This window comes from Camelus dromedarius, unplaced genomic scaffold (genome assembly GCF_036321535.1).
Source record: "Camelus dromedarius isolate mCamDro1 unplaced genomic scaffold, mCamDro1.pat HAP1_SCAFFOLD_14, whole genome shotgun sequence".
Lineage (NCBI taxonomy): Eukaryota > Metazoa > Chordata > Mammalia > Artiodactyla > Camelidae > Camelus > Camelus dromedarius.
Genome location: NW_026989760.1, coordinates 519529 through 663707, shown reverse-complemented (window position 1 = coordinate 663707; position 144179 = coordinate 519529). Strand labels below are relative to the sequence as shown.

At 41.4% G+C, this 144179-nt stretch overlaps 1 protein-coding gene across 1 annotated transcript; it reads right to left on the bottom strand.

Annotated features, from left to right (window-relative positions):
- Positions 1-73512: 73512 nt before the first annotated feature.
- On the bottom strand, positions 73513-126805 carry LOC135320556 (anoctamin-6-like). The gene is made up of 9 exons (XM_064483669.1): positions 125723-126805; positions 123653-123847; positions 122592-122878; positions 121267-121354; positions 119921-120035; positions 114874-114973; positions 87158-87255; positions 80444-80567; positions 73513-73839 (listed from the first exon to the last, which is right to left on the bottom strand). The coding sequence occupies exons 4-8, from the start codon at positions 121280-121282 to the stop codon at positions 80444-80446; spliced, it is 453 nt and encodes a 150-aa protein (XP_064339739.1). The 5' UTR covers positions 121283-121354; positions 122592-122878; positions 123653-123847; positions 125723-126805; the 3' UTR covers positions 73513-73839.
- Between the last annotated feature and the right edge of the window lie 17374 nt (positions 126806-144179).

Sequence of the window (144179 nt, the reverse complement as noted above, 5' to 3'; positions counted from 1 at the left end):
TGAGTTTGGGGCAATTTGAGGGCAGATGTCGTGTAGCAGCAGTGAGATATTTCCATGCGTTTAATTTTCCGGACATCACCAGGGCACATGTGGGGTTTGTGCATGCAGGGTGGGATGCTGCAGGACTCCCTAATCCATCACCGTTATGTCCTGGAGCTGCTCCGGTTAGTGAATAATTTTCTGTGCCTTGGATGTAAAGTGGTCTGATGCAAATGATCAGATATGTAGTTAAAGTGCTATTACTTGAAATAAGAGAAACCTAGAAATATGGCTCTAACAATACAGGATGAGGGAGGAGAATTGGCTGAGCTGCGTGCAGTGGGGAGTCTTCTCAGGTGACTCCCACGCCGTGATTCCTGCCAATATCCGCCCCAGCCCTGCACGGTTGTCCTGCCGAAGCAAGCATGCACTTTACTCAGAAACGCACTGAATTTCCTTGCGCCTCTGTTTGTTGGCTTTTTTTTGAAAGCACATCTTGCCCTTTGCTTAAATGCCATCCCTGCAAGTCGCCTCATACACTCATCCTTCTGGAACTCGTCCATACATAGCTGCTGAATGGATGAACAGAATGTAGAATCTCCATTTAGTGAAACATTATTCAGACGTAAGAGTGAATAAAAAAGAAAAAGAGGAAAATGAAAAAGGCCACCTCTTCTGGGAAGTCCACTCTGACTGCTCAACCCGCCCTTTTATCTTTGAAACACAATCACTTATGCTCCACTCTACTCTTTTTGATAGTACTTACAACCCTCTAATAAACTTTAACGTTTTCAAAAAAAAAAAGAGATGCTGATACCACTTCAACATGGACGAGCCTTGACAAGAGCATGTTAAGTGAAAGGAAGCAGACACACACGGCAACATATTGTTGACTTCAGTGATCTGAAATGCCCAGAATAGGCACATGCAGAGGCAGAGAGCAGGTGATGGTTGCAAGGGGCTGGGTGGAGGGGGTTTAGGGAATGACTGATAGTGACAGGGGATTTCTTCTGGGATGATGGAGTGTTCTGGAAATAGATGGTGGTGAGGGCTGCACAACCGTGAGTGTGCAGAAGACTGCTGAGCGCTGTCTCTGGGAGTGCCTGTGGTTGGGAAGGCTTTATTTTGTTCTCACCCTGCAATGTGAACAGTAATCTTGTGCTGAGGCAGTTCTACTTCTGTGAGTGGTGAGGCTCAGAGACTTTGCAGAGTCATGTTTCTTTTCTCCCCCTTGCTGAGTGTAGGCAAAAATAGTTTAAGCCTGAGAAAGTGCTCCATCTGCAGAAATGACTTTCAGTTTTGCATGGTGTAAAAATCTTGAGAGCTTTTTAATCGTTGACGACAGTCTGTGAGGGGAAACAGCCCCTGAAGCCTGGGTGCGACCTGGAAGAGCCGCTCTTCCCTCCCTGACAGGGGTGGGGATTTCACCGCAATTCAGGCAGTGAAGGGCCCAGACCCGTGAGTAGAGTTGACAATCGTGAATATTTACGTGTATTCGCTGCTTCATCTTGGATATTAATATCAAGCTGAGTCAGTTTGTGGCGGCAGCCTCATCCTACATCAGGAATCTATATTATATGCTCTTTGAGGTGGAGACCAGACAGACTTTATTATTTAACAGTCTCCCTTGAATTGATATCTCAGATTCCTTTGTAAAACGTAAAACAGCAGAAATACACACGTCCTTTAATGCCAGTGTGACCTGGATCGGGTTTAGTCTCTGTGCCTTAGTGGCCTTAACTGCGGGTGGGGAAGATGATAACAGTGTTTCCCTCAGAGGGCCTGGTGAGGGGGGAGTGAGAAGCACAAATTGAGGACTTACACGAGATGCTCATGAATGTCCGAAGTTAGTGCTCTCAGCCTGGTGAGGCCTCAGGGGCAGAGATGTCAGAACAGAGCATTCCTAGCCGGAGCTCGATCCGTGTTGGCAGCTGTTATGATCAGTATCACCACTGTGGGTTATCAGGTAGTTTTAAGTCTTGGTAATATGAATTCTTGAATAATGTTAAAAGACTAGACATCTCAGATCCAGTTTACATAGTTTTCAAGATTTCCTCTGAGAAATGGATATTTTATTCCCCATCAGAAGTCTGAGTTGAGTCTCTAAAAAAATTCTGTATTCCTCTATCTGTTTGCTTTAATTCTCCATTTCTTAAAAAAAAAGTTTTTAAATGGAGTTACTGGGGACTGAACTGAGGGCCGCATACATGCTAAGCACATACTCTCCCAATTGAGGTATAATCTCCCCCAGAATTCTTTTTAAACTTTACTTTCTTAGTATTCAGAGGTTAGAGGCCTCTAATTCTTTTTCTGGAGACTTGTCCATGAACCTGTAAATCTATTATTAATGAACAAATCTTGGTTTATTAAAAAAATCAATAGAATATTCTGCAATCCATCCAAAAGAAAATGCTCATTGATTTAAATGTTTCTCCTTTATGGTGATTTCTACTTTCTGGTCTAGCTTAATTTATTAACACCCATCCTCATCATCATAATGACCAAACTCGCTCTGAATGGTCACCTGCTTAAGGCTAAAATGCTTTCCTCATGTTTTACTTCATAGCAGGTGTATGAGGGTAGGTATCATTGTCTCCTTTTTGCAGCTGAGGGATTGAGAGATGGAGCAGCTTGTCCCAAATTACACACAGCTGGCAGTGGCTAGCTCAGTGCTGGAACCCTGGCTGCACAGGATGCATTTTTAATTGCTCCTCTAATCAGCCTCCCGTTGAGTGGTTTCCCGAACTCCTGTGACTCCATAAATGGCCAATTTTAGTGATCTCAGCCTGATGAGGACTCAAAGGAGAGATACCAGTGAGAATGTGAGACAGAGTGGCATAAATTAAAATTGTACATTTTCACAAATGTTGCTTTCTCAGGCAATGAGTTAAAAAGTTAATATTTTTTTAATTTTAGTGCTCTGTGAGCACTAAAAACAAAACAATAAAAATAATTATAGTGTAAAAGAGAAGTGGGCTTTGAAAGTCCAACCATTGCTAGTGATGTTACTTGATTTTCTCTAGTGGCCCTTAATTACAGAAATACTTAGAAAGACTGAATTGGTTTTATGTAGTCTTAGTATGGAAGAAAAGATTGTCAGTGAATATTGTAAGTAAAATCATTACTCTTTTCTTTCCTAATGATGAATAGGTAAGTTGTTTTTATGGCTTAAGTACATTTCCTCATTTGTGAAATTTGAGTAATATCGTTTTCCTTGTCTGTGAGATTTAGACGCCTTGTATACAAAGCACCCAAAAGGTGCTTAATAAAAATGTGCTGTCACAATGACAGGTATTTTAGAAGGATCAACTCTGAATACTAAAGGGGGTGGCTTATTTCTGATGCATATTCAATATGTATATATATGATATATATGAATATGGCTTAAAGTAACAAGGATTCATTTATTTTTTTAGTGCAGTATGAAGTTTTAATGAAATCTGTATCATTCTATTGAGACAGGGATTAGTTAAATTGCCTTAAGCAGACGACCTTGAAGATTATTTACACATAATGTGTATTGTTACAACTGAGAATTCATGTTACCATGTAACATCCACTCAGACATTTAAATTCGTGGATTCTGACCAGATCCATTAAGTTTAAAAAAATCCACATTTATCATTTTCAGGGAATAATCTTCTCTCTTTTGTGATTAAAGAAAATTTTGATTTTTTTTCTTGCACTTTTAACAGGTTTAAAATATCAAAACATTGATTTGACATGTAACTTTTTTAATAGAATAAATCTCATGCTGTTTTAATATGTAAATAAAGGTTTTTGTATTTCAACAAACTTTTACGATTTCCTGGCTCTTTGAGAAGTATTTTGCAAGATACTTAGATTACCTACTGTTGGAAAAATACAGACGTTACTTTTATGAATATAGGCCTAGTAAAGATCTGTTGGTTTTTGCTACAGTGCAAGACATGAGGCCTAGGAGAGCTTTGCTGCCGATTGCCAGGAGGACATATCCCAGGTCTCAGTCTCCCCTCCTGTAAACTGAAGAGGCTGGACTGGTTTCTTTCCTCCTCTAAGATGAGTTTCCATAAGCCTATGTCTTTTGTTTATATTCAGGAGTATTAGCAATATCAGATTAAATATTGAATACCCCTCCCTTACCCTGAAACAAAGTGCAGTATGTGCTACAGAAGCTTTTAGTTATCTGATTCTCGTTTCTGATCCTACAGGCAATTTTGTGTTGCATGTTTCCCGGTAACCTGGAAGGTCTTTTTAGCAATAGGTGGCTCTGTTGCACCTTCTTACCTTCTTAATTTTCCTGTTTGTTAAAGAAAGCTTAAACAACGTTATTTTATTTTGATTTCTTTGCTTAATGCTTCAGAATAGCACAGTCTCCATTATGTCTGTCTACCTGGAAAAATTATTCTCCTTATATCTTAGTTTTATTCTGTCATCTCGCTGTGAACATCTCAGACATGCTGTGCAAACAATGGCAAATTCGGACTTTTCTTCCAGTGCTAGAAACCAGTGAGCCGGGAATTTATAAAACAGCTAGAAGTGGCCTCTGGAGCACCTTAAAGCTGAAAAGTGTACTGGGTTCCCTGAGTATTGACCCCGCCGCTGTGTGTTAATTAGTGGTAGGAGATTTGGTACATATAGGAAGGGGTGTAGTTTTTTGACTTGGGTTTGCGTGCACACGCTGCCACTGAGCCACGTGAGCCTAAGTCAGTTCGTTCTGAGATTTCCCTCGTCTGTGAGATGGGGATGCTCATATCTGCTTTGTAGAATTGTGAGAATTAGAAATTATGTAAAGTGTTTACCACAGTGGGTATGTCAAGAGGGCTCATAAACTTTAGCTACTGTTTTGTGAGAAGCCATCATTTGATAGTCTTTGGCAATTACTAAGAAACAGGAAAATAAGGAAAGCTGGTTTTATGATGAAAGATATTTGAGGAGGTTCGATAGTTCCTATACCCATAATTTAGCATCAGCAAAGTCAGAACTGTTACACAGTCGCCCTGAACCAACATTAAGCCACAGAATTTTTTGTTACTTCAAATATGTTGGGGCTTAATGGGATCCAATACTTATACACATGTTGTCTCCAGCAGCCAACTGAGAGATGACAGAAAAGAGTATGCAGGCGATATATGTCTTCATTTTTACTGATGAAGCCACGTTCTCCATGAACTTCAGGGCTGTGGGAAAATGCGTGTCATTATACTGTGTCCCAGAATTAGAGACTCACCCTGTCCCAGGTAACTCTGGGCCACAGCGAGCCTTCCCTTGAGAGGACCTGCCCCATCATGCACAGGGCTGTCCTGCCATGGAGCTGATCATCCCGTGTGCTTCCCAAGTGTGGCCAGCACTGGAAGGAAAGGAACTGTTTCACATACCCTGCTTGTCTCTCCGGACTCACACCTCACTCTGTTAGTGTGATAAAGGCTAGCTGTGGGCCATGGGTCTGTGGTGTGGAGAAGCACTCTCCGTGGCCAAGAGGAGTGGGGAGGAGGCATCCCCTCCCTCAGTTTAAACAGGTGGTGGTATGGAACAGAAGGGTGCTCCCCAAGAGTTTATAAAAGGAGAAATAAGGATTTTCTTTGGGACTTATTCTAGCCAGGAAACACAGAAGATGATTAGAAAGGAGACTTGTAAATCACTTTAATATTAAGTTGACATTTGTTGAGCACCAATAATGTGCTACATTCTTTTCTGAGAGTTTTACAGAAATGAATCCTTCAATCTTCTCAACAATCGAGTAAGGAATGTTTGATTTTTATCCCAGTTTTACAGTGTGGAAACTGAGGCACACAGAGTGTAAGTTGGCCAAGGTCACAGAGCTAGTAAGTGGCAGAGCTGGTATTTAAACCCTGGCTGTCTGGTTTTGAAGCTCCCAGGGATGGGCTTTGGGTGTTTAGAGGTATCTGCATCCCTGGATCTCTGTACCTCTGTGCATCAGTTTGCCCAATAAGGACAGTGAAAGGAGAGTTACACAGGTGCTCACAGTCGTGTCTCAACCACTGTCCACGAAGAGTGCACCGTGATTAGCTTTAATTGTTTTTCAGGCAGTAGATCTGTTGGTATAACAGAAATTTAGTCCATTGAGTTAATCTAGAAACCCTTCTTGCTCTGCTTCTGTCCATGTTTGCCATGTTACTGCCTGCCCGGGATTAGGCCGTGGAGGAGAAACTGTACTCATGGTTGAACTCTGATATTTCAGTCTGGTTCATAGTTTCACATATTCTGTTACATTAATAAGTTAAGTTTCTGGTTTTCTTGCATCAGTGTCTCGTGAGTTTGGTTAATGTGAAACCAGTCCATGGGAGCCCAGGTGTGCTGACGGTATAATTTCTGAGCACGTTGTGGCACTTCTACACGTGCAGTCCTGACTGGAGGATGTCCGCCTTCCTCACTGATTTCTCCAAACAGCAGGGCCCTCAAACATCCCCGTATGTGAGGCTGGGAGCTCTCTGAGTAGGCCAGCCAGCGGCCAAGTCCACCAATCAGAAAATGATGAAGTACCCGGAAGTGGGTTTAATAAAAGAAAAGGGCTTCCAGGTAGTCCGATGGGCTGTTCGAGTCCATTTGGTGAAAAGCTGTTCACTGTCTGTGGTTGAGCTGATTCTTTGCTGTTGAAAATTCTGGATTAGATGAAGGGATTTTAAAAAGCAGAAAGGAGTGATTTCAGGTGATACGTCCACACCGGTGAGAAGTGATGGATGACCGCCTGTGTGAGGCATAGACAGAGTCTTACAAACTTCATAAAACAGCTTTAAAAGCTCTGCCATCTGAGTGCACTTCATATGGGGTCCAGTTCATCACTGGTCACGCTGAGAGGGCAAATAATTTATGATGGCGGAAAGGACACGGAGGCATCAAAAGTATCAGTCATGTTCCCTGTTTAAAGGATGTGGCACAATGTAATATATTTGAGCTGGTTTTTCACTGAACAATTTTTCGTGTTTTCTGGGACGCCCAGCTCCCGAAGTTTCCACGCAGCTGCATGTCCCCTCACTGCAGCTCTGTCAGCACTTGTCCTGGGCTGACGTGTTGTCACGGGGAGCAGGACGGTCAGCGTCCCCGGCTCTTCCGAGCTCCGTCTCCTCATCCGCAGTGCTGGGCTTCTCATCCGTGTCTACTTAGAAGGGTTGCTGAGAACCACATGTGATAGTTGTCAGGGGTGATTTGTGGTTGTCCCTGTGTTTGACATATAGTCAGTATTTGATAGAAACACATGTTTTTTATTATAGTTCTGGCTTCTACATTGCAGTGGTTTTTAGTCTCCATTTTTTATAACTTTTTTCTTATTTTTAAATAAGCACTTTTTGGGGGGGGGATTACTGGGGATTGAAGCCAGCAAATTGTGCATGGTAAGCAAGTGCTCTACAACTGAGTAATACCCACCCTCATTGTCTTCACTTAAAAATAAATATTGCAATACACAAAAAAGCTCTTAAACAACATCATGGGACCTATTTTCTGTATAGACAATTGAATACATATGCTATTTCAATAAGAATAAATGTTGGGACATACCTTTCTGAATCTGTTTACTTGTTTACAAACGATGATAGCTAGTGATAAACACGAGTCTTGGATCCAGTACTTCTTAGGGACTGCTTTGACATCATGGGAAATTACATTCTACAGAGAAGGCAACTTGGGTCTCGTTGATATTTGGATGATTTAGCAGATGATCAAGTCTTTCAAAACTTGACAGTTTTGTATTTTAAACTAACTGCAAAGTTATCTTCTGGAAGTTGGAATTCCTAAGCTTGTGAAGTGCTCAGTAATTCAGTGTGTATGTGTTTGTGTCTGTGTGAACGTGTTTGTGTGTGATTTCAGGAAGGTAGAAATAAGTTCCTTGTAGCCCTCTGATACCTTCCTCCTCCAGTTCAAGATGTAGGCATATATTTACACAAGTAAATTGATATTCTTTTGTCATTTGACATATTGGTGGGAATACGAGGTTCTCACAGTTGTTTCAGAAGGGTTGGGGAGCATCAGGTTTGAAAACAGGAGGAGAAAGAGGCCGGGAGGCACTTCACACTCTGTGCAGGATTTGAGGAACAGTAGCTTTTCTTTTTTCTTCTAAAGCAAACTGGCGCTGAATTGTAACATACTATTACTCAGAATTGCTTTTCTGATCAGATACAAGTGCCTCAGAGTTTTCAAGGCAACATGAATGATGAAATCCGTTTTAGGAGTTATCTTTAAAGTAGTGTTAATTTTCAAGTAAAAGGCTATAGCCTGTTCTTTCTTCGAAGGGTAAAAGACGTTCTCATTGATCCAAGTGCATGATCAATGTGCTTAGTTTCTTTGGGGTTTTTTTCTTTTTTTTTAAGTGCTTGTTTCATTGTGGTTTGAATGAATGTTTAAAATTTCTGAATTTTGTTCTTTAGAACATGCTGATTTATCAGAACTGTTAAAAACCTGATTGATCTTTCGTCTTTGTTTGGAGGGGCACCCTTTTGATTTCTGTTGTCTGTTAAAGAGGGAAATTCTTCCTCTAGCCTGCAGATCATTAAGTGAATGGTTTGCAGTGTGCCTTTAAAATTCTTTGAATGCTTTGAGCATGCTTGTCTAGTGAATTTTGAGTTGACTCATAGTAATGACTTTGCTTTGATTCTGTGGCTTTTGCTCCTCTCCGCAAGAATTTGAATTCTCTGTTGCATTTTGTATACGTGTTTTTAACAGGGGAAGAAATTTTACATTTTTTACAAAGGTGGGTTTTCCTATCCCCTCTGAATGCCTTCTATAAGTGATACAACAAAAATCTGTTATTGCAGTGCTTAATTATTTCATAAACTAATTTTTGGCTTAATCAGAAGCAATGAGAAAGTGTGATAATAAAAAATATGAAAACCTTCCTTCCTTTGAAGAATAGAAATGAGGTGGTCAGGCTCACGCATGCTTTGTGCTTGACACACTTACTTTCATGTCATTGTGTATCATGATCCGGAGATGGAGTTGCTTCAGGTTTTATAGATTTTTGTTTGAACATTTTTGTTGAATTCTTTCTCCAGGCTGATGTTTCCTGTTGGGTTTGTGGAAAGCGTAGAAGGGAAACAAATTCTTTGTTTTATTTTCAGGAGGCCTGAGTTGCTGATGAGAAAAGAGTTGAGGGTGGGCTGAGGAACAGAGTGACACTCCCTCTCCTCCCGGCTGAAACTGATGAACAATGAAATCAATTAAGTGTATCAGTATTTGACCAATAGAATTCAACGAGCCCAAACTGGCAAGTTATGCCCAATGGAAAGTACTGAATTCACCTGCAGAATTAGGTGCTTTGCCAATTAGAAGCAGCTTAGAGCAATCAGAAAAATTAGTTCATAGGATGAGATATAAAAGAATGTAATATCTTCTATTTCTGAAACTTTTCTTTGTTAAGTTGTGTAGAGCTAAAATTAAGTTTCAAGCGCCAGGAGTTAAGAGTCTGGGTGGTTCTGTGGGATCGTTAGTCAGGGATGTGTCTAGATCCTGCTAGAGTGACTGAAGGTGGCAGGAAAAGACCCAGAGCTAGGATTTGTTATCCTAGGGTGTCCTCCATAATGGTTCCATAATGGTTACATGTGGGAGCCTAAGATTAGGTTAACAAATTGTAACAGACCCCAGCCGCCTGTTAATGTTCAGAAGAAAAATGTGTGCTTAGTAACTGCTTTGCAAGCAGGAGCCTGTGCATCCTCACTCCTGTCTCCTTGCCTTAAAAAGCAGAGACAATGCTTTGCTTGCATAGTTGATGCTTTAGATAGAACTCTGCTCATTTCAAAGCAAGGACCCAGGCCCTCAGCTATAAAAGCTGGGCTTGTGTGCTTTTAGATAGTCTATTATCCCCAAAACAAGGACCTGGCTGGTCTCGTGGTCTGCTTTGTAATTCACTTATCTAAAGAATGTATCTTATTCCCCTCACCCCATGACTTCCCTAAAGATACACTAAGCCTTTGTACTCATTGTGGATTCTACAATCTCTGTCTCCTCCCGTCTTTCCTCAAGTTCCTACTTACTATCACACAACTGTTAATGACTTTTTCCTTTCGTTATACACAGTAAATATAGGAGCATTTGAGAGGCTCGTGGAGTTGGCTCCCTACTCCTTCTCTTTTTCTGGACTTTTCCCACAGAGTCTTGAGTAATCATTCCATGTCGGTACGACTTCTGCCAGCCGTAACCCACAGTTCCAGGTGAGAATGATGCAGGCTTTATCTCTCCTACCCAAGGGAGATAGAGAAGTGAATTGAGATCTGCTCCCTTGTGGTCCCCTTCCTTCCCCAGGGCCACTCCAGTTCACCTGCAGCCTTCTGGACTCTGCTGCCAGGGCCTCTGTCCCAGGACTGATTTCAGCCATTTTTTCCCTTGCCATCATTTCCTGTGCCTTTCAGAAGTTGGTCTCTTCTCTGCAATTCAACCCTGGCAGATGTGATGGTGGTTCAGCGTGCTGGTGAGCAGTAACCTGGGGACTCCCAGGGGCCATGCTGATTCTCCTGAGTCTCTCATTCGGGGTTACAGAACTGTCGAGCACCAGAGGAAGCCCATTCACGTGAGGGCAGCACAGCATTGCATCACTTTCATTTTATTTTTGAAATTTCAGTGGAGAAATTATTTGTAGCAAACTGTTCCAGTTTTTTGGCTGACTGCTTTCCTCACCACCATTTCCTTGTTGGATGTGGTGCTTGTTTTAAGAACCAGGTTTCTTCTCTGGTTATTTCTAGCAGGTGGCTTGCCGAATCCTTGATCTGCATTTGAAGCAGAATGCTTCATCTTGATGTCAAACTGATTTTCTTCATTCTGAATATTTCGTATACACTCAGCAACTGTTTCAAGTAAACTGCTCTTGTCCAATTTCGGTTAACTCACATTTGCTGATCTCCTGCTTTCAGGCTGAGGGCAGTTTCTTCTTCCTGTAATAAAAGTTAGCAATTTGCATCTACTATGGGAAGGTACTGGCCCGAGGTGCTTTTGTTCTTAACAGTTTTAATACAATTCACCCATTTATATTTACACCGGTTTTTTCTCTATGCCAAGAATTGTGCATGCCAGTCAATCTTAGAATATTTTCATCCTCCTAACAGGAAACCCCATATGCATAAGCACTCATTCCCATCTTCCCCATCCTCCCCCAGCCCCAGGGAGCCACTCTTCTCTCTCTGGATTTGCCTGTGCTGGACATTTCATGTAAATCGAGTCAATTCATGTAAATGGAACCGTCTATTGTGACTGACTTCTTTCACACTGAGTAACGTTTTCAATGTTTGTCCATGTTGTTGCCTGGGTCAGTACTCCATGCTTTGCTATTGCTGAATAATATTCCACTGTATGGCTGGGCCCCTCTGTTTACCCATTCATCAGGTGATAGGCATTTTGGTTGTTTCTTCTTTTTGGCTGTGATGAATAATGGCACCATGAATATTCCTGTAGGAGTTTTTATGTGGACATTTGTTTTCAGTTCTCTTACGTGTGTGCCCACAGAGCAGAAATGCTGGGTCATTCAGAAACCAACTGTTCAACTCTCTGAGGTCCTGCCAGGCTGTTTTCCAAAGTAGCCACGCAGCGTTACATCTCACCAGCAAGGGCTGTTATCTCTGATTCCTGTGTGTCCTCATTAGTTCTTGTTATTCTTTTTTTAATTATATCGTAATGTAGTGAGTGTGAAGTGGTTTCTACTAGTAGTTTTACATGATTTCCCTTACAGCTAATGATTTTGAACATCGTTTCATTGTGCTTATTGGCCATTTGTATATTTTCCTTGAAAAATACCGTTCCAGATCCTTTATTCATTTTTTAATTTAGTTGTCTTTTTTGTTGAATTGTAGGAGTTCTTTTTTATTTGGAGATACAAATTCCTAATCAGATAAATTATTTGAAAATATTTTCTCCTGAGTGATTTTTTTTCACTTTTTGGATGGTGTCCTTTGAAGCAAAGTTTTAAATTTGATGAACTCAATTTTATCTCTGTTTTCTTTTTTCCTTGTGCTTTTGGGGCAATATTTAAAATCTGAGGTATTTTATTTAAAATTTACATATAAAATATCTTAATTTTTAGGACCGTCCTAGGAGACGGGTGCTGTTGTTATCCCCAGTCCATGGATAGGAGGCTGAGATGCAGAAAATTTCACTGACTTATGAGTGTCAAAGCTACCCAGTGCTGTGGGAGTTCAGAGCCTCATGATTGTCCCAAGCATCTGTGCTCTTCACCACCATGCTCCACTACTGCCTGGAATCGTTAATGAAAAAGTCTTTCCTTTTTTGGTTTCTTGTTTGTTTGTTTTCTCATTGGGAACCTCATCTCCTCATTTTCCTTTCGGATATCAATGTAGGTTTATTTTAGGTCTCATGTAGGCAGAAGAATTGCTATCAGTTAACTTCTTTATTACTCACTCTCCGGTGATGATTGTTGCTATTTGACCTAATCAAGTCATGCTTAAGTCTTTCCTGCTCATGACACTGAAAAGAGTCATGACTTACAGAATGCTCAGAGAAGAAAATAATTGATTGATTTTATTTTGCTACCCAATCAAACCAATCAAATAAAAACCCCGGTGTTGACGCAGACGGTAAGCCCTCCATAATAGGGTCACTGTCTTCCTTGTGTTTCGTTTGTTTGGTCACAGTGTCTGGATAGTGACTTGCTGTCCAGCAGTTTTGTGAGGATACGGTGTTCGTGAATCATTGTAAGGACAGAATTTTGACAACAGACTGTATTGGTCATTTCACGAGGGAAAAGATAATATAGAAATACTGCTCAGATCTATTTTAAAATTAAGTTTGGAATGTTGAGAAGAGTTCAAGAAACCATACAAAGATCTTTTTCACTTATTTTAGATCTATCTTAGGCATATTATGATTACATAGCAGAATAACTTATCAACTAGATTTGACAAGAGGCGTGTATTATTGATTATTTGTTTTAGTTGAAATATTCTTCCTGGGAAAAAGTAATCAGTGCACATAAATGAACAAATATGTTTGTATTTCTATGTAACATGGGAGCAGACTTCATATGTTTCTATATAATATATATGACTGTGTGTTTTAATCTGTCTGTCAGTGTATTTATAGTTTTTCAGCAATGTTCTAACTTTAGAATTCTTCTAAGAAAGTCACCCCCAATTCTAGCGCAGTTTGTACTGTGTATCCTGTCTTATGCATGGGATTCCACTGTCTCCTCAGTGAGGAATTTCCTCCCCTACTGAGGTAGTAGCAGAGTTAAAGGAACTGTGATTTCTAGGCCTTTGCTCTCCATGTGTTTGCAGTTGGCTGTCAATCGCGATTTTCCCTTTCTTGAGTTTTCATTGTTCAATTAGAATTTTTGAAAATAAGTGTTAATATGTTGTATTTGTCTCCCTAGAAACTTGATGTGTTTGTGCTTTTCAGTTTTCAATTTCTTAAAAATTTAAATGCTCTCTTGTTTTTAAGTAGTCCTTTTACACTAGATATTTGTTTACCTCTTTATAGTTAAAATACATTTTTTCCAATGAATGAATCGGTGTGCATGTTTTAAAAGTTACCTTACTTTTTATTTTCCTTATTATAACAATTATATTCATTCTAGAGAATTTAGAAAATAAGGATAAACACAGTAATAACTTAAAAATGGCCTCTAATCTCACCTAGAGATACAGTTGTAAAATTTCAAATTGAGAATTACAAGTCCTCTCATGTTGTTCTTCTTTTTCAAGATCGTTTTGGTTACTGAGACCCTCGAATTCCCATATGAATTATAACAGCAGCTAATCAGTTTTTGCAGAGGAGCCCGCTGGGATTGTGATCGAGACCACGTAGAATATACGGATCACTCTGGGGAGCACTGCCATTCCAAGAGCACTGTCTTCTGATCCAGGAATGTACGTGGCGTGTCTGTCCAGGTATTTAGGTCTTCTTTAATTTTTTTTCAGCAATGCTTTGAGTTTACAGAATATTATTTTACTTTTTTTCTTTGCCTTTATAGTGAGGACAAGTGTGCAAGGTACCGGGATCAGAAGTGTATTTTAGCCCCTCCCGTTGCTGCCAACATGGTCGCTGCGCTCTTGCTTTGCCTTGTGTACAATCTTGCACAAAATAGGACCTCAGTATCTCTCTCTTGAATGAATGATTATATGATTGTAGGATGATGCTTGAGAGTCCTTGTGATTTTTTCCTCCAGCCTTTCCCCAATTCTTAACTATGCCCTTTCTCTTCCTAAACTCCAGCCTGGGTTTCAGCCTGCCTGTGGCATTGATTTTCCCTATCTGTAGACTCTTCCTTTCACTGGTTCACGATAATGTTACATGTGGGCTGTGGAAAATTGTCAAGAAAGAACAAATCCATTTCATGCTAGTATTTTTACAGTGTGGTATTTTTTATCGATTGAAATTATATCAGGCTGACCCCCTGAGCCCTCCCGTGAGCTCTTTTCACTTTCCTACATCTGATACTGCTCTGGTTGCTACATGTGCCCTTCCCCCAGCCTTGGTTTTTGGGTTGAGTAAGTCATCATCAGTGGAGCCCTCTCTTTAAAAGATGAAGAGAACATTGGCTCCTTCTCCCTGGTTGGGGACTTGGATGAGATGAAATACCAGATAAAGAATGGAGCTCCACCTCATTCTGACCCCCGCTCTTTCCGTTCTGTTCTCCAGAGGAAAAGAGTACAATTCAACAGTATAAAGATTGATTGTGAGCTAACGAGATAGACAAGACAATCAATTATTTATTAAATATCCTTTCATGCCAGAAACAAATGTATTATACACACAAAAATCACACAAAGCATGATAATATCGTGCTTACAGACTTGTGTCCGAGTTCGAGTCCTGCTCTGGAGTGACCAGTCCTGTGAGATGGAGAACTGGTAGGATGGCTTAGGCTCTCCAGGACTGGTTTTCTGTCCTGCAGAGATGGGGCTCGCTAAGCTTCCCTCCCCCGTAGAGGTGCTGTGGGGTGTAACTGTCACGCGTGCACAACTGCTCGTTCCTCGTAAGTGCAGGATAGCATAAATTTTGCGGTGATGGCTTTATGACTGCCCCGTGTAGACTCTCAGTGCTCCAAAGGGATGCCTTGTGGTTTGGAGATGGGATTCTCATTTCTGTAAATACCCAAAGATTGTGGTATTGGGCGCTGCTGATTTGAATCTATTCTTTAGAAAGTACATATTGTAGATATATTTTTCAAGCATGTGTGCTTTTTTCCTTTTATTATTTATAGTTATACCCTCTCATCTCTTGGTGTGACTTTTCATGGAATCCAGGAAACAGTCCTAAGCTACCTGCCTCTTCACTCTTCTCCGTGGTGGTTTTCTTCCCTGACTAGAAGAGGGTTTTGCACAGGAAATTTTATTTGTTCCCCTTTTCTTGGAGTCTCTCTTTCGGTCTGCCCATCTCTCACCTGCCCATCTGTCCATTTATCTACCCACTCATTCTTCTGACTTGTTCCAAAAAGCATTTCAGGCAGCTTACAGAAGAACAGATACCAAATAAACAGGTTAGAAAATGGGGCCAAGTTCAAACTGTGAGGCTAGGAGGCGAGCCCGTGTGAGGGTTGCAGCCGTGAGACACACACCTCTGCCCTGTGACTTATAAGATCGACAGCAAGAGTGTGCCTGAGGCTCCCAGCAGACACAGGTTAACAGGGTTTGTGTGAGATGCTCACTGGCTGTGAAATAAATAAGTGGCTCAGGAGAAGCCCAACCTTTCCAGCTACAAAGGCTTAGGAGAATATTTTGAGTGTCTTCCAAAATCAGGGTATTGCATTGTTTCTTTTGTCAGAGTTCTACGTATAGTTGGTTACATTCTATACCTGGAAATTTCTCCAGAACTCCTTACCAAGTGAGTGCCATTGCTCGGGAATGAGGTGGTTCTGCTCATTGACTGGGGTTTGGCCAGAAACCGAAAATGACAGCTTCAAAGGAGCCTGGGATTTGTCAGTTATGTTTTGTCAGTGCTGTAGATTTCAGGAAATGCTTTCACACTTTCTCTCCATCTGAGGCGGCAGCGTGCTCTCTTAGCAGCATCAGGAGCTCAGAGCCACGGAATGTTGGGGGCTGACTGCACTGCCGTCAAGACAGCCAAGCTAGTCACTGCAGGAGTGGTTCTTTCACATAGTGCATTTCATGTTCTATAGTAGAATGTTTCAATAGGGAGTTAATTAACTGAGTTAATTAACATTTAATAAATATGAAGCTTTGATGAAAAGACGGTTATAGGCAGAATATAAGTTGTGAACACTTTGAAAACGGTATCATTACTGAAATTTCAGTAGGGAAGATACACAGTTTATCTTATTTATGCCTCTCTTTTAAAGTAACAAAGAAACAAGACAGAAAAGGCAGAGGATGATTTCTGTTATTCCTCTCGGCTTGCAGGTGCCCTCACATCCAGTGGCATCCATCCAGACACCAACACTGACACTGGCCATGCTCAGAACTGCCTCAGCCCTGAAGACACAGGTGACAAATAGAAGGGGGCCGCGCCCTGTTACAGCAGGTGCTCTCACTTTGTGGGTCCTTATGTAACTGCGCGGTGTTATTCAGGATCGCCTGTTCTACATTGTGTGGCGCTGCTGCAGTGTCTCCTAGTTATTTGTTTCTGTAAGTACTCGTGTATTATTCTTCAATGTGTGGTACTACACATCTAAAAATGCTTTTTTCAGATGAAAAATAATGTATATTTAATGCAATAAGTCTGAAAAAAGGGACAAAAACGGCTATCCAGGTCCCACTAGTCAGAAATAATAATTAACACTTTAACATCTACTTTCTGTTCTTTTCATCAGTGTGTATCAGCTCTGTCATAAAAACAAGTGAGCACTCTGTGCCTGTTTACTGTGTGGAGACCTCCATTTTCCATTCGGCTTATTACATGTTTTTCTACAATATTGTATCTCCCCTGGCATGATTTTTAATGGCCAGTATAGCATTATGTCTTGTGTAGGCATCGTCCATTTTACTTCGGACTTAAATAAACTTTTAAATTCAAGTATACTTAACTGAAATACTGAAAAGAGAACTGTGGTGGTACCAAAAGAGCCCTACCTCCCTTCCCCTTATTTCCTGAGTGTAAAAGCTGTTGCCAATGTGGTGTATATATTTCATGACCTTTATGCCTATGACATATATATATACCCATACATACATACATATGAGAAATCTATGTATATGTGTGTATATATTCTTTTTTGAAAAATAAGGCCATACTATATGTTTTCTGCAGCTCGCTTTATTCACTCAGGGGTATATCATAGACGTCCTCCCACTCCAGACTCACCCGGTCCCTTCAGATAGAGTGGAGGGGTCTCCTGATGTGCAGGTGTGGTCTCTTGTGCAAGGACACCTTTGGTGGGAGAGTGCTGTGGACAAGGCCCTGGGCCACGGGGAAACGCTGGCCCCCTCAGTGCCCACAGCTCACCGTGATTTACCGCATCATTTTCTTGATGGTGGACACTTAACTTTTCTCCATTTTCCACTGTCAGAAAGGATGTTTGACTGGCATCTTTCTTTAACAGACATTCCTGTGATCTTGTATGAGCATGCCTTTAGTTAAGTCTTCTGGAAACTTAGTCCCTGGATGTGACATTTACTTTCATCACAGGCTACTTTCAAGTGACTAGAAATTCCTTCTCCAGTGTGGAATGAGAAATGTAGAATTACTTACGTAACCAATTCTCTATCGCTGGATATGATTTCACTTCAGCTTTTCTTCCCACCAGTGTAAACAGTATATCTATTTGAACTGATTATTTTTCTAAACAAAACGATTCCTAGAAGTGGGGTTGAATCAGCGTGTACACACGTTTTACAGAGTTTACATATCCATTGACATGTCATCCTCCAAAAAGGTCGCTCACAGTTTTTTCTCCCACAGATGGACACTAGCTACAATTTCTTTTAAAAATATTTACCAATAAGATGAGCAAAAGTGCTTTTTCATTGTTTTAGTTTGCATTTGATGACCAGTGAAGTATTGAGCATTTTTCACTGATTAGCCATCTGACTTTTGAAAAGTGAATGATCCATTTTGTCCTTTGCAAAAATTTAAGTGAGGAAGCTTCTTTTTGCTTTGTGACAGCTCTTTGTATGTTATGAACATTAATCCCTTGTCTTCATCAACATCTATCACAGAGTTTTTCCTTGTCATTTCTTTCGTTTCATTTTGTTCAGTAGGTTTATTTTTGTTGTGGCTCAAAATATTCTTAAGATAGTAAATGTCTTCCTTTTGTGTTTTATCTTTGTTATTATTCTTAGAAATACTTTCTTATAATGGTATAAATCTCTTATGTAGGTTTATTTAATGTCTAAGATGGAGATGATAATAGTACTTGTTATAGTGAGGAGAAGTTGAATTAATGTGAGCAAAGAGTTGTATTTGCTGTTATTAGTATTTTAATATTTGCATCACTATCTGTAATTATTTTTGTGGTCATTATGACAGGAATAGAATTTGTTCTTTCCAGGTGATTCTCTGATTGTCCCAGGACAATTATTGAATTCATACTTTGCTCTTTGATTTGAAATCCCACATGTATAAAATACTTATGTACACTAGAGTCTCTTTTTGAGCTCATGCTTTATTTCTGTCAATCTTACTTCCTTACTCCAGCGCTATATCTTACATATTGTAAAAATTAATTATTATCTGACAGTGCGATATTTTTTTTTTGTTCTTTTCTTCCATCCCAAACTTTCTTGGCTATTATTATGACTTTATTATTCCTGAAGAATTCTAAAATATATTGTTCAAGTTAAAAAAAAATCAGATAAGAGTATTCATGGGATTTTTATTAAGTTTTGAATTATTTTTTGGAGAACTTCCATATTTACAAAACTGTTTTCCTCCATGCAATATGTTGATGTCTCTACATTCACACCTCTTATTTACCCCTCACTACAGTCCTGTAGTTTTCTCCATGTACAACATGGGCATTAATTGTGAGTTTATTCCAGATTATTGTTGATGTTTTTGTTAATTTTGTAAGGGAGAATTTTTTGCTATTATATTTTTTAACTGTTTAAACTGACACCTAGGAAGGCAGATTTGGTTTGTAAATACTCACTTTGTAACAAATCATTTAAAATTGTAAGTATTAAGTAATTGTTCGAGGATCCTTTCTTTTGTGTTTTTAAAAATTTGTTTCCAATATTATCAAAATGGTCATAGCTAAGAAGTATAGGTGTGGAGACAGATGGAGAGAGGTAGTGTGTCTCATGTACAAACTCTGAGCACTTTTATGGCTGCATTTAGGCTGGAGAAGCCCCAGAAGAGCCCACGTTAGACCAGGGGTGGCTTTGTATGCACTTGAAAGCCAGCTTTCCTACCTTTATGGTGAAGCCTGTTGGGCATGGCAGGTAGATGATCAAGGTCTGATCAAGGTCATTGGCTGCACAGAGCACTGTGTCTGTGAGAACTGGAGTCCATCACCATGGGAAATGCTTGGTGCCAGGAACACTGCAGGGGAGCTGGGGAGTCTGTGTGTTAAGGATTTTCCAGTCCTGGGAGTGGGAAGATCAGACTCTGCATTCAGATCTGAGTTTGAATTCATCCTCTCTTGTTTACTGGTCCTCTGACTTTTGTCAAGTTATCTACCCTCTTTGAACTCCTATTTTCTTGTCTCTCAAAATAGGAGAATTACGGCCTGCTGCTTGAGTGTTTGATCAGGATAAATGATTTGTTTCTATAAGATGCCACGTACAGTCACAATCTCAGTGAGAAATGTGCTGTCACCTCTTCATCTGCAACTCAGTGCTCGACAGGACATCGGGGCAAAGCCAGTCCGTAATTTGTTTGTGATGCAAGTAGGAACAAAATTAATGTCTTGCCTTTCCCTTGCAGTATTATTACTCCTTTGCTTCATTTACTTCTTTCCTCCTTTCCTTTCCCCTCCTCCACCAAAAGATCCTGAGACTCTCTCAGAACACTAGATTCAAATTACTTTAAAGGGTGTCTCATCCTCATGAAATGATAGTAACTTAAAAAAAATCTGTACAGATACCAGACGTCATTGTATTTGATTTACACACACACACGCACACCCACCCACACACACAATCAGCCTACCTCCCACTTGCTGAGGGAGAAGGACCAATTTTTCTGAGTTTTCATTCACTGAGCGTGAGAGAAAAGTCTCTTACGCAGATTTTCACCTTGATTAGTGCATGGTGTTTTTAATTGGATTTCTGCTTTGTGGCCATAGAACTATTCTCCTTATAGAAGAGAGGATGTGGAGACATAGACATTCTGCTGAGATATTGGTGTCAACATATTTGAGTTGGAAAGTACTTAGGACAGCATAGAGTCGTAACTTTTTATGGGTGAGAATTCATGATAGTGTAACTTGGACAAGAACCTAGGTCTTCTCTCTTCGTGTCCACGTGGATGAAGAGGCAACAGGGCGGGAGATGGCAGGGATCCTTCTTGCTTGAGTTCCAGGGTCTTGCTAGTTTTCATTGCTCAGCTGCCTTTAGTTTAGGTCCGTGTGGCCTCTCATGGGAAGGTCACTCTGTCCTGATAGACTGAGTTTCTAATCAGCAAAAAGCCCTGGACCCACTCATATTTCCCAGAGTTTTTCTGCTGTCCTGCTGACAGTTTATATAAATGATACCTAAGAAACTACTGGATATAAAATCCTTATTGTTATCATTTGCCCTCAAGTTCCATAGGAATGGGGTGCTGTCTCAGGCTGTCTAAGGCTAGATCTGAACAAAGATAGGGTGATAGGCTGTGCTGCTGGACCCTCCCCAGTCATAAGGGATTTCCACCTTAGTTTTTAGAATCAGACAGATGAGTTCAAATCTTGCCTTTACCAGTTATTAGCTTTGTGAACTTGGGGAAGAAACTCTACTTGTTTGTGCCCAATTTTCTTTATCTGTAAATAAGTTCAGTATTTACTTTAGGGTTTTTGTTTTAGAATTGAATGAGCTAATTCACTCATTTATACCGAAAATACTGATCGTGTGGTTCTATGCTGGTGTCTTGGTAGAAGATTACTAAGGGACTCAGCAGTGAGAATGCAGGTGGGTGACCCCTGGATCATAGAGCTTATATTCCAGGATATGCTTGTAAAAGACTGGATGTGCAGTGGATTTTTAGTAAATGTCCATTCCTTTCTTTATCCACATTGATTCTGTATATATCTTTGTACAATATATGAACAATTTTTTATTGCAATTTAAATCTCTTTGTAGTATTTAAATTATGTAGCTATAACAAAATACGTGAAATAAAATGATTTGTCTTTTTTTTCTTTTCAATATGCAAAACAAAATAAAATAGAAAAGAAAAAAAGGTTTTGAAGGAGTAGAAATAATTTTATTTCTGTGGAATCAATTCCCTATGTTAGGTTTTTTAGTTGTGTTGTTAAACAGCATATAAAATTGATAGGTTGTGACTTCAGTGTTGATAGCTAGGTGAGTGTAGTTTCTTTTTGTGGTAGTCTTTGATGAATTATTTGCACTAGATCATAAATGATGTGCATGTTACATATTGGAAACGAGGAAAGAGTGGAGACATACTACCTCCAATGCAGTCATCTTGTTACCAATTCGAAACTCGTACTGCTTGCTGCATGACAGGCCAATAAATCGGGAGATTGAGGTGTTGGAGCAAGGAATAGTGACTTTATTTGAAAAGCTGGCAGACCCAGAAGATGGCAGAATGACATGCTGGAGAACCGTCTCCCCCAAGTCAGAAATCAGTCCGCTTCTATACTAAAAAGGGGCGGGGATGTGGTTGGTTGTTGCAAACTTCTTGCGGTACGAATTGTTTCTCCTTGGAAATCTTTGTTCTTGCAGCTGTCCACGTGGGTCAAATCATGGTGCCCCTCTAATACCTCCAAAAAAAAATCAAAGTTGATTCTCTATTTTGCAACTTGCCATCTCTATATAAGTGCAGAAGAGTTAACATCGTGAAAGATCAGAGCCCGGAGAATAGGCTCTCCTGGATATTTCAGCCTAAAGGCAAATTTCTTTTACAAAAGGTACAGAGCTACCAAGTCTGAGCCTAGAAAACAGCAAAGGTTTAAAGCCAAAGGAACAGATCTAACATGCAGTCAAATTTATTATTTCTATTACAATTTCTTTTTCCACCTCATAAATAATTTTAGTAAGAAACATGAGCAATTTTTTTACTTTTGCTTCTTAGTAACGGATAAGTGGGCCAAATAAATTTATGAGAGCAGGGATGCTGTGCGGGCATTGGGGTCACAGCAAACTCTTGTTGGGGGTGGTCGACTCTGCAACATGTCTGATGCCCCGTGGGTGTTGGTGAGGGACCCCATAACCAGGGGCTCTCTTCAGGAACCAGCATATGGGCATTGACCTCTGGAGACCTCTTTTTCAGCTGCCGGAAATTTTTTCAGATGTGACTGAAAAACCACTTCAGCTGGTGATAATTAGGGAATAAAGGAAGAGGAAAAGGGCTTGGATTAGATTACAAGAGAAGGACAGAATATCAGGGAACCTGGGGGCTTGGCAGTGGGTCCTTGGGAGAGAGGGGAGCAGAGGTGGGGAGGGGCACGGCTCTGGAACCAGCTCCTGCACCTGTCCCAGGGCCCAAGTCACACAGCTTTTAATTGGCCCAGGACGCTCTCATGTCTGGATGTCACCCTGGGCAGAACCTTGAGAATCGAAGGTAAGGGGTGGGCAGCACTCACCTAGGGGATCACTGAGGACTTAGTTCAAGTCCACGGTGCCTTTTCTGGTCATGTGTCTTCACTTGCCCTTTATCTTAGGATCTGAGAAGCAGGAGCAAGGAACGCAGGGAGAGATCCAGGAAGACATCTGACTGTGTTAAGAGATGACAGTCAGAGCCACACGGGGAGCGAGGACACTTGCAGCAAAGTAAAACGACTTCACAACTATTGCATCAGAGCTGCCGGTGTGAGAGAGCCTAAGCCTGTCTCAGAGTGCAGGGGACAAGCAGAAAGGAATGGTAAATTTCCACTGACAGTTGAAATTTTGTTAAATAGCCTGCTACTGTTGCTTGTATCACTTGAATGAATGCAGGCATATTTCTACGGGCATTTATAGGTTCACTCAAACCCACCAGCCACTCTTGCCCCCATCGGGGATGGGCTTTCTCAAGCCCAGTGCACCTCCTGCTTGGGTGGGCCATGCTGCGGGTCCTCGCCTGGGGCCGGGCTGCTGCAGGGCACTGAGTCCCCGAGGTACGGCCTGCGAGACACGACAGGAACATCTCTGCTCTTGACTGAGGGCCTCCGTTTCCCCCTGCAGTGTAAGAATGCTGGTGACTGAGTTAGAAACATGCTTCAAAGCTGTCCGTGTCCTTGCCATCCAGAAGCAGAGCCTGGGAGCTTCCGAATTTCTCCAGAATGCGGTTTACATTCATCTTCGACAGGTGAGTTTATGTCCTTTTACAAGTGGAGGACTTACTGCAGTTTTCCTGGAACTTACTCACCACTAGTCCATCTGATTTTTCTGTGCTAGGATTCAATATGGCATGCTAAAATTTCTGGAGTCAGATCTTGAAACACTGATGAAGAGGATTATTTTATTTCTTTATATGATAGTATTTTACTTTCAAAATTCAGAGTTTTCAGTTCTTTCAAAAATTTTTTGGGGGGTTGGAGAAACAACTTTGCTCTTACCATCTTTGTGACCTGTTGCTATATGCCTGTCACCTGTCTTCTGTCACTTGTGAGGGGGTTCCATTTGTGACCCTGTCCGGGTTGTTCATGGTATAAAACATAAAGTCTGCAAAAGTACAGTCCCTTTTACTCCGAAGACATTCCACAAATACTACTTAAATCTGGGTGTGGTTTTAAGAAGACAGAATCATTAGAACATGTACTTGCAGGTTGCTAGTGCAAAATCCCCAAATCAATAGTCTAGCTCAACAACTAAAATCTTTCTAATCTACCTTGGATTTGTATGGATAGTTGAAGCAGTTTGCTAAGAACTCAAGACCAGGGTTAGAATACAGGCTGGTGTAGCTCAGCAGGTCCTCCCAAGCTGATGCTCTGGCAGAGGGCAGGTCCTAGGGGAGAGGGCGTGTCCTCCCCTCCCTGAGCTGACAATTTGATGGCAAAGACATTCATCAGGTGAAGAACTTGGAGTTTCTTCTAAGAACAGTGGGTTTGAAAACAGTCCTAAAAGCGTGGGAGTGACACAATCCCATTTGTCTCAAGTAGGGGAGAGTGGCTTTGGGGCCACTTGGGAGACTCGTGAGTCCAGGTGGGCAGTGTTGGTGGCTTCCACTTGAGCGGTTGGATGGTCAGCGGGTAAAAGCGAACAGATTGAAGGCATGTTTAGATGGTAAAAAGGAAAGGCTGAATGATGTCTGTGAAGGTAGGATGGAGTAAGCAACAGGTTTCTGGGTGGATTAATGAGGTAAATGATGGTCCTGCTGTGCTCTGAGGAGGGAAATCTGTTGAGGGAGTTCTGGGGGATAACTGATAAGTTCAGCTGTGTGTAAAGTGAAAGGCTGTTAGATGTGTGGTTTTGGAGCTCAGGTGAGAGCCAGTAGTGAGTAGGGGGAGGGGAGAGAGACTTTCAAATCAGTTTGTGTTGTGAACATACAGATAAGGATGAGTAATGACACACTTAAAACCTCTATATTCTGTATTTAAAGCCCAGTAACATTTTGCTATATTGACTGCAGAGGTTCTTAATTTTTTTTAATAGAAATAAAATAAATAGAAACAAAATAGTGGAGTTAATGAACATCTTAGAGTTGATGTGTGTCCATGTATGTATTTTCATACCTCATCTGTTTATAACCATAATCTACAAAAAGTTCGCTTGCTTACCATAAGTGTTAAACAGAGGGACGTGACACACAGTGTTGGGGCTTGAAGCTGATCTTCTCGGGCAAATTATGTCACCTCTCTGTGCCTTAGTTGCGTCTTCTGTGACTGACCCCGGGCCCCTCATCACAGCTGATTTCCTAGACTAGATGTTGGGAGGGAGGCTGCTGAAGGGAATAAGAAGTGGCAACTTCTAGGGATATTGAAGAGAGAGACAAAAACAGATTAAAGCCGATATACTGAGTAAAAATACCCTCAAAAGAGAAAGAATCCCGCAGTGTTTTGAGCCCCTTAGCGTAAGGGAAACAAAATCAGGTTTACCCAAAGCTCTTGAGCATGTGAGTATTGTGGGTGGGTGGGTGTCATCAGAAAAGGGTTGAGAAAAGGCCTTTTCATTTCCCTAGACGTTTCCAGTAAGGATGGGGAGGAGAAGAGAAAACCCCCTGCTTCACAGTGGAAGCTGCTGTTTTGTGCAAAACTGACCAAAGTTTGGAGACCAGTCATCAGCGGTGCTGGCAAATGAAGAGACTTCGGGATTTGGTGGGGCACTTGCTGCGACTTTCAGGTGACCTGCTGGCTGGAGGATGTGAGGAGGGCAGTAGGTTTGCAGGGTGACCCGGGCATAAACCCTGGCTCTGAGGCTGCTGGTCTGACTAGCAAACCTGGGCACCCGCAGTCCTAATGGGGCAGCTCGGGATGTGGCCTGGGACACCTGCTGAGCTGAGGGCGAGAAGAGGGCTTTCCTGAGGGGGTGTCATGCGGAGAGTGGAAAAGTCCTCCTGCCGGGGAGGAAGAGCCTCTGAGCAGGGTGCTGGATGCACAGGCAAGACCAGCCTGAGCACGGAGGCTTCTGGGAGCCAGAAGTCATACAATGGCCCGAACCGCCTTGTTCCTGCGAGACTGCAGGGAAAAGATGCTGAAAATTAGGCTAGGGTCAGACCCTGTGGTGTTTTATGAGTGACAGTAAAGGACTGGTCCGGCAGGCAGGAGAGAACCCTGTGGGCGTCCCAGCTGGGGCGTCACACCGGAGGGAGGAGCAGAGTTATAGACTTTGCCACTTATTAGCTGTGTGACTTTGAGCAAGATCACCCCACCTCTCTCTATATATATCTTCATCTGTAAAGTGACAGAGTGACAAGCTCGTGTCATCAGAAGGCTTAGTTTAGCTCTGATCCTCTTTGTCCAGTCCTGTCAGTGCTGCCCTGTGAGGTTCTGCAGCGGCTGCTGTTACCCTGAGATGGGAGGGCGTAGAGGGACATTGTAGTGCCCGAGGGCAGGAAGGGGTTGCTTTAAAAGCAGACATGTTGCCGCCTGCAGCTGCAGGCCTGCAGGCAGTTTGGTTGAAGGTCCTGCAGGGGACTTTGGAGGCCTTAGGTTGTTGAGAGTACTTTGGACGCCTTAGCTTCGTCTTAAGTCTTGTTTTCCCTTGCGGACCGGATTTGCCTTTGCAGATTGATGCTGAAGATTTGGGCTTCTAGCAAAGCTGTTTTCAGAGATGGGTATATACGTAAAATATCGTATAAAATAAAATGATTTATTTAACGTGTGGGACTTCGCAGCTGTTGGGAACAGCTCCGTTGTCCTGGTCGTCACGGAGGACACCAAGGGTCAGCAGAGCGTGCGGGAGGACAGGTAGCCTGCAGTGCTGCTGCGGGGTGTTCTCCCGAGTAGAGCACTCTGCTGAGTTGACTCTTCTCTGAGTTTGGTTGCCAGATGAGCAGACAGCAAATTAATGAGTTCTGGTGGGATTGTATAATGACTGGAAGAAAGAGGAAACCGTAGTTTTTCCAGACTAAAACACGCTTTTGTTTCCTGATCCAGTGTGTTCCATTACAGAATTGATGAGTTCTGTCTATTCCGGGACTTCATTGAAATAAACGTTCAGCCTAAATGTTAAGAGTTATGTTTTATTTGGCTGGAGGACTCGATCCGGGATGGCAACCTCTCAGATCACTCTGAGGGACTGCTCCCAAGAGGTAGGGGAGGAGCTAGGATATATAGAAGTTTTACAAGAAAGACCAGGTAGTTGGAACAATAAAATATTGCTTGTTATCTAAAGAAAACCAGATATCTCAAGATCAAGTATTTAGTGCTTTTCTATGTATGGGAGGAAGCAAATATTTGTGTCATTGAATTCATCCCTTTGGCAGGTACCTAGGTATCTAGGGCCAGTATCCTGTCCTTTCTTACTCTGAGTCCACTCAGAGGGCACCACTGTGAGTGGCTGAGAGGCTGGGCTGCAGGCATGCCCTCCCTGGGGGGTGGCAGCAGCCGCTGATGACTTGGTTTCAGCATTCTTTGTTTACTGAATATGGTTGCAGTATTTTCATTCACATTGTAGTATTTTCATTCACGGACTGATTATGGATAATCTGCAACCTTGGAAAGCAACCGAGATGAAATTACTGCAGGTACATTCTACTTTAATAAGCCGTGTGCAAACATAAACATGGAGGAAGCATACATTTGGATTTGGTCGTGTAGTGAAGGGTTTCTGCACATTACAGGAGAACGCAAAGCAGAATTCCTTAAGTCCACGTTTCTTTTCTGTAGTGGTTTCTGGGAACAGTTTATGGTATTTAACCAACATTGACAAATGGTGGCACACATTGCATTTAAGAGCTGGCCGGCTGCAAACTTGTGTATTGGACAGGTGGAATTCATAGGCAAGTGGTCAGGTGGATGGGAGAGAGATGGAGCCTAAGCCTGGGCCCAGATTCCAGTATAAATCGCCATTTCCTCACCATACGGCCTTGGAGTAGAATGTAACCTCTCTTAACCTGTTGGTGAATCTGTGAAATGGGCATGATAATATTCGTTTCTTCCTGGGATTGTTGTAAGTTCTAAAGAGTATTGTAGCACACATGAAGCACTTAGCAGTGTTCACTGTGTGTGGCCGCCCCGCTTGGCATGTGTCAGAGCCGTAAAGGCAGCATTTGTCTGTTGAGGATGCACTGGTAGCCCCTTGAATATGTTGTGAATTTGGTGATTTCCTTTAATCTTGGTAACTCTGTGTGCCATGGCCAGTTATTTTCATGGACAGATGAGGAATCTCAGGGTAAAGAAGACTGTGTAATTTGCCCAAAGTCAGACCATAATTTTGGGTGCATGGGCCTCGGTTCAGCATGGGCCCCAGGGCCTTCTGCCCTCTCCGTTCAGCACCAGAGCCAGATGTGTGGTCGGCTGTTTCCCAGCCCAGAATATCGGGCAGGCCGCAAGACACACCTGGCCCTGCGCTGCTTGAGCAAAAACTCTGGAGGAGAGGAAGTTACAAAAGGGATAAACATAAAAACAGATGACAGCAAACTGTGATCAGCACTGAGAAGGAAAGGAACACGCCTCACAATGCAGAGCTGCGAGCTTTCCCGTCGGGGCTGCTCTGGGGGCGTTCATCTCAGCTAAACAAACTCTGCTGCTGCACCAAGGCAGGAAGGCAGGGAGCGTGTGGCCAGGTAGACAGGGCCTTGTTAATCATACTCATTCCCCATTAAGCTGCAGCTGTCACGGGCACTTACCTAGTAAACAGATGTCTTCCATAATCATCACGCACTTTTCTTGGTAGTTTTATTGCCCCACCTTTGAGATGAGGTCATTGAAGCTGGGGAGTTTGCTGCATGCCCGTGATCACCATGGAAATACCCCCACTGGTCTTTCAACCTAGACTGGTGTGGCTGTCATGTCCCAGCCCTGTGAATGGCATCATGTTGCCTCTCCCAAGCGGCCCAAATGACTGACATTGATATTCTTAAATCATAGGAAATGGTATGTGACAATAGGAGAAAAAGGTATTAAGAAATTGTTTGGAAAACTAGAACAAAATCCAATTCTTCCCCAGCTGGGGGAGCGTACCCTGTGTCACTCACCCCACTCACTGCGTGTCACCTCCTCCCTGCCGACTCCATGTTCAGAAGCCACTCTGAGTCTTTGAAGAACATTTTGCCTCATGACACTGTTGACTAGGACCTGCGACCTGTCTGTCCCTGGTTAACTCTCTCTTGAAAGCCATTTAAATTTCTTGCAGGCTCCTCCGCTCTGATGTAAGAATATCCTCTTTCGACTTCTTGATGCAGCTCCTTAATGAAGATCTCGTGAAGGAAACTTAGTCAAAACCTGGGAGGTATGCACACAGTGACTGCAATCTCAGCACTTTATGAAGTTCAGAATCAGATTTGTGGGTGACTCAGGAAAGGCTTTTTTATGGTAACAAGGGGAAAGTGAAAGGATGCCCGCTGTGTGAGACTGAAACATCTCGGTCCCAGCCAGCAAGGCACCTGCGTTCAGGATGGTGTGTGTGGAGTGCAGAGTTCTCACAAAGAAAGAAGTGTTGGGATGGGAGGGAGGACAGTTAGGTACTTTACTGTGGAGGGAAAAAGTGGGTTAAGCATTTCCTGGTTGAACAAGAGGATTGTGACATGATGTGCTTGTATTTTGGAGAGAAGGGTTTTGTGGGGACAGGCCTAGGGAGAACGCTCTGTGGCTGGGGAGTCAGCACAACAGAGAAACACAGAGAACCGGGCAGACCCCAAGGCCCCTGCTGGGGAAGAGGCTGCCAGCCAATTCGAGCCGTGGGGGTGGCTTCTGTCCCTTAGCTGGGGCCTCAGAGCTCCCTTCACAACCCAGTCCTGTTGATACAAGAAAACAGATGTGGGGCATGAGAAGGGCTGTGTCCCAGGCTTTGGTTGAGCCCCTGGGATGTGTCCCACCAGATTTTGTTCCTTGGCTTCGTGCAGTAAAGTATTCAAGAGCAAGCCAGTGTTGAGAAAATGTAGATTTATTCACAGAGACACATTGAAAGGCAACAGAAAGTCCACGAGGTGTGGGATTTGGGTGCTCAGATTAAAAGTAGGTACACACTCCACAGAGTGTGGGCTTTCTCCGAAGAGGGAGAGAGAGGGGTGACCGCGAGGTGGCGCTGTGTTGCTCGTTTTCTTGGGCTTGGTGGTTTCATTTGCTAATATGTAGAAGGAACAGCCTAAGGGCAAGGGGCTGGGATTCCCGGGGAGTTGGCCATTTCCCACCCTTTGACATTTTGTGGCTAGCCTTGGGAATGCCATGGTACCTTGGGGCATGTTATTCACCATGTTACTATTACAATGGGTGTATAATGAAGCTCAAGCTCTGCTAGAAGTTAAATCTCTTCATCCTGAGCCTCAAGGCCTACTGGGGTTTGAATCCTTCACCATTTTGATGTTAATTGCTGTGGCCTTCCTTGAATGGCTGTGCTCTGTCCCCTTCCATCCTGTCTCACTGTGATGACACAGAGAGAGCAAAGGCCGGGCCCTGCCTGTGCTCCTGCATTTAACAGCGGGAAGTGTGGAGTGAGCTTATGATGACTCTGAGTGGTGAGAATGATGTTTCAGATTTTGCCACTTGAGACATGGGGACCTGCCAGCAGCCATCATATATTTATCTCAAGGGCATTATCGCTTGTGTTGTTACGGAAAAAACAGGCCAGCCAAGAAACAAGCACTGAGATTTATTATGCTGGCGGGCTCAGAGGGGCTCCTGTTCCGAAGCTCTGAGCACCTCCAAGACCTGCACATGAAGTTCTATAGGGTTAATTACAAGTAAGGGTCTATTAGCCAATAAGGCTCAAACAACAAAAAGCAAGGAATCAGTACACTGAAGCTTATGATTTTGGAACAGATCACGTTACTGACAATTGTTGACCTTGGATTTACGAGTTAGGTTATTAGCCCAGTAAAGTGACACTAAACTTCAGATTTACGAGTTAGCCCAGCAATACTTAGATCAGTAAACCGACACTTATCACACTTAGATTTGTGACTTAGCTCGTTAGCCCAGCTGGGCTTTTCCTTCACAGTGTCACTCATCTTTTCTATATTTCTTTTTTTTTTTTTAAGTATTTAATCCAAATTTAATATCAGGTTTTTTTGGAAAGAAATCTCTCTTTTTCTTTTCTTTGGGACTCTTTTGGGGGGGTAGGTAATTAGGTGCATTTATCTGTTAGTGGAGGCCCTGGGGCTTGAACCTGGGACCCCGTGCACGCTAAGCACACGCTCTACCACCCCCCCATGATCTTTTCTTTTTGCTGTAGCTGCCAAGAATCTTACAGCTGAATTTCTAGTCGGCCTTTAACACTTGCCCTGACTCCAGGGAATCCATTTTTATGACTTTACCTCCCCCTGGTTTCATTTAAGTATTGAATCTCCAATTTCTCTTCACTCTCAATTTTGCCTTTTTGTTGTTATGGTTGTTAAGGTGTGTTTAAAAAAATTGTTTAATTTCTCTTTTAGCAGGAGGCTGAAAGTAAATAAATATGTAAACAAACAGCACACTTAAATGCTTTTATACATTCTAAGCTGTTTAGTAGTTACTTAAAAACCGAATTGAATATTAAAGTGATAACATTTTTAAATTATTTTTTAATTTTTTACAAAGATATAGCTGATTTAAAATGATATTTTTCAGGTGTACAATAGATGCTCCTTTTATAGTTACTGTAAACATTGGCTGTATTCCCTGTGTTGTAAGATACATCCCTGTAGCGTGTTTACATTACATGTTGCAGTTTGTATAAGAAAGTTGGGTAACGCAGAGTCTGGGGCATGGCTGTGTCTGACCCAGGGTCACGCTCACCCTGCCTGTCAGAGCCCATGCCCTCACTCCTGTCTGCAGGGCAGTGAGTGGAGGCAGCCTTCATCAGCGCTGGCACCACCCTCTGAGAGGCAGTGACAGCAGTGTCTGTGTGTGGACGTGCAAAGTGTTTTTCCAGGAGCTTTACATGCATTTCTGCATTTAATAATTAAAGCCCTCCTGTGAGGAAGCGTTTTATGATTTTAATGAATAGTACATTTTATTTTGATATTGATAGACTTCAAATCTCCGGAAAATTTGCAGAAGTAGTACAGTAAACGCTTAGAAACAGTTCACCTTAAAGGGCACTATTTGTCCTTTTGTGTCTGGCTTAATTTAGCATAAAGTTTCAAGGTTCATCCATATTGTAGCCTGAGTCAGTACATTATTCTTTTGGTTTCATAATATCCTTTTTCTTTTTTTTCGTTTTTGGTCTATTTAAAAATATTTTCATTGAAGTCTAGTCAGTTTATAATGTTGTGTCAGTTTCTTGTGTACAGCACAACAATTCAGATAAATAGGAACATAACTGTATTCATTTTCATATTCTTTTTAAACATAAGTTACTATAAGATATTAAATATATTCTCCTGTGCTATACAGTATAAACTTGCGGTTTATTCTATACATACTCAGTATCTGAAGATCTTGAACTCCCAATATATTCCTTCCCACACCCTCTCCCCTCTGGTAACCATAGTTTGGTTTCTATGTCTCTGTGTCTGTTTCTGTTCTGTAGATAAGTTTATCTTTTTGTGTCTTTGTTTATTGATTTTTTTTTTTTTAAGATTCCTCATGTGTGCGATCTCATATGGTATTTTTCTTTCTCTTTCTGGCTTACTTTTCTTAGAATGACATTCTCCAGGTCCATTCATGTTGCTGCAAATGGCATTATTTTGTTATTATTTTAGGGCTGAACAGTAGTCTATTGGAGAAATATACTACAGTCTCTTTATCCAGTCATCTTTCAGTGGACATTTAGGTTGCTTCCATGTCTTGCTATTGTAAATAGTGCTGCTGTGAACATTGGGGTGAAAGTGTCTTTTTGAGTTAGGGTTCCTTCTGGATATATGTCCAGGATTGGGATTGCTGTGTCATATAGGAGGTCCATTTTTTGTCTTTTGAGGAACCTCTATACAGTATTCCACAATGGCTCCACCAAACTGCATTCCCACCACAGTGTAGGAGGCTTCCCAATTCTCCGCAGCCTCTCCAGCATTTATCTGTGAACTTCTGAATGATGGCTATTCGGACTGGTGAGAGGTGAGACTTGATTGCAGTTTTGATTTGCATTTCTCTGATAATGATATTGAGCATTTTTTTCATGTGCCTATTGGCCATTTGTATGTCTTCATTGGAGAAATGTTTCTTTAGGACTTCTGCCCATTTTTGAATTGAATTGCTTGTTTTTCTTTCTTATTAAGTGTAAAAGCTGTTTACATATTCTGGGAATTAAGCCCTTGTCAGTTTCATTTATTGCAACTGTTTTCTCCCATTCCATATATTGTCTTTTTGTTTTGCTTTTTGTTTCCTTTTCTGTGCAAAAGCTTGTAAGTTTAATTAGATCCCACTTGTATTATTTTGCTTGTATTTCTATTGCTTGAGTAGACTGCTCTAGGAAAACATTGTTGAGATGTATGTCAGATGTTTTGCCTATGTTTTCTTCTAAGAGGTTTATAGTGTCTTGTCTACATGTTTAAGTCTTTAAGCCATTTTGAATTTATTTTTGTGTATGCTGTGAGGGAGTAGCCTAACTTCATTGATTTACATGCAGCTGTCCAGTTTTCCCTACACCATTTTCTGAAGAGGCTGTCTTTACTCCATTGTATGTTCTCACCTCCTTTGTCAAAGATTCAATGACCAAATGTTTGTGGGACTATTCTTGGTAATTTTGTTTATCCGTTCATTGATGGATGGATATTGTTTGTAACCTTTGGCTACTCTGAATGATACTGCCATGAATATTGATGTGCAAGTTTTGTGAGAATATATTTTCATTCTGTTGGCTGTACAGTTGGCCCGCCATATCTGTAGTTTCCACTTCATGGATCCAGATGTCTGATTGTAAAGGGACTCGAACATCCTTGGATTATGGTATCCAGGGTGGGGGTTTCCTGAAACGAAATCCCGAGGATACTGAGGTATGACTCTATATGTAGGAGTTGAATTGCTGTGCCATATAATTCTAACCTTTTGAGGAAACACCAGGCTTTTCCAAAGAAGCTCTACCATTGCCCCTTTCCAACGGCTGCGTATTGAGGGTTCCCATTTCTCTGCCTCCTGACCGACACTTGTTATTGTCCATGTTTTGATTATAACCATCCTAGTGAGTGTAAAATCAGATCTCATTTTGATGTTGATTTCGCTAGTGATGCTGAGCATCTTTTCATATGCTTATTGGCCAATTGTGTATCTATTTAAATACTTGGCATATTTAAAAATTGGGTCGATTTTCTTTGTATTGGTCAGTTGTAAGCATTTGTTTTATATCCTGGATACTAGTCTCTTATTAGATATATGCTTTGCAAAATTTTTCTCCTACTCTGCAGATTGTCGTTTCACTTTACTTTTTTAAAACATTAAAACAATTTCTTTCTAGGGGAGGTAATTAGATTTATTCATTTTATTTTTCTTGCTAAGTACGCACTCTATCACTTGAGCTACCCCTTCCCCTTTCATTTCACTTTCTTGATGATGTCCTTTGTAACAAATGGTTTTAATTTTGATGAAGTCCATTTTATCTTTCTTTTTTTTCACTTGTGCTCTTGGTATTGTATCTAGGAAGCCATAGCCTATCCTAGGACCACAAAGATTTAAACTATGTCTTCTTTTAGAAAGTTTATACATTTAGTTTTTACATTTCCGTCTGTGATCCATTTTGAATTAATATTTTATTTGTTAAATAAAATACGGGGGTCCAGATTCCAGATTCATTCTTTTGCCTTCAGATACCCAGGTGTCTCTGCACCATTTGTTGAATAGACTATTCTTTCAATGGAGTGTTGTTGGCACATTTCTGGAAAAATGACTGTAAATGTAACTTTCCCCCCTGGATTTTTTATTGTGTCTCATAGATTTATGCATCCAAACTTATGCCAGTACCATAATGACTTGAGTACTATAGATTTGTAGTAACATTTGAGTGAGTCCTCCAACTTTGCTCTTCTTTTTCAAGATTGTTTTGGCTGACCTGGTTCCCTTGTACTTCCATATGAATTTGGCATCAGTTTTTCAATTATTGCAAAGAAGTCAGCTGGAATTTTGATAGGGATTCCATTAAATTTGTAGATCATTTTGGGGAGTCTTAACATTTTTAACAATATTGTCTACCATTCCATGAACATGGGATGCCTTCCATATATGTCGATCTTTTAATTTTTTTTGGTGATACTTCAAAATGTTCAATGTGCAAATCTTGTAAAATTTTGATAAATGTATCTCTCATTTTATTTTTAGTGCTGTTGTAATTGAAAAGGCTGAGCTTCCTAAGGGTGGGACTATATATCAATTTATTTATTTCTAGCATTCCTACACAGCAAATACCCTAGATTTATATTTGCTACATAAATCTATCCACAATTCTTCCCACCCCCGTGTCATAAGAAACCAAGACCCAGGTTAAGCTACCTGAACACCTATGTGGAATTGAGAAGTGAGACCCTTGGGTGGGGCTTTGTGCAGATTATACTAAAAGCTTATTCATTATGGCTTCATCTTAATTTCTTTTAAACAATCCTCTCAGTGTATATAGTCAGATACATTAAGAAAATGCCCTTTCGATGTGTGGAGGAGCTAAGACTATAATTTTCAAATAATTTCTAGTGAGAGTGTTGTACTTGAAACTAATTTGCATCAATCTTTGAAGATTTATGTTTCAGGAGTTTTGACTAAAGAACACCTGTCTTTATTCATTAGTGACAATTAAATGCTCAAGCAACATGTACGAGTTTGAGCAAACTGCCCCCGCCCCGTAGTGATGGTTGGCTGCAGCTGTAACTGGAGTCAAGGCTTACCTATCCCAGTACGCTTGGGCGGATCTGCTCAAAGGTGTTCGTCCAATAGTTTGTCAGTAGTCTTTTGGACAAAGCCATAAAGCATTGATTTAAGGTTGCTGGAATGCATTATATTCTTATTAATATTAAGTAAGCACATATTGAGTGCTTACTGTATGTTGGGAATTGTCCTTTAGCTTCATATGAATATTATTTCGCTTAACACCTCTCATATTTCCTTGTTATTCACACTTTACAGATAAGGAGTCTGAGGATTAGCTCTTCTCTCTTTTGGGGGGAGCTCATTATCAATGATGGGAAGTTGTAAGGAAAAAGATATTGATTCATCCAGAGAAAACAATTTTCTGAGAGTCAGCACTGAAGAGGGTGATCATTGTTTGAGTGAGACGAGCCCCGGGTTGTACAGAGTCAGCATCCCTGTCCTGGACACGGCACATGTAGCGCTGCGTGGTGGGTGAGGCAGCGCGGCCACGCAGGGTACGCGGATGCCGGGCCATTGGGCTGTGCTCAGGCCCGGTGTGGCTTTCTCCTAAGGGAAGTGGAACGTCATTGTCAGATTTTAATTAGGGGAGAGGGGTGCTCTCGTAGATCACTTTTGTCTTGTAGAATGCTTAGAAACATTTAGAAGGCTCGGCAGGAGGTGATGTGATAAGTCAGAGTAGGGTGGCTGCGAGGTGTAGCAGTGTTCAATTTTCAAGTGATTTTCAGTCCCAGGTTTGTGGCTCAGTAGCCGTGTCACTTTGGATGACACACTCAAGGAAGTGAAACAATTTATCTTATTACTTGAAGCAGTGATATACCGACTTCCCAGGACTTCTGTGGAGATCCAGTGAGATAACGTGTGCGCAATGTGCAGTGTGGTCCCCAGCACAGAGTTAGTGCTGAGGGAGTGCCAGTGAGAGTCTGGTAGGTGAGGTGCTGGTGGTGGGACTCGTTGACTGAGGAAATTGGGCCCTGAAGGAGGGGCCCAGTCACATCTATGAGTGATGGGACTGAGCTGGGAGAGGCAGAGAGACCTTGACCCCGACAAGGGGCCCTGGGCAGGACGGCTATGGGAGGAGCACCGTGAAATCAGCTATTTGCAGGTGGAGTTGGAGGTGCCCTTGAATCATCTAAGTGCAGTGCCCCAATCATAGAGGAGTTCTAGGCCCGAGCTGTGCATTTTCCTATAATCTCAATCCCTGAGGATGCCGAGGTATTGATCATTGAACGTGAAGACATACTTACAGGACAAGTGAATAGTAGCATCATCTCTGTCATCAAAGCTCACGTCTCTTTATTCATCACTCACTTTGCTAATTGGGTACGTACAGAGCTCACTTCACCGTCCTCACCTGGGCTCAGGCTCCACAGAAAAGATCTTGTGTGTCTCCCTCTTTTCCAGAATAAAACACATTTAGCTGGTAGACTTCTCTACCTCGCCAGACTTAGAATTTTAGTTTGTTGATTTAATTCTGTTTTCTGTTGGCCGTCTCCTGACAGGAGAGACATTTTACCTCATGGTCAGGTTTCAATTAGCTGTTACTGAGAATTGCTGATCTGATCCATAGTGTATGTTTTCTATTAACTTTGTAGAGTAATTATAATTTTTCTGTCTTTGCCCTTTAATTTTGTTTCCTCTTCAATGTTCTATACTATTTGGGGCCTTATTTTATTTTTTAATTAAAAATGTCTGTTAGCAGTTAAGAAAACAAAAGCAAAGAAAAAAATGCACATGAAAGCTAGATTTAGAAAATATCTAGTGTGTTTTCTGTCTCTGCAATGGAGGGTTCAAAAACTCTTGAAAACCTTCATTACATAAGTTCCTTAAAATGCTGATTAAGAAATAAGACCTTCCTTCCTCATCTTTCAAGCTGCACAACTAATTGTCAAGAAACTGAGGGGAAATCCTCAGAAGCCAAGTCAAACCAGAAAGCAAGGATTCTGGGAGATACGCGAGCCTTAGAAGCACTGGGGGGCCAGTTGGCTCCTGAACTGAGTTTCAATTGCCTTGACAGGAGGGCAGGAGGTGAGCCCCAGGCCTCTCACACTGGGAGTTGGATGGCTGTTCTTATGTAAGGCCAAGCACATACTAAATCCTGCTGTATAAAAGGGTGAATTAGAAAGAAAAGTAAAAAAGCATTCCTCAAGGCAAGGAAGTAAGGAAAGTCAATTTTTTTGGAAGCGGGGGAAAATAACATATCCAATGTAAGTATTTAGTTTAAATCTGTTCTGGCATGAGAGTGACAACAAACTCCTGGCAGAAAATCACAGCTCCTCCCGGAAAGAGAAGTTGTGTTTTGAATGAATCAGTGGGCAGCCATTCCGAAAAAGGTCTCCAGAGTCTTCTGGATCAAGATACTGGACCCAAACACCTCCCTTCCATGGTCTCATTTAAATAACCAGAAAGGTTTTAAAGGAAAGAAGCCATAATCATAGTTCTATTTATTGACATTAATATATGCTAGGAATTCAGAGGTGACTATTGAGTTGTCTCATCTTTTATGGACCTTACTTTCTATTTGACATAGTTGGGGAACTTGGTGGAGGGTGGTGTTATTCTGTTGCAATTAGCCAGGAGAGGAGATTAAGAAATCAGTGAAGGGTGGGTGACATTTTTAGCTGAGGACAGTCCTGTTCAGTTGGTTTGTAATTGCAGACTCGTTGAGTTGTCACTGGAGGGAATTGATCTTATGGAATTTGGACTTAACTCAGACCTCTTCAGAATGGACAAGTGAACCTGGAGAAAGACAGTCAAATCTGTGCAGACATTAAAGTCCACGTGAACGTGCTGTATCCCTGAGCCAAATATAGGACAAGTAGGCAGCACTTCTTGAGGACAGAGGAGTGGTTTTTAAGGTTCTCCAATAATGAATCCCAGGGAACCGGGATGACCAGTTGTCAAACTGTGACTTTGCTCTTTGGACGGTGTACCCACCGAGGTTATTGGCCGTTTATAGGTTTCCATTTCTCTTTAATGCATGACAGGTGATGAGGACGTGGGCATACACTTTTGACACCTTGTCGAAGTGACGGGGTACCTGCCTAGAAGCGCGGGCACAGCTATGGCTGCGCCATACATCTTGCCGCCCATCCCGCTCTCCTGCTCCGTGATCACGGCAGAGTGGTTCCTTGATGACCTGTCCGTCTCCTCTGTGACATCATAACGCAACAAAATACCGGAGCGTATTAGCTTGGCTTTGTTCTTTTCCATCCTTCCCTTCAAATGATGATGACTGATAATGGACCCAGTTATGTTTGCAGATGATTTACACGGAGGGCTTTCAGTACAAACCTTGTAATACCCACTGTGTGATCTAGAAAAGAAAGTTACATTCTTTCCAAATTGTTTTGATGCACTTATGTGGGAAAATGATGAACGTTTGAATATGTATTTCCTCTCTGAATCATCATGGCTCGAGATGAATATTTGTAGACATGGAATGAGTTTTCTGTATTTGAACTGTATGGTCCCCTAAATTCTCCCCAGCTTTTTAAAGTCATCACTGGAGTGTTACCTCCAGAGTGTCCCAAAGCATCCACCGCTGCCTGTACTTCGGACACTGTGAGTTTCCAAGTTGGAGAAGGCTGCTGGCTGTTGAGGCATTCTCTGGCACATCTCTGGCTGGCTGATGTGAACTTAGCACACAAGACTTGGCAGACAGTATCTAACCATGGTCACGTCCATTTCTGGAACACTCATGGAGGATTTTACACCTATGCTAGTGGCATACGTTATTTCATTTAGTTTTCCCAACAATCATAATTAGATTTTATCACCTGTATTAATAAGGAAACTCAAAGCGAGTGATGTGCAGACTTTGGACTGGAACACGGGTCTTTCTGATCCCTGTCTCTGTTCCCTCCCCAGCCTATCCTTCCAAATGGCCAGGAGACTCTTCCTCAGTCTTGAGTTTCCCGCTGATGTTACCACTCTCTTTGTTTCTGGAGAGGAAAACAAGTCTAAAGTTACTTTCCAGTTGGAAATGGAATGGAGAGTTAACGTTGGAAGCCGGGAAAGTCTGTCCTGTGATGAAGCGGTCTCCGAGCCACTTCCATTGGGACGTCACGTCACTGTCTGGGCCCCTTCAAAGCCTGTGCACAGGTGATAAGCCAGATGTACCGAGCAGTCCTCCCAGACATGGCGGTGTGTTAGAAATGTGTTTGGGGATTTGGTTACATTACATAGGTTCCTGAGGGCCTTGGCCTGGCACTTCAAGTGGGACCACTCCCTGTCCCACAGACTCGTGCTCTGGGCCCGTGCAGACATGACGTGGCCTCAGCCTGAGGCTCAGGGCCCGTGGTGATGAGGAGCATTTTAGTCCAGGGTCTGCCGGAGGCTCTGACACTTCTGGGCCGTGGGAATTTGTCCAGGATGATAATAATTCCTCCCCGAATTTCAGATTTCCTTGCCTGTGAGCCGGGGTAGTAATAGTTTCTGAAATGATTGTAATGATTCAGTAACGGGCACAGCGTGTGCTGGCAGGTAGCTGGTGTTTAAGGAGCAGAAGTCGCAGACACTCTGTCAGCCTCTCACTGTGTGCTCTGTGCTTTGAGAGGTTGTGTGTTTGGTGAAAGTCCCGCCCAAACCCTAGGGTCTAGATGAACTGTTGTTCCTTTACTTTCCCTTCCTTTTCCTCTTTCCCATCTCTGTGTCCCATGTTTAGGTAGCAGATTCCTCTGTTTCAGGGAATACGGAACTTTCTAGTAAAAGGAGAGGCGGAACTCGGAAAGGTGGGGCCCAGAGTGGGTCTGGAGCGTCTGCACAGCGCTGCGTCCCTGCATTTCTGCATCCGGTCCCATCAGTGCATGAAGTCAGCCTTCCTCTTCCTTCATGTGTCGTTGGGTCTCTGTTATAAGGGAAAATTTTTTACGGGTCTTTTTTCAATTACATGTTTCGTTCAGATGCTTGTTGCTTTTCTCCCTTTGCTTCAGCATTCCTAGGAGAGAATTCAGCAGTGCAGCATCCTCTCCGAGCTCTATGATTTGATCGGCTTCCAACGCAAGTCCGCCTTCTTCAAGCAGGTGGCCCCCGTTCAGCGCGCGGCCCCCGGCATCCCAGAGCCTGGTGGGAAGGCCTGCTACCGACTCCTTCTGCAGACGCTTCCTGGCTACAGTCTGTCGCTGGATCTGCAGGACTTCAGCAAAGGTGTTGGAACTAAAACATTGCTTCAGTCCCATTAACCATGCCTGGTTTGGGCCCTGCTTTCCTGTCTCATCAGGGTGAATTCTGATTCGTTTAGAACAGGGCTCAGCAGACTTTTTCTGTCAAGGGCTTGGGAGTAAGTATTTCAGGGTCTGCAAACCTCCTGATCTCTGGTGCAGCTGCTCAGCTCTGCTGTTCAGACGCCAGAGCAGCCGGACATTCCACACACCCACAGAGCATTATTAACAGTGGTGGCTGGGGCTGGATTCGGTGTATGAACTGCAGTTTGTCCCCACAGCCTCCTCACTATTGACGCCTGCACCAGAGCGTGCATTTGTGACAATGGGTGAACCTGCACTGACACGTCATCATCACCCAGAGCCCAGACTTGACACTAGGATTTACACTTGGTGGTGTGCACTCTGTGGGTTTGGACAGATGTGCAATGACATGTATCCACCGTCACAGCATCATACAGAGTAGTCTGTCTTAGTGACCTTAAAATGCTCCGTCCTGCACCTCATTCATTGCTCCTTCCCCTCTAGCCTCTGACAGCCACTGATCTTTTAGTCTCTGTGGTTTTCCCTTTCCCAGAACACCATATAGTTGGAATCAGACAGTTGCGGAACCTTCCCAGATTGGCTTCTTTCACTTAGTAATAAGCATTTAAGGTTCCTCTATGTTTTTCCATGCCTTGATAACTCATTTCATTTTAGCACCAAATAATAGTCCATTTTCTGGCTGGACCACAGTTTATCCATTCACCTACTGAAGAACAGCTTAGTTGCTTCTGAGTTCTGGTGATTATGAATAAAGCTGCTATTAACATCTGTATGCAGTTTTGTGTGTGGACATAAGTTTCCATTTCGTCGAGTAAACACCAAGGAGCACAGAAGCCGGATCATATGTTAGGAGTACGTTTAGTTTTGTAAAAAATTGCCAGACCGTCTTCCAAAGTATCTGGGCCCTTTTACATTCCCACCAGCAATGCATGAGACTTCCTGACGCTCCACATCCTCACCAGCATTCGGTGCTGTCAGTGTTCTGCGTTTTGGCAGTTCTGACAGGTGTGCAGTGGTACCTCGCTGTTTCAGTCTGCAGCCCCTTGATGACAGATGCTGTGGAGCATCTTTCCATAGACTTCTTTGGCATCTAGATTTCTTCTTCGATGAGGTCTGTGTTCAGGCATTTTGCTCATTTTTTAATCAGGTTGTTCATCCTTCTTTTTGAGTTTAAAGAGATTTTGGTATATTCTGGATATCAGCCCTTTATCAATGTGTCCCTGCCCTTCACCTGCAGCACCGGAGTTGTCCTTTGGGTCTCAGTGGAGTGTCAGCTCTTCAAAGAGGTTTCCTGTCTTCCCTCAGCCTAAAAACTGTCCTTGTATTTTTCACTTTCATTGACTCATTTTGTTCTTTTTAAATAGCATTTCCCATAATTTCTAAGTACATTAAAAAAAAGGGCAATGATTGAACAACACCTCCCCCACCAGGCCGTGTTCCCTGTGAGAACAGAGGCCCTGTCCCCACTCACCGTTTCCCATGACAGCACATGGCACATGTCCATGTAAAAGTGTGTAACGTGGGGCTAAACCTGATGAGCAGCTATGATGACATATTTTGGCTACCATTTATTGAGTAGACTTTGTTTCTGATGTTAATTATTAAATCACATGAATGAAACATGTTTGTTTTGAAAAATAAAACAACAAAGCAAACCTCCATTTCATTGGTACTTTCTACTTAGCCTTCTGACACAGGAGGGGATGTTCACAATCATTTTCTGGAGGAGGTTGGGGAGGTAAAGTAAGAGAGTGAGATCAAATAAAGTAAAAATGATAACTATCAGTTGGCTTTATTTTCACTAAGACATGAAAGTTACTTTAAACCCTATCTCAGCTGTTGTTCTGTTGTTTTAAACATTTCTCATAGAATTAAATGGAAGCCCACTAAACCCTGAAAGGGAAATTGTGTGCTCAGGTCCTGAAAAGTGTTTATGTCTATTTCTTGAAATGCACATTTTCCCTGCTGGTTACAGAAAGTCGAGGCGGGAACACAGCCATGCACTGTGTGTCTGCCGGCTTCACGGGCTGCTCACTGTCATTTTCATTTTCTTGTGTTGCATTTTATGAAGGTTTTCCATGAGATATATTGCTCAGACTTTTCCTGAATGAAGGATTGAATTTTCCACAGGAAATCTTATGAAAGAGAGTGACAAGGCACATGGGTTTCCCAAAAAGGAATACTTGATGTAATAAACTCTCACTATGGTGAACTTTTTGAATACAAGCGAGTTGAAAATTTTATCACTAGGTCATAGGCCACAAATTTGTCTTAAGAATAAAAAGATTCAAATTTTATAGAAGAAGCAGTTTGAATCAAGTAGAAATTATGATTTGTACAATAGTTGGTGTTAGAAATTATACTCAGTCTTCTCATAATTGCCTGTGGTAGGAACTGGATTATTATTTATTTATTAAAAAAAAAAATCCACTAGGTGCTATTTGCCCCATTCTTGATGCAGCAGTGCTGAGGTTAGTTAAGTTGGGCCATTTAGGATTGTTAGCTAGGTTTCCCGGACATTGATTTCAGCCTCTTTATCTTTTTTACAATCTCTTCTTTTGTATCGGCCTTTGGTCTTTGACAACGTGGAAATACTGCACGGATCTGCCTTTCCCTTTTTTCTTGTCTTTGTGGGAAAAGATTTCTGAAAGACAAACTACTAGGATATTAAGGATTTTGTGTGGGGTAAGTTTGTTCAGTTCTAAGGTTTTCAATTAATACGTTTTAATACTTGCTATTCAGCTAATGACAGTAAAATTATAAACTAACTTAAGTATACATCAGTAAGTATAGTACAATCAGCCCATCACCCAGATAAAGGAATTCACAAACTTTTCCATATTTCCTTTATTCAGACCTTTGTTCCTTTATTTGTCCTTTGTTGAAGTATTTGACAGCAAATCCAAGAAGACATGTCATTTTACCCTATGTGCTCAAGTAGGCATGTCTGAAAAATGAGGGCCTTTTTTTGATCAGGTTTTTCCATTTGACCCATGTCCTCGTTAAGTACCAGCTTTATCAGGCATCTCACTAGGCATTAGGGATCCTTGGGGCAATGAGACAGTCCTGGCTCCCAAGGAAGTTAAGGGCTGATGGAAGAAACCAACACAGGAGTTTGGGTGCCTCACTTAAGGTCCCTACTGGATGACACCAGTTGGACAAAATTTGTGCACAATACAGTAGGATTCACAAAAGGGACTGGTCAGACTTGCAGGGCAGGCCGTGAGAGAGGCGGTCAGCAGGGCTACAAGAGGAGGACTCATTTGATCAGAATCTGAAATCCTTTCTGCCAACCTTTCTACCAAGCCCCCAGGGCCCATCACAAACAACCCTGTGCTGTAACTGTTTTTGATTCCAGTTACCACATCTCCTTCAGGAAGGATTTTAAGGTGGAAAATATTTAAAATCCGTAATTGTTGCCAGAAGGGACATAGAACAAAGAACATGTAAACAGCACAAATGTCCATCAGCACATGACTGGATAAAGACGAGGTGATACATATATACAATGGAATACTACTCAGCCATAAAAGATGCCATTTGCAGCAACATGGATGGACCTGAAGACTATCATTCTAAGTGAAGTGGGGTGGAAAGAGAAAGAAAAATGCCATATGACTTCATTTATGGGGAATCTAAAATTAAGAGCAATAATAATAAGACCACAAATGAACTAACTACTGTTTTGATTTCTTGAATATATGCAAGCACATCTGACTGTCCTTTGTGATTGGATTACCATATTCTGTTTATTCTTTTGTAGATGTCCTTATTCCTCTGGTAACTAATTTTAAAAATCTAAAGCTCTAATCTGTTCTTAGAAACAATAATTAGTACATATATGTAAACTAAAAAATGCAGTATGCTCTATACATGTATTTACATGCAATATGTGTATGTGACGTTGAACTGTAAAAATTCTACCTGATAAAACTGAAAAAGGAAAAAAATAAAAAATTTATTTTAAAAAATCACCCCTCTTTAGATATTAAAACGTTCATTTCTGAGATTCTGTGAAAGACGGCATGGAAGTAGGTTTTTAAGATTTTCTCCTTGCTCCTCGGTGAGCAGCCTGGGCTGCACAGCTTGGCCGCCACAGGCGCCCAGGACTTGCCGGCTTGCTCCTCACTTGTTGGGAGGAAGATTAGCTGCTTCAGGAATATTTATGCTCTTAGAAGTTGCTGAAAACCCCACAGAGCTTCTGTTTACATGGAGTGTGTCTGTCAATATACCCCATTTTAGAAATTTGAACAGAAAATTTAAACCCAAGAACTGACAAGCACACGCTGCCCCAGCACGTGGTCAAAGCAGTGCTGCCACGGTGGCGTGTGTTGGTTCTAGAAAAAATGCACAATACACTCAAGAATGAGGGTGAACCCACAGATCTCATCTCAGCAATGCTATGAAGAGGTGGGACCCAAAGCCCCTAAAACAGTGCTGAAGTCCCCAGATGTCTCAGAACACACAGAGCCATGGGATCAAGAATCCAGTGTCTCACGGATCACCAGCTGTGGAGACCGCGTCCTGGGTCAGGAGGAGCAGAATTAGGGATAGAAGGCACACAGTCCTATTGACAGCAAAGCTTTAAAGGTTTTGAATTGACTGAAAGTTTGGCAAAGATTTGCATTTAGACTACTACATTTCCTCTCCTGGAGACGTTAGAAGGAAAACACTGATTAATAGAGGATGATTGTAATGGATTAATTATGATACTGATGACATGGACTGCGAACACTAACCCTGCAATCAGTGTAGACTAAGCCTTTTATGTACACAATTCATTAGGTCTCCACACCCCTGCAACGTGTCATTAAGCACTCATACAACCATGAAACCAGTGACAATAAAACAGTCACAAGCCTTCCTCTCCAGCATGAGGTAGCAAAACCAGTAAGGGTTTTCAATGACAAAAGCCAAAATCATATATTTTTGGGAAAGAAAGCAAATGAAACACTGAAGAACAATAAACCAAAAGAGCAGATAGAATGGAAAATTTTATTGAAGAAAGCAATGTTTGATTCAATTAAAACAGCTAATGTCCCTGGTATAATTGAACCATCAATCCAAATTTTTGGAAAAGTGGGTTGTGAAATTACTGTTTCATTTAACATTGGAATTCCTATTTGGACCAATTTGATATGCACCACTGGTGTGAGGTTAGATATTTAGGTAAATAACAATATTCCTATTTTTTAAGTTAACAGGAAACATAACACAGGACTCCAGATTTAGGGAGAGAATGCAAAAAACTACTATCATACTCCATCCAGTAAGGACAAGTGTCCCTGCGTCACCAAAGCAATGAGAATTTGCACAAAGAAAACACAGTTCTCCAATTGTGACAAATACGAGACCGTGAGCCATGAGTTACGACAACAAGCAACTGTTTAAATGCCATGGGCAAATTTTTTTTATCATCTTGAAAACATCACTGATGTTCTAGGTAAGAAAATAATTGTTTTACTAGCAAATCCAACTGTCACAGGGGTTTTTCCAAGTGAGAAGGTGATTCCAAAAAGTGCAGTAAAATGAGTAAAGATGATCTGCGCAGTGACAGAGATGGCCTTAGACTAACCAGCACCACGATTCCCGGTTTTACACTCGCTCTCTGCTCGTCACCTCTGACACAAGAACTCATCAAATGATTGTTTTTTCTTTAGGGAAAAAAAGATAAATAAAATCTAACTACAAGATGTGGTGTGTAAAACGGTAATGAAGTTTTCTAACCTTATAATGCAGCCAGAGTAATGTAGCAATTTTTCGGGCACTAGAATTTTTTAATTTATTTCTTTTATACCCTATTTCTGTCCTAAAGGAGACACTTAAAGTTTTCTACTTTATTCAACGTATCTTGTGAGGGTTGTGATATACACTGGTATGGCAGTTTTAAGAGATTCAAAATCGCCTCTGTGGTTGTGATCAGGAAAGACAAGGCTCCCTCACAGCTGCGACGGAGAAGGAATCCCCGGAGTCAGCCCCTGGGCAGCTTCCGAACCGCATTTGCTTGCACTTAGCACAGGACACCATCAGCAAGTGTAACTCTGACAAGGAGATATCCCCGGGGACATGGGAGGTGCTCTAACATTCTGAAGCCACTTGTTTCCCAGTTAGGTAAGGCTTGGAAAAATAGTTTATTAGAAGTGACTCCCTTTGTTTCTTCCTTTTATCCTGAGAGGTCACTAATTAGCATAGAATATAAAATACTCCATAATATAAGAATTTAGACACCACATCTTTCCATCAACCTGTCTATTTGTTTATCATATTTATAGTTAGGTTACATTTTCTATGACGTTCACTTCCGGGCACCAGAAAAGAAAGGTTAAAAAATATTTATTATAAATAGGGGGCAGTGGGCCTAAGGGTTAAAAACCACTCCTGCTAACAATAAAAACCATATAATAATTTTAATCTCAGTTGCATCAGACCTTCCAGAATTACTCCTTTAATTTCACTGTTAAAACAGTAATGGAATCTCTGTTCTTCCAAGACTCGGGCCTGATCGCCACCGATCCAGACATCTGTCTGTGGGTCCCTACTTGTCCTCGAAGCCCCCGAACACACCTTATGGGGTGAACTTTCTTCAGTGTCCCTACTGTAGGGGAAACCTGGAAGTCCCAGTCACTATACAGGATTCACACCTACCTGCAAAAATCAAAGTCATGTGACTGAAACGGGACAACCCAGGTGGTGTGATAGGGCTGAAATCTCACCAAAAAACAGCTTTGGGGGCCTAACCCATGCCCTCCAGCTCCTAACATGAAGAAGGACAGGGAGTCCCAATTAGCCACGAGACTGGGGGGCTTCATTACTCCATGAATAAATGATTTGTGCCAGTGCCACCTTTAGACAGGGAATCCCAGAACCCAAACTTGGAAGCACCCCATCCCCTCCCCTCTGAACAAATATTCTCTCAAGACACGTAGTGAGAGATGGGAGCCCCGATGAGCTCTGGAATAAGATGCAATCTGAAAGACTGCTGGTAACAAATGGTGTGGAGCTCGGGCAGCCCCCAGGGCCACCAGGCCTTCTGGTACCACTGATGCCCACACTTCCATCCACAACAGTTTCTTCAGGACCCTTACGCACACATAACCATCACACAAAAATGATTGCTTAGACATATTTTAAGAGAAATAACATGAGAATGCCAAATTCAAGACAAGTCAGAATCAAGACCCCAGAGTATTTACTGAATGAGATCTCACGTGTGCTCCACAGTGAGCTTTAAACCCTTAGGACACAGTCATGGGACAGTAGGCATTTTCTTTCTTTCCTCCAAGTTGGCTTTACTGCAGAACTCCTTAGACACAGGAAGACTCTGGATCCCACCTCTACTACTTACACAAAGGGCTCATCTCACCATTTGGAGTGGGATCAGCGATGGTGCGACCGGCTCCAATGTGCGCACTCCCGTGCCCAGCTCCCCGAGGAGCAGAGCTCCCCCCACAGGAGCAGAGACCCCCAGGAGCAGAGCGCCCCCCACGGGCACTGCAGTGCCTGCAAGAATCAGGTGTCTGATGAGTGAGCCTGGGGCGGGCAAGTCAGGAAGCAAGCACCGCTTCCTCACACTCTGCAGGTGATCTCTGTGTCATCTTGAATAAATACAGTCAGCATTAAAGATGTTTGGCAAGAGGGTAAAAGGTAAGGCCTCCCCAAATCTCCTAGCATTCCTTTAGTGGGAGTCCTGTTAGAACACATGGTGACAAGAGACGCTGGCTTTACATGCGCACGTTGCCCTCAGGGCTGCAGGGGAGGCCACGATGCTGCCTCCGCCCCACCTCCTGCCTTCATCCTGCAGACCTCACAGGGGCCGCTGACTCGTTTCTCTGACTTTCTCTCCTTGGTATTGCTGCTCTTCCAGCTTTTAAGAGCTCATAAGAACCTCACCAGAAAATCTTTAACAATGAAAGCAAATCAAATGAAATCAACCACAGAAACACACTGCCTTCATCATTACTTTACATTTTAGGAAGAAATTCTTGAAGACGACTCCCTGACCTGAAGGGATGGATAGAGGAGGAAAGAAAAGAAGACAAGCATTTTTGGCCCACAAAAAATGAAAGGTAACCAGATGGTGGCTAGTTTTCATTGCACCTCTCTGCCCGCCCCAATTTCACATGCCCCTCCCAACTCAACTCATCAGAAATCGACTGAAGGAGACGGCTTTGCAAATTTATTGGAAGCCAAAGAAATCGCTCCAGAAACAGTCTCCCAAACCCATCGAGAACACTGTAAACTGACCAGTGCCAGGATCTGAATACTAAAACACACAGATTCAAACTCCGACACCCTCCCTGGTGGGTGTACTTACCGTGCAGGTGTTGCCTTGAAATTTGTCAGCATCCAACATATAAAAATGAATGGGACACCAGTTTTCAACATCACAGTCCCTCTGAAACAACTGGTAGTCAATTAGCGTTTGTCGGCAGCAAAAGTCGATTTTCTCCCCTGCACGTGGAGATCAACACACAGAAGAGACTGATGATCCCCGCTGCGAGTGTAGCTAAGTGTGTCTAAGCAAACTGGCTCCATCAGCCTCCTGATGAGCAGGGGAGTGTGTGAGCCGCGGGGATCTGCAGACTAATGGCCGGGCAAGGAGGGCGCTTCCTTACTTTGGGGAGAAAAACGCGGAAGCAGCACTCGCTGTAAATAAATTCTAATTAAAATTTCAGGTGCAGTTACTGCAGCGTAACCCACGGCAATAGATGAGGCTCCCTCCGTGCTGTCCAGTCATGTGAACCAGGCTCATTATTGTACCTGTGTGTTTGGTTTAGCAAGTGAATCATGTCTGTTTTCTGGAAATTACATGAGGGTGGAAAACCTTCCAAACATGTTCATTTATTTGCTGTGGAATTTGTTTAATTCTCTTAAGAACATTTACAATGACAACCTTCTTAAATAAGCATCTTTGCCCGAGAGACATTTCCAGGCACATGCGCCGAAACCTAGGACAACCCAGAAGCAAAATCAAATCCGTTTCAGCTGCACAGCACCACAGAATGCGTCCAGTTTGCGAGTCAAGGATTTTTTTCTCCACACCGTTTTACTCTTCTGCCCAAATTAATCAGCCTCTGCTTCTCTTGTATAGTGAGTATCGTATGACTCATCTTCTCTGCCTGTAAAATGGAAATGGGAGATAATTCTACCCAATAAAATGTCATAGAACTAACCACCAAAATTATATATATTAAAAAAAAAAAGCCAGGGCTTTATGATGTCCAGGGTTTGAATCATTTATTTAATGTGTCAATTGTTACAAGAATAAACTTTTCTAAATGTAAAACATCCTCAGAAATCTTCAAGTACTTTTCAAGAAAAATACCACAGAAAATTTCTGAAAAGTATTTAAAGGAAAATCATTTTTAACTGAATCATATTCTAGGCACACTGAATACATTCTGTTTAGAGAACTCCTACTTTTTTTTAATAAATGACCTATAAAAATATACCCAGCATTAATCAGTAAATCTTCATTCCTTATTTTTAAAATTCTTAAGGCATGCTATTTTTCTTAAATCAAATGAGGAGGTATTCTCAAGCCAATGGACAACGGAATTACCTAAGAGGACACTATAAAGCAGCAAGAGCAACTAGCACTTTGCCAAGCATTCTGCCTGAGAGTCACTCGTACCATCTAATTTTGACCTGACCACTTGGAGGTGAGCCCCATCAGCCCATTTAACACATGAAGAAACTGAGGCTCTAGGTGGTCATGTTTCCAGTACTTGATGGAGCCAGGATCCAAACCCGGATCTTTGTCTATAGATCCTGCGCCTTTACCAGATCACACTTAACATTTCTCACTCTTCAAATGCACTCAGTCCCCGAGGTAACACACCTTCCTTGCGTTTCTGAGAGTTTTAGGAAGTACTGAATTACAAGGACTAAGCAGTCATTTGTGTGGGCTAATTTATTATTTTCTGATTTTCCTGAATCAGCTCAGGCTGAATTCATACTACTTACGAGGAGAAGTCCTGAGGCAGAGGAGAGAGGGGAAGATAAGCCAGACATAAACAATTTCAAGAGATCCAATTCATCAAGGAAGCAAAGTATTAAATAAACCACTTCAGCTACACGCTTGTCAATAAACCTTGGTGTCTCTGTCTCAGCCTGAAGGAGAGTAAGCCCTCCAACCCATCTGCCTTCCAGCCACTTACCCTGGATGATCTTGGTTCCCTCACCTGTGACACGTGTGTTCTCCAGGGAATCTTTGTAGAGATTAAACGATAAAACTATATGCAAAGGGGATAATTATTTGTTAGACAGTAGGCCATAAACAAATAATAAAATTATTTTATTTCATGAAATTGGGACGTAGGTCTCCCAATTAAACATTCCTGATAGAATCCCAACAAGGACTTTAATTTATCTGCCAGAAATTGTAAAATAACTTTTCTTTTTTAAAGGCTGTATCCATTCTCCCTACTTTTTACCAATCCTGGCTGTTATCCTGAAAATCTATTCCCAGAACTTGGCATCCAGCTCCCATATTTAAATCTTTAAAGTTTGAAATTATGATGAATCTTGGGCACATAAAGATTCACACCATAATTCACAGAATAAACAAAGACCACAGGAACAGGGCCACCTCCAGACCCCATGTGCTCAGGACAGGCTCCAAACTTCATAAAATCAGATGCATGCTGTTTGAACAGAAAGAAAATTGAATGTGATCAAGGAGGCTGACATAGAGCACTGGCCAGCTCACGAGATGACTCCTTCACCCCTCATCTGACTTAAGTCATCTAACAGCTATCATTTGAGCTCTAACTAAAAGTAAAACAGGGGTAGGGTTGGAAAGTAACATTTTTCCTACAATATATACATATTGTCAACTAAAAATTGGCACTTGTCATCTGCCTCTGATTTGATTAAGTCATGAGCCGCTGCAGCTGCTGTCCTTGAACACCCTCTGAAAGTAGTTCAGGGTGGAGATCAGGAATGGGGCGCTCTGTGTTCTGGGAAAATGGGCAGAAAACCTTTCAGATAGACATTTTCAGGAAATTTTATGAGCCCAAATTCTTGCATCTCCTCCTATCTAGAAAAGCACTAAAATCATTAACAGAGACACCTGTTCCTCGACTAGCAGCAGCCTCTGACTTAACGTATACTTGACTGCACGTCCCCATTCAATGAAATCTCATATAATGCTGAACTCCCCCTCAACTTCAGAGCAGTTCCTCCGAGCTCTCTGAGATGCTGACACCTGGGCTCTGGTCCTCATTTTGCCCCAGATAAAACTTAACCCACAACTCTCACGTTGTGTGGTTTATCGACAGTACCACAAAAATTAAGCTTACATACTTGAACTCATAGTAAACATTCACTATCAAACATTTCTTGACTTAAATTACTTTTTAAAAGTAAATAATTATTCCATTTCTTAAATATAGCACCTTTAAATATAAAGTAACAGATATTTGTGAATCTTAGGAAAATATATCCTGGAAACATTTTTAGCTAATTCATAAAAAAGCTATTGTGTGGAGTTATAGAAATTCAGAAGTGGAAAAGAATAGTATTGTAACTCAAGTTCTTGTTTTAATTGCAGAGATCCCGAGGCCTCAAAAGACACATAAATTTGCCTGATTTTATACACTGCCCTTTAACAGAAAGACTAGAACTAAGATCCTGGTCTTTGAGAAACCAAGACTTGCTCTGCTTGTGCAGGGCTGAACCTGATGAAAATGGGTGGTGAGAAAGAACCAGAATGCGGGGGGCTGGGCGAGGCAGCGGAGGAAAGGAGGGTCTCACCTGGTCGTGGGTGAGAAATAGGCTCCCACAGTGCTGGTGTGATGGGCATCCCCCAAGTGCCTGAAAACTACTATTTGGCACACCTGCCACCGAAACGCACACAAGCTGTTTAACTAGAAGGCTGACCAGGAGGCTTTCTCAGTGACACAAGGTGCTATTTTCATGTGAACTCTACAACTACAGGAAGAGAAAGAATAGAAAGCTGATATTAATTACTAATAATTTACACCAAGAACCAAGGAATTTCCAGGAGAAATATAAAGAATTGTTGGAAGTTTCATTATGTCAACTTACTGCCAATTCAGTTGTCTTAAAAATTGTTCTATAAAATATATTGTCCTTTGCTGTTCCAAATCACATTTGAAAGAATAATGTTTCTTAAGGGTGTTTCTGGAATTTTCTTCTATTTCCTAACACCAAATCTCAGAGCTTTAGAGAAATGGAGGGTTGGAATTTCGTCCACTCTTCTCTAGGCAATTTATTGTTCCTGCAAAGAACAAGGGGGGAATCACACAGAAAAGCATTTGAGCATCAGGCTGCTTACATTTCCTTTGGAAGTCTTGGAAAATAACGTGGAAATGAACAGCAGGACAGAAACCTGGCGGGAGGGTCACTGGCTAGAAGGTGAGAACAAATGTGTTTTCCAACGTGCTCTGGTCGCCACTAGTTTAAATGAACCGAGCAATTGGTCCAGCATACTCGCACCTCTATGTGAAAATCTCAACCGTTACCAACTGCTCAGTGCAGCCCGAAGCAATGGACGGACTGCAGATGACCCCGGCAGCTCATCGTGGTGTATTACACCATGTGCAGGATGATCGGTTCCTTCCAGCCCACTCCCTCCCCTCCCCTCCAGGGAGATGGCTGGTCCTGAATTGAGCTTACCTCATAGAAAGCTGTCTCTCAGCCCTCTGTCTAAAGCAAAATAAAAGCAGGAAAGCTACAAGGGACTTTACAGAACCATCCCAAAAGGGAACTGAAGCATATTTCTTCCCTCCTTTCTGCTCCTGGAATGTGGACCTGATGGTTGACCCTCAGGCAGCCAATTTGGGCCATCATGTTGATGGGCTGAAGATAACAGGCATCTTGTTCTCTGACCCAGTGGCCATCATGCAAACCAGCCCTGGGCTACCGATTGCTTGACTTCTTTATGTAAGAGGGAAATACAATTTTAGCATGTTTAAGCCACTGCTGTTATCTGGGGAACTAGGTGTTGTACATTGCCATGGTAAGACCTAATAATAAAGTTCAATATTCACCAAAAACTATTTACCAAATAGTTAATAAATGATAAAGAGATCTTGATTTTTGTTTTAATGCTATGAAATGTAAATCAAGTTTCAGCATATGCCAATAAAACAAGACACTGTGGAGATGAAGCAAAACAGAGTTTGTAGAACAGAGACCAAAAGCATCCTCCTCTCTAAGGCACAGGAGTACAGCCGTGACTATACATGCCAAGGCTGTGGTCATATGGGCTCCCTGTTTTCCATGTCTTGGGTTGTGTTCTGTTTCCAGCCTTGGGAAAAATGGATAAGGCTGCTGGTCAAATCATTTCAGGAGCAGTTTCCATCATGTAGAACCCATGTATCTTCCTTTCCTCTGCCTCCTGGAATGTTCTGACACAATTAATCAGTCCAGCCTTCTAAACTGAGCAAATGGAGCTCAATCAATCTGCTTTTAGACAGAGCTAAAAATAGACATTAAAAAGCATAACTAGGAAATCTTACCTTCCAGAGGTCATTGCACAGATGAAATAGGAGAATATCTGTGAATCACTCTGTAAACACTAAGTACAATACAAACAATATTAGTACTGATTCTATGTTACATTCATCAGTAAAGGAATACAGAACCCTTTCTTACCAGAAGGAAATGTGCTTTGAAATTTTCTGTCACTTTAATTCTTCAAAAGTTTCTATAAAATTGATGTCCTTAAAAAAATCAGTATTTGGAACTAATTTTAATTCCTTCATCTCCCCCGGTTTAACACATATCAAGAATGTTACCATTTCTAGATATATTATTTAGGAAAGCCTCTGGTATTCATGAGGCACAGAACACGGCAAATTGTCAGTATCACTCAGGATAGGAAAAGCATTTTTGATACCCGAACTTGAAGACATGAAGAAGATGCCTGACATGTCCCACTGACCTTTCAAGCTATTCTTTTTCAAACACTTGCTTCTTCTTCGTCCAGAACAGACACGCATTTGTTGATGTGAGACTCTTTAAGTGAAAAGGTCAACCCATCATTACCACTTTAGAGACTGAAATCTTACCCTCCTCATCCATGTGGACATAGCATCCTTACTGATTCCTAACATGAAAAATGACCATCGATGACATCTCAGGATGCTCCAATGCAGAGGTTCTCTGCTGCAGTGAGGAAGAAAGAGCCGTATGCTTCAAGACTCACTTCCTGTCTGTAGCTCACTTGGCAAGATGCTACAACTTGTCTAAGCTAAAGCTTAAAATTGGAGAATACAGACAACATCCATGGCAAAGGGCAATCGGAGGCTAATTCCTTGGCCCCAATTCATCGCTTCTCAAGAGCCTTGGGCAATACCTTGAGAAAGGCAGCAACATGGTACCCAATTCATCAAAACCTGCACCTCCTACTAGTTGACAGTAAAGCAAGTGTCATCTGGCTCAACAGATCTCCCTGTGTCTCTACAGTGTACGGCTACATTTTCTTTATTTTCTCAGTTGGGGGACATTCCATTTCTGAAAATCCCCCTCCCTGCAGTAGAAGTTCTTAGTTTCCCAATCACAATGCAGGCTTGAAGGGGGGATAAAAGATCTGACAAAACATAGATCACTATTTATTCCTTGATATATTTTTGGCACATGGACTAAAAATCTTTGGGTCAGTTGAGCACCAAGAACATATCTAATTTACACAATTGTCAACTGTCATTTTATTACCAGCTCCTGAAACAGTCACGTGGTCACTAGATTTTTTTTTCCTTTTCTTACCTTGACCCATGGATTTGATGATTTCTAAACAGACACAATAGATTTTTGAAAAGAAATCTGTTTCACCTTTTGCTTTTAAACCTAATATGTGTACCTGACCCTGACTTCATTCTAACATTCACAAAAAGCTATCCAAAGACACCCCCTTTTGACATCATCTCTAGATGTCTTGAATATACTGCTGAGCTGATTCTTCCAGATCTTTAAAATATATATGCACATTATGCTGTGGTCCTCTTCAATTTGTGGTGTTTTCAGTAATCATTACCTCTTTGGATACTTTATTATACATTTAGCATTTCTTTATCCAATTCAGTTACATTTGTATATAAGATTTCAAAAGAACTGGTTTCTCAAAATGATGATATTTAACATCTATGGCCTTTTCTTAATCAAGTAATTCTATAAGGCTGTCAAGGGCAGCAGTGAACTTTGTGTGTGGTGATTGCTGCTTCAGAGTCTCCGGTGCTGACCCAAGATCTTGCAGGTGTTTATGCATCCTTGTGAATGTCAACACATCAGTCTATTAGGAGCTGAAATTAAACTACCTGGATGCTAATTTTTCTTTTTAAAAACAATAAACTCAATTCCCCTTACTAATTCTTTATTGTTTCTTATACTGAGTCTCAACACTTTTCCTAATATATATGTTTGGTGGGGAGGGGGGCACAGCCCTGAATGCCTGCAGACAGCAACAACTCTATAAGATTAACCAGAGGTGGCCGTGGATGTTGTGTGACTTCAGCCACTGAGCACGAGCACCTGCTGTCCCTCCAACTGTTCTGCCTCCATTGCTGACAGCCCTGAAGGTCACTGCCTCTTGTAAAATTCTACAACATTACAGTTCATATATTTTTAAAGGTATCAATTTGTGAAAGTCATCTGTGTAAAATGGGGGGTACTTTTCTTTGCTCATTTCAGGCTAAACTAAGTTCAGAAGGACACACTCACACACACACACACACACTCAGTTCTGAGTGCCCCCAAAGAAAAGTATAAAAGCTTTGGGACAGTGGTGGCACTCAAACCTTTGGAATTTTGAGCTCTATGAAAGTATCACTTATTCAGAAATTAAGCATTATAATTCTAGGCCAAGAGAATCAGTATCCCCCACAAGTTACTTACCAGAATTTTTTTAAAGAAACTATCTTCCCTAAAATCCAATGATAAATCAAATATCCATGGAAAGAATATAGATCAGTAATATCAAGCAACAATTTCTACACTAATGCTGATTAGCCATCAGCCCAAACCAAAGGACATAGAAATAAGACAACTGGAGATAAAGAGATGGAAGAGAGGTACTAAAAAGCAAGAATATAAAAGAAGAAATGGCCCTATGGAAACCTGCTCATTTTTTTGAAATAATTACTTGGTTAAAGGAACTCACTCTTGAGGATTTGAAATGCACCAAGGGGAAATCTAGCAGGGAAAAGAAGCAGAAGCAGGTCTCAGTTTTCTCCGAGGCTGATCCTAAATGAAAAAAAAATCCTTGGCTTCCACAATACACAACCTGCATTGATGTCTAAGCAGAAGAGTGAGGAGGAGAGAAAACCGAAAGTGTGTGGAAGCCATCCTTCACCAACACTGCTGGAAGCACAGAACTGTGCTGTTGGGGCACTGCCCGACCGATATATATAACAGCAGGAATAAGCTCTAACTAGGTTTCTGAGCGAAAAATGCTTTTAGCTTTAAATCTACTCAAGTAAACATGCAGAGAAATCATGGTAAGTGCTTGAGATGAAGACTTGCTGTTTAGGTAAGATAAAGGAATGCTTCTACACTTGTTCCATTTTGGAAACATATGTGAGTAGAAGCCAACCTTCACCTAGGTTTTTGAGAACCCAGAGTTTCTGGCCTCGGGGAATTACGGTACTTACATATATAAGGGGAGGCACAATCTCCAGGAGGCTTTTCCATTCCAAAGAGCTTTCACTTGAAACCGGCTTTCAGAATCATGCTGAGAAATCAGAGTTAGTGTTTCTATATGTCACTCCATCTTTTATGCTGTATGAAAGAACTCCACAAAACATGCTCAATTTTTAGATATGTATGAGTTTGGAAGCCATCCTTCAACTAGCTAATTGGGAACCCACAGTTTCTGGGATAGGGAAACTACGCTACATACATATCTATGGGGATGCACTAGTACCAAAAAGGTTTTACACTGCAAACCGCGTTTACTTGCAACCGGCTCTGAAAAACATACTGAGAAATCAGTGTAAGTGTTTCAGTATGTCACTTAACCTTCAATGCTGGATGAAAGAACGCCTCTCCACATGATAACTTCTGACATTTGAATGTGTGTTGGAGCTGTCCTTCACCTAACTTGTTGGAAACCCAGAGTTTCTGGTCTAGGGGAACTACGCTACTTACATACCTAACCGGAGGCACTCGCTCCAACGCGGTTTTCCTAAGCAAACCACTTTTACTTTGAAACCAGCGTTAGTAAACACGCTGAGAAATCAGAGAATGTGTTTCTACATGTCACTCTGCCTTTTATGATGGATGAAAGAACGCCACTCCACATGCTCTATTTTCAAATCTGTATATGTACGGAAGCCTTCTTTCACCTAACTTTTTGGGAACCATAGTTTCAGGACTAGGGGAACTACGCTGCTTTCTTATATTTGGGGACGTCCTAGCACCAACTCGCATTTCCACTGCAAAACGTTTTTACTTGAAACGGATTTCAGAAACATGTTAAGAAATCAGAGTGAGTGTTTCAGTATGTCACTTAACCTTCAATGGTGGAAGAAGGAACGCCTCCCAACATGCTCACTTCTGACATCTAAATGTGAGTTGAAGCCATTCTTCACATTACTTCTTCGAGAACAAGGGTTTCTGGTCTAGGGGAACTACGCTGATTACATATCTAAGCAGAGGCTCTCGCTCCAAAGCGGTTTTCCACAGCAAACCACTCTTCCTTAGAAACTGGCATTAGGAAACATGCTGAGAATTCAGAATAAGTATTTCTGTATGTCACTTAACCTTCAATGCTGGATGAAAGTACGCCTCTCCACAAGATCACTTCTGACATTTGAATTTGTGTTGGAGACTTCCTTCTAACATGTTGGAAAACCAGATTTTCTAGAATACGGGAACTACCCAATTTACATATCAAAGCAGAGGAACACGATTCAAAACAGTTTACCAAAGCAAAGTAATTTTTTTGAAACCAGCATTTCACAGTAAACATAAAAGTCAGAGTGAGATGTACAAACACGTTCTCTGATTTCTCAGTATGTTTCTTAAACCCGGTTTCAAGTAAAAGCGGTTTGCAGTGAAAAGCTGAGTTCGTGCTAGTACATCCCCATATATATGAAAGCAGCGAAGTTTACATTGGACTGAAAGTCTGGGTTTCCAACAAGCTAGGTGAAATGCGGCTTCCTCACTCCTACATTCCTGAAAATTGAGCATGTGGAGAGGCGTTCCTTCAGCATAAAAGGCAGAGGGACTTCTAGACACACATTCTCTGATTTCTGACCGTGTTTCTTACACCGGTTTCAATGTAAAAGTGGTTTGATCTGGAAAACGAAGTTGGAGCGAGAGCCCCCCCTTACATATGTAAGTTGCATAGTTCCTCTATACAAGAAACTCTGGGGTTCCAACAAGTTAGGTGAAGGACGGCTCCAAGAGAAATTCAGATGTCAAAAGTGAGCTTGTGGAGAGGTTTCTTTCATCCAGCCTTGAAGGTTAAGTTACATGCAGAAACAAGTACTCTGATTTCTCAGCATGTTTCTCAAAGCCGTTTTCAAGTAAAAGCGGTTTGCAGTGAAAAAAATCGAGTTCGTGCTAGTACATCCCCATATATTGGAAAGCAGCGTAGTTTACCTTGGACTGAAACACTGAGTTTCCAAAAAGCTAGGTGAAGTACGGCTTTCACACTCATACAGATCTGATAATTGATTATGTTGAGACGCGTTCCTTCATGCAGCATAAAAGGCAGAGGTATTCGAGACACAAATTCTCTGATTTCTAAACATGTTTCCTAACGCCTTTTTCAATGTAAATCCAGTTTGCTGTGGAAAACCACTTAGGAGCGAGTGCCTCCCCTTAGATATGTAAGTAGCGTAGTTCCCCTATACCAGAAACTCTGGGTTTCCAACAAGTTAGCTGAAGGACGGCTCCAACACAAACTCAGATGTCAGAAGTGAGCTTGTGGGGAGGCTTTCTTTCATCCAGCATGGAAGGTTATGTGACAGAAATAATTACTCTGATTTCTCAGCATGTTCCTCAAAGTCGGTTTGAAATAAAAGTGGTTTACTGTGAAAAACCTTGTTGGTGCCAGTACGTCCCCATATATATTAAAGCAGCGTAGTTTACCTTGGACTGAAACTCTGGGTTTCCAACAAGCTAGGTGAAGTACGGCTTCCATACTCATACAGCTCTGAAAATTGAGCATGTGGAGAGACGTTCTTTTATGCAGCATAAAATGCAGAGGTATTCTTCACACACACTGTTATCTCAGCAGGTTTCCTACCTCCGTTTTCAATGTAAAACCGGTTTGCTGTGGAAAACCAAGTTGGAGCAAGTGCCTCCCCTTAGATATGTAAGCAGCTTAATTCCTCTATACCACAAACTCTGCGTTTCCAACAAGTTAGTTGAAGAATGGCTCCAAGACACATTCAGATATCCGAGATGAGCTTGTGGAGTGGCGTTCCTTCATCCAGCATTGAAGGTTAAGGGACATACAGAAAGAAATACTCTGATTTCTATGCATGTTTCTCATAGCCGGTTTCAAGTAAAGGCGGTTTGCACTGTAAAATCGAGTTCGTACTAGTACGTCCCGATATATATGGAAGGAACGTAGTTTACTTTGGACTGGAACTCTGGGTTTCCAACAAGCTGGGTGAAATACGGTTTCCACACTCATACAGTTATGAAAATTGAGCATGTTGAGAGGAGTTCCTTCATGCAGCATAAAATGCAGAGGTATTATAGACACACATTCTCTAAAATTTCAGCATGTTTCCTAACACCGTTTTCAATGTAAAAGCGATTTAGTGTGGAAAACCACGTTGGAGCAAGTGCCTCCCCTTAGATATGTAAGTTGCGTAGTTCCCCTATACCAGAAAATCTGGTTTTCCAAAAAGATAGGTGTAGGACGTCTCCAAAACAAATTCAGATGTCAGACGTAAGCCTGTGGAGAGGCGTTTTTTCATCCAGCATTGAAGGTTAAGTGATATACAGAAACACATTTTCTGAGTTGTCAGCATGTTTCTCAAAGCCGGTTTCAAATAAAAGCGGTTTGCAGTGTAAAACCGAGTCCGTGCTAGAAAGTCCCCATATATATGAAAGAAGGGTAGTTTCCATTGGACTGAAACTCTGGGTTTCCAACAAGGTAGGTGAAGGATGGCTTCAACACTCATTCAGTTCTGAATATTGAGAATGTGGAGAGACATTCGTTTGTCTATAATAAAGGGAATGGTTTGCAGTAGAAACACCTACACTGGATTCTCAGTAAGCTTCCTAGTGCTGGTTTGAATTTCATGCAGTTTTCATTGTAAATCCCAGTTGGAACTAGTACCTTCACATTTACACAACTGTAGTGAATTTACCCACTCATAAGAAACTGTGTGTTCCCAACAAGCTAGCTGATTGAAGACTTTCACACAACTTAACTCTCAGAATTGTGCAAGTGGAGAGACGTTCATTCATCTAGCATGAAATAATGGGTTGCAGTCGAAACACTTGCTCTGGTTTCTCAGTATGTTTTCCTAGTGCCGGTTGGAGATTCATGCAGTTCTCACTGAAAAACCGAGTTGGAGCTTGTACCTCCCACAATATATTTATTTAGCTTAATTTTCCACACAAAAGAAACTGTGTGTTCCCAACAAGCTACGTGATTGACGGCTTTCATACTCATTTAAAAGTCAGAATTGAAAATGTGAAGAGACGTTCGATAATCTAGCTTAAAGGGAATGGGTTTGTAGAAACACGTACTCGGGTTTGTAGAAACACGTACTCGGGTTTCTCAGTATGTTTTCTACTGCCGGTTTGATGTTCATGATGTTTTCACGATAAAACCGAGTTTGAGCTAGTACATCCATATACATATATAAGAAGTGTAGTCCCCACATAAAAGAAACTGTGTGTTCCCAACAAGCAAGGAGATTGATGGTTTCACAATTAAATCTCATAAATGAGCATGTGGAGAGAAGTTCGTTCATCTAGCTTAAATGGAATGGTTTCTACTAGAAAGACTTCTACTGGGTTTTCAGTATGTTTTCCTCGTGCCAGATTGAAGTTCATGAAGTTTTCACTGTAACACCGAATTGGAGATAGTACTTCCCATTATATATGTAAGCAGTTAATTTCCCGGCTCTAACGAAGCTGTGTGATCCCAACAAGCTAGGTGATTGAAGGTTTCCCACACACTTAACTCTCAGAATTGAGCAAGTGGAGAGACATTCGTTCATCTACACAAAGGTAAAGGGTTGAAATAGAAACACTTACCCTGGACACACAGTATGTTTCCTAGTGCCGCTTGGAAATTAATGCAGTTTTCACTGTAAAACGGAGTTGGAGCTATACCTCCACACATGTATTCATGTAGTGTAGTTACCCACCGAAAACAAAATGTGTTTCAAACAAGTAAGGTTTAGGATGGCTTGCAAAATCATTTATCTCTCAGAATAGAGCATGTGGTGAGACGATGTTTCATCTAGCAAAAATGGAACTGATTGAGGTAGAAAAAAATTTCACTGGTTTCTCAGAATCTTTGCCTAGTGCCCTTTAGAAATTCATGAAGTTTACTCTGTAAAGTCGAGTTGGAGCTAGTAATTCCACATATATATGTATGCAGTGTAGTTACCCACTGAAAAGAAAATGTGTTCCAAACAAGATAGAAGATAGAAGATTTCCCACACACTTAACACTCAGGATTAAACATATAGACAGACGTTCGTTCATTTAGCTTAAAGGGAGTGGTTTCTAGTAAAAGAAATATTCTGGTTTCTCAGTCTGTCTCCTAGTGCCTGTTTGAAGTTCATGCGGTGTTCAATGTAAAATCGAGTTCGGGCTAGTACCTCCCCATATATATGTATCGAGTATAGTTTGCAACTGAAAACAATCTTTGTGTTTCCAACAAGCTAGGGGAAGGACTGCTTTCATACACCATTATCTGAGAAGTGAGCATGTGGAGAGAGGTTTTTCATCTAGAAAAAAGGGGACGAATTGCAGGAGAAACACCTACTCTGGTTTCTCAGACTGTTCCTAGTGCCGGATTGAAGTTCCTGCAGATTTCACTGTAAATCCGAGTTTGAGCTATTAAATACCCTTATAGAGGAATGTAGTGTAGTTTCCAACTGAAAAGAACCTTTGTGTTACCGACAAGCTAGGTGAAGAACGGCTTTCACACACACTTATCTCTCAGATCTGAGCATGTGGAGAGACGTTCGTTCATTTAGCACACAGGGAACGTTTACAAGAAAATCACTTACTCAGTTTTCGCACTCTGTTTCCTTGTGTCTGCTTGAAGTGCCTGCAGTTTTCAATCTAAAACCGAGTTGAAGATAGTACCTCCCTATATATACGTATGTACTGTAGTTTCAAACTGAACAGATTATTTGTGGTCCCAACAAAACTTGTGAAGTTCGGTTTTCACACACAATTATCTCTCAGAACTGAGCTTGTGGAGAGACGGTCGTTCAACTAGCACAAAGGGAAAGGCCGCAGGGAAAACACTTAATCTGGGTTCTCAGTCTGTTCCCTAGTGCCGGTTTGAAGTTCCTGCAGTTTTCACTTTAAAAAGGTAATGGAGCTATTATCTCCCCAAATATATGTAAGAAGTGCAGTATCCAAATGTAAAGAAACTTTATGTTCCTAACAAGCTAGGTGAAGGAAGGTTTTTACACATACTTATCTCTCCGAAAAAAGCACGTGGAGAGACGTTCGTTCATTTAGCACAAAGGGAACGGGTTGCAGGGAAATCACTTACTCTGTTTTCTCATAGTGTTCCTAGTGCCTGTTTGAAATGGCTGCAGATTTCCCTGTAAAACAGAGTTGGAGCTTGAACCCACCAATATATATGTATGAAGAGTAGATTCCAACTGAAAAGATATTTGCGTTCCCAACATGCAATCTGAAGGACGGCTTTCACACACACTAATCTCTCATAACAGAGCATGTGGAGAGACATTCGTTCATCTAGCACAAGGGGAAGTTTTTGCAGGATAAACAATTACTCTCGTTTCTCAGTCTGTTTCCTAGTGCAGGTTTCAATATCCTGCCTTTTTCCTTGTCAAACTGCGTTGGAACTTGTGCCTCCCTGTATATATTTATGTTTGGTAGTTTCCAAAGGGAAAGAAATTTGTGTTCCTGAAAGTTTGTTGAAGGACTGATTCCACACACAATTATCTCTCAGAAATGAGCATGTGGATCTACTTTCGTTCATCTAGAACAAAGGGAACGGGTTGCTGGGAAACAATTACAGTGATTTCTCAGTCTGTTTCCTTGTGTCTGTTTGAAGTGCCTGCAGTTTTCACTGTAAAACCGAGTTGGAGCTAGTATCTCCTCATATATATGTTTGTAGTGTAGATTCCAACTGAAAAGAAACTTTGTGTTCCCATCAAGCTAGCTGCAGGACGGCATTCACACACACTTATTACTCCGAAATGAGCATGTGGATAGACGTTCGTTCATCTAGCAAAAAGGGAACGGTTTTCAGGGGAAACATTTACTCTGTTCTATCACTCTGTTTCCTAGGGCTTGTTTAAAGTTCATGCAGTTTTCCCTCTATAACAGAGTTGGAGCTAGTACCACCCCATATATATGTATGAAGTGTAGTTTCCAAATGAAAACAAACTTTGCTTTCACAAAAAGTTTGCTGAAGGACGGATTCACACACAGATAGCCCTCAGAACTGAGTAAGTGGAGAGAAGTTCGTTCAACTTGCACAAAGAGAACGGGTTGCAGGAGAAACACTTACTCTGTTTTCTCAGTCTGTTTGCTAGTGCCGATTTGAAGCTCCTGCAGTTGTCACAGTAATGAATACTTGGAACTAGTACATCTACATATACATGTATGTAGTGTAGTTTCCAAAGTAAATGAATCTTTGCGTTCCCAACAAGCTTGGTGAAGGCGGCTTCCACAAAAATTATCTCTCAGAACTGAGCATGTGGATAGACCGTTCGTTCATCCAGCACAAAGGGAACGGGTTGCAGGGAAAATACTTTCTCTTGTTTCTTAGTCTGTTTCCTTGTGCCTGTGTGAAGTTTATGAAGTTTTCAAACTTAAAAAGTGTTGGAACTTCTACCTCCCCATATATATGTAGATAATGTTTTTTCATCTGAAAAAAATTTGTGTTCTCAACAATATATATGAAAGAAGGCTTTCTAAGAAACATCTCTCAGAACACAGCATGTTGACAGACGTTCGTTCATCTAGCACAAAGGAAACGGTTTGCAGTGGAAACTTTTTAATGCTTTCTCAGGTTGTTTCCTAGTGCCCGTTTGATGTTCCAGCAGTTTTCACTGTAAAACTTTATTGGAGCTAGTACCTCAATATATATATCCATATAGTGTACTTTCTAACTGATAAAAAATTTTATGTTCCCAGCAAGCTAGTTGAAGGACGGCTTTCACAAAAAATTTTCTCTCAACTGAGCATGTGGAGAGACGTTCCTTCATGTAGTCCAAAGGGAACTGGTTGTAGGAGAAACATTTACTTTGTTTTCTCAGTCTGTTTCCTAGTTCCGGTTAGAAATTCCTGCAGTTTTCAAAGAAAAAATGAGTGGGAGTTTCTACCTCCCTTTATACATTTATGCAGTGTAATTTGAACTAAATATAAACCTTGTGTTCCCAAACAGCTAGGTGAAGGGTGGCTTTCCCACACACGTAGCTCTCAGAACTGAGCAAGTGGAGGAATTTCGTTCATCAAGCTCTAAGGGAACGTGTAATAGTAGAAACAGTTACACTGGATTTTCAGTCAGTTTCCCAGTTCCCCTTTCAAGTTCCTGCAATTTTCACTGAAAACAGAGTTGGAGCTAGAACCTCCCCAAATATATATGTATGTAGTAAAATTTCTAACTGTAAAGAATCTTTGTCTTCCCAACAATTAAGGTAAAGTACGCATTTCACATATACGTATCTCTCAGACTGGGCATTTTGAGAGATATTCGTTCCTCTAGCACGAAGGGAACGTGATAAAGGAGAAACATTTTGCTTTCAAAGTGTTTTTCTTTCTGTCGGTTTGAAGTTCCTACAGTTTTCAGTGTAAAACCGAGCTGGAACTTGTACCTCCCCATATATGTGTAAGTAGTGTAGTTTCAAAATGAAAAGAAAATTTGTGTTGCCAACAAGATATGTGAAGGGCTGCTTTCACACGCACTTCTCTCCCCATAAAGACCATGTGGAGAGACGTTCGTTCATCTAGCACGAAGGGAACAGTTTGCAGGAGAAACACATAGTCTGGTTTCTCATTCTGTTTCCTAGTGCCGGTTTTAAATTCCTGCCCTTTTCACTGTAAAACTGAGTTGGATTTAGTACCTAGCCATATATATGTATGAAGTGTATATACCAAATTAAAAGAAACTTTGTGTTCCCAACAAGCTAGGTGAAGGACGGCTTTCACACACACTTAACTCTCAGAAGTGAGCGTGTGGAGAGACGTTCGTTTATTTAGCACAAAAGGAACGGTTTGCAGGAGAACACTTACTCTGGTTTCTCATGCTTTTTCCTAGTACCGGTTTCATATTCCTGCCGTTTTCACTGTAAAGACGAGTTGGAGCTAGTGACTCCCCATATATATGTATGTAGTGTAGTTTCCAACTGAAAAGAATCTTGTGTTCCCAACAAGCTTGTTGAAGGACGGTTTCCACACAAAAGTATCCCTCAGTATTCAGCATGTTGAGAGTCGTTCGTTCACCTATTAGAAAGGGAACGGGTTGCAGGGAAAATATTTTTCTCTGTTTTCTCAGTCTGTTTCCTAGGTTCTGTTTGAAGTCCCTGCTGTTTTCACTGAAAAACCGTATTGGCGCTTGTACCTCCCCATATATATGTATATATTGCAGTTTCCAAATTAAAAGAAACTTTGTGTACCCAGCACGCTAGGTGAAGGACGGCTTTCACACACACATATATCTCAGATCTGAGCATGTTGAGAGACGTTTGTTCATCTAGCACAAAAATTAAGTTTTCAGGAGAAACACTTACTCTTTTTTCTCACTCTGCTTCCTAGTTCCTGTTTCAAATTCCTGCCGAATTCACTGTAAAAGCAAGCGGGAGATAGTAACACCCCAGATATATGTATATAGTGTAATTTCTAAGTGAAAAGAAACTTTATGTTCCCAACAAGCTAGGTGAAGTACGGCTTTCACACACAATTATCTCTCAGAACTGAGCATGTGTAGAGACGTTCGTTCATCCAGCACAAAAGGAACGGGTTGCAGGGGAAACTCTTATACTGGTTTCTCAGTCTGTTTCCTACTGCCGGTTTGATGTTCCTGCAATTTTCACTGTAAACCCGTGTTGGAGCTAATACCGAAACATATATATGTATATTATGTAGTTTCTTCCTGAAATAAACTTTATGTTCCCAACAAGATAGTTGAAGGAAGGCTTTCACACACAATTATCTCTCAGAACTGAGCATGTGGAGAGACGTTCGTTCATCTAGCGCAAAAGGAATTTGTTGATGTAGAACACTAACTCTGGTTTCTCAGTCTTTTTCGTAGTGCCGTTTTCAAATTCATGCCGTTTTCACTGTAAAATCGACTAGGAGTTAGTATCTCCCCATAAATATGTATGTCGTGTTGTTTCCAACTGATAAGAAACTTTGTGTTCCCAACAAGCTAGGTGAAGCATAGCTTTCACACACACTTATCTCTCAGAACTGAGCATGTGGAGAGATGTTCGCTCATGTAGTAGAAAGGGAACTGTTTGAAAAGTAAACAATTACTCTCTTTTCTCCGTCTGTTTCCTAGTGCTGGTAAGAAATTCCTGCAGTTTTCAATGAAAAACCGAGTTGGAGTTTGTACCTCCCCGTATATATTTATGCAGTGTAATTTCCAACTAAAAAGAAACTTTGTGTTCTCAACAAGCTAGGTGATAGTCGGCTTCCCCACACAATTATCTCTCAGAACTGAGTATGTTGAGAGACTTTCTTTCATCTAGCACAATGGGAACGGGTTGCAGGTGAAACAATTACTCTGTTATTCTGTCTCTTTCCTAGTGCCGGTTTGATATTCCTGTATTTTTCACTGTAAAACCTATTTGGAGCTAGTTCCTCCCTATATATATCCATGCTGTGTTGTTTCTAAGTGAAAGGAAACTTTGTGTTCCCAACAATCTATGTGAAGTTCGGCTTTCACACACACTTATCTCTCAGAACTGAGCTTGTTTAGAGACGTTCGTTCATCTAGCACAGAGGGAACGGCTTGAAGGTGAGACACTTACTCTGGTTAGTCAGTCTTTTTCCTATTTCCGGTTTGAACTTTAAATTTTTCACTGTAATACCGTGTTGGAGCTAGAAACTCCCCATATATATGTATGGAGTGTAATTTCCAACATAAAAGGTGCTGTATGTTCCCTATAGTCTAGGTGAAGTTAGGCTATCACACAAATTTATCTTTCGGAACTGAGCCTGTGGAGAGACGTTCTATAATTTAGCAGAAACGGAAGGGGTTGCCGTAGAAACACTTACTGTGGTTTCTCAGTATGTTTCCTAGTGCTGGTTTGGAATTAATTCAGTTTTCACCTTAAAACCCTGTTGGAGCTTGTACCTCCCCACATATATATATTTTCTGTTTTTTCCAACAGAAAATAACCTTTTTTTCCATCCAACTATGTGAATGTCGTCTTTCACACACATTTATCTCTGAGAACTGATCATGTGGCGAGACGTTCTTTCATCTAGCACAAAGGAAATGGGTTGCTGTAAAAACACTTACTCTGGTTTCTCAGTATTTTTCCTAGTACCGTTTTGAAGTTCATGCAATTTTCAGTGTAAAACCGAGTTGGAGCTTGTACCTCCCCATATATATGTATGTCGTGTTGCTTCCAAATTAGAGAAACTTTATGTTCCCAACAAGCTAGATGATTGACGGCCACACACACACGTATACCTGAGAACTGAGCATTTGGAGAGATGTTCTTTCATGTAGCACAAACGGAATTGGATGCTGTAGGATCACATACTCTGGTTTCTCATTCTGTTTCGAAATGCCGGGTTTTAATTCATGCAGTTTTCACTGTAAACCCGAGTTCGAGGTAGTAACAATAAATATATATTTATGTAGTGTAGAATCCAACTGAAAAGAAATTTGTTTTCCTAACGAGCTAAGTGAATGTCTTCTTTCACTCACACTTATATCTCAGACCATAGCATGTGGAGAGATATTCGTTCATCTAGCTCAAATGTAGTGAGTTTCAGTAGAATCACTTACTCTGGTTTCAGTATGTTTCCTAGTGCCTATTGAAAGTTCATGCAGTTTTTACTGTAAAACAGATTTGGAGCTAGAACCTCCCCATATATATGTATGTAGTGTAGTTTCCCACTGAAAAGAAGCTGTGTTCCCAACAAGCTACGTGATTGACTTTTTCACTCACACTTATATCTCAGAATTGATCATGTGGAAAGACATTCGTTCATCTAGCTTAAGGGAAATGGTTTGCAGTTAAAACACTTACTCTGGATTCTCAGTATGTTTCCTCTGCCGATTTTAAGTTCCTGCAGTTTTCACTTTAATTCCCAGTTGGAACTTGTTCCTCCCCATATGTATGTATGTAGTGTTGTTTCCCACTTAAATGAAACTGTGTTTTCTCAATAAGGTAGGTGACTGACGGCTTTCACACACACTTAACTCTCAGAATTGAGCATGTGGGGAGACGTTCGTTCATCTAGCATAAATGGAATTTGAAAGTGATGATCATGACCTGTGCTTGTAAAAAAACAGTTAAGGGAGCATTAATTTAGAGCCTTTATAGTTATGGCCATGAGACATTACAGAATTTCGTTTTCAGCAGTTGATTTCTTTTTTTTAAACTTCAGAAAACTTAAGTCTTTCCTGTAACTGGATATAGATAGTGAATATCTTAAAATCTTGAGCGACCGCTTCAAAGTAGACTAGTTACTTTGCTTTTGGTCTTTAACCTAAAGGAATATCCAGAAGTCCAGTGGCAGTTCGTAAGCAAGGGCATTATCCTTGCCTTTTCATTTTTTATGTGGAATAGGTATAACTGTATACTAGGTTACTGTGTTTATCTGAAGAGCTTCTTGAATATGTATATGTAAGTTATATTTTCAAAAATTATAATATTATGAAAATCAATTAACCTTGGAGATATATTTCATATATTTTATTCTTTAATAATATAGATTTAGATAGCCCTGTTTTATGTAATACTTATGAAAATAAGTTGGCTTTATATAAATCCTTTTTCGATAAATCATTTAAAAATTGGTTTTTTTTTATCATTTGCTTCTTAAAAATAAGATATTAATTGCACAATATGTATTTTCCTTCAAGTTCATCCTTTTTTCTCTATACTATCTTGAGTTGCTTAGATAATTTTTCCCGCAGTATTATTTATTTTAAACACTCAGTATGTGCTTCTGTCTGCTGCTTTATTACAGAGCAAGAATTCATTATTATTTTTAATATAAAATATACTTTCAGGAAACTATACTGGGATTCTTTCATTCACACAGTTAAGCAATGATACCTGTTTTGTTATATCAATTGTCTAAGCCTCTCAACTTCCAAAAGATTACATGGACAAAGTTTAAAACGTCATAAATGATTGACTAACAAAGTTTATTGTGTTCCTTGATTAAAAGTACAAATATGAGTCAGTCTTAAATTCGGATGTAAACGTCTTATAAATTACATGAGTCTTCTCCAAAATTCTTTAATTTGGGCTTTAAATCCTCCAGTAAAAAACTGGTTTGAAGAAGAAGAAAGTCGAGAATAGATTCAATCCAAATTCTATGGGAATAAACAAAGCTAAATGTTTCAGTCATTTTTTTGAAGCAGAATAGGTATGTTTTGTGCACCATATGATTTTAATAGTATTCATCTGAACATACGGTTTTGACACCATGAGACCACAAGCCAGCAAACAAGATCTCAGGCAAAGCAAGAAAAACAACTGAGGGGATTTTCTGCTGCAAAATTTCCCCTAACTAAAACTGTAATTGAGAACAAATCTGACGCCATATTGGATCTGTTCCTTCAGTTTGAAGCACTGTGCCCTGTTTTCCAGGCTTAATCTTGCTGGCTTTGCACCTTTTGTAAAACAACGTTGCCTTTAGCCTAAAACCTACAGGAAAGCCTATTCTCGGGGCTCTGACCTTTAAGGATGTTAGCACTTCTGCACTTATGCAGAGATGGCATGTTGCAAAATAGAGAATAACCTTTGTTTTGTTGGAGGCTTACAGGGACACAATAGCCTGAGCCACGTGGATGGCTGCAAGAACAAAGAATCCCGGCAGCAAGAAGTTTGCACAACCAACCACACCCCCTCCCCTTTTTAGTTCAAAAGGAGCCTTAATTCTGACTTGGGAAAGATGATTCTCCAGGACATTAGTCCCCCATCTTCTTGGTCTGCCAGCTTTCTGAATAAAGTTACTATTCCTTGCCCCAAAACCTTGTCTCCTGATTTATTTATTTATCACTGTTGTGCAGTGAGCAGAACAAGTTTGGCCTCAGTAACAGAACCAGCTTTGTCATTCCCTCTGATGTGAAATCTCTCTGGGTGTACAAGTGCTTGCCTGGTGGTGGTGGTGGCGGTGGTGGTGGTAGGCAAAAATATTTCACATCTCCTGATTTCAATAGGCTAAAATTTACTGCTATTTAAGTCAACTCTAGACTTTTACAGAATCACCTGCAGATGTGCTTCTGGGAGCTACAAAAATTCCAACAATGAAAATAATTCTATTGTCTCCAGACAAGATAATTTTCCTCAAAATTGAGCAGCTCTGAAACACACTTCAGGAGTACAGATAGATGCAGTGTTCTTCATTTCCCATGCTGTTCTGACACAATTTTCCACTTATATCAAAGTAAATTAAAATCAGTCTTCAATAGCAGATGCTCTGGCATGATACAACAATGTCAATTCCACTTATTTATTGAGCCAGAGCAACTTTAGAATAAATGACTTTATACCAAACTCCTGCTTGATATCCTGTCTTCTCCATGGTGGCTAATTCCTTCTTCTTACTTCCTAAAAGTTCTCCTGTTATGGGAAGTTAGCCTTTACTGTGCACATTCAATTGGGAAGGCACAAATTAAATATGTGAGGGGATGACATACATATTTAATTCTTACTTATACATAAATACAAGCACACAGGACCTGTGTCTTGGAAGATGTCACTTTCTAATGTGGGCAAAAGGATGGTCTATAGTTCAATCAATGATCTAAAAGCAGTTTTCTAGGATATAATAAAGCAGTGCTTGAGTTATAAGACAGAACATCTCCTGGATATGAATCAGTGGCACCAATCAGTGGGTGCACATGTGTGCATACACACGCCTATGCACACGGAGCAGCCTTGGAGACACTCCATCTGTGCTGATGGAGCAAAGCCATGCTGGGGAGATGAGGAAAAAGTGCCTAATACAATCAAACCAGGACACCTGAGTAATGGGTAATAGGAGTCAATTGAATTTTCTGGTTAGCTGAAGGCCAAACAAAAACACTTTTAGTTTCAAACGTCATTGTTAAAAACTTTCTTAAAGCACAGAAGCCTGTTTTCCTGCTTTGCTTAGTGTCACATGGCATATTAAACATGACAGATTCTTAGTTCTCTGACTGTGGAACGGGAAAGGCCTTGCTGTCATATTTCTGAACATTAGTCTATGTTTTGCAGCACAGTGGATACTGAAAATGGGGCAATTTGAGTGAATGGGAATGGACATAACCTAGCAGTCATTGACTGTGTGTGATTTGCCAACTTTCTCCAAAAAGTAGGGGTAGCAAGCAAATCTGATAAATTGAGGGATCCTGGGGTGGGGAGTCAGGTCGGCTGACAGCTGGGTGGTCCCAGGTAGCTTGTTTTACTGTGTAAAATTGTGACTATGATCCAGACAGTAACACACTGTCAAATTCTTGTGCCTGTAGCTTTGATACCTGGCCAAGTCTGTGAGCCAATTTTATCGATGGTGCATAATGAAGATAACTAACATTCCCTGAGGACCAGGTTGTGTGACTTCCATGCATTGACTCACTGAATTCCCTAAGCACCCTTTGTGGTACATAACAGTCTTAAAATATGCAGCAGGGGATTATTCTGTTTGCAGATGATAAAATGAAACTCTGAACTGTTGAAGCCTGGCCCGAAATAATGCAGATGGGAAGACGCCGTGTTGGGAGCTAAGCTCGGGCCAGGCTACAGAACCTGAAGCTCCCAGCAAGTCCCCTCACCCGGGAACCTGGCCCACAGCCACTGCCTGGCCCTGTTCTATTTCTATGAGTGCTCATAGGAAAAAGCCAGGTACTCAGGGTCAATGCGACTTGATTAAGAAATTCAAACTGGGATAGCCTTTTGTTGGGGACTGTAACCTGGGAGTGAAACTGGCAGTGAAGTAAGGGAGGAAACATCTCTGGTTGTAAGAATATTTCTAGGGAAGAAGGTTCCCTGATGGGCTGGCATGGGAATCGCTGTGGTTGTGAGCCCCGTGTTGCACTGTGGGGTTGTGGGCAGGGAAGGAGAGAGGCTGTTCATACTGGTCATAGTCAATACAGTTTGTAAACAGCTGAGTTCTGTTCCCTCACAGCTCAGACACATGCAGGACATGAGGATGCTTAGCTAATGACCAACAGTTGGTATCAAAGGCCAAGAGTGGGGTGGGGAGGAGAGATGGGGCCACCTTCTTGAAGAACCGCTGCCCCAGGGGACCAGGAAGGTAGTGAATGATTGGGGATGCACAAAGGGTTTCTATGGCCTCATCAGGTAGTTCCTATTTTAAACTGATAGTCTGGAATATATGGTCAAATGCGGTGGAATGTCTGCTCTTATTTTAAGTTCTACAAACACTTAAACGGACAGATTTCTATCTCCATTATACAAGCACTGCTGGGTGACCTTTATAGTCAATGTGAGGATCAAAAGAGTGAGTACTTATTAATGCTATTACCATGCTTCTACTGAATTAACACTTCAGCAACAGTATAACGGCCACGCTCCTTAACAACTGCCTCTGTAAGGGTCTTGTAAGTCACAAATAATAATTATAAAGAAAATATATTAAAAATAATAACAATTACAGTTACAACAACTATGTTGTTTATAACGATGATAGTGTTAGCATCTCCCTCTCATATTAAAAAGTACTCAACACTAGATTCCTTAGGAAACAACGCCAATGCATTTTTGGACTTTTCTAAGTCTTCACCCAAAGAAGCCTTTTTATTCACATTGGTCCACCAAAGCCAGAATTGCTGTTCCTTGCATGGTGGGCTGCCATGCTGCGATGTTCTGGGCTTTTTCTGGCACAATGCGTCTATACTGGGTAGTCAAGGTTCCACGTACCCACTCTGATTTCCAATATATTGTTCTCCAGAGCCAACAGAGGGGCCACTGGAAAGAGGCCACATATACTGTGGTGAACCCAAACTGAATACCTGTTGAAGGAATGGACACAAAACATGGAGTGGTGGATGGATGGAAGGACAACATAAATTCTTTTACTCCTGTAAAGAGAGAGGGGAAAATGGTGAACTAAATCCCAAAGAGAAAAGACGTTCATGGTAATAATAATGTTCAACAGTGAAAGAATCCAAACAAAAGGCAAATATAAAATCTCTGGGAAGAAGACTCATTACAACCTGTTTCTTTCACATATATACCCTTAGTAGGAATAACATACTTAAAAATCTTCAACCAACCATAATTATTTGCTCATAATAAACTTGGGAATCTTGAAGCATATTATTCACTCTCAGTGTTGAAATAATACAATCTTGGAAGATGATTTGTATTTGAGGATTAAAAAAAGAATATTGTGGATGTATCTAACAATTTAAATAGAAATAAGAAATGTACCTTTGGGAAAGCTATGCATAGAGAATGTTGGAGGAAATACACTGAATATAGGCAAGTGAGCAAGCTCCCTTGAGTCTGGGAAAGTGAGTGCAGCACATTCAGAGAGTCTATGAAGTTATTACAAGTCACAGAAAGGTATGCAATTAAAGTGTCTTCCTAAGCAAAATATTCTTCTTCAGGAATTTTTATCTTGATATTTCTATGGTCTGTGTGGTCACAGGAAGTCAAAGTTATGGTGGTGGCTTAGAAGTTTTTTTCTCTCTGTGTGTAATTTACAGGGCAATGCTACAGATGGGGCAGCAGAGATCTGTGGTAAGCTGTTCCATAGGGTGGGGGAGCGGTTAGAAATGATAAGGTCAGAGATCTAAAAGACTTTTAGACCCTCCCCTCCTAACTGGCAGACCTTTAAAGTAAACTAGCACAGGTATGTAACTAAGACAGTGGATGAGAGGCAAATTTATAGTCCCTTTAGTGTTACTGCTCAGTCAAGGGGTAGGGACCACTCTGGCCAGGAACGGCAAGACCGTGAATGGGGTGGATGGGTAGGAGGAGCTGACATTTGCTTCTGACCTGAGAGGCAGGCGTGTGTTGCAGAAAAGCCGACAGTGCTGGAAAGATGCAGTAGGTCCACAGCCCAAAAGGAGCTGTCATATTCAGGGAGGTCAGAGAGCAAGAACCAGAGTTAGTGACGCCACAGGGTCAGCAGCGTGGCAGCATTGATGTCAGTATCTTTGTCCATAACCCACCTAACCCTCCATGAGCTCATCTGCCTACGGGGGCAGGTAAGTAGCAGAAATGCTTGGAGTGGGTGCAGCCACTGGCAAATTGGCAAGTGGACATCCTAAGGAAACGCAATGCTCACCATCACCATATTGGAAATAGGGCCTCACAGTGTCAGATCTCCTTCTTATTCAAGAGAAGCCAGAAATTAAGAGTTTATTAGCAATCAACCCAGATCAAAACCCAGAAAAGATATCATTTTATAATGACAAAGCAGGCACAGACTATTCAGAAATAAATTAATGAAAAATATTAAGAAGATTCTGATAAATGATTTTAAAAAAGAAAAAAAAAGATGATTGAATGAACAGTACAATGCACCGCCCTCTTCAGTGGGCAGACTCAAATTTGGGGGACATAGAACATTTTTTCTCCAAAATAAATTTAGTATCTGAATGCAAATTTAGTTAATATTCCCAAATGGATTTAAGAAAAAATTCTGAAAGGTGATCCTAAATGTATTCCAGAAATATACCTATATATACAAATAAAGTAATGAGGAGGGATGTTTGAATTTGTAGTATTAGGGATATTCTGGAAAAGGATAAAACAGGACCAACTCTAGGAGGTATTAATCTATGTTCATGGAAACAGTATAGAAATAGTGCACTGAGAGTATGAATGAAATACATAACATTTCAAGAATAGACGTGGATATTTATGAGATTTTAGTAATATTATAAAACTGACACTTCAAATCAGTGGATTCAAGTTCTGCAGTAATTAGCTAAATCATTGGAAGGCCTGGTAGACTGTCCTCATTTATGACATTAAAATAAATTCCAGATAATTTTTTAATTAAAAAATAAAACACCAGAAATAACCCAACATGATTTAATCTGTTCAGATTTTCAAGCGAGAAGAACTTTCTAAAAAGCTTTTGGAACAAAGACCAAAAAGAGCAAAGGCCTAGCAACTCAGCAAGGCCAGAAACGCCCACTGTAAAACAAAACGAACCCTAGCCCAACCCTCTCTCACGGCTCTGTATTGCTCTCTGATATGTTCTACACTTTCTTCTTCCCTTTAAAGTCCAGTTTCTTGGAGAAGTACCTGCGCTGAAGACTCCTCAGTGCTCAGAGCCCTGCATCCCTCACGGCCCTCATCGCAGCACTTAGACAGGAGTTGTACTGCCGGTGGCTGCGTGTTTCAAACTAGTCAGCATTTTCAGCTCGTGTTTATTTGATTACCAGTTAGCTTTTGCTGTGGACAAATATTTTCCTCTCAGGGGGATGTTTTCCCCCCTTAATTTTTGTTTTATTAAATAAACTTAAAAAGCCCAGACAGAAAAGTTTGTGTGCACATATGCACACACACAGATACACACAGATCTGTTTTTTAAAGTCTACCTAAGTATAGTCCTCCTCCTCCTTTTCCCCAGGCTTGGCAATTAAAGGTGGGCTTTAGCTCTTGCTTTATTGCCCCACACCCCCCCCTTCTCACTATGCTCCTTTTAGTCAGTGTTCAAATCCCTCTTAAGCCAGGTTACAGCCTTCTCTGTGTTGCCTCAACTAGTTTCTCCCAACAGCTCTGCTATTCTTCTTTCTCTTGGTGGATTTCTTTTCTCCCATGTGCCATGTACATGGCCATTTTCCCCAGGGCCTCGTCCTCAATCCTCCACTTGGCAGGAATGAATCGCCCCCACGGCCTCACCCACAGCTCCTCTGAGCTCCTGACTGTTGAATCCAGCTTAACAACGGGCATCACTCCTCAGATGTCCCATAGACACTTTGCAATCAAAATGCCACACACAGAACCATCTCCTCGAAAGCATCTCCTCCCCTTACACTCCCACTGCAGATCCACTCTCCAAATGGGTCACTGGAAAGTCACCTCAGCAGCTCTGCAGCCCGCCGCCCCGGCCCTGTAGTCCCCTCTGCAGCAGTCACCACTTCTGCCACCCACGACTCTCTCCCTCTGCCCAGGGCCTCTCTGCAGGCGTGTGCCACTTGTCTGGATTACCTGGGGTGGCCCCCGAAATATCCTTTCCCCCCAAAATATGGGCCTCCCCCCAAAAATGTTATTATCCATTCTGCTGCCAGTATAACCAGATCTACTTTAACATAATCATTATGCAATTCTCTTGCTTACATATATTCCAATATAGCCCTGTTTCTTTAAGGATACATTCAAGTCTAATCACACAAGACCCATTGTGACAGTGGCCTTGTTCACCTGATATTCCCACCTGTGGATACTTTGTTCTAACCCTACTTGTTGTTCTTCAGTCTGGCCAAGCCGCTTCATGCCGTGTACTCTTATATGTCTCTACCTCTCTGCATGAAGTGTCCACTCCCTCTACCACAAATTAGAGAGCTAACTTCCTTTCACCTTTCAAAATTCAGTTCAAATATTCCCAGCTCTATGAAGTCCAATGTGTGTTCACCTGCTTAGCAATCCATCAACTACTCGCCAAGTCTCGCCTGCCCTGCGGAGTGCAGACACCAAATCTTACCTGTCTTGTTCTCCCCAGCAGTTGATACAGTGTTTAGCATAGCAGGTGCTCAGTGTTTGTTGGATAGATAAATGAATGAATCAGTAAAGAGATGAGAGGTCTACAATCCCCCCCAGTTACTCAGCTGCCATTTTGGAAAGTTCATTCTCTGGAGTTAAGGAAATGTCAGTGCAGGTGGTGCGCAGACAGAACAGAGGTGAGGGCGTGGGGGAGAAAGGCCTGGTCCTGGAGAGCACAGGAGAGGCGTGGGTGGGATAACAATGGAGAGAGAGGGAATGGAGTGGGCGCATGCAAGGAGATGTTGAAGAACAACTGATATTAACTGCAGTAAATTAAATGGAGAACATAATATATGAAGGGAAGATCAAGTTAACACAGCAAGGGTGGAAAAGGCAGTACCAGAGACGAAGAGCTCTCACTTCATCACTCACTGCATTTCACTTACGGCACCCGCCCTCTGGGAAGGCAGCGCCAAGTTCTTGAGAGACTGGTGTTTGTGCTGTGGGTGCTCTAAGTACAAAACGGTATCTTATGGCTTCCAGATTTTAAGACTGATAGATTATTTCTCTTATGTCCCGTGTCTGAGTTCTCAAACAGCATGATCTTTTGCTTCTGGGGGTGAGTTATTGTGGTTAATAACTAAGGGTTACTCCAATAATCTCAAAGGACAGTGGGGAAATCACTAGAACAAATAAAAGAGAAATTTCACTCAGAAAAAAACATATGCCCTATAGAACCTTGTGGGGGCCTTGGGGGCAATGTTACCGCCAACTCATCTAACAGTTGTATGTGAGCGCATTAAAACTCCAAGCTCAAGTCACTTAAACACATATGAGAACCAGGGTCCAGGCTGTGGTGCTTCAGACATGCACGGGAAGATGAAAAGCCTGACTATTGCCTCCGACAGGATCAGTCCAGCCGGGGAGAGCAATGGACACAGACATGATCAAGCACCATCAAGACAAGAATCAACTGCAATTCATGCTTAGAGAGGAGAGCAGAAAATCTCTAAAAAGTTGAGGGTTTGCTGCCAAGGCTTGGCAAGAGCACTTCCAGGCAGAAAAGCAGAGAAAGATACTTCTGGCGAAGGAGTCTAGGGATGGTGGCAGGGTGCGAGGCCTAAAGAAGCAAGGGTGGAGGGCTCCAGGGTCATCTGTCAGAAGCTGTTCCCCTTCAGCAGCTAAGAGGCCTAACTAAAAAGGCAGGTGGGGTGTCATTAATGATCATGGGGAAAACTGGGAGGAGAAAACTGAGGTCAGGAGATCACCACCAAAGGCACTTTATTTGAGAGGAACAAAAATAATTCAAAAAGCACTTGAAAATCCTATCTCCCATGAACGAAAAGAACACAAAATAAGTTTCACTCCAGCGTTGAATACAGAATAACAGACTGCCTACTCTCAAAAATGGATTGAAATTTCTAATTCGTTAGGGATTATTTAGAGAATAGGAAAACGAATAAATCTGAACAATCTCTCTAGAATAGCTGTTACTCCATCCTGTTATGTAGGGTAGAGTTAGGCTGAATTATTTAATTAGTATTTTAATGAGACTATAAAGTTGTAAAAGTCCTATCAATTTCTCCCAAAAGCGTACAACTTTTCCTTTCAATGACCTTTATTTGACTTAACTAGAACAATAACTATTTTCCAAGGCTTTTTTCGTGTGTGTTAAAATACCAAATGATATGCTGCCCTCAGAATGTTGTTGTTATTATTAATGCTGATAATAGCCCCAATAAGAAATATTTACAATTATGACTCATTTTGGAATAACAGGTCATTGGATTAAAGTCCTTTTGAAAATAAGCAAAAAAAACCGAACATAATTTCTACACCAGGGACAGGAGCTGCACCCTTAATCGAACCTGGTCACTAAGCACAACAAAAGCAAAGATGAAACTCAAATCAGACACCAGGCCACAAAGCATAGCTGACTGAAGATGCCACAAAATGACCTTTCATTCACCTAGGGAATCAGATGCGTTTCTATGTATATTATATATTTTAAAAGCAATTATTATATATATAGCATGTAATTTAGGAAAAAGAAAACTCCCTCTTTCTGTAGACTTATAAACAGGAAGCCCAATGGGGTGTCTTGCAGACATGAACCCGCATGCATAAATGCAAAGCCTATTGACAAAAATACTTTCCTGTCTCCTAAGCTTAAAAAAAAAAAAGTAATTCAAGGCAGTGGTGAGCTCAAAGGTCTCAGATACAAAACGTGCACATCATCAGCCTTCTAGTAGATAAAAGTGCGCCATGCATAATAGAAAAGATGAAGTTTCCTATGGAAATCTATTTTGAGATGCAACAATTTAAAGGCAACCGAGAGCTCAAAACCAAGTTCAAACAAAGAGAAACAAAGGCCAAGCAAATGTACAGAAATGGACAAAGACATTGGAGAAGGAGGGGATCTGTGTTCTACCAATACTCCAGATCAGCAAATTCATCCTGAATTCAAGCCAGTGATGTGCCATGAGGTCACCCAAGGAACCAGGCTGAAACCATCGGCCAGAAGAAATAGGAAAAATGTCAAAGGCAGGTGTGAGGTGTGGAAGGGGTGACCCTGTGACCCTTGCTGCCATGAGGCAGGATGCTCTTGCGGGCTTTCTGCACAGGCTGGCAGGCTCACATGACTCTGTTTAGAAGGATATCAGCCAACAGCTGTGCCACACGGGCTGCAGCCCGTGCTGAGTCACATCTAGTAACGGTTCTGAGTTCATCCTTAGACGACATGACCAGAAGGATCTGAGAATCAATGATGGAGAATTACCTGAATGAGTATTCCATTTTATTCCATGGCAGTAAACCTTCAGCTTTGTACAACATAAATATTGACAAAGATATACACAGGCAACCTATTTGAAAACCTGACTGCATAATTGCATCTAATTGAGAAAAGCGGGCTCCGTTTCGGTATGCTAGGTCTTTGTTTGGCTCGGTAACCGATGCTTCTGAGACCCAAAGCATATTCTAGTATAACCGACAGCACAGAAATCCCCACTGATGACTTACTCATTTCAGGGTATTCATAAAATAACCCCAGTTTGCCCGTTGGATACAGATGGTTGTCCCATTCCCATCGTGGGGTGGTCTGTTCTGCTCCCGAAACTGTGGCATCATTAGATTCATGACCCAGCTGTCAAACAGATCAAATTATAAGGCAAGATATTATCAGACCAAGGTCATAAAAGTATTACTGACATTTCAAGCTGAACACATCATCTTCCCAAGAATTTAATTTCTTGTTCTCAGGATAAATTTCTTTTTATTGCTGCCTCCCTACCCTCAAGTATTGTGAAAACTAGTCCTGACTACGTACCTTGGGTTTACCAAAATTGTAACTACTACTACTACTTTATCTCCTACCTCCTTTTCAGGTGGGCACTTTAGCTTTTAGAAGATACCTACCCTCATTTGTTTTTTCCCCCATTTCTCTGCTATTATCCACCATGGCATTTTCAGTCTGTAAATTGTCAGAGAAAATAAGTAAAAAAGAAATAAAGGGTCGGTGAGCTGGTGATAAGTGCTGCAGAGGAAAATAAAGGAGGGCGAGGAATGTGTGGTAGGGAGGAGTGTGGATGGGGCAAGTGACCTTTGAATAAGGCAAAGACGGAGGCAAAGGGGTGGGCAGAGGGAACAGTGATCACAGTCCTTGAGGTCCCTCACGCTGGACAGACAGCATGGAGGCTGGTGTGGGCCAGAGTGAATAGGAAATAAGTGGTGGTTTTGGGGGGTGGAGCCTTAGAGGCTGCCGTGAGGATGTGGGCATTTTTCCCTCTGAAGGAATTGTGGAACAATGGAGGATCACTGAGCAGAAAAGTGATACTCTAACGTTGGATCGAACAGGTCCAAGACCCTAATTTAAGCTGAACAAATCAAGGGCCAAAGAAGTGACATGCCACCTCAAATTCAGTGCAGAGCTTGAAAGAAACAGCCTCGACTCGCAGCCCAGTGCTCTGCACCCTTCTGGATGTTGTCCCACAGAGATGTCTCTAAGGTTAAATTTTTTCCTCACTCAGAGGCTTGTGGGACAACTGAATGCTTCCCCCTTTTTCAAATGGCAATTTGTCATGAAAGGAATTCGGAGTTGGCAGTGAAACAAGGCATGGACCTGTAGACTACAGAGCTGTTTTTCCTGAAAGCAACAGCTGGCGCGTGGTTTACTCGTGGAGTTCAGCAGAAGAGACAGAGCAACAACAGACAACTTAGCATCTGGCGGAGCTTCGGCTGACTGCACTGCACGTTTGGATGGATTTCAAATTTGGACAGTGAGGCGGCTTCACACGAAAGGCAGGTGTATACATCATACATGCCCACACGTCTGTATGCACACACACGTGGACACACACAGAGTATATGATGTGACTTGTAAAGAGCTGCCCCTGCTAGGTTTCCCACTGCCTCTGATCTCAGCGTTAACCTTTCCCTGGCCATGCTCCCAGGGTTGCTACGAGAATTCTTTACAATGGAACATGCCCTTCGCTTCACAAACTTTCCCCAATTCTTTCAATGACATTACGGGAAGAGCAGGGAGCTCTGTGAGGGGGTGGGGATATGGACTCGAGATACCCCTGAATCTGAATCCACACTTCATGGCTTATTTGTTATTTAACTTTATTTACATTCAAAATGCAATTGTTGCAGATCTCAGAAGTTGATTTACACTCACTGCTGTGGCAGAATGTTGCGGTCAGTAGACCCACCACTGGATCCTCTTATTCAACACGTCCTTCCAATAATTCAGATATTACTGTATCACAAATGCCCATTTCTATATTTTGATACCTGCTTTTCAGTATAATTATCTTCCTTCTTTATTCTCTAAATCTTATGATTTTTAAACATTTTTCTGAGAAGTGTTCCACAGGCACTTTACATATGATAAGTTGATAAAGAGATCCTGGAGCTCAAAACCACATTTAAATCCTGAGATAAACTCAACTGTGCCGTATACATGGATAGGTTTAGTCTGCTTCCTTTGTTACTTTGTTTAGTAATTTTTGTTTCAAACAAGATCCTACTGTATAGCACAGGGAACTACATTCAATAACTTTTAATAGCCTATAGTGGAAAAGTATATGACAAGGAATATATATATATATATATGTATGTATATGTGAATCACTATGCTGTATACCAAGAATTAACACAATATTTTACACCAACTATACTTTCAACAAAAAATGTTGAAATAAAATTGGGAGGTGAAACTTCGACTGCCCAGGCTGCTGTCAAGATGAAACGATTCAAAGCAGGCCAGGTATTAGCAAACCCCCTAACACATCAAAACCCCATATGGGATCTTCTTTTTGAGCAGCACAGGCTAACCAGCTGTGGTCACCTGTAAATAAGGTTGAAGTCACTTAGACCCTTGGCTTGGGAACGCCGTGGCCACCGGGGTGGGGGTCACTGCAGCACCTACGAGAATGACGGGGACAGCCTGCTCCTGACGCCGCTCCCCAGGCCGCAGCCCGGAGCACTGCAGTCAGGTCTGAGGTCCGGCCGGGAGCGCACAGCTCCACAGCCACTCGGAGCCCTGCGGTGCGGGTGGAGCTGGGACCGCGCTCGTCCATCACCCTTCCAGGCACCCAGACTCGGGAGTCCCCTGGGGGAATTTTTCTCTGCCTCATAATTCCTGTCTCAGCCTCTTGTGGAATGCGGTCCATGCCCAACGGAAGCAGGGCTTTAACCCTCCGGGACCCAAATCCATCACGGTTTGGATCCAGGATGTAACTTCCATGTTAACTCACCTGGTGCTCCCTTCTTGTGCTGAAATGCCCTACCCCGTCGATGACATTAGGTCGTATTAGAAGTCCCGACTTGCTTGTCCTTAGCTAAGACTCTGAGCCTCTTGCTCAGTCTTCCTGACTGGAACCACTCTTCTGTGGCAGAAAAGCTTGGGCTGTCGGCAACCCATCATTGTCCTCGGTCTTTTGGGTTTTCTGTTGGTTTATGGTTCTCATGCAGGGATACCAATTTGCACATGAGAAACACCTGTAGACATTTTAAAAAATACAGACACTGGATCCTCCCCACTCTTCAGCCAAGGCTGGAAGCTTTCTCCCTCTAGCAGGGGTTACACAATAATTTGCTTGGGAATTGACCACACATATTGGCATAATCATGGTAAATTGCCCTTTACTCAGTGCTTCCCACGTGGCATTTTCTACTTCATGTTGTCTTTGTACGTTCATTATCACATTTAATCCCTGAATTATAGATAATCACCTTTTCTTTTGAGGACACTCCTACTTGCTAATCTTGAATACAAGTATCTTTGATTCTCTTAATCTATTTCATTCCTGAGTTTCCTGTTCCTGGATTTAAAGAGTGAATTATGGACACATGTATTTAAGATTCTCTTAATATATCTATCTGACTCATCCTCTAACCAAATCATATCTGGAGAAGAGAGATTTTCTCTTTTAAATATTTGCATTTTCTTACTATATAGTAGTGCGTACACACGGTGGAAAATGTAGAAAGCATATAAAGTAAGAAAATTACAGCCATACATTATCTAAACACCAAAGGACAGTGCTATGTCATGTTGGGCATTTAACCATTTTTCATAATATTTTATCATAAAATTTCCCTAGGGCAAGTTACTTAACCCTGGAATTGTACTAGACTTTTGTCAAGTACAGAATAACATTCCCAGAAATGACCCCAACATCAAAATAGTACATGAGGCTGGGAAGGCCATAGGGCACTCAGCTTATTCTCTGAGTCCTACAAAGAATGCTGTTAATTCACTGATGTTACTCATTCGATGCCTGTGAGTCACTCACTCACTCAGCTGGCTCGGACTGAGACCTACTTTATACCAAATGCCGATCCAAGTGCTGGGGAGACCCCAGAGAGAGCCTGGATCACGGCATCACTGTCCTTCTTCATTTGCTCCCAGAATCCTACTCAACAAACCCACATGGGATTGGGGGTTGGAGGCAGGTGAGATATGGTAAAATTCATTTCATTATGTTCCTTTAGACATATTTAAATAGCATGAAAATAGTCACTAACTTTGATAAGTTTTCTTTTCCCTTCCTATGTATTTTTGAGGATGGGTATAGTTTTGGGGCAGCAAGAGTAATTGATAGATCTATAGTATGTTAGGATTTTATATGAAAAATTAAGAAGGAAACTGGCACCTTATACAAAGAGAAGAGGCAGTGAGGAAAACACAAGCCACCCTCAAACTTCGCTACCATTCAGAATTTCTGGTATTCAAAAAAGGGAAACATAATTCAAAATATTTTCCCTAAATATTTTAGCCCAGATTAGAAATACATGTAGGCAAAGTTCAGCTCACTGGAACCTACAACAATGTGCTTACTTAAGCGAAGGTATAAACAGACCACAGATACTATAATGCATCCTTTACTTTAAACTAGTTAATGTGAGCAAGTTTCATTTCACATGAATTGCTCAGTACCAATTTAGGAAATATATCCTTCTTGATTGGTAAAAATAGCTCACTGATAACCAGATTCAACAAAATTTAGTGTTAAATAATTAACCTATTTCCTTCAGGAAATGCTTTTGAGTAATCTGAGTTAAGTATTTCCTCTATCTGATCTATTTCTTTTCACAGAGAAAAGTAGTATTATTTGCACATGAGCTACTTTTACTCCTCTGGAGAAATCTGATTGTGAGCTCAGGGTAAGAGTTGTCTACTGCACAGTAGGGAAAAAAAAGATTCATTTCACAGCAAAGATCAGAATCTTTTTTTTGAGGGGCATGGTGAGCTGGGGGACAAGGGAAATGCCTTTGTTTAGAGACAGACCACAGTAATCCATCCTGAAGCTGAAAGATGAAGACCTTGTGAAGAAATGTGGAAGGACACACTGACACACAAATGTGTTCACTCTGCAAAAACAGAAAGAAGGAAAGAAAAAATAATTTAACTGCCCTATAAAGAGAATGGACAGAAAATTGGTAATAAGGGAGAGTGAAGGAAAGTTAGGGAAGGGAGGAGAAACAGTGAAAGGGAACTTGGATGCGGTGGGCAGAATAGCAGGTTTCTGGAGCTTACAATGAAGGATGATAAGAAAAAATGTAAAGTTTAAAAAAAGTTACAAAGTTTAAAATAGTTTAAAAATTAAAAAATGAAGTTAAAAAATAATTTTTTTTATAGTGGCATGGAAGATTTTAAAATGATGGAGGTTTTTATTTCAAAATTCAAGTTGTTTGAGTTTCTCCTCCATGCTCCAAACAACAGTAAGAATTGCTTGTGTAATTGGTTTTGGGGGACACCACAGAGAGTGGTGAGCAATGCAGTTAGGTTGGCCAGGAGCAGAATGATTTTGTTGAAGGCAAGACAGAAGAGAGATCAACAGTTTCATGAGGACAGAAACTCAAAGCCAGAAATTATCTTAAAAAGCTTAGTGTGGTGGGCAGAAAAATGTTCCCCCCCAATATGTCTATGTCCTTATCACCAGAAAATAGGAAGAGGTCAGTTTCCCTTGCAAAGGGGGTCTATGATTTCAGATGCGGTTAACGTTGCTAACCAGCCTTCTCTAAGAGAGACGAGCTGGATTATAGAGGTGAGCCCATTGTAATCACCAGGGTCATTAAAGTAAGAAGAGGGAGACAGAAGAGGGGAGAGAGGAGAGGAGATTTGACCACAGGATCAGAGTCAGAGGCACACTACCATGCTGACCTTGAGAGAAGGAAAAGAGGTCACAGGCCAAGAGACGTAGGTGGCCTCTGGAAGCCAGAAAAGTCAAAGATACAGTTTCCCCTGAGGCCTTCAGAAACAGCCGTGCCAATATTTTGACTTCAGCAGGCTCCTGCGTTCAAGAACCCTACGAGGTTAAATTTGTGTTGTTTAGTGGAGACTATTTCTTTTTTCTTCCTACTACCATGTCATTTGGGGATACTTGTTACAAAAGAAAGTGAATACACTAAGCTCCTTGAAATGTTCAGAAATTGCAGATAACACTGGAATGTCCACTTTGATATGGGATAGGGCTTATGTGAAAATCCAAAGGACAGTGTGACCTTTGCTAACATCTGCTTTTCTCATTTTTAGGAAGAGAACAGTAAGTCAAAACCTCTGTAGTTATTATTTTAGACAAGTGTCTCTTAAAACATTATGTAGCCCTGTGCCTCAGGACACCAAGAGAGTCTCTGTTCTTAGAAGAACATGAATTCCATGAGATAGGGTCTTACATCTGAGTCCCACAGTGGTCTCTTATTGGCAATGAGAACTTGGGCAAATCATTTACCCTCTTTAAGCCACAGGATCTTCATTTGAAAAGGAAGATAAGAATAAGGATTGTTTGGGTGATTAAATTGTACACACACACACACATATATGTACAACATTTAATACAGTGACTAACACATACTAGGCACTCAACAAATTCCTGTTATGGATTTTTAAATGCATGTATAAAAGGAGGAGAAAGTTGCGGGAAGTTGTGGGAAAACTTAGTTCATGGCCCCAAAAAGGGCCATCTCTCAACGGGCTCTGATCAGTCAGTCCCCAGTGATGGGCTAATAAGCAGAAACTATAGCACTTGAGGATTTAATTTAAACATAAAAAGGAAGGAATTTAAACATAATTATTAAACAGGAGGTATGTTTACACTGTTGGCTGGATCATCTTATCTGGAGAGCTTTAATAAGCAGAGTCTCCCCTGTTTTAGAGATGGGCATGCAGGAAAATTACTTGGATGGGTGGGCCGTTCTCACCCCAAGATCACATGACTTAGTACTCACGGAAGTAACACCTCTTGTATGTTATTCCAGATGGACGGTCCTCCCATGATTATTGTCAGCTGCATCATCAGTTCAAGGAGACAGCCACCTGGGTCACACTGGAATATTAGAAAGAAAATCTCATTTAAATTTTAGATAGCTCTAACATGAAATAAAGTCATTATTTTATGCCTAAAAAAATCTAAGGAACAGAGAGTAAAGACACTCTTCATTGGGCAACTAAGAGAAAACATGAAACAGGTTAGACTGTCCGAACACAAAGCTGTATTCACACGTCTTCATTTCTGTATTTTCACAGCCAATACACCAGATCTCCAGGATAAGTCACAAATCTGCCATTAAAGAATGTGATGTAGAAACACGAGGAGTAGTATTTGACAAACTGGAAGAAGAACACCTTCATGGCTAGGTTGTTCCCACAGTCAGTCTGGTCCTTGGGATCTCTGCAGCTAGAATAAAGAAAAGTTAAGTCTGTAAAACTGTGAACAGCTTTGAGACCATAATCAAAGCCACGGACACATGAGTTAACAAGCTAAATATGTATATATATATATATATATATATATATATATATATATATATATATACACAATTCACACTTTTTTCATATAAGCTGTTTTGAATTCCTTAAAATAACTACTATGTTAATTCCAACTGTACACACTGTTGTAAGAGTTTCTCCCACTATGAATGCAATATCACACAAGGCAAAAAAAAAACAAAGTCACCCGTTCCTTAAAATTTATAAGCACAACAGTATCCAATGGGCAAGAACTGTCCTCTGTCAGGTGTAAGTTGAAAGAAAGCTACTTCTACACATCCTGCTAAGTGAAATTCTCTTGTCTTCCTGAACGGCAGGAAGGTAGGACTATTGAAGAAAACAAACAAAACACGGGGCAACTTGCTAGAAGCATTTGGGGAACATAAAACATCCTGCTAGTTCAAAATTTGAATTGGTCTTAGTGTTTTCAGAAGATGACCACTGAGCAGACAACTGGGAGAACGACCCAGCCACATGCAGTGTGTGGGAAGCAGTTAACTAGGGCCGCTAAGCCGCTGGCTGGGATACAAGCCAGAGAGAAGAAACATTTGTTATAGAAGCCACAGCTGATGAGAATGGAGCTACACTAACAGGAACAGCATGGGGGGAGGACACATAACAGTGTGATTACTTGTCCTCTCCGTAACGCACAAGCAAATCTGCCACTGGAACCACGACCCTCTTCCACTTATTTGCAATAGAGAGACTATTTACTTTCAACAATAGGGTACATGATCTAATGTAATTGAAATTATTATTAAGCACTGACATATTTACACAGAGCTTGGACATTCTAAAGCTTTCTTTGTCCCTTTTACTAATGCATAGCTGCAGCTAATTCACTTCTCATATAGGCTAGAGAAAATACGTTTACACTTGAAATTTTCTAAAGACTGTAATGTACTGGAATTGAAGTGCCTAAAAGATAAAGTCTCTGTTTTGACCTGGTTCTAAAACTGGTGTAGAAATGACCTCAGCTGCAGAAGGAGCTTAACAGACTCAGTCATCTTGATTGCCACTTTCTCATATATGGCGTTCAGGGTCACGATGATGTTAAAACTGATGAGGGAAGCAGTGATGGGCGTGGCCCACCTGCACAGTCAGGTACTTCTGGATTGGGTCTCTTCCATTCAGGTTCTTGGGAAGTTCTGCTGAAAATACAATGAACACTGAAAGTCCGTAGACAATGATCCCAATAACTGAAGCAATGGTCAACAGGACCTGACAACCCAAAAGCCCAGCAGCATAAGGCTCACTAATGATCATATTTTTACACAGAAAACTTGCCCCCAATCTACGCTTAAACAGACAACATGCACGTGCTGTAAACCTCACATAAACCTGAGAAGTGATGTAAATCGCATGTAAATGCCACAAGAGACGTGAATATCCGGCATGTTAAAATTTAGGGGAGGAGGAATGAAGGATGTCAAAAAGAATGAGTGCATCCACTAATGTAACATGCTGACAGCAGGAGCAGCTGTGTGCAGGGCATAAGGAATATATGGGAACTCCACTTTCTGTGAATTTTTCTGTAAACCTAAAACTGCACTAAAGAAGGAAGCCTGTTAAGTATATCTTTAAATGGCTGAAAATGGAGTAACTGGTGGCATGTTCTTTTGGAGACAAGTCTGTGATAGCAGAACCAATGAAAGTATCCCTTCTACATCTATAGAATTATTTAGGTTATGAACTAGTTGTAACCCATGAAGGGGATATGCTTCCTTTCAAGGGAGAACCTATCACTGATTCAGGGGTCAGCAGGTGCTAGCTGTCATCTTCATTCTGAATAGGACCAGTGAAGCTGTGGACATGCCCTGAGGGAAATAGTGGAAGTGACTGCAGGTCTCTGCTGATGAAAGCTTCACATGCTTTTCATACTCCTTGAGATCTTAAAATGGCAGGTACTCCTACTCCCTGCATTTGCACAAGATTCATGTCCCTGATCCATTGTAGTTCTGACTGTGTGGACTCAAGGGCAACGGGAGTGTCTGAAGCATAATTTGCACGTGGCTGGTAAGGCTTCAGTTCCTCACTAGGCAGGTATTTTTCTGCCCACTGAAGAATGCACATTAAAGGTACCATTTTTAAACTGTTTTCCTTCCATCTACCTTCTTGGTCATAGTCCAGAAGCATGTACTCAGGGTCCCTGGCTGCTCCTGATGGCTGCCCCAGAGAGAAAGCTACAAAGAATGTGAATTTCAAGACTAGGTGAACCACATCATGTTATTTACAGTAACAGCGGGAGGCTGGCTTGCACCTGCAGGGGAGAGCAGATGGAGTGTTTACAAGCCCCTCCTGGAGCCACACTCCTGCATCTGGATCCCAGCTCCGATGCTAGCTGTGGGGCCTTGTGCAAATTTCTTAACTTCTAGGGGCTTCAATCTCCTCACCCATATAATGGGGGGATAATAATAGCAATTTATAGGACTATTGTGATGAGTCAATGATTTACTAATTGTGAAAACAATTAGAACATTAACCACAGGCATGTGAAAAACTATACCTAAGTATTAGCTATGAATATGGTGACCAAAGTCTTAAAAAGGTGTTTTTCTTAGTTTTTAAGCCATCACTTTGTAGAGAAAGCATTTTATTTTCTCCTCTACTCTCTTTCATCATCCTTTTCTTCACAGTAAGTCTTCATGATTGTGAAAGGAATAACTTTTTGGTGTGTGTGTGATTAAATGTGAAAATTAGTTAAGGATGTGAAAAATGTATTATACAAGGTATATTAAGCCTTCCTCTCTTGTACAGCACATATAGGCTATTTAAATACTATGCATTTTTAAAAAGTCTGCATAATAATTTTTTAATTATGTATTAAGTAATCTTAATAGTTAAGATTCTTTAAATGCTTACTATTGCTTCAGCACACATCTATTTTTCTAAATCCTCACAATCACCCTGTTGGGAAGGTAATATTATATCTCTTTTACAGATGAGGAAATAGAGCCACATGGAGATGATGCAATTTGCCCCAAATGAAGCAACTATTAAGTGAAAGAACTGAAATACTCAAAGAGCCCAAAGACACACTAACTGTAGAGCACTGTCTACTACATGGTCTGTGAAATCAATTGTAATTCATTTCAGAACTTTTACAAACTTGACACATTTCCATTTTTCTTCCAAGCACTTAATGGGTTCAATATTTCTTATGAAACAGGAAAGCTTTCCATTCCCCTTCCTCAAGTTTCTTCTTATTTATCATCTTTTCTGATCATAATTTTAACATTTGCTCATTAAAGATAATTTGAAAGTACTCAGTACTGGACAGAACTGTTGTCCTGGATCTGTCCCCAGTCTTAGAAGAGGGCCCAGAATTTGCTTTAGGATAAATAACCTCCCTTTTGTTTTTAGTCCTGTGATTTAAGCTCAATTAACCAACTCATTCTGAAGCACCAGAGGTAGATCTCAGTTGGTTTAAGACAAATAATACCCCTCATTGTATTGGCCTCACACATGATTGGAGAATTGGCAAATAACCCAGTAAGAGCCACTATTATGTGAGGAGATACGTGCTTGTGCCCATGTGAATGATAAGCTTCCTCTATCAAGAGAGGAAGCTGCCAAAGAGACCTCTCTTGGTTTGGATGGATGATCTGGGATGCTGAGTGCCTAGAAGCAGCATGCTGAGACATCATTGGACACAGAATGAAGACAGGACAAGACCAGCCCTTGACATCATCTGGGCTACAGTATCTCTCCTTGACTGAAGCCAGACCTCAGATCTGAGGTTTTCATTTACAGGAACCAATAAATCCCATGCATCCCCAATTTTGGGTGTTGTTTAAACACATTGGAAATTGATTTTGTCACCTACAATGAAAGGACTCCAACTCTGAAAATGAATAAAAAATAAAATAAGGAAAATGCTTCTACCTATAGACATAATTCCTTCAGAAGGGTACATTGTTTGTATATTACAAATCATTTTATATATTAATTTTATTCTCAAGCCTATCGTAAGTGTAACACTTTGACATGTCATAAAATATTTTCATGGACACACTTTTTCATGGCTGCAAACTATTCTACTTTGTGAACGTTTGGAAGAATATTTTGGCTGAGATTTTATATATATATATATATATATATATATATATATATATACATATAAAAATATGTCTGTGACTTTCATCCGTACTGACTTTTCCCTGCCATTTTGAAATACTTCCTGATTAAGTTTTTCAAAGCTAAATTAGTTGATTAAAACATAGGAATATTTTTGACTCTTGATATCAACTGCCAGACTGCTTTCTAAGAAAGCTTGAGGAGTACACTAGAAATTAACACAGCATTGTAAATCAACCATACTTCACAAAAAATATCCAGTAACCTAGGCAAGGGATTGGTGATCACTGGCATTTCATCCTCATAAACAGAGCTGTGTCACTTGAGAGGTGGAAAACTACTTCATTTTGATGTGAACTGAGTGAATTACCATTGGAGTGTGACATCTATTTTTCTTTGTGAATGTGTGTTCCTTTTCTCTGCCTTCTATGCTCCTGAGATTTTTTGATGTTACCTTTGAAGTGATCTGAACTCTCTATGTATTGAAGGAATTAGCCCCTTGTTGGATTTGTAAACAAATAACATCCTCTGGTGTTTTGTTTAAAATTAGGATGCTTCTGATGCATGGAAATCTTTGTATACTTTCCTCAGAAACTTACTGTTCATCTAGAGTTTGTGTAAACATCCATATTTATTTCTAGTTTTTTTCTAATTGTGTTACTTTTTAAATGTTTCTGGAATTTATCACAATATATGGTTCACTGTATGATTTCAATCTTTTCTTTTCCCCCCAAGTAGCTAACGAGTGTTCCATTCACTGAATAACCTTTATTTATCTCCCTGATTTGTAATGCCTTCCATCTCTTATATTAAATTATTATTGATATCAGAGCCCATATCTGGACTTCCTGTCCTATTTTCTAATCTGGCTATTCTTGAACTACTAAAAGTCTCATTATCTTATTAATTATTATATTACTAATATGATTTTATTCACAATAAACCCCAAATCAATTTTATAACTTCTGATATTTTGGAGATATGATCTTTTAATCTAGAATCATGTGATTAAAGCATCTTTTATATCTTTCAGTAGTTTTTACTTTTATTTTTTGATAGTTCCTACTATCCTTTTCTTAGGTTATTCATAGACATTTTACCTTGGTTGTTACTCTTGGAAAATTTTAGAAATCTTAATGCCTCCATCTGGTCTCTTAATCAGACCCTGGAGAATCCTAAACCACTGATCTGATTTGAACAAATGAGGTGAAAAGAATAGGGGGAAGCACTGTGAGCAGAAGAGACTCTGGAACCTCCAGAGTGGCGCCCTGCATTGGCTCAGATGTTCTCTGGAAAAAGTTTTCTCTATGAGACTTCATAGTTCCCAGCTTGATTTTCAGTTTTCTCAGGATTTCACATTAGATTTTAAAAAGTCTGTGGCAGGTTCTTACCCAGAAAAAGAGCACTTGCACAAAGGGTTATATGTATAAACTTTCCCCAGGTGGTAAATGGAAAACTCTCTTCTTCCTAATTAAAAAAAACAAGTTAAGTCAATCAAGGGATTACACCAATGAAATGACTTTTCTCCTAATTGGTCAATAAATCCTAAACATAATTTAAAAAAAATAATTTTCAGACATAGCCTCATTATTTGTAATTGCATTGGTTTTTTCCTTTTTTTTGTTCTTTTCTTTTCCGTTAACGATGTCAAACAAACAACAAAATACGTACAGTGTTCATTTTAATACTATTTTTTGAAAATGCATATGTGAACAGTAAACTATTTCCCTGCCATGGTCTGAGCTTGGGGGTCTGGGTACCTGACGAGGCCTGAGCTTGCCTTAGATTTCAGAAGTGACGCTAGTGACAGCATAGAGTCCGTGCAGGACAGAATGTTTCACAGGTGTCGGCAGCTAACTGGTCTCCACTGTGTGTTTCTTGGTTGAGCTTTATGTGTTAATTAGCTACAACTATGAAGTTTTAGAGTTTACATTTTAGAGTTTATATTTCGAATATTTTTAAGAGATGAAATCAGTAAGAATCAAGGTTTACCTGGATTATAAAAACAGATATAGTATAATAATAGCTGTCCCTAAGTACATGGCCCTTCATCTGTGCCAGGAAGTCTTCCAAGTAGATTCTGTACATTACTTCGACCCGTCATTGCCACAGTCATGAAGAAGCAACCCTCTTATTCTTATTTTATAGGAAACTATGGCACAGAGAAGTTAAGTTGTCCAAGATCACTCAGGAAGCAAGCTGCTGTGTTCAAATATGAATTTAGGCAACTTCATTCCCAAGCTCTCACTACCACAACGCTGGCCTCTCTAAACAATGGAGCATACTTTCGCAAGTAAAGTAAAATGCTTCAATTAAAAAACTAAACAAAAAAATATTAGGCAATTTTTTAAAAAAGGAAGTACGATAAAGTGAAATGAGTTTTCATCTTCAATTTTTTAACAAGCATGTTCTAATGAAAATTTAAACTTATTAGCTGGCAATTTTAAATTTAAAATTGGCAGTTTAAATGACCAGAAAACTTTTCTTCAGTATTTTTTGTATGCTGCCAATATGATACGTTTTTGTTTTTCAGGACTCAAAAGCATTATGAACATCTAATTTTGTCTAAGTTTCAGCTTTCAACTCTGAATGTACAGTCTTTTACCAACATATGCTTTGACCCCCATCTTCAGTTGTAAACAATGGGAAATATTCATAATGGGGATTATTAGAAGCTTATTACATTGTAAAAGACAAATGTCACTTTCTATTGGTAGCTGAACCTCATTTTTTTCCATTTATAAAAAGAGGAGTTTTACCTGCTCCCTCCAGAACTTTTCAGTGCCAACATTCTGTAGATCTGTGATTCAATTTATTAAATCTATAGTTGGAGACATTTTCAGATGCTCCTAGTAAAAGCATTTCCTTTCCAAGAGTTATTCATGTTCACAACATACTGTCCTGCTGCTGCTGACTGCAAGTACCATCAGCTCTAAATTATCTCAGCTGATGGAAAGAAGCAATAATACAGATGACTCAAAAAATCATCTTTTCATAGCTCTGGAACGTTGATACAAAGATATATATTATTATTTTTTAATTTTGCAGCAGGAGTGGCAGCAATAAATTTACATTTCCAATTATATAAAATGCCTAGCTCAAACACTGCTCAAACACTGATGGCATCTCAACAAATGTTTCCCTGCTTCTCCTAACCTTTCTCTGACTTTAGGATGAGAGTCATGCTGCTTTGTGCACATCCCAACCGGAAGTGGGAGCAGTGACCGGGACTTAGTTAAAGACAAATGGGCACCTAGTCTACGATGAAAAGGAGGCGGCAATAATGAAGGCACATGTGAAAAAATGGGAGTCAACTATAAAAACCAATGTGTCTTTCCTCCTACATCTATGTCATAGCAGCTAATTTATATTTTGCATTTATTTATTGGTGTTATGAAAGGATAAAAGTCAATGCCTCTTTTCTTATACACTTATACAAGACTTTTTCTTTTCCCCCTTTTTACTGTTACTATGAATGAAGGACCACACTTCTCTTCTGTGTACACCATTCCAGTCAGTGCTCCTTCAACTTGGCTGCACATTAGAATAACCAGAGGAGCTTTAAAAACTTCCCTATGCCAGAATGCACCAAAGGCCACTAAGTACCATCCGAGTTAGCAGTGATGGAATCCAGGCACCAACATTTTTTAAGGTACCCTGGTGATTCCAACATGCAGCCAAGGCTGACAAGCCCAGAAGTAAACAGACTAAAGTGCATCTAAACAGCGCCCGCTTTTCCTGGGTAATCTCATCTGTCTCCACATGGGGACACCGCGCCTCCTATTCTGGCTGGACTTGTTCTTCCTGTTCAAACGTGTCCCATTTTTACTCAAGTTCTGCCTGGCGCCGCTTCCAGAACTCCAGAAGTAAGGTGACTAACAGAGAGGGAGAATACCAGAATGTGGATCTTCAGTGATGACTGATGCTTCAGAAACCAGTACTTAATATTTATTACCGTTAACACTTTGGTAAACGGTTAATAAAATCACATTTATTTATAGGCGATACTAAAGAGAAACATGAGTTAATGCCTTTTTTTAAGAAAAAAGAAAATGTAGATTATTTATTGAACTTTTGGAAACAGACTAGCTCTCTAGCTCAAGAAAAAGTTATTAACGTGATGGTCAGACGCAGGTGACTGTGTCTGATGCTAAAGTACCTGCTACCAGCACATTATGCCCACTAAAAACACAAATATCAGAGGGATGGGTATAGCTCAGTGGTAGAGCACGTGCTAAGCATGTACAAGGTCCTGGGTTCAACCCCAGTACCTCCATTAAAAAAGAAAATTAAAAAAAAGTAAAATTAACTGTCACAATTTAAAAGCAGTGCACGGTCCACCCTCCAAGCCTTCTCCTCACATCCCTGTCTCTTCTGTCCAAAGGACCTGAGGGTGGGGAAGGGGATAACAATGCTTTAGTAACCCTTGCATTTCTATTTTCCACCACCCCAGTCACACAAAATTAAAATAATATTCTTAAATATGGAAAACTGCCATTTTCCTCAATCTTCGGTAAAGTAATTTTTAGAAATCGTCAATCTGTTTTAAGACTCGTAACTTCAAATAGTAGACAAAAACAACATGAAATGTTTATTGAAAAATGTGGCTTCAGGGTAAATCCCCTAAGCCCTTCTTCCAACCAGACTGTTACCCCTAGGCCCTAACTCTAGAGAAATTCCAGAATAACCACTGTTCCCTCCACCATTATACCTGAGTCTCTACCATGCTCTGAGAATAAAGAGAAAAAAGACACAGTCCCTGCTTCCGGGAGCTCCTAGGTGCACAGGACTCATCATGAAATGATGGCTGAGGAGGCGTGTTAAGACGTCTTGGATAACAGTCAGCAGTGGGTGCTCGGGGCAGAGAGCCGGAACTGTAGCCAACGCTCTCCCAGAGGAGGAAACCACTGTGGTGAGTTCTGAGATGCCCTAGAAGTGATCAGGTGAAGTTATAATGTTAAGGCCATTTCTCCCTGGGGAGCTGCACATGCAAAGGAGGGAGGCCAAAGAGAGCCAGGTCACTTCCAGGAACTGCAAATAGTCTAGAAGTGAGAACAGGGTGTGGGAGGCAGGTGAGGCAACCAGGTGGAGAGATCACAGGTGCACATCACACAGGACTCTGTGTGCCTCCAAGGTAAAGGAGACATGCAAAGTGATCTAGAAAGAAAAAAGATAGAGGCAGGGAGACCTATTGGCAGGTTCATGTGAAGGCCTGCTGAGGCCCCGCTAGGAGGAGAGAGAAGAAAACATTTCAGCAGGTGGACGGATTGGCCACAGATGTGATGGAAGGGCAGGAAGAGGTCAAAGATGCCGGCCAGCTTTCTGGCTTTGGCAGTGTCCTAAATTATAGTGCCATTTCCTAAAACAAGAAGGGCAGGAAGAGGAGCAAGTCGTGAGAGGAGACAACTGATTCAGTTCTGGCTGGGTGCCTGTGGGCTCCAGGAGAGATGTCCAATAGGCAAATAAAAGTCTAGAAATCGGGAGAAAGTTCTAGGCTGAGCCAAGTAGTTTTCCTGCTTCAAGAGGCTAATGGTTGTGAGTGGACAAGCTCACGAGAAGAGATATAGAGGGGTAGCTCTCACCGTCCTGCACATGGGAAGCATCTGGGAGCCTTTAAAACATAGTGCGCCCCAGCCTGGTGTGGGGCCTTTGTAATGTTTATTGTTTTTTAAATACTTTCCTTTTTTTGGGGGGTAGTTAGAATTATTTATTTTAATGGAGGTAATTGGAATTGAACCCAGGACCTCTTGCATGCTAAGCAAGTGCTCAGCCACTGAGCCATACCCTCCCCACCATTTTTTTGTTTTTAGACATTAGCTCTACTGAGCAGTCAGGGTTGAGAATCAACCTGTAGAGAGCAGAGAGCCTTGGGGTAGAGATCAAGGAGAAGCTTCCCAGAGCCCTGCAGACCCCAGCAAGGGCAGCCGGAGATGCAGGGAGCCTCGGATGGGCTGTGAGGAACGTGAACTCAACACTCCCCAATGACAAACATGTTTCAAGCACCCACTTCCCAGCAGTGTTTCTTCTGAGTTTACTACTTTTCCAGTAATACTGGGTGAGAATAGAAATAATCTGGACAAAGGATCAAATTCAAATGCTCGTTCTGACCATTCTTAGCTGCGTGATTACTGATTAAAAGGTTACCGGTCTGCCACGTGTAAACTGGGGGACCTAGAACCGTGCTCGTGGGCTGCTGTGAGCGTAATGAAATGACAACTATAAAGGCACTCCTGACTCTCAGAGGTAATTGCTACTATTGTCCCCATTTGGGACACCAAGAAACAGAGTCACAGAAAGCTTCAAACATTTGCCCAAGATGAAGGTTAGTGTCTGGAATCAAGCCAATGACTTCGTGGATCCAGAGCCCAGGATCATCTTACGAATAACACGGCACTGCCCAGGCTCCCTGCTCCAAAACCCGCCTCCCTTTGGCTCAGTTCCATGGGCCCTGCGCTGCACAGATGTCGTCACTGCCTGCCTGCCCGCCCGGTGTCTGACCCCGGCACTGCTCCCTCCATCTCACACACCGCTTCCTTGGGCACACCAACACTCACGAGGCCATTGCTGTGGGTAATCAGATGTTTACACGGAAACGCAGGTGGCAGCCCAGCTTTTTGCTATAGATGCTGCTGTCAGTGGAGGCAAAGAGCTCACAGTTGGTGGCGGAGGCCACTTCTGGTATCCTCCTTGGCTGGAGAGCTGGATGGAATCCAGTTTCCCTCTGCAACTTAGACATCCAGCATGAGAGTTATGTAAGGCCATCTGGCCTCTCAACATAGAAATGATGCCCCCGCAGTCGTACTTAATATTGTAATCTCCTGGCTCCACCAGGGAGCAGAGGCCATGGCCTGTTGTCCAACAAGTTTTGTTTCCTTACACGACAGCTACAATGGGGTGAGTAAACACCGGACCATAAAATCTACAAAGCCCTCGTGTACTATTTCCTGACACTTGCAGGTCACCCAAATACCCCAGATCCTCCAAGTAAACAACTAGTAAGAGGAACTGAGCTGGCTTGTCTGTCAGATCCCTGATGGCAGGACGGATTTGTCCTCTCCTGCTCTCGGGATCATCCGTTCTCCTTCTGTGTGCCTTTCCCCGATTGAAGGAGACTGTTCTTTGTTTATGGGCTATGGAGTATTTGTGGCTGTCTGACGAGAACCTTCGAAACTAGAGCTCTTGGTGAGAATGGAAGCATGGCACCCACGTCTCATGAGCTCAGCTACCGAACAGCCTCATCTAGCCAAGACTGTGGCCAACACCAGGGGTCCACGCTGTTGAGTGTTGGGTCTGGAGAGCAATGCCTCCACCACTGAGAAGCTGCCCCACCACTTGTGCCCTTGTCCCCATCCAGGGGGAGGTGACGCATCCATGGGGTGAAAGCCTTGAGGGCACTAGGTGACTGTGGACCAAGCTGTGACTGGCTGGTCCTGCCCCCCAAGTGACCCATGTTACCCTCACATGCAGAAAATCCCCAAAGAGACCCCTGCTTGAGGGAATGGGTCACCTATAAGCCAACTGTCCTCGGGCCACCTAAGAAGCAACACAGTATACACAGTGAGCCACCCACTCACTACAGTATCCAAGGCTCACAGTTCCCTCATGTGACACCATGTACCCCCAGCAAAAAGAAGACCGTTACTTTGTAATTGACTTGAGAATTCTACTGAAAACACTGCCTTCCACCTTCCACTTATGAAGTTCTTTCCACTGTGTCCCCTGCTCTGCAATTGTGCAATCAGTCCAGAGCTCCCTCATGAGAAAGGAAGGAAGGGGCCGGGCAAATCCAATAAAGGAATGGCACAGCCTTTAGCACCAAGATGGTGGAAAAGTCAACTCCCAGTAGATCTTGAGCTTCAATACACACTCACCGAAATACAGCAGGATGTTAAATGGCACTCCCACAGGTCCCAGGACAGGTTCAAGGCTGACCATAAAATGTCAAAGGGTGAGTGGTGGCCCAATTTCTGGGAATCCCAACACCTTTCCCAAAGCAGTTGGAATATTCCTCCCACTTATTAGCATATGAAGATACTGAGTGCATAAAATCTAACAATCCCACACCTCGTGGTTGCTCTCTCTGCTGAGATAGACAGCCCACACACTGTCTGTGGAGTGTGTATCTACTTTTACTTTAAACTGGAGCACCCAACCCCCATGCCTCATGGCCTTTCTGTTGCCTTCTGAAACAGCCCACTCTGTCTATGGTGTATATATCTCTCTGAATAAATCTACTTTTACTGAACTGTGGCTCTCGAATTTGTTGCTGGGCAAACCAAGGACCCACACTTGGTGAGGTGCATCCCAGGGACCCAAATACGACCTGGGATATGGCCATCCTCTCCCCCACATTTTCCTGTATCATACATTCCTTCCCAAAGGATCTCACCTTGTGCACTCCAAAATAGACAGCACTCATGTGTCCTGACCAGGATCTGCTCCTGTGTGTATCATTTCTTATTTCCACTAGAACATCAAATTCAGGAGGACAAGGATTTGGTTCTGTTCACAAAGGAAGCACCAGCACATCACAGGTGCTGGAGAAGTATTAGCTGAATGAATGAGCTGTGGGAAGTCCTGGGATTTCCACCTGGAACTCCTAGCCTCTTGGGTCCCAGCTGACTACAGGTGCTCCCTGCTACTCATGGCTGACCTCTTGCCACCACTCTCTTCTCTGCCATCACCTGAGCTGGGATGAGCTGAGATGGGCACACACCCCGGAGAGCATGGCGCATGGTTCATGCCGTTACAACACACTCGCCCCTTGACTGTTAGAGGTTACTTAGGGTGGACAAACTGAAGGCAGCACCATGTGCACCGCCCTACCCCACAACTCATTTGAAGCACCAGGACTGCACACAGGGGAAACGCTGGCCCTTTGCAACCTATGGAGAGGGACTATGGGTGAGAAGAGGGTCTCTGTCAACTAACAGTCTCTTTACAAGCCCAGTCTTAGGAAAGCTCTTTAAAGATACTTTTTGTATCATCTTTGTGTTTCTGTAATCCCTCTAGATTTTGTCATTTTAATCTACACATCAGAAATACAGATATTCTTGAAATCTCTATTGATTTTCAATGAAGAAAATCCTCAATTTCCTACACTGCTAAGAAAATTACTGCACTTTATTTAAAAAAAGCAGCTTCCTTTCATGACTTCCTATCTTCAAACACCTAATTTCACAAGAATCAGTGAAGCAGGAGATGAAAATCATGCTATGCTTTATCACCTACAGGTGGGCAGGGATGAAATGAATGAGTACTGATCTCATGAGACGGGTGAGGGTGAGGAAGGACCAAGGATGAGAAACCAACATTTTCTAACCCATTTCTCTTTTTCAGAGTCCCAGACAAAACAGTGTGATTGTATCAACTAAAACAAGAATATCTGCACCCTTCTAAATGCACGCTACAACTTTACTACTACACACGGCACTCTGTCACTGACCTAAAGGCTGATGACAGCCAAGAAATTTGCAGGGATCTTATTCTGTGCTCATCCCTTTTTGTCTTTGGAACCTCAGGATATTTGCCTCCTCTCCCTGAGTGTCATTTTCCTCATCCTTCAAATGGGAGTGTAACAGTCATTCATTTGCTCAGGGTCTATTCGACAACTGGAGACGGCTTATGAAAACAACAACAACAAAAAAAGCAAAACAGAAATTCTGATCTGTGTTGTCTTCCTCCTCCTCCCTGAACATGAATGGCATCTTTCACTGAATCCCGAACTTAAGGAATAGTTCTGATGAGGAAGTCACAGGACTGCCGTGTAACTGAGAAATGACCTGGTGTAAAAGAATGAATTGCCAGCAAATCCTCAAAACCCATAAGGGTGCAAACCCTGGGAGCTACAGGCATGGGTGGGAGTTCCTTGGTTCCCCATTTCACAAATGGGGAGAATTTTGCAGGGTCCATGAAAGACACAGATAGCCCAGTAAAACCACACCATGTTTTGGAGTACACCAGGGCCACGTCGATGCTGACCTGTACTTCTTCGTGTCCCAGAGCAAGGGCCCTGTGCAGGGGTGACTGTGCTTGAGGCTGGACAAGAACTTTCTGTTCTGTCTCTTTTGCTCTCTCTCTTCCTGCAATAAAACAACTGGTAGGACTCTGGTGGGGAGCAATATACCCACATTCTCTGGCAAACCACACACCAGGCAGCTCTAGCTGATCTGAGAGAGGACTCTTCAATGAACATATATACATCAAAGTCAGGCAGAAGGCTGCCTGTGACCTTGGGAATCCAAACCAGCTTGTCCTCTTAATCAGGATATTAGACATCTAAAGAAAGTGTGCACCAGATGAAGACGATGCATTAGACAGCGTTGGTGGTTATGGCCAGCAGTATCTAAGGACAAGTCATGCTCTGGCAGATGGGAGCATTTTGGTTGCTTTAAGAGTTTGCTACTGAAGGGCTGGGACATTTCATTGGGCCTTGAATCTCCAGACCTCTTTACTCACAAAGGCAGACAAGTTAGGTGAGCCAGCTCAGCCTTTATTCCAACTTCCTAACCAAAATGCTATGAGGTTGAAAATATATTTCTCAGACTCTTCTGCAGCAAGGGTTCCAGATGTGGCTTTAAAAATGCCCATCAGAGATTGAGATTTACAAATATTAACAACTATATATAAAAATAGCTAAAAAAACTAAATTTCTTCTGTATAGCACAGGGAACTATATTTAATATCTTGTAATAACTTTTAATGAAAAATAATATGGAAAGGAATTCATACATATATATGTGTATATGAATGACTGGAACATTGTGCTGTACATCAGAAATTGACACATTGTAACTGACTATACTTCAAATAAAAAAAATATATATATATATATATATATATAATGCCCATCAGCAGCTTCTGAGTGTCACTTAAAGCAGAAACCCAGATGAATGGAGGCAAAGGTGGGTGGAGGAGCTACGTTATTTTGCTGGGGTGGATGCAGCGGGCCTGGCAGAGATCTAGAAGGAATGCTCACAACAGCCACTTACTGATCTGCAAGTGAGTTTTGGTAATAGCTTCCTGAAATCCTCCCCACCCCTCCTGATGAGCCAGGTGTCTGGCGTTTCTCTGGAAATCACTAGGCACAGCCTGGGACTCAAAGGTAAAAATTAAAAACTGCAGTAAGGTAGCGAAGAGGCTGGCAGGACGTGTTGGACAAAAGTAGGTCAGAATCAACAAAGAATGGGGAGGGGATACAACGTGGGCTGAGGACCCTGACTACAGTTGTGGATTGTCTGTGTTAAGGACTCTGAGTCAGTATGAGTAGATGGATTGGTGTGGACTAAAATGGTGGCCATTGTTCAGATAAATTTGTGATTTGGACTTTATTTATTAGAGGAGGGATTTTTTTCCCCCTTCAACATTGATCATTCCTAGGGAGCAGAAAAATACTCTGCCACACAACATCTAAGTGCAAAAGAGATGCTACGGGATGGTGGTGGTGTGAAAAATATCAGTCCCGCAGTTCCAAGGTTTCCTTAATGAGGTTCACAGCAGTTGGTACTTAAAATAAAATAAGGTACTTATAATAAAGACATCATCATATGTACATATCCTTAAAGATACACATATGGTGCTATAAGTGGGCCTGAAATGTGTTCTACATTCTAAAATCCGATGAAATAAAATCAGTAGCTCAATATGCCTCTCGGCTCTATAAACATGATGTAGCTAATGATCACAGAAAACAAGATCAGCTAGTAAATTTGAAATTTGTCTTTTCCAGTGTCAAAGATAATATTTTTTGCTTTACTTAAAAAGCATTTTTTTAATTAGGACTGTCAGTGTCCATTGGTATATGGGGTTCAGTAGATATGTTCAGATGTTCTAGACAGTGAATCAGAGCAAAGACTGAGGTTTAGACAGTAGTTAAATGCCTCACCCGTGTAATCAGCATCCACATATTGCTATACTGAAAATCCTTAAAACTGAGAATTTCATTAAAACAACTAAAAGAAAGGGAAAAAAAATAGCCACAGACTAGTGGAAGATTTGTAACGTGTAAAAATGACAAAGGGCTATTCATGAGCATATTCTTAAAAACCCCTACACTTTAATAAGTAAAACAACAAACGGACAACAGGTTGCACACTTCTCCCTGTAGGAGAAGCCATGCAGATGGACTCTTATGTGAATGGGGCTGGAGCTGTAGAATTAGTTACTCTTGCAAGTAACTCAGTTAAAAACAAATGCAAATGGGATACACTTCTACAATATCTGAGTAAAAATCTTGGAAAACTTACTCCTCTGTTAAGCAATGACAATGGCAAAATTTGTTAAAATTAACCTCTGCAGAACTCTGGAAATTTAACCAAGGCTTCCAGCAATAAGGGGAATGTTTATTTGAGAAAAAATAACAGCTAAATCTCCATAAAGATAGTCAGTTTTGACATATCGTAACTTGAACTACCCCCATCCCCGTATCCTCACCTAAATGGTGGCCTTTAAAAGCAACAGTCTCACAATCAAGGAAGGGGCAGAAGTGATTTGAAGTTACCCAAAAAATCCGCCCCAGAGAGCTGTCACTAATTCACCTATCTCAAATTCATGCTGTGCAAACAGCCTGTCCCCAGAGTGTTTGTGGAAAACAATCAGCAGTGAGTAACTTTACAACTGCATGAGGCAGTGGTACCAGTACAGGCTAATTAGATGCTGACTAGGAAACTTAGAAGGCAAAATTGAGTATTGAGACTTTCTGGGGGTGGAGGTAGGGTTAAATAGCTCCAAAAAATTCTGAGAATTGTAGAAGTCCGTACACATGTGTGGCATATGGCAAGGAAAGATCTGAGAAAATCTTAAGCCTTCAACTCTGGCTGAACTTGAGGTTCTGCATAAGCAAGAACTAAAGTCTACAGAATAGCTGCAGACTGCCTGCCGGTGCTGAGGGCATCCCTCAGCACGCAGGCACACAGCCACCTGGCAAAAGCTCAAACGATTGGCTCCAGGCATTGAAAGAATTCACTGTCCAATCATTATTACAGTGATGACAACTAGGCTTTCTGCACACATACAGATCTCATGGCCATGCATGATAAAGAATACAGACTTTACAGAATTTGTTCAGGAAAGTAACTAAATAAATATCTGCAGCAGCAATGACAATGGAAACAATGATAAACCCTGGAGATGAGGAAAATCTGGCTTTCAGATCTGCCATATTGTAATATTTTAAATGTCCAGTTTTCAACAGAAAATTACAAGATGTACAAAGAAACAGAAAAGTTTGGCCATAACACAGGGGAGAAAGTAGTCAATAGAAACTCCCTGAGGAAACCCAGACACTGGACTTACTAGACAAAGACATAAATAAGGAATTACACATATGATCAAAGAGCTAACTGAAACCATGCCTAAAGAATTTAAGTATGTGAACATCTCATTGTACAGAGAATATCAATAGATAAAATTTACATTAAAAACCAACTGGACATTCTAGAGATACAAATATAATGACTAAAATGAAAAATTCAATAAGAGATTTCTCTGTAGATATGAACTTGTTGAAGAAAAAGTCAGTTAATTTAAAACTACTGAGATTATCCAGTCTGTGGAACAGAAAGAAAAAGGAATGAAAAAAAATGAACACTGTGTCAGAGATAGGTTGGACACCATCAACAATACCAATACACATATAATGTGAGCGCCAGAAGGAAGGAGAGAAAAAAAGGGGTAGAAAAAGTATATAAAGAAATAATGGCTGAAAACTTCCCAAATTTGATGAAAACATTAATTTGTACATCCCAGCAGCTCAACAAACTCCACGTGGTATGAACGTAGAGACATCGAAAATAGGCACATCAGACTAAGTGTGTCAAAAGAGAAGAACAAAGAACCTTGACAGCAGAAAGAGGAAAGAGGCTCAACATATTCAAAGGTTCCTCAGTAAGACAGTTGATTTCTCATCAAAAACCATGGAGACCAGAAGGCAGTGGGATGGTATCGTCAAAGTGATAAAAGGAAAATACTGTCACCAAGTATTTTATAGCCAACAAAATGATTCTTCAAAAAAAAAAAAAAGAAATTAACACACTCCTACAAAATCTGAAAGGATCAATTGCTAGCAGGCCTGCCCTACAAGAAATACTAAGGATAGTCCAGCAGGTGTAAATGAAAAGACACTCACCTGAAAAATAAAGAGCACTACTACATGAGTAAGAAAATAAAACAGTATAAATACAGTATTACATGAACGTGTTTTCTTCTATTTGATGTAAAAGACAACTACATAAAACAATACTTATGAAACAGTGTAGTAGCACTTATAAATGCATAAAGGTGTAACTTGTATGACAGTGACAGCATGAGGAGGGGGAGGGAAAAGATTGATATCAAAGCAAAGTTTTTGTGTACTATTGAAATTAAGTTGGCATTCATGTGAAATAGATTGCTTTAAAACAATATGTTAATAATAATCTCCAGGGCAATGGAGGAGAAGGAGGAGGAGGAAGAGGAGGAGGAGGAGGAGAAGAAAAAGATAAAATAAACAACAAATTAAAATGGCACACTTGAAAATGCCTACTTTGTACAAAAAAGTGTAGTAATAGAGCATTGGGGAAATAAAAAGTCATATAGAAAGCAGATAGCAGATGTAACTTCAACCTGATAAGAAATTACATTAATGTAAATGAATTAAATATTCTAATCAAAATAGTAAAGGCAGAAATAAATGGAATAGAGAATAGATGAATAACAGAGAATAATCAACAAAAAGAAAAGTTGGTTCTTTGAAAAGATCAAGAAAATTGACAAATTTTTAGCTAGTACTGAAGAAAAAAAGAGAGAAGGTTCAAATTACTAAGATGAGAAATGAAAGGAAGGATGTCACTACTGCCCTAACAAAAATAACAAGGAATATAAGGGAATACCATGAATACTTGTATAGCCAATAAATGAGATAATCTAGATGAAATGGATAAATTCCTAGAAGGATATGTGACTAAATCTAATTCAAGGAGAGATAGAAAACTCAAATAATCCTACAATAAGTAGTGACTGAAACAGTATTCCAAAACATTCCCACAAGGAAATGCTAGGCCAGTATGGCTTTGCTGGTGAAATCCATCAACTACTTAAAGAAAAAACAAAAACAAAAAACAAACAAACAAAAAATGCTTCACAAACTCGTCTAAAAATAAAGAAGTGGGCACACTTCCCAATTCATTCAATGACACGAGTATCACACTGATACCAAAACCAGACAAAGGCATCACAAGAAAACTAAAGACTATCTCTTATGGATATAAATGCAAAAGTCCTCAACAGAATAAAAGCAAATCCAATCCATTAACATATAAAATAGACCACAATTCAGTGGGATGTATCCAGGTATGCAAAGGCACTTCAACATACAAAAGTCAATTCATGTAATATGCCATATTAATAGAATAATAGATAAAAACTAGGAATAGAAGAGAACTTCCTCAACTTGACAGAGAACATCTATGAAAAACCTGGAGCAAAGATCATACATAATGGTGAAAGACTGAATTATTTCCTCCCAAAATCAACATTGTACTAGAGGTTCTAGTCAAAGCAAACAGACAAAGAAAATAAAGCCTCTAGATTAGAAAGAAAGAAATAAAACTATTTCAATTCCAGATGACATGATATTATACATTGAAATCACAAGGAATCCACAAAGAAAAAAGAGAGAGAGAGAGAGAAAAAAAAACTATTAGAATTAACAACATAGTTTGACCAAAATTGTAAGACACAAATCGATATATAAAAAAGTAATTATATTTCTATACAACAGCAGTGAATAATCTAAAAATAAAATGTAGGAAACATTTTCATTTACAATAGCATCAAAAAGAATAAAATACTTAGGAATATTAAGAAAAATATGTGGAATACTGAGGAAAATGTCTGAAACTTGTATATTGAAAACTAAAATACTACTGATAGAAGTTAAAAATGACCTAAAATAAATGGAAAGCTCTTCTGTGTTCATGGATCAGAAGCTTTATCATTGTTAGGATGGCATTTGTCCTCAAAATGACCTATAGATTCAATGCAAATCTGGCTTTTTGGGAGAAATGAGCAAACTGTTCCTAAAACTATGGAAATGCAAGATACCCAGAATAGTCAAAACAATCTTGAAAAAGAACAAAGTTTTGAAGTTTCCAAATTCAAAACTCAGTAACAAAATGGTAATCCATACAGTGTGGTACTTGCATAAAGGACACACAAATAGATTGAGAGAAAAGAACTGAGAGTCCATAAACAAACTCTTACATGTAGCCAGTTAATTTTTCGTAAAGGTTCCATGACAATCCAACGGGAAAAAAGTAATTTTTACAAAAATGATGCTGGGACACCTGAACATACACCTGGAAAGAAAGAAAACTGAACTTTTATCTTAACACCATTTATGAAAATTAACTCAAAATAAATCACAGACCTGAAATTATAAAACTTTTAGAAAATGAACAATGAGAAAATCTTCAGGATTTTGAAGTACAAATACTTCTAAGATATGACAGCAAAAGCACAAACAACAAAAGAAAATATATCAAGTGAACTGGACTTCAGTAAAATTAAACACTTCTGTGCTTCAAAGGACTTCATCAACAAAGTAAGAAGACAATCCACAGAATGGGTGAAAATATTTCCAATATTTTCCCTGATAAGGGACTTTTTATCCAGAATAGACAAAGGAGACTTAAAACATGAAAATACAAAGACAAATACAATTAAAATGGGCAAAGAATTTGAATAGATGTTTCTCCAAAGAAGACATACGAATGGGAAATAAGCACATAAAAAGATGTTCAACATCAGTAGGCATTAGGGAAACAGAAATCAAAAGCACAATGACATGCCACTTCATACCAAATAGGATGAGAAATATATATGATATATGATATATAAATATGTATCTATAAACCCGGTAATAAAAAGTGTTGATGAGGATGTGGAGAAACTGGACTCCTCATACATTACTACTGGAAATATAAAATGGTGCAGTCACTTTAAAAACTACTTTAGCAATTCCTCAAAATGTTAAAAGTAGAATACATCCCAGCAATTCCATTTTTTGATATATCCTGAGAAGAACTGAAAATATGTGTTCACACAAAAACTTTTCCATGAGCATTTACAGCAGAATTATTCATCATCAACTGATGGATGGATAAGCAAAGTGGTGTATTTATAACAATGGCATATTATTTGAACACAAAAAGGACTTTGGGTACTGATATATGCTACACCATGGATGAGCCTTGACAACGTCACACTAAATGAAAGACGACAATCAAAATAGGCAGCATACTGTATGGTTCTACTTATATGAAATGCCCAGAACAGGCAAATCCGTAGAGACAGAAAGTAGAGTGGTGGCTGCTGGGGTCTAAGGGAAAGGAAGTTTAGGGAGTGACTTACTAAAGGGTACTGGTTCTTTTTGGGAGTGATGGCTACAAAACCCTGAAATGTACTTAAAATCCTAATGCACAATTTCAAAGGCTGCATTTTATGGTATGTGAATTATATCTCCATAAAGCTGTTACTTTTGAAGCTGAGCCCACATATGGAGCAACTGGCCCAGCACTGACTGCAGCATCTGGAGGGGGAGTGACCCACCCACCCACCACAAAGGAAAGGATCACCTGACCCAGTGTTGGAGGGGTGCAATCTTCTTGCCGAAAGACACTACGAGCAGCACAGACAAGGGGGCAAACAGAGCAAGGTGAGTTTGTGAAACAGGGCGAAGACACAAAGGCCTCTCAATAAAACCATAAAGAGCACACAGTCTCTAGGAGAACACATCTTTGTTTTTAAAATCTTTTTATATCTGTTTTATTCCTATTACATTTTTAAGCTTTATTTTTAAACAGTCCTATATGTTTACAATTCTCATTTCATTTATATTCTCTTGGTTTTGATCTGTTATTATTAGTCACAGGTTTCAAATATTGTATTTTGAATTTTCTCTTCTTTTTATTAAGATTCTAAAAAGATATCTCAACTCGATTCCTATTCTGCTTCAACTTGCTATTCTATTATTGATTATACACTCTTTTCAAACCTTCTTTTCCTCCATTCTTTTAAAATTCTCTCTCTCTCTCTTTTAAGTTTTATTCCCACATAGGCTTTAGATAGATAAATAAATAAACTCCTTTAAGGACCACAATAGATAACTGATACTCCAAAAGCCACAGGGCCAGAGAGATATGAGCAGAATGAAGAAGCAGAGGAAGTCCTGCCAATTAAAATAGCAAGAGAAATCCCCTCAAAGAACGATCAATAAAATAGACATTGATGGCCTACTAGATCAAGATTTCAAAAAAGAAGTGATCAAATTACTGAAGGAACTAAAAGAGATAGTCTTTAGAGACATAAAATATATCAAAAACAAAATAGAAGCTATAAAGAAGAGCCAAGTAGAATTGGTAAATTCATTGGCTGAAATGAGATCTGACCTAAAGGCTGTACAAAGCAGGCTAGATAATGCAGCAGAACGAATAAGTGACCTAGAAGACAGGACAACAGAAAGCACCCAATCAGAACAGCTGAGAGAAAAACAAATATAAAACAATGAAAACAATATAAGGAACCTATGGGATAATATAAAGCATGCCAATCTATGCATAATAGGGGTTCCAGAAGGGGAAGAAAGAACAAAGGGGATGGAAAAGGTAATTAAAGAAATCATGACTGAAAACTTCCCAAACCTAAAGAAGGAATCAGACACCCAAGCACAGGAGGCTCAGAGGGTCCCAAACAGGAAGAGCCCAAAGAGAAACACGCCAAGATATATCATAAATCAAGATGGCCAGACTGAAGGATAAAGAAATGATCCTAAAGGCAGCAAGAGAAAAACAAAGAGTGAGTTACAAGAGAAGGCTCTCAGCTGATTTCTCTACAGAAACACTACAGGCCAGAAGGGAGTGGCAAGATATATTCAAAGTCCTGAATGAAAAAAAAAGATGCAGCCTAGGATACTTGCTCCAGCAAGGCTATCCTTTAGAATAGAAGGAGAGATAAAGAATTTCACAGAGAAGCAAATACTAAAAGAATTTAGCAACACTAAACCCATGCTAAAAGAAATATTGAAAGGTCTACTCTAAATAGAAAAGAAGCAGGATGCTACAGAAATGAGAATTCATGACTGTGAGAGTATTATTCCTTTCTTCTTTTTTTTTTTAAATCTTGTTCTCAGTAGGATGGGTTTGAGATTACATTAATATCTGTTTAGTACACACAGTTACAGTAATTGGTTAACAGACTTACAAAAAAGTGTAATCACAAGCCAAAATCTTACAAGTGAGTCACAAAAACTAAATACAATACAAAGGAAAATTACCATACCACAAAAGGAAGAAGAAAGGAACCAAGAAGAAATACCAAATCAACTGCAAAAATAAGTTCAAAATAGCAATAAACTCTCATCTATCATTAATTACTGTAAATGTTAATGGTCTAAATGCTCCAGTCAAAAGACAGAATAGCAGACTGGATAATAAAGCAAGAACCTTCAATACACTGCATACAAGAGACACACTTTAGGGAGAAGGACACATATAGATTGAGAGTGAATGGACGGAAAATGATATTCCATGCAAATGGAAATGCCATAAAAGCAGGTGTAGCAGTATTGATTTCAGACAAAATAGACTTTAAAACAAGGGTCATAAAGAAAGATAAATAAAGACATTTTATAATGATTAAAGGATCAATACAAGATGAAGATATTACAATCATTAATATATATGCACCCAACATGAGCACCTAAGTACATTAAACAACTACTAACAGAGATAAAGGGGGAAATTGATGGGAATACAATCATTGTCAGAAATTTTAACACCACATTAACATCACTAGACAGATCTTCCAGACAGGAAATAAATAAGGCAACAGAGAAATTAAATGATACAAGAGAATAATTGGATTTAGTGGATATTTTCAGAGCATTACAATCCCCCATAACAGAATAAATAATCTCTTAAAATGTGTGTGGAACATTTTCTAGGATTGATCATGTACTTAGTCACAAAAGAAGCCTCAACAATTTTAAGAAGATAGAAATTATCTCAAGCATCTTTACTGACCACAATGCCATGGAAACTAGAAATCAACTTCAGAGAAACAAAGGAGAAAGAAAGGAAAGCATTGAGATTAAACAACATGCTATTAGAAAACCAATGGGTCAATGATGTAATCAAAGTTGAAATTAAAGAATACCTTGAGACAAATGAAAATGAAAACACAACCACACAAAACATATGGGACACAGCAAAAGCAGTGCTAAGAGGAAAGTTTAGGGTAATGCAGGCCTTCCTCAAAAAAGAAGAACAATACCAAATAAACAATCTAACCCACCAGCTGAAAGAACTAGAAACAGAAGAGCAAAAACACACAAAAGTCAGCAGAAGGAAGGAAATAATAAAGATCATGGAGGAAATAAATAAAATAAAGATTAAAAAAATAGAGAAAATAATCAATCAAACCAAAAGCTAGTTTTTTGAAAGAATAAATAAAATCGAAAATCCTCTGGCCAAACTCACAAAGAAGAAGAAAGAGAGAGAACAAATTTGCAAAATAAGAAAGGAAAATGGAGAAATTACAACAAATAACATAGAAATACAGAATATCATATGAGAATATCATGACAAACTACATGGAAAAAAATGGATAACCTAGTGGAGATGGACAAGTTTCTGGAAACATACAGTCCACTAAGACTGAATCAAGAAGAAACTATCCACTTCAACAAATGGATCACTAGGAATGAAATTGAATTAACAATAAAAAACCTCCCTACAAATAAAAGTCCAGGACTGGACAGCTTCACCGGGGAGTTCTACCACACATACAAAGAAGAACTCATACCAGTCCTTCTCAAACTCTTCCAGAAGATTGAAAAGAAGGAATATTCCCAAACTCATTCTATGAAGCCACCATTACCCTGATACCAAAACCAGGCAAAGACACCACCAAAAAAGAGAATTACAGACCAATATCACTGATGAACACAGATGAAAAAAGTCCTTACCAAAATACTAGTAAATAAATTCCAACAGCACATAAAAAAGATAATACATCATGCTCAAGTGGGGTTCATCTCAGGGACACAAGGGTGGTTCAACATATGAAAATCAATCAATGTAATAATTCACATCAACAAGAGAAAGGACAAAAACCACATGATCATCTCAATAGATGCAGAAAACTTTTGATAAAATTCAACACCCATTTATGATAAAAATTCTCACCAAAGTGGGTATTGAGGGAACATATCTCAACATCATAAAAGCTATAGATGACAAACCTACAGCCAGCATAGCACTCAACGATGAAAACCTCAAAAGATTCCCACTAAAATCTGGGACAACTCAAGGATGCCCACTATCACCACTCCTATTCAACATAGTCTTGGAAGTCCTGGCCACAGCAATCAGGCAAGTAACAGAAGTAAAAGGGGTCTAAATTGGAAAAGAAGAGGTAAAAGTGTCACTATATGCAGATGACACGACAATATATATAGAAAACCATAAAAGGTCCACACAAAAACTACTAGAGCTGATTGAAGAATTTAGCAAAGTAGCAGGTTACAAGATTAATGTTCAAAAATCAGTTGCATTTCTTTACACAAATGATGAGTCAACAGAAAAAGAAAGTAAAGAAACAATCCCCTTTAAAATAGCACCCAAAGTAATAAAATATCTAGGAATAAATCTAACCACAGACGTGACAGAATTATACACAGAAAACTATAAACCATTGGTGAAGGAAATTAAAGAAGACTTTAAAAAATGGAAAGGTATCCCAAGCTCTTGGATTGCAAGAATCAATATTGTTAAAATGGTCACACTGCTCAAGGCAATCTACAGATTTAATGCAATCCCTACCAAATTATCCTGGACATATTACATAGAACTAGAACAAATCACAATAAAATTTATATGGAACCATCAAAGACATAGAATTTCCAGGGAATAACTTAAGAAAAAAAGAAAGAGGCTGGAAAAATAACTGTCCCAGACTTGAGACAATTCTATAGAGTTACAGTCGTCAAGACAGCATGGTATTAGTACAAAAACAGACATACAGCCAAATGGAACAGAATAGAGAGCCCAGAAATGAGCCCAAATACTTTTGGTCAACTAATATTCAACAAAGGAGGCAAGAATATACAATGGAATAAAGATAGTCTCTTCAGCAAGATAAACATAAGACAAGATACAATAAACCTCCTAGGAGAAAATACAGGCAAAATATCTGACATACATCTCAGAAATCTTCCCCTAGGGCAGTCTACCCAAGCAATAGAAATAAAAGCAAGAATAAACAAATGGGACCTAATGAAACTTACAAGCTTCTGCACAGCAAAGGACACCTTAAGTAAAACAAAAAGACAACCTACAGAATGGGAGAACATTTTTGCAAATGAAACTAACAAAGGCTTGATCTCCAGAATATATAAGCAGCTCATATGACTTACTAAGAAACAACCAAATAACCCAATCCAAACATGGGCAGAAGACCAAAACAAGCAATTCTCCAAGGAAGATATACAAATGATCAATGGGCACATGAAAAAATGCTCAATATCACTAATTATCAGAGAAATGCAAATCAAAAGTACAATGAGGTATCACCTCAAACCAGTCAGAATGGCCATCATTCAAAAATCCACAAATGACATATGCTAGAGAGGCTGTGGACAAAGGGAAACCTCCGACACTTCTGGTGGGAATGCAGTTTGGTGCAGCCACTTTGGAAACAGTATTGAGTTTCCTCAAAAGACTAGGAATAGAATTGCCATATGACACAGGAATCCCACTCCTGTGCATATATCCTGAAGGAACCCTACTTCAGGATGACAGCTGCACCCCAATATACATAGCAGCACTATTTACAATAGCCAAGACATGGAGATAGCCTAAATGTCCATCAACGGATGACTGGCTAAAGAAGTGGTATATTTATACAATGGAAAACCACTCGGCTATAAAAACTGACAATATAGGGCCATTTGCAGCAACGTGGATGCTCCTGGAGAATGTCATTCTAAGTTAAGTAAGCACCGTAACAAGGAATAAAGAGAAGTTACCTCTAAGTACAGTTATTTTGATTAAAATATACATACAGAAAGCAAGTCACCCCCACGACTGCTGCCAGGAGGAGCATCTGAATGTAATAGCCCAGCCCAAGCAAAGTAGATTCCGACCTTCTCTCCGTAGAATTTCCTGTAGAAAGACAGAAGGTAGTTTCAGAAGACACACATATTCACTCTGTAGCTTCATCCTCATGTTAATTTCTTTTTTCTTTGTTTTTAAGGTGGGGCATAAATAGGTTTATTTATTTGTTTTTTAAATGGAGGCATTGGGGATTTAACCCAGTACCTCATGCATGCTAGGCATTCACTCTACCACTGAGTTATACCCTCCTTCCATCATACTAATTTCTGATTCTAAATCAAGGGGGCTTTAAGTTTAAACCTCTGACTCAATTCACACTTAAAACATATGCGTTTTCACAGCAGCCCCCAAATTCTACCGTGAAATAAGAAGTATTTTACGTATCATAGAAATACAGATCACTGGTTCACCTGCTGAAGAGAGATAAATGAGAACAGAGCAAAGGAGGGGACGAGGCCGACTCCGGAGCAGATGCAGGGGATCATCACCACTCACTGGACAGTCTGGCACATTCAACAAATCCCACCAAAGATCATTCTTAACAGGCTTGACACAAGTGGACTTCAACTACTGGCTCAGTCATCTGAGTCTGCCTTATCTCGGGAACTTCCCTGGAGCAAATGCATCGTAAACCACAGATAATAAGGAAATGGCTGATAATGATAACAACTGGGAGTGCAATGTCTCTCTGACAAAATATTTATAAAACTCATGTAGGAATGGGAGAGGGCAGGAGGGATGTGGCTGAGTAAGGAACTGCCCTGTATTCTTTGTATCTAGCACGTCGGCTGTTCCTAGGTTTCAAAAACACTTCAATGTTACTCAGTTAAGCTGGAGTAGACGGAACAGGCCAGGGAGGCAAGATTAGAAGAAAGGAGGCAGGGCACGAAGCGGTGCCAGGCTGGTCCTGAAAGGGAGACAGACACAGACAGGCAGACACAGAGGGCTTAGGGATGAGGCGGAAAAATGAGGCGGCGGCTCAGGTGTGTTTGCTGCTGCTGCTACTTCCCTCAGCTGGAGCACTGCTGACGCGGCAGTGCTGGGTAAGACCTGTGACTTTCCTCAGCACTGAGTTCTCTCGGAAGTTTCCGGCTCAGTCTGGAGCTGAGATGAGCTCCGAGGGCTTAGCCTAGGGGGGACTCAGCTCTGAGAACAGCCTGGAGTCCTGAGAAACTTCACGCAGGAACCCCTAGGGCTGGACCAGCGCTCACAGGGCTGCTGTGAGACCAGCTCCATCGTCAGAGACCTGGGCGTGGACCATTCCATGGGGAAAATGGCTGAGCCCGATGCCAAATCAGATAGGAGGGACAAAGTGTGTTCATTCTCATGTGACTGGTCTTTGTGGCCTGGCTCACAGATGGCAGGCTCAGGATGGTGTCTGGCAGAGAAAACCCTGGCAATGGGTTTGAGATGTCTTGGACTCTTTCTTGTTAAGCTTTTTGTAATACATTCTTATCAACTATCCATCCTGAAAATGCCACATTCAAAACTGAAAGAATGTTAGAAGTTGCTTGCTCCAACTGGCCAATGGTAAACACACCCTGCTACAGTTAGAGAGCTGGTCAGGCAGCCTCTGCCTGCATATTTACAATGACGGAGAGTTCATTACTTCCAAAGGTTACATGTCGGCAAGAATGTCAGAAAGAATTTTTGAACCTTAAACAGATGTCTGCCCCCTAGTCCTTGCTGAAAGGCTAGAAATAATGAGGATCCCTTCAAATGTAGTTTTGTCTGATTGTTATCTCTCTCTGTCAAAAACACCCCAATTCTTAACATCAATTTTTCAAAATTCAGCTTTGATTTCTTTTTATCAAACTTATACCATACATTCATTAAAGAGTCAAACAGTTCTCGAACACCGATTGTAAAAAGGAGCAGTTCCCAACAACCACCCCATTTCCTGGTCAGAAGCAACAATGTTCAGCTCCTACTGCTGACTCTTGGAATAAAAACTCCCTATTTCTGACTAATATCCTTGTAACACAGCCTACTGACTTTTTCAGCTTTATGTATCACCTATTTAACTTTCTATTTTGGAAAATGAGTATTAAGCTCTCTTTCAAACCACATCTCCTCTACACATCCAAACCTTCATTCTTCCAACCTTTTGATACAAATACATTATAATTTTGATCAGCTCAGTATCCTTGCTTTACATTATTAGGACTCTGTACAGACTGTTCACAGCTGTAGCAAGTTGTCTGCTAGGCTTACTTTTTTATTCCCTACTTTGTTTTTCCTGGAGTTAATAATTGTCTTGGTGGTTCATAGCTTAGATTTCTCTGCGCTTAACAATTCAACCCCATACCTTCTCCTAATGAATAACTTTCTCAATACTTTCCAATTCATTGTCTACAAATTTCATCTCCTTGAATAAATCTCTTCAGATCTCCTTCAACCTGGATTAACGACATGCTAGTCTTGTCACAGAGCTCAAGGGGCCACTAGTGGGAAGCAACAAGGGAATACATGGACCAGGAGAAGGGAACAGATCAACATAATTTCCTTCACAAAACATACTTAAAATAGTGGGAAAATTGTTTTCTTTACAAACACAAACACACACACCAACCCCAAAATCCCATAAAGAATGATTAAATAGCCATCAAACCCATTGCCCTGCCATCAAATTCTGTATAACATAAAACAAAAATAACAGAAGGAATATATCATATAAATATGAATCTCAAGGCGGATGGGGTACACTCAGTGGCAGAGTGTGTGCTCAGCAAGCATAAGGTCCTAGATTCAATCTTCAGTACCTCTATTAGAAAAAAAACATTAGAAACAATAGAAAAATGTATCAACTTTAAATATTTACAAATATATAAACTTCCTCTTTTAAAACTGTTCTACAGGATAATCCGGGTTAATGAGAAAGTGCCTCTTCATGACTGTGATCCTGCTGATAATTGTGGGAGGAAATTAGAGTATGACCACATGAAATAAAATCCCTTATGGAATAATGATCCCGGGTGACAATCATTATTGGCTGCTGTCATCACAAAAAAGAGAGTCAACTGGACATTATGTACCTTATGACAGGAGTACAAAACTTCATATAACAAATATTCTTGCACAAATTTGAACCTCGTTCAGATCAAGCTTTTAGGGGAGGATCAAATCACTCAGCTAAAGCCAATACATAGGATGGAGAAATAAGTCTAACCACAGGGGAGAATGAAATCAACCAAACAGGAAATAGAGAAATCCCTCAGCAATTTCAAGGAAAATGAGAAACAGGAAAATTATAGATTAGAACCCACTTGAGAGATATGCTAGCTGCAATGTGTGAACTTAGTCTGGATCCTGATTTCAACCCCAAAACTGCTTAAAAGTGTATTTTTGTGACAATCAGGGAATTATTTTGTAACCCTAAAAAAAATGAATATTCCAATTGTATTTGAAAGAGACCTTGTCATTTCACTAATGAAAGGTTAAGCTACGTAGGATTGCCTTCAAAATGATCCCGGAGTGGGGGAGGGGAAGAGGTGGAGATGAAAGTTGCAACAACAGTGACTCTGAGTTGATAATTCTGGAGATGGGTGACTGATACAGACAGGCTGGCTGTGCTGTTCTCTCTACTTCTGTACGTGTTTGAATCTTTCCATAAAATGTGAAACAAACAAAAAGACTTCAGTGATTTAAAACCCTCACTTGGAAGGTTAAGAGGTTTGCCCAAGTAGGTGGGCATCTGAATGGGGCACTGAGATTAGGAAGATCAGGCACCTGGCTCCAGGCCGACCTGGGGCTACCTTGACCCTTCTCTTCTCCTCATCATCCACAGCCAGCCCATAACTGCATCCTGTCAGCTCCACTCCCCAAACGCATTCTCCCTGGCTCCCACCATCTCTCATCTGGCCCACTCCAAGAGCCTCCGACCAGGCCTCCCTGCTTCCTGGGTCCCTGCAATTCATTCTCCACATTATCTTTGCAAATTGTGAGAGAAAATTACCTTAGTGCTTAAACTATCATGACTGCTTCTCACTGCACTTAGAGTCTACACTACTTTCCGTGCTCCTGATGCCCTTCTAAACCTCGCGTCTCATCACTCTCACCAGCGTTGGCTCCAGTATCTCCTCAAACCTGCTGAGCACATTTGTGCCTCGGGGCAATGGACAAGCTGCCTCTATTCCTGGGGTGATTTATCCCAGATCCTCAAAGACCAGCCTCCTTATCACCATCTCAGCTCACATGTAACCTTCTCAAAGATAGCTTTCTTGACTCCATTTCCCCCAAGTCTCCCATCTCAACACTGTATTATTTCCTTCATTTCAATCTGAAATTGTTTCCTTATTAGCCCGATTATTTTTGTTTGCTCAGTTGTCCTTGGCCTCCCTCCTCCCAGCAGCCTTGCACAAACAGCATAAGCTCCCGGGGAGCAGCCGGCGCTGATGCTCTGAGAATACACATGCTGAGCGCGACATTACAGTCACGTGGTGTAGTGAAACGGTGTCGAACAGCAGATAGAGCTAAGCAGTGAGAATACTTCTCTTATTTTATAATTTAAGTGAAACCTAACATTTACTCCTGTTTAATGAAGAATTTGGTAGGTCTTTGTTCCCAGTTCCTGGACGGCAACCCCTAAAGCCTTGAAATTTCCCAAGATAGGAGTGTCTTTACTATTCATGGTGGACCCTTGGATGGCTTGTGTTCATGAGATAACTCAGGATGGGGACTGGCCAGCCAGAGACACCAACCATGTGATTAGAGGAGTGGGGCTTTGAGCTTTGTGAGAAGTGACTGACCATCAGGAGAGGTAGGGGCTCAAATGTTAGGGCTTTGACTTACAGTTAGTGTTTGGGGTAGCCATGTCAGTAGTGACCTAATAAATCATGTCTTTGTAATAAAGTCTCCAGTAAAAACTTGGGGCAACAAAGCTCAGAGCTCCTGTGAGCTTCCTGGTTGGTAACACTCTTGGAGGACTGTCACACTCAGAAGCCATGAGGGCAACCCTGAGCCCTTCCCACTGGAGTGCTCTCCACAACAGCTCACCTGATGAGATCTAAGGGCTGCTTCTTGTCTATGCTTCGAGGAGGAGCACATTCCCTGTACAGAAGGCCCTGTTCGCTGGGGCAGCTGAGGTCCTCTGATGGAGGCTGAAGTTGCACTGGGAAGCAGAAGCAAACAGGTGAGCGTCACTGTCACCACGTGTTCACATGTTCTGCTAATAAAATGTGGTGCTAACACTTTGTGGTCATTTGTAAATAAGGGGCCCTCCTTTGCCAGAAGGGATGGAGGTACCATATAATTTTTCATAATTCTCACCGAGGATTAATACTAACCCCTTGAGGGTCATTTGCAAACGTGGCTGGAAAGGAACACTTGGATGTTACAGTCCTGGGACCACCGTGGGTACCTGGTGAGGGCCTTGCAGATGCTTAATGTCCTACAACCGGGCCAGTCTTCCACAGCAAAAAAAACTACGCCACCCAAGTGCCCACACTGCTTCAGTGGAGGCAGCAGCCCCCTCCTTGGACACCCAGAGGAACCTGGACTCTGGCTGTTTAGGGGCAGGGTCAATTCTAAAACCCAGGCTTTTTTGTCCCCACAATTCAGTAGTTATTCGGTGACAGCACATGGAATATAAACAATAAAGAAACTTGACATGATGTTATATATTTAGCTTACTCTAGAAACAAAATTTAAATCCAGTCATTCTCCTTCCCACCTGACCTACTTTCCTTTCTCCTGTACTAGAACCAGATTATTACCCACCCAGCCTTAGCATGGGTCCTGACTCCACTTACCTCCCTCCCAAACACCACATGAGATGATTCCTCAGCCTGGATGTGGAACCAGCAATTACAACAGGCTTTAGTGGAAAAGAAATGGTTGTGTGCAGATGCCAACTAAACACTGTAGAATCCTGGTGTCCCACATTAGTAATCATGACAGCTGTTTGCAAGTGTCCCCAAAGTTCATTTCAGACTCTCACTGCTAATTTTGCTGGGATATAAATATAAAACATGTGGACTGCTGGGCTGGACTGCTATGCTGAGTCTCTGATCCAGGAAGCTCAGTGTCTGCTCCCTGCAACCAGCTCCCTGTTCTGTTCATGCATGTGCATCAAGCAGCTGTTTAGTGTCCATTTTAGTATCTTAGACAGTGCATTTCAGTATGGTCTTCATCCACAAATACGTGTACCACACAGTAGTAATGATCAATCTCAGTCTTTGCTTTCTTTTGTCTTAGAGAGTCAGATAAACGGATAGCAAGGTAACAAAGTCATAGAGCGCTATAATATAGTATTTCCTTTATTTCAATGACAGGATTTATTTAAAGAGCTTAGATATAACATCTTTGCATTTATGGCATCATTTAGCGTCTGAAGCTCTTACATTTTACAAACTTCATTTCATGCGAGATGTTGTCAGTTAGAGAAGTGCTTCTGAATTTGAGGGGTTGCTGTCATCTCAGATGGAGTCCCTAAAAAATGTCTAAACTCTGCAGTATTGTCATCATGACAAGAACTCAGACAGATGAAATTTGGAAAGCCCTGTGATTTACTAGTGCACAGACAGAAAATGGTATTTCAGAGGGAAAAAGCCTGAATTACAGAAAATGATAAATGAAATGGTCTAACATGCATTTCCCTTACAAAGAACTAATACTTCTTTGGTTGATAATAACATCTGTCAGTAATTATGAAAAGAGCTGGCAAATGCATAGTACTTACTATTAGCCAGGGCTGTTCTAAAATTCAAACAGATTCATTAATCCCCATAGCATCTCTACGAGGTGGGTACTATTATTATCCCCATTTTATTGATGAGGAACTTGATAAACACAGAGGCTAAATGACTTTTACAAGGTAGACAGCGAGAAACCAGCACAAGTGTTCCAGCCTGAGTCTATGCTCTTGGCCACTTCTACCTTTTTTTTTTTTTTTTTTGGTGGCAGGGAGATAATAAGGTAATTCTGGTGGGGGGTGGGGAGGTAATTAGGGTTATTTGTCTATTTTAGAGGAGGTGTTGGGGCCTGAACCCAGGACTTTATGCGTGCTAAGCATGCGCCCCATCACTTGAGCTGTACCCTCACCTCTCGAGTCTATGCTCTTAGCTGCTAATCCACACTGCCCCACATGGTAACTCTGGGGGAACTACAGTTCATTCATTCACCCACTTGTTAAACTCAGCCTTCCTGGTGCCTGGGATTCAGCAGTGAACAAGACAACATGGTTCCTGCCCTAAATGGGCTTGTCGACTCCTGACATATTATCTTCATTTTACCCAGGAAGTAACAAGGTCAAGAAGACTCACCTTTTCCTGTTAACACCGGAGGATACATGAAGTGCTTTATTTCATTTCTGCCATTTGACTTACACCATGGGAAGGGAAAGCTGCCTTGCAGATCCCGGAGCTCACAAGCCAGTTAATCCTGAATTTTTTTTTAAAACTGTCCCTTACTTGATACTTGATCTGAGAAAGGATGAAGTAAACCTAAATAGATTCTAAGAAAGCGTGTGGTTTATACAGGGTAAATAACCAGCCACTGTTTACTATCCTAACAGGAATCTGTAGGCATATTTCTTTTCTTTCTCTTTTTTCATTTTTATGGGCAGCTTTTAAAAACCAAACCAAACCAACAAAACCAAATCACTTATAATTCAACAGCAGGTTCTAAATCACCCCCAAGACAGCAGCTAAACTCGGTTTAGACTTACAGTGAGGCTCCTGGTGGTTGGATTGATGAATGTATCTCTATCCTGAATATAAAAGTCGTTCACGCAGCTCTTCTCAAATAGGGCAATGAAAAACTCTTGTTCCGGTTGTTGATACTTTCATCCACTTGGAGGACTTTCATAAAACAGCTGAAGGTATCAAAGGCTGAGGACACGGTTTTCAGATGATTGGGATTCAGAGGCAATTTTATGTACAGTATCTCAGCGTATGTACAGAGCACCTCCCACAGGGTGTGTACATTTGCAAATACAAGCTTGTCATCCAAAACCTATATTGGGAGAATGAAAACACAAACCAGGAAACTATTTTCACATTTTTAGTACACAGATTTTTCTTACATTGCTGGTAGTTAAAGCACTTGTGCAAACACACACAGATATGACACTGGTAAAAGTGAAGATATAATGAAAATAGATTTGCAAACCATCATACATTTTTGCCTTAAAGTTAATTTCTTTGTTGAAATTACTGAAAAGTTATTTAAAATCCTTACAATTCATTCATAAAATAACCAATGTTTTAGATGAAGAAAAGTAAACTTGTTAACTTTTAGTCCAAATTAGTAACTAAAAATAGAAACACGAAAAAATTCTTTGCAGGGGCATTGTAATGACAATTTTTTAAATTTCTTAAACCTAGGACTATTTACATATCTGTTCAATATAATGTTAAACAGACATTAAAAGGGATTTAAAAGAATTATATTTATTAATATGGAATATATAATAAAAGGAAAAAGAAAAAAATGTGAAATAATAATTTTCATTTTTGGAAGGGAAAAATATCTACATTTGAACAAAAAAATGTTTAGAAGGATTTTAAGATTCTTTATGTATAACTAAGGTACAGATGATTTTTAATTCCACTGTTTTTAATTCCATTGGATTTTAATTCCAATGTTCTTTCATTTTCAATTTTGGGGGAAATTTTTATAATAAAAAAACTTTAAAATTGTTCTTGCATAAATACATTAATAGATATATTTATGACTACATTCTCTGGCTATTAAAAAAGATCTCCTAGCTTTGGATCTGAAACATACATTCCATAATGCAGATTCTGACTGACTCGCCTCCCAGTCCAGAGCAAAGGCACGGCTAGGGTGACATGTTTCAAATATCATTCCAGGGAACATGCAGGCTCCCAGCCAACGGCTGCAAAGGGACTGACACTGATCTGCTTGCTCCCAGCTGCAGACCATCACAGATGAGTTTAGATTCATAGGCTCAAGTTTTCTCTGTCAAAAGAAATCAGAAAATGTTAGACTTTTACTTTCACCACGGGAACAAGAAGTTGTTTGATTTTCTTTTATTAAAAAAAAAACAACAAACCAATTTGAACCTGAAGAAAAGACATTTGCTCAAAATACCACAGTAGCAATGAAGGTGCTCTGGCTGGCAGGGACTTGTTGGATTCCTGTGAGTGCTGGACTCCTCACATGGAATTCCCTTGGCACTCCAGAAGGCCTGTGGTTGTCCCCATGGGTTTGTGGCCATATGTGGTGCACAAAAGTCTCTGGCTTTGCCACAATTTCAAAGCCTTTTTTGGCTTATGAAAGGCTTTGCACTCAAATGGAGTTTTCTTGAGTCCACTCACTGATGTCATTCACCAGAGTTATAGTCCAGATCTGACATTCTAGACTCTTAAAATCTTGCAGACATTCAAATGGTTCAGGTTTGGATGTGTATTCACCTCTGCAGGCCTGGACCAAATTCCATAAAGCCACCCGGACAAGTTCAGCAAAATGCAAAGACATTTTTCTTTCTGCAAGACTGAAATGTCTGTGAAGCTATAAAAACTTCTGCATCTACAAAAATAGGGAACCAACTCATCAATAACATATCTATCCACAATGCATGGACATTTGAAAAAATACTGTATTTACTCCTATTAAATTCTATCTGGCTTTTGCCAAATTGTGTCCTAAACTGTAAGGAAAGTATATAAATGTAGAGAATTTTTGACCTTTTAAGAGAAAAAGGAACCCTCCTACTCGGTTGGTGGGAATGTAAATGTTGCAGCCACCATGGAGGACAGTATAGAGTTTCCTTAAAAAACTGAAAATATACTTCCGTGTGATCCAGCAATCCCATTCATGGGTATATGTCTGGAGAAAAATATAATTCAAAAAGACACATGCACCCCAGTGTTCACAGCAGCACTATTTACAATAGCCAACACACTGAAACAACCCAAATGTTCACTGGCAGATGACTGGATAAAGAAGTTGTGGTATATTATATATATATGTATATTTACATATATACACGCATATACACACACATATATACACATGAACACACACACACAATGGAATACTGCTCAGCCATTAAAAAATTAAATAATGTCTTTTGCAATAACATGGATGGACCTACAGGGTATTATGCTAAGTGAAATATGTCAGAGAAAGAAAAACAAATATTCTATTTATTAACTTATATGTATATCTAAAAAATAAAACAAATTAATTACTATAATAAAACAGAAATAGACTCACAGGTACACAGAACAGACTGGTGGTTACCAATGGGGAGAAGGAGGAGAGGGAGGCAGGAAGGGGGTAAGGGATTGAGAGGTAAAAAGTACTATGTATAAAATGGATAGGTTATAGGGCTGTATCATACAGCACAGGGAAATATAGCCATTATTTTATGGTGACATTTAATGGAATATAATATATAAAGATGTTGAGCCTCTGTGTTGTACACCTGAAAATAATATGATGGAAATCTACTACTCAATTATAAAATACTTAATCAAAGTTTTTTTCATATTATTTGCAATAAGTTAGAAGCCAGCACTGTCAATAGAAACATAGTGCAAGTCACAATTTTCCAGTAATCCCATTTAGACAATAAAAAGGAACAAGTGTACTTAATTCCAGGAATAATTATATTTATCCCAAAATATCCAATATACTATCATTTCAAAAGTGATTAACACTTTGAAAACTTTTAATAAATATTTTACATTATTATTGTTGTACGAAGTCTTGAAAATCTATTATGTATTTTCCACTTATAGAACATCTCAATTCACAATAGTCACATGTGGCTGGTGGCTACCATACTAGACAGAGCAGATTACACCATTCACACTTCTGATAAATTACCTGCTCTTATTTATTTAAAAAACTTCCAGAAAAGGCTTTAGATATTCCCTATATCTAACAAAGCAACCTTGACGGGTGAGGAATATCTTCATTATAAAGTGAAAAATAAAGGTAAGAGAGCCATGGTTACATGTAAGTTAATGTAACAATTCCTTCTTAATTCATTCAGGACTTTACAATCTTTCTTCATATTCCAAGGATTCACTGTCACTGTGCAATGTTTTTCACTATAATCATCTTTGGAATTGAGAGGCTTCTGATGACCCTGCTTTGTGCATCTGTACATAAAAGAAAATAACAAAACAGAGAAAAAGACCTTATTAAAGATAATTTAGGGGGGTATAGCTCAAGTGAAAGATCATATTCTTAGCATGCACAAGGGCCTGGGTTCAATCCCCAGAACTTCTTATAAAAATAAAATAAATAAAAACATAATTACCACCCCCTGCAAAAAATTAATTAATTACTTTAATTAAAATTTAAAAAAAGATAATTTAGAGAAGCCTTATCAGGCTACAAGAGCTACAATGAATGCCCCTCCCCCATTAATTTAGAAGAAGTTTCACAATATTTCCCAACATAAAGGCTAAAATATAATTCGGAACACTTCCTGATGGTCAGCATCATTTTAACAAAAATGTAGATAATTACTTCCCTGGTGTCAAAGCTCTGTCAGAGATGGGCACAGAAAATTTAGTAAAAATTATTTTGCAACTACCTTTGAAAGAAATGCTGAGAAATGATCTTTTCTGTTGGAAATTAGCCTGCTTTTATATTCTGCAGTAGGCATACGTGTTTACAAACCAGGCAGGAACTGGATCATATTTTACACATACTTTAGAAACTGATTTGAATTTTGCTCTCTACCTGCAAGGCTATTTCTTAGGTAATAACATAAGCTGGCCACTATACTAAATTTTGTTTCCCTGTTTGCTTAATCCTCACAACTCTGTAAGCTGCTATTATTACACCCATATAACAGACATAGAGCTTGAGACAGAAAATAATTTGGGTAACTTGGTAAATGGTGGAGCTGGGTAATATCGCAGCCAGTCTGACACTCAAGTCCATTCTTCTCACCAATGTCTGATACTGCTGCCTACATTCAGCAATGACTCCTGATTTCATATTTAAGTGTGTCATTTCTAAAAGTGCAAAGCTATATTAGTACTGCTGTGTAAATTATTCTTTTCAGATGTGATTGCCAAAAAAACAAAAACAAATAAAATCAGGGTGCCACTGAGGGGAGGGCGAACTGCATAAGGATGGACACAAGGGGACTTTATGAGGACACAGTTGCACAACTCTAGAAATAGTTAAAATGGCTGACTTGTACAATTATACTATGTGAATTGTATGGCCTGTAAATTACACCTTAATACAGCTATTAAATTAAGAAACTGAGATACCAAATTAAGACTAAAACACATATATATATATCATACATAGTACAACAGGCAAATATCATTATTTACTGCACCATTTTCCTTCATGCAGCTTCCTTTCCTCACCTGTTAATGAAAGGATGATTCATTTTTAAAATAGCCTTTTAATTTATTCAGCAAATAATTTTTGACGGCCTACAATGTACCCAGGACTACTCTAGGCACTTGGAATAGATCAATAAACAAAACAAAAGTCCTGTCCTCACGGAGCTTGGTTGGAGTCTAGCTGGGGTGGGGGGTGGAGATGACAATACACACAACAGAGCAGCAGAGGAGGTGGCATGCTAGGAAAGAGGAACCATGGAAAAAAGTAAAAAGGGCAAAGTAAAGAGAGTTGAGGGTATAGGATGAGGGTGATGTTGTATTAAATACCAGAGCAGGGCACACTGTGAACTGAGGTTAGAATTAAGACTAGGAGGTGAGAAGTCCCAGGAGGACGGAATAACCATCACCAAGGCCAGCGTGACCTCGCATGTTCCAGAATGGGGGCACGGCTGGAGCTGCGGAGAAGGGTCAGTGCAGATCCTGTATGGCCTTGGAGGACATTGTAAGGACTGTGGCTTTTACCCGGAGTGAAATGGGGAGGCACTGCAGAAGGACGACACAATCTAACTTAGGTTTTCAAGGCTCACTTGACTGCGGGGTGAGAATAGTGCAAACGGGTCAGAGATGAAAGGTGGGAAGCTACTGAGAAGGGCTATGCAGGAGGAGAGGACAGTGGCTCAGGGCAGGGAAGCAGCAGTGGAAGCAGGAGCCATGGTGAGAAGTGGCTGGGCTCTGGATATGTTTTAAAGGTAGTGTCAAACCAGATCTATTGACAGAATTCATGTGGTATGTCAGTGAAAGTCAGAATAACTCCAAGATTTTTGACCCAAGCAGCTGGAAGGATTAAGTTTCCACTAACTGAATGGGGGAGGCTGCATAAAGAACCAGTTTGGGGGGTAGGAGGACCAAGAGCTCAGTTTTTACACATGTTGGTTTTAAGATATCAGAGTTCCAAGTGAAGATGCCAAATCAGCAGAATATTATAAGAGTCCAGAGTTTGAGAGAAAAAGTCTAACGGGAGACAGAACTGTGGGAATCATGGGTCACACAGGTGGTACAGGAAGACATGAAACCCAGGTACTCAAACATTAAGATACCCTGGCATTAACCATAGAAGTTATCCTTGAGGGCTTGCCTACTAGGTGAGGATATCAGTCCTATTTCCCGACCACCCGAGTTTTAAAAAGGAACTTACAAATGAATTCGTGCAAGACACTGCCTCCAGTGTGTGGGATCAGAGCTGTAGTCAGAGAATGGGATGGTGCACGCTACTCCCTATGGCACATTATGTGTGTGTGTGTGTGTGTGTGTGTGTGTACGCATATTTGTGTGAGCAGGGGGATGAGTTACACCTGTCTTAAGAAAAAGAGGTAGAAATTCTAGAAGCCGAAAGATGAAAGAATATCCAGATCTGGTAGAGGGAACAGGGGAAACACTGTGTACTGTAAGACATATCCCCATAATGCCATTTCCCACCATTCTTTTATCAGGAACACAGTTGGAACCTGGGGAATTATGTAGATACGTGTGATGTACACAAATTTTCTGACTATGTAACACTAAATATCTACATATGTAGCAAGTTAATGATATTTATATCTCCTTCAAGTTTAATAACAAGTTCACAACAGAAGGAAAATAAAATATTGAGGACTGGTAGAATTATCCTTGAAGGCCTTTCAATGCTCAGAATGGAAGCAAAAGCGGCTTCACCCCACAAAGTATGTCATTAAGAGTCAAGAATGTTTTTTATTTGCTTAAGAAATTGAGAGTTACAACTTCCTGCTTTAAAGAGTTAACTTTAAGACAGATACCATACTATAAACAACATCTATACTGGTGCTTTCTTAAAGCTATTTTTAGTTCCTGCTTGTTCTGATGTACTCCAGAAACTCTGCAAAGAAAACCTTCTATTCAAAGGCTTAAAGGAATAAAAAAAGAAATAACACCGCATTCTTTTAAGTGTTCTCTGTACTGAAAGTCATTTGCAAATGCAGCACTCTGCCAAATATCTACATTTTTAACAATAAAGACTTTTGTGCAATTTTTCAATTGCTATGTGACTTTGCGTCAGTCTCTCACTCAGAAGCAGAATGGAGTACCAGAAAATGACACATCATGTCTAAAACTACAGATGTGGAATATGAACTTACACCAGGAAACAGCTAAGTGGGAGGGTAAGGTTTACCTTTTAAGTTACCGTAAGTGCAGTTACACTTTCTCCCTGCTTCCCCTGTGAAGTGAAGAACTAGTCTTTTCCAGGAAAGCTCTCATTCTGAGTACTGTTTTCTTTAAAATATTTGGAGATTCTTTTTTAAGGTTCTTTCACTTTTAAGTCTTTCCCCAACTCTACATCCCATAACAAGTGTTAAAATTATCCAATAGCCTATTGTTACAGAATATACTCTACAAAAGCTGAGGTTTCCCAGGGCTTGGATCCCACAACTCTGCTACCAGATAATCCTAAATCCTTCCTTCCATAACTGACTCTTCTACCAATTCCCAGCTGCGGGCAAATTCGGCTTCTCAGCCCAGTTAACTTTCTAACTCTGCCTACGAACACTCTACTGCCAGTAAGGGAAATCTAAGGGAGCCAACAAAGCCCCTAGTGAGGGTTGCCTCCTTCAAACAATCAAGAGGCCATCACCAAGCAAATATTTAAACCTACTGCAAAACTTCCGAAGACATCTTACAAACAATATAGTTTATATAGATTCATACTATTTGCTCTGGAATAGTGATTTCCAATGGAGGGAACAAAGGACCACATGACCCAAGCAATTATTTAAAACTGCACATAACTATCCCTCTTCACGTGAGGATTCAGGTAAGCCTGTCTTATAGGTCTAGGTGTAACAGAATGGCAGCACCCCTAGCAGTAGGGTGAAAAGCAGCGAGGTAGACTTTTAGTGAAAGGGAGTGATGTAATAGGACCCACCGCCCACTTACCTCCCACCACAGGACAATCATCTCAGATCGAGAACAAACACTTTGGGAAACAGAGGTTGTTTATGTTTTTATGGTATCTGGTGGAAATAATGCCCTGAGTCACGTGAAGTTGTGGCTGCAAAATTGAACAGGAGACCAGACATTTTCACATTCAGGACACAAATAATCAGCCCCCGAGTGGTCACCATATCTGCTCTCCCCTTTGCCTGTTCACCCCAAAATCTGCAGGACTCTCCTTCTTGCAGTGACACCCACCATTACTCACAAATTCCTGCCAAGTTCACGTCAGCAGCTGGTGGTGTCAAAGTCAACATTTGTACTGCTCTGAAGTCTCTCCATTACTTTATATCCTTCTATTTTCTCTGTTGTCTTCCTAGCTACCCTTGCATTCAGAAGCTGGTTAACGCACTAACATTGACTCTGTAATCAGTCCAGGATATAGCAAGCAGAGATTCAACTGTAACCAGTCCCAGAATACTTGTCATGCCACTCTAGTGTCCCAACAAAATACTCTGGCATCCCTCATCTCACCCAAAGAACCACTGAATTACTTAGAGGTTGTAAAAGTAGAGGGTTTCTCTACTGGGAAACACTGGCTTGTGGTAGAGTCTTGATTTCAGTTTTTGCAACTAGTTACAGGCAAAAAGACATGGTCCACAAATTTTCTTCAAGCGTTTGGAATTTAAACTTTTATTAGATACAGAGCCGGCGGACTAACCGTAATCTATGAACATACGGTCATATTATAAAATAATGTCCATGTCTGCCTTACAGCCATGTAAGAACTTGAATTACACCTGCATCCTGTAGGCCTTTAGAATTGGATGTGAAGCATCCTGTGTTAAAAACCTCCTATCCAGTCCCAGAACACCTTAAAGACAACATCACATTAATGCCACTGAATACATTAGTATAGAACTTGTATGGTTAAGTTACATCTCCAATTTCCCAGAGCTGGAAAGCAGATGCCTAGAAAGGCTGGAAAAGCCCAACTACCAAAACAGCTCAAAAGTTGAAGCAGACTCCTGCACCTCCCAGGGCGGAAGGCGGAGGGTGGAGGGGGCATTGCCAACCACACTGTCCTCCCCCAGGACGTGGCATGTGGGGAAGCAGGCAGGAGTGGGTGGCTGGGACTCAGAGGTGGAGAGGTGATGAAAGCAGGAGTGGAACTGCTCTGGTCCTAGAACAACAGAGCTGTAAAAAGCTCGGCTTCAGTTCAACCCGCTTACTCTCCCACTTCCCCTCCCACCTACGTGACAAACAGAGCACAGTCAGGCACTTTCTGCCCATGACGGTGACTACTAGCAGGAAAGGGACCAGGATAAAAGCATGTCCTACAAAAGATCAGTCTGATTTTAAAGACTGTGTTATAATCAATGAACAGCAGTGTCAGAGAGGGACACTTGTGAGGTGCTCAAATAGGGAGGAAGAGGCTGAGGATCCATTTCCAGCACTTCCATGTCTTTTATCACTCCTATTTCTGACCTTTCCTTTGCCACGTTTTGTAGCACTGCCATCACTGGCAGGTAAAGGGGCAGCAATGAGACTTGGCCGTTTGGCTGATGGGGCTACATTTCCCAGCACTGGAATGAAAAGGCACTGGAAGAGGAGCAGCTGGAAGATGTGAACCGCGGTCCTGGCCTGTGCCAAACACTAACCAGGTGACCCTGGTTTAGGCTGTTAGTCTCTCTGGGCTTCCAGCTGTTTACTTATAAAAGAAGGTTTTGTCATTGCACAAATATATCCAATATGAAATGTAACGTGAAAGTCAAACATAATGACAACTCACCTGCTTGCCTCAGGGAACATTAAAAGCACTGAACACTATGTGAATGTAAACACAGAGTTAAGAAAACTGTTGAGGTAAAGCGCTAAACTGAACATGGAGATAAAGTTTTATGGATTTTCTTGGCTTTCTTTTTTAATTGCAACACTGAATTAATAGTTATTAGCTATACTCCAAACCACCACCCCTGCGAATAAAGTAGGTTAGCACTGCCTGGATGCCTGCTATTGCCCGATGCTAAGCAGGGTGAAGGTATAAAGGAGGCTGAACAAGGGAGTCTTCTCCAGTTACCAGCTAAGTGAGGAGACACATTGGAAACCAACCGGCAATGGTACCAAGTCAGTACTCAAAGACTAGATTACATGCTACCGATCATGAACAGTGCAGAAATACAAAGAGGAGCTAGAAGTATTTGGAGTAAATAGGGAAGAATCAATGAAGGGGATGGGGCTCCAACTAGTTCTCAGGGCAATTCTAAGCTGTTTTAACTGAGGACTGGATAGGAAAAGACTGGTGACTCCTGGATTTTAATAAGGCACAGGTTACCCTAGGAGGCTAAGTCACATAATGATTGGAACAAATAAGGTAAGGCCAAAGTGATTAAGGGTCGAGACTACCTGGCTGAGATCTGGTTGTGGTAAGTCTTTGACTTGACTGTAGATGTTGGAGGGTCAAAACTGAAGGTTGACTGAAAGGAGGGGAGAGAATATCCAAGAATTCAGCAGAAGGAAAAATTCTTGTATCAGGGATGAACGCTCTTCATCAGAGTATCAGCAATCAGAATAGACATTTGAAACCAAAAACATACAGTTCCAGAAGCCAAGAATATGTGGAGGGTGGTGAGAGAAATATAAATCAAAGACCATTCCAAGCCTTTGGGTATTCAAGACTAGAAGAATGATTATGCCACTGAATAAATGGATACGCTGCAAGAAAAATGATTATGAAATCAGCTTTAGACATGTTGAATCTGACATATGAGCTAAGAGTAGGTGTTCTCTAAGAAGCTCAAAATTCAAAACTGAAGCACAGATCTAGAGTACAGGCTTAAGATGCAGATGGACAAGACATGATAAATCTCCTAAAAGAAAACATACGGAAAACATTATCTGACATAAATCTTAGCAACGTTCTCCTAGGGCAATCTACCCAGGCAATGGAAATAAGAGAAAAAAACAAAAGGGACGTAATTAAACTCATAAATTTCTTCACAGCATAGGCAACCATAAGTAAAACAAAAGGAAACAACAACCTACGAATGGGAGAAAATATTTGCAACTGATACGACTAACAAAAAAGCCTTAATTTTCAGAATATATAAACAGCTCATACAACTTAAAAACAAAAAAACAAACAACTCAATCCAAACATAGGCAGAAGACCTAAACAAGCATTTCTCCAATGAAGACACAATTGGCCAATAGGCACATGAAAAAATGCTCGATATCACTAACAAACAGAGAGATTCATATCAAAACTACAATGAGATATCAGCTCACACCAGTCAGAATGGCCATCGCTCAGAAGTTCATGAATGATAAATGCTAGAGAGGCTGTAGAGGGAAGGGTACCCTCTTACACTGCTGGTGGGAATCCAGTTTGGTGTAGTCATTATGGAAAGCATGGAAATCCCTCAAAAAACTAAAAGTATACTTACCCTATGACCCAGAAATCCCACATCTGGGTATATAACTGGAAAGAACTCTAATGTGAAAAGATACCTGCACCCCAGTGTTCATAGCATCACTGTATACAGTAGCCGAGACATGGAGGCAAGCTAAATGTAGCAACAGATGACTGGATAAAGAAGTTGTGGCATATTTATAGACTGGAATATTACTCTACCATGAATAGGACAAAATAAAACCATTTGAAGCAACATGGGTGGAGCTAGAGATCGTCATTCTAAGTGAAAGCAGCCAGAAACAGAAAAATACCAAATGATATCACTCATATGTGCAATCTAAAAAAATAGAGAAAAAGACACTGTGAACTCATCTACAAAACAGAAACAGACTTGCAGACTTAGTCAACAATCTTAAGGTTACCAGGGAAAGGGAATGGCAAGGGATATATTTGGGAGTTTGAGATTTACAAATGTTAGCCACTATATATAAAAATAGATTTTAAATAAAGTTTCTTCTGTATAGCAGAGAAACCTATGTTCATTATCCAGCAATAACCTATAATGAAAAAGCCTATACAGCCACCAACTGAGGAAGCAAGAGAAGAAAGGAGAGTTAGTTATGCTGGGCTAGAGCCCACTTCCAAAATCATTGTCAGCCACTGAGGCTGCCCCGAGGGCACTGAGCACTCCTCCCAGGGACAGACTGACATGACATGCGTCCTGTGAACCTGGGGCAGCAGAGGCCGTCCACAGATCTGGCCCTGGGGGAGATGGGAGCAAGTCCACCTGATCCCCTTGGGGCAGCACCCCTCCCCGCAGACCCCGCCTCCTGACTGCACCGCTCCTGCCTCTCAGGAACCCACTGACTTGAAAACAAGTGATCCACGAACCTGGGGCAGCGGCAGGGAGATGGGCAGCGACCTGGCAGGCTGGTCGACTTGCCCCCTTCTCTCCCACGGCCTGTCCAGGGCTCGGCTTTTGCTTCTCCAGGCACGGTCCGCAGGTCAGCCTGCTTCTGGAAGGAGGGCGCGGTGTGGTCGAAGGCAGTGGCGGGTTATGGGGTCTGCCCATGAGAGCCCGTGGATTGGCTTCAAACTCCCCAGCGCATGGCCTGAGATTGGCCTCTGCTGCCCCAGATTCGTGGAACTCAGGTTACAGGCCAGCCTGCTCCTGGAAGGCAGGTGCTGTGCTGTCAGGGAATGGCGGCGGCTGCGATGGCGGGACTGGGGCTGCCCTGTGAAAGCGCGGGGTTTGCGACCATTTCCCGCTGTTGCTGCAGCCATCCCAGCACACTGATCACACTGCGCCCACCTCCCAGGGGCAGCCTGACCTGTAACCTGAGTCACAAGAACCTGGGGATTTAGAGGCCGCCCCCAAGGTCAGGCCGCGGGGAAGATGGGAGCAAATCCAGGGGCTCTCATGGGGCAGCCCCCATTGCATCCGAGGCCCCGCGACCGCACCGCACCCGCCTCCCGGGAGCAGGTCATGGTCTGAGGGCCAGTCAGAGATGCTTCGGAGCCGTCAGGTGCCCTCCCACCTCCCGGGGCAGTACCTGCTCTCCTAAACCCGGGTATAAGCGGCGGCAAAAACGCGGGGTTCAGGAACTACTAATAGAGGGGTTACCACTAACCACAGCGGCGGCTGGGAACCGCCTCAGGGTCCTAACCGGATGCGCGGCCGTGACCTCACCTCCGCACCCCTCCCTGTGCGCCTCCTCAGTCGCACAGCCCAGGCGTCACCCGCCGGCTTCGAGCAGCACGCCCCCACCAGCGCCCCCTTAACTGCCCGGGAGCGGCAGCCAAACCAAGGGCAAGCGGCGGCCCAGACCCCAGGCCGTGTTCCTCTTCCAGGAGCTGGTCCAGGAGCAACCGGCTGCCGCCAGCTTCCACTCGTTCTGGGCGGGTTCCGGCGTCCGCGCATCTGTCCGTCAGCGCGTGCGCGCCCCTCCTCCTCCTCCCTCCTGCAGCGCAAACTGCTCGGGTGGGTCTCCTGCTTTACCAGACCTGGCCACTGGGGCCGGGAGGAGCCAGGTGGTACCCCTCCTGCTCGTCCCGCCGGGTCTCCATCCCCAGAGCCTTCACCCCGCCACCGACTGGGTCCTGGCACTGAACTAGAACCACGACTTCCCTGGGCCAGGCCACACCCCACCAGCCCCACTTCCCCTGCTCACCTTCCCCTCCCTGTTACTACCCTCCCACCCCTGGCCAGGCCCAGTCTCCCACCAGACCTTAAAGACAGGGCTTCTTCTCCTCACACCGAGGTCTGTGCCCTGACACTCCGTCCTGCTTGGTCCTAACCTATGGCCCCTACAAACTCATGCCTCACCAAAGGACCCCCAAAATCCTGAAACTATACTCCTCACTTCTCAGCCAGGTCAGTTCCAATCTGAGCGGCCCCACACTCCTCAACCTATACCCCCTCACCATGGGATCCCCTTCACTCTGAGTGCACCCCTACCCTAAGCTCACTCCCTCACCCCTAACCCTGTGGTTGGGGTGGGGAAATCTGAGCTCCAGTAATGATGACTACTGCCACCAGCGGGGGATCCAGCCTAGTGTGCACCTTCATAGTTAGTGTCTGAGGCTACAGGGTGAGGCAGGCTGGGCTGAAAGAGGTTCCAATTCCCGCCCTGGCACCCTGATCCCCGCACCCTGTGTCTCATCTGACCCGATGGGTCAGGGTGATCCCAGGCTGCCAGCCAATGGCCTGTGGGCCTTGGGTGGTTGATGGTCCTGATGGTGATCTGGACCCCTAGGGCGGAGGCACGCGGACCTTTGGGGTGGGGGAGTTCAGAGGGTGCACTTGAGCCCAGGGGTAGACAGCAGATGGTGGGCTGTGTGCATGGGGCTGTGTGCGTGGCCTGGCCTCAGCCCAGGTGGGTGCAGGTATCTTGTTCATTCACACCAGGCCAGAGGGAAGAGGGACGGGAGCTTTCAAAGCATCAATTTTAGGAAGCCAAGGCTGGAGAGAAAAGTAGGAATGTGCACTGTCCAGGCCACCATGGATCCCGCCGTGACGCTGGTCCCTTGCATCAGGGGAGACTGGCAGTTAACTGGCCAATGAGACATCCCCTGCTGTGGTATAGTTTACAGGCAATTGAAGGGATTTTGACAGGTAATTTTAATCCAATAATTGTCACTTTCTCTGCGGGAGATCAGGTCCAAAGTCATGGTGAATCTGGCAGGGACCCTGCCTGAACTGCAGCCTGGGACTGTAGAGGACCCACCCAGGACTCATCCTCTTAGCTCTCACCCAAAGGCACTGTAATAGAGAAGAACAAATCTGAATCCATATTGGATCTTTTCCTTTCCTTTAACCCTCTGCCGTGTTTTCTAGGCTTAGTCTTGCTAGCTCTGCAACTTTTGTAAAACAATGTTACTTTTAGGCTGAAATAAACAGAAGATCCTATTCTCAAAATCTGACCTTTAAGGATATTAACACTTTTGCACTCTTATAAAGATAACAAGTTGCAGAATAGAAAAAGTTTGTTTTGTTGCAGGTGTTACAGGAACACGGTGATCTGATTCACGTGGACAGCTGCAAAGGATTCAAAGGACAAAGAAATCCGACACCAAGAAGTTTGCAACAACCAACCACAGCCCCTCCCCTATTTACTAGAAAAGAAGCCTGAAGTCTGACTTGGGGAAGATGGTTCTCCAAGATATTAGTCTGCCATTATCTTGGTCTGCAGCTGTCAACGTAGACCAGGTCATAGGGCCTCTGTAAAACCTCTAACAAAGCAAAAGATATTTTCTATTCTGCAACTTGCTGTGTTTATATAAGTGCAAAAGTGTTAATATCCTTAAAGACCAAAGACTTGAAAATAGGCTTTCCTGTATATTTCAGGCTAAAGGCAACACTGTTTTACAAAAGGTGCAGAGCTAGTAAGATTAAGCCTAGAAAATAGGGCACAGGGTTAAAGCCAAAAGGACAGATCTTTTATGGAGTCAGATATTTTTCTTTTCTATTATAGTATATTCTATTTTTGTTTTAAGTTTACAAGAATAAAGTTTAGCCTTTTCCCATTTTAAATTGTGCAATTTTAAGGAGCATTAAGTGCATTAAAAATGTTGTGAGACCAACACCACTGGTTTAGACAATTGCCTTCCTCAAACTAAAAGCTTGTATACAAAACGCACCCCACATCCTACCACCCCCATCCAATGAGAAGCACTAATCCCCTTTCTCTCTCTGTCTTAACCTATCCTGGATGTTCCCTATCAATGAAATCATATAAAAGGTGGCTTTTTTTTCTCGCTGCCCTCATATCTTAAGTAGGGACGGGTGAATTTTTTGTTTGTTTGTTTTCACGTGAATTAGCATTTTTGTATTTTGAGAGGGAAATCCAGATGGATTAAAGATGAGACGTACCAAATGAAGCCCTTTTGGTAACTCTGTGCATAATCTCGTGGTAGGCACTGCTGTTCTAAGTGTGAAACCAGAGCCAGAAGGGAGATGCTTAGCTCTTCTTGTGGCAAAATAAAACCAAACTAAAGCAGAAAACAAAGGCCAAGAAAGACAGCTGGAAAGAAAAACCACAGCCTGGAAAAAGCTTTCCTCATGACCCAAGGTCGGAGAAAAGCTTCACATCGCTGTGGTGCAAAAACCTCTTGAAGCCCAGTGTTCTGAAAAGAAACAAAACACACACAGGCAGTTCCAACGAGAGGCAGTGCAGGTGGCCAGTGTGTGCTAGAGATGCTCCACCTGTAAGGTGAGGACATAGGCAGATGGACAGACTGCAGAGATAGCATTGGCCACCATCACACTGGCAGGTCTTTAGCCCGGTGACAACCAGCCCTGGTGACAACGTGAGCAGGCAGAGGCCCCAGGAGGTCCCCTGGAGGGAAGAGCAAATGGACGCTCCTCTCCGGCAGAACAAGGTACAGGATACACCAAAGTGCCACAGGAACATCACTTCCCTAGCAGTGCTGGTCCTTAGAGAAGATTCCACCAAAGTGCTTGCACAATTTTCAAAGATAATTTTTCTTTAGTAACATGAATTCAAAATAATCAATATGTCATCAAGGGATTTTCAGAAGTGACCTGCCCTGGGCCCGAACAATACACACACATAAATACACACATATACACATAAATATATACACACATACATACCGGAAAAGAGACAGACAGACTGAAACACAGAGAAGCAGGGGAGACAGAGAAACAGAGAGAAAAGACAGAGAGAGAGGCACTGAGAGACAGAGACAGAGAGAAGGAAAACTGGAGCTGGGAAGGAGTGGAACTCACGCACATTTTCACAAGTCAGTCTGCATGTCAGAACCTGGTCTCAAAGTCCATCCATCCTCCAGGGGAGGGTGTGGGGATCACAAAAGGGCGTGGGAACTGAAGGCAAAAAGTATGAAGACATTCTGGGGCAGTCCACCACAGAGGCCGAGATCAGACACTGGGCCTGTATGTCAACATGACAGAAAGACCTAGGAGGTTGTTTGCCAGAGCTGACGACGTCAGAGTTGTATTTAAATTTAGTCGCACGACTGGGAGCTGGGAAGCAAGCAATAAGGAAAGTGACTTTCTCCAGACCTCAGGGCAGACCCAGGCCTGTGTGGCATCTTCTCTGCCCTCCGCCATCCCTCTGTGGGGTCATTCCTTTGCTAAGTCTGTGCACGAGCTCCCTGTGATGCCAGCCCATGGGGGTGACAGATGCAGTAGGTGTTTCTAGGTCTAGAGACAGGATGGCTTCTCTAGGAAGCAGGGGCCAGAATGGTCCCCACTGTGCTGACGGGAGATTGGGGAGACCCTGAGAGGCACGTGGCTTTTCCATGGTGATAGAACTGTTGAGTTGGGGGAGCCATGTCTGAACCCAGCTGTATCTTCAGAGCTGCAGCACTGGCTGCATCCACGCCTCCCCAGGGCTATGAGGGGGGCTGAGTTGGTGTCACTGTGTGTGGACATGGCATGGAGTGAGAAATGATAGATCGGCAGCCCAGAAAGGTCCTTGGGGAGCTATGTGTCAGGAGGAAGCTTGGGTAAGTGGACCCCAGGAAGTGATCTCATTTCCCCAGCAATAGAGCCCAACAGAACTTGGAACTAAAGTCACCAGGCACCCACTCTGTAGAGAAGTCCCTACTCAGCTCACTTGATTGGAGACAGAGTCACGTTCTGCTGCATCCCAATATCCCGAGGCCACAGACCCCGGAAAGCCCGCAGCGAGGGGCTTAACCAACGCTGCCAGCGCTGGGTCATGTCTCACCCAAGGCGCCTCTGGACTTTTGGCCAGAGAGACCCAAAGGTAACACAGGGAGGCCCATGGCAGGCCCGCCCAGGCCAGGCCACCACTCTGATCCCACCCAGGTATCCCGACGGCCCCGTCCTGGCTGGTGGAGGTGGAGCAGTCAATTTGGGGATGGGTTTCTGCCCAAAGCAAGAGCAGTTCAGAGGCCTGGTGGGCCGGTCACATCCACAGCCCAGGGCAAAGCTGGCTGGCTGGGATGTGGAGAGCCAGGGAAGGGTCCTGCTGCCCAAGGTGGAGCCCATGCATTCTGGGTATGTCTTTTCCCTCCCGGGTGTCTGAGCTGAACAAGGTCTCGGTCTGATCTGGCAGCAGAGGGTCGAGTGGACAGAAGCAGGAGTGTTCCTGGCCGGGCAGGGCTCTGAGGCTTCCAGGCCGGGTCAGCTGCTGGTCACTGTCATTGCAGAGCTAGATACCACATATTGAACAGCAGTTGATGAATAAGAAAACCAACGCCCCCTCCCCCAAGTGAAGGGCTGATGTGCCGCTCTTCTGAGGGCCAGCGCAGGATCCAGGTGGGTCTGGATATGGCAGGGTCCCCTCCACCGTGGCCCACAAATCAGTGGGGCACGCCTCTGACCCAGAGATCACCCAGGGCTCTCCCCTGGTACCTGCCCGTGGATGACGGGTTGCTCAGCACACCCTGCTCTGACATGGAGCACAGTGCCCACCTCGCTGCAAGTCAGGTGGAGGACCAGGAGCCCCCAAAACAGAGCCCGAAGTTCAGGAAGGCAGGGCTGATGCGTGTGTGTAGGTGAGGGAGGGGCGAGGGCTGGGCCACACAAGGAGGTGTACCCAGAAGCTACTGTTGGGACCAGAGAAAAGAATGGCCTCAGACCACCTGTCTGGAAAAATTCAGTCACAGAACACATTCTGTGGGCACTTTCTGGGTGGGAGCTGTCTGGAAAGCTCTGGGAAGTTTTCTGTCCTTGAATAGGCACATGGAAAGGGAGGCAGGTGGGTAAATTTTTCCTCTCACACAGCATGAGCTCTTCCACAAGACTTAAATCTCTCTCCACATCCAATAGTTACAGAGGAGGCAGGGGCAGGGGAAGATATCAGAGACCAAAAAAAGGATGATCTGGATCCAGCAGGAGACCGCGAGTTCCCTCCTGCCGCTCCTGCAATTCCTCCTGAACCTGCATCTGCAGCTGGACTGCTGGACAATGGAGAAACAGTTCAGGCATCACCACCAACTGGGGTAGAGCCCCCTCTGCACCCACCCACACCTTCTTCTCCAAAATGTTCTCCAAATTCCCACTATCATTCCCCTCCCCCTCCCAAACTTGACTTCCCTTCCTCTGGAGATGTTTTTGTTTGGTTTTCTTTAGTTTCCTTTGTTTGTTTCACTTCATTTATGGCAAGGTTTATTTTTCTTTTTGGAGTTTCATTAATAAAATATAGACTTTTCCCCTTTTAAATTGTGCAACTGAGGAGCATTAGAGGCATTCACAATGTTGTGCGACCATCACTACCATCTAGTTTCATACTATTTCTTTCCTCAAAGTGAAACCTTGGATCCAGAGCGCGCACTCCCCTCCCTCCTCACCCAGCTCCTGACAACACCAAGTCCTCTTTCTCTCTGAGTGTCTTTAACTCTCCTTGGTGTTCCCTGTCAATGAAACTTTAAAAAAGTTTTCTTTTGTCCCTGCCCACTTGTTTTTAGCTGGGGCTGGGGATTTTTTTTGTTTTCACTTGAAACAGCATTTTTATCATTTTAAGGGGATATCCAGGGGGATTAAAGATGTGATGTACAAAATGAAGCCCTTTTAGTAACTCTGTGCATAATCTCAGGGTAGACACTGCTGTTCCCCCTGTGACACCACAGCCAGAAGACATAAGGGAGATGCTTAGCTCTTCCTGTGGCAAAAACAAAACCAATCAAAAAAATTAGCAAAAGCCCAGAAAAACTGCTTGAAAGTGAGACCACAACCTGAAAAAAGCATTCCTCATAACCCAAGGTTGGAGAAAGGATTCCCATCCCTGTAGTCCAAAATCCTTTCGAAACGCAGTGTTCTAAACAGAAACAGAACAGACATGGGCAGTTCCAATGAGAGGCAATGCAGGTGGCCAGTGTGTGTTAGAGATGCTTGACCTCTCAGGTGAGAACACAGGCAGAAGGAAACTGCAGAGAGAGCACCGGTCACCATCACACTGGCGGGTCTTTAGTCAGGTGACAACCAGCCCTGGTGACAATGTAAGCAGGCAGAGGCTCCAGCAGATCCCCTGGAGGGAAGAGAGAAGGGACACTCCTCTTCAGGAGAACAGGGTGCAGGACGCATCAAAGGGCCACAGATGCAGCTCTTCCCCAGAAGTTCTGATCCTTACAGTTCATCCCACTAAAATCCTTACACACCTATTCAAAGATGCCTTTTCAAGGGTGATCATCACAGCACTGGTTGAAACAGTCTGAATTAAAGCAATACTAATGTTGATGAAGAGTGTATGGGGTCCATTTTTTCTGGTTCATGTGGATGAATGAATGCTGTGCAGTTGGAAAAGTGGGTGTCTGGTCTCAACCCAATGTCAAGGGAGGCCTCAGGGTGGAAGTATGCAGACCCACTGTCTGCACCCAGGGTCCCATCTGCATGACCACATATGTGTGAAATCAGTATAGATGTAAACTGATCTGATTGTGAGTGTGCGAGAGACAGAGATGGAGAAAGACATACTGAGAGACACAGAGACTGAGACATAAGAACCAAATCATTCATGATAGTCACCTCTGTGGGTGGGAATTACAAATCTCTTCTCTTTTAGGCAATATTTCAATTTTTTGTACTGTGTCTATATTACTCTACTAATTCTAAAAGGATTAAAATCCTATCTTAATGTGACCCATTCATTACTCATCTAGTAATTAAAGTACATTAATCCTATTTTTAAAAGAATTTAAAGTCTTCTCAGGATGCAGTTCCATGTCAGCTCCGTGGCAGCAGAGGTTCTCCAGGAGGTCGTGTCTCTTCTGAATCAGCATCCAAAGAGGTGAGGAAGAAGTACCAGACTTGGACACTTAAGACTACAATAGATTAGAGATTCTGTTGAGAGAAACTAAGACCTACATTCACAGAGAATAATCCCATATTCATGGAGCAGAAGGCTTCATTCTACTTAGATGACAATAGTCCACGAATAGATCTAAGGATTCAAAGAATGCCTACCCAAATCCCAGGTGGTGTTTTGCAGGAATTGACAATCAATCTAAAATTCATGTGGTAAATCCAGGGGCTCAGAATACATGAGTGAATGTTGAAAAAGAAAACAAAGTTCGAGGAATGGAAAGTCAGATGGAACCCATGGTTAATACAAAAGCACTTTAAGCTGAAGACACCTGAGATTCAATAGATGTAGAAGAAAACCTGTCATGGAAGCCAATTCTCTCCTCTCCCTTTGCCCTATTAAGTTAGGTTGATAAAAAAGCCTTTAACTTTCACCATTTAACATGGTACTTACTTTTCTGGTTGGCTCCTGCTTGTGTATAAATAAACCGTTTGTCTCGTTCATCTCCTCCTTACTTCTGTGTGCCCTTTGGGAGGGACTCTGGATGATGGGGACCTGCTCTTTTCTCACCTTCTTTAGTGACATCTTTTGTCCATGGTGAAGTGCTTAAAACAAAAAGGCTCATTGGTTTTGGGTCAGATTTGGAACATGTAAACCTTTGGAGAACCCCTGGAGGTACAAGGGGGTTCAATACTGCTGGGAGAATTTACTTGTCCAAATACCTAACAAGATACAATTTGCATAGTTGTTTGTTTTTTTTTTTAAAGATTCTTACCCTAAAACAAATACCCTATCTAAACCTCTTGGATGATCAAATAGAAAGAAAAAAGAGAATCATGTCTGGCCTAAGAACTCTTCCTTATAAAATGGAAGGACAGAATCAGATTCAGAGCAAAAAGTAAAATCCATTTATACCATCAACCCTCCCACTCTTTTGTACACTGTCTTCATGTAATCTGCCAGATGGCGCCCTGGAGAAGGCCCTTTGCCCGGAACTCGTGCTCATTTTCAGAGCTCTGCCAAGCATGAGGTTGGTCCCCAGGGCCTGAGAGGGGCTACTTGTGAAATCTTCTCTGCTGAGACCCACCGGACTGAAGGGAACTGTGTGCTCTGAGGGAGAGAGAGCACACCAAGCCTCTGTGGAGGCATCTCTGACATCATTCCAAAGGCACACAGCTCTAACTGTGGGCATGGGAATTTTTGAGTGGCATCTTAGTTGGAAATCTCCTCCTGGATAGAAAGAAGCAGATTCAAGATGTTGCAATTGGATGGGCAGGTCGGCCTCTCGAATTTGTCGATGAGAAGGACACGCAATTCACTGCAGAATTAGGAACACCCATCCCTGCTCTGCT

Excerpts from the sequence above, each read along its gene's own strand:
- LOC135320556 (XM_064483669.1), bottom strand. Across the intron at positions 114,974-119,920 it reads CAGCCCTTAGATCTCATCAG|GAAATTCTACGGAGAGAAGG; the intron begins GTGAGCTGTTGT and ends GTCTTTCTACAG. Across the intron at positions 80,568-87,157 it reads ATACAAGAGGTGTTACTTCC|CTGGGTCATGAATCTAATGA; the intron begins GTGAGTACTAAG and ends TCTGTTTGACAG.